The sequence below is a fragment of the Bos taurus genome, chromosome 11, assembly GCF_002263795.3.
Source record: "Bos taurus isolate L1 Dominette 01449 registration number 42190680 breed Hereford chromosome 11, ARS-UCD2.0, whole genome shotgun sequence".
Lineage (NCBI taxonomy): Eukaryota > Metazoa > Chordata > Mammalia > Artiodactyla > Bovidae > Bos > Bos taurus.
Window position 1 is genome coordinate 72,668,058 of NC_037338.1, and position 121,918 is coordinate 72,789,975.

General features: G+C 45.4%; 1 protein-coding gene across 3 annotated transcripts; it reads right to left on the reverse strand.

Annotated features, from left to right (window-relative positions):
* Positions 1–14,407: 14,407 nt before the first annotated feature.
* DPYSL5 (dihydropyrimidinase like 5) lies at positions 14,408–103,773 on the reverse strand. Of its 3 annotated transcripts, XM_024998245.2 has the most exons (14): positions 103,621–103,709; positions 68,877–69,003; positions 66,577–66,841; positions 41,471–41,629; positions 39,213–39,392; positions 38,331–38,399; positions 36,112–36,156; positions 34,199–34,274; positions 33,156–33,312; positions 27,628–27,769; positions 26,114–26,256; positions 24,347–24,554; positions 19,541–19,709; positions 14,408–17,360 (listed from the first exon to the last, which is right to left on the reverse strand). In XM_024998245.2, exons 3-14 carry the CDS (start codon positions 66,835–66,837, stop codon positions 17,275–17,277), a joined length of 1,695 nt encoding a protein of 564 aa, XP_024854013.1. In that variant the 5' UTR covers positions 66,838–66,841; positions 68,877–69,003; positions 103,621–103,709; the 3' UTR covers positions 14,408–17,274. The 3 variants fall into 3 exon arrangements, with proteins under 3 accessions (XP_024854013.1, NP_001103434.1, XP_059746974.1); NM_001109964.1 differs by lacking the exon at positions 68,877–69,003 and having other exon boundaries at positions 103,621–103,773; XM_059890991.1 differs by lacking the exons at positions 68,877–69,003; positions 103,621–103,709 and adding an exon at positions 91,308–91,385.
* Positions 103,774–121,918: the final 18,145 nt, after the last annotated feature.

Consider the following 121,918-nt stretch of genomic DNA (forward strand, 5'->3'; position numbering starts at 1 on the left):
GATTTGAAAACCTGTGAAGTAAAGAGAAACATCATTTGCCTTAATGTCCCCAGCATACACTAGTGGCACAGACATAGGATAATTGCTATGGACATTATCATTTCAAAAAGCAGAAAAACAGACTGCACACACAGCGTTACTCGTTCCTAGCTATTCTGAAATCCAGTGGACACACATTGCCAGTTTCTGGTTTAGGGCTCAGATCCACTCCCATTTATTTATTTATATCAGCGTTGACAGGGACTTGTTTCCCCCTGTGGATTACAATCCTTCCTTCTTATGTGTTTTGATGTTGAATTTATCACAGATTTGTCTAATGGAAGAAACTGCAAGTTGGCTCCTGTATGCTTTGGATTTGTCCCCAGCATTCTTTGAACATTCCCTTGCTTTCGGGCACAAGATGTTCCAGGCTCATCTTGTACTCTCCCTCCCTCAGCCCTGGAATTGGCCATTCACCAGGGCGTCATGGGTCCTCTTGACTTTTTGACATTTCTTTTCTTTTTCCATTCTTCCTTGCTCCCTAAATCTGCCCTTAACCATCCTTGTAATTCCCATCTCATTTCCTTTTCTCCTTCCTCTATACATACTTCCTGAGTGGCTTCAGCTATTCCCATGACTTCTGAATTTGTATCTCCATCCCCATCAGCCCTTCCAGCTGTGAGAACTGTATATGTAATTGCCTTCTGCTGCTGCTGCTGCTGCTAAGTCGCTTCAGTCGTGTCCGACTCTGTGTGACCTCACAGACAGCAGCCCTAGACACCTCCAACCCTGTGTCCCACAGGCATCTCAAACTCAGTGGGCTTAAGTTACTCTTATTTACCCTCCCTCCCTCAAAAACCCAACTTTCATATATTCCCTATTATTGTTAATGACATCACTATCCAAGAAAAACCTGAAGGTGGTCTTAACCCACATCTTCTCCCTGACTCCCTACACCAGGACCATTTCCCAATACTATTAATTCTATTATATATATGTATATATCAGTTCAGTTCAGTTCAGTCACTCAGTCGTGTCCGACTCTTGCAACCCCATGAATCACAGCACGCCAGGCCTCCCTGTCCATCACCAACTCCCGGAGTTTACCCAAACTCATGTCCATTGAGTTGGTGATACCACCCAACCATCTCATCCTCTGTCATCCCCTTCTCCTCCTGCCCTCAATTTATCCCAGCATCAGGGTCTGTTCAAATGAGTCAGCTCTTCCCATCAGGTGGCCAAAGGATTTGAGTTTCAGCTTCAACATCAGTCCTTCCAATGAATAACCAGGACTGATCTCCTTTAGGATGGACTGGTTGGATCTCCTTGCAGTCCAAGGGACCCTCAAGAGTCTTCTCCAACACCACGGTTCAAAAGCATCCATTCTTCTGCGCTCAGCTTTCTTTAGAGTCCAACTCTCACATCCATACATGATTACTGGAAAAACCATAGCCTTGACTAGACGGACCTTTGTTGGCAAAGTAATGTCTCTGCTTTTTAATATGCTGTCTAGGTTAGTCATAACTTTTCTTTCAAGGAGTAAGTGTCTTTTAATTTCATGGCTGCAATCACCATCTGCAGTGATTTTGGAGCCCAGAAAAGTAAAGTCAGCCACTGTTTCCACTGTTTGCCCATCTGTTTGCCATGAAGTGATGGGACTGGATGCCATGATCTTAGTTTTCTGAATGTTGAGCTTTAAGCCAACTTTTTCACTCTCCTCTTTCACTTTCATCGAGAGGCTCTTTAGTTCTTCTTCACTTTCTGCCATAAGGGTGGTGTCATCTGCATATCTGAAGTTATTGATATTTCTCCCAGCAATCTTGATTCCAGCATGTGCTTCATCCAGCCCAACATTTCTCATGATGTACTCTGCATATAAGGTAAATAAGCAGGGTGACAATATACAGCCTTGACATACTCCTTTTCCTATTTGGAACCAGTCTGTTGTTCCATGTCCAGTTCTAACTGTTGCTTCCTGACCTGCATATAGGTTTCTCAAGAGGCAGGTCAGGTGGTCTGGTATTCCCATCTCTTTCAGAATTTTCCACAGTTTATTGTGATCCACACCGTCAAAGACTTTGGCATAGTCAATAAAGCAGAAATAGAGGTTTTTCTGGAACTCTCTTGCTTTTTTGATGATCCAGCAGATGTTGGCAATTTGATCTCTGGTTCCTCTGCCTTTTCTAAAACCAGCTTGAACATATGAAGTTCACGGTTCATGTACTGTTGAAGCCTGGCTTGGAGAATTTTGAGCATTACTTTACTAGTGTGTAAGATGAGTGCAATTGTGTGGTACTTTGAACATTTTTTGGCATTGCCTTTCTTTGGAATCGGAATGAAAACTGACCTTTTCCAGTCCTGTGGCCACTGCTGAGTTTTCCAAGTTTGCTGACATATTGAGTGCAGCACTTTCACAGGTACATATATGTGTATATATATACACTGCACTGCATGTGGGATCTTAGTTTCTGACCAGGTATCGAACCTGTGCCCCTACAATGGAAGTATGAAGTCTTAACTTCTGAACCACAAGGGCAGCCCTGATTTCATTTAAAAATGACTCATTTCTGTTCCCCTTATTAATCTCCATCACCTTTACCATCTCTTGCTTGGGTTACTGCAGAGCCTCCACCTGGTCTTTATGCCTCTAGTGTCTCCCACTTCGATCCATCCTCAACACCACTGCTGGAAGTCTCTTTCTAGAAGAGAAATCTTATCAATATAACTCCTCTGCTTAAATCCCTATGGCTGCCCTTCTCAAACTGGCTGAACAACTCCTGGGCATGGGGGAGTCTTGTAAAGAAACAGAATGAGGAGCTATAGAATAGTTATGTCTTCCTCAAGCTTAAATTTTATTTACAGATTTGGGACAACATTTTAAAATATTTTAAAACAGACATACAATGAAGTAGAATGCAAGAATCACATACTTTTAAAGATAAGACATTTAAAGAGAGTTTGAACTCAAGACACCTCTAAGCCTGAACTCTCCAATCTGCCTTATGGGGTGGTATGGTAGTGGAAAGTTTGAGAAACACTGGCTTGAAGGATAAAAGTTCAGACTTTTTCACATGGTATAAGCTCTATTATAATCTGGCCCCTACTAACCATTTCCACTTCAATGTCCACGCCTCTGGTGCCCTCAACCTCACTACTTCCCACCATACATGTCAGCCCCAAAGATCAAGGACTTGTAGTTGTTTAAGAAAGCAGTTCGGTTTCACAGCCAAGCCAGTGTTGTGGGGGCCATCCTACTTGGAATCTCCCTTGCCCTTCATTCTGTGAAGTCCCACTCATTCTCCAAGACCAGCTGTAGTGTCATCTCCTCTGTGACACTGTCAGGGACCTCGTCCAGACAACTGATACGTTCTTTTTGCTGCTAGGTACTTTCTTTGTCATGGCCCCTCATCACCTTATGTTATCAGGCTCGTTCACAAATCTCCTTGCTGGAGGTCCTCACTCTCAGAGACCGTATCTTATTTACTTTCGTATTCTCAACACTTCACATGGGACTGAAAACAGCCAAGCAAGTGAAAAACATCTTGACCTTTTGTGCTTTGACCAGGGTGACTGGGGAAGCCAGGTGGTAGAGGGAGTCTGAGAGAGTGGGTCGACTCTGGCTGGTGGGGGAGCTAGATTTTAGATTGGCACTTGCAGGCCTGCCCTGGTTGTGAAGTAGGGGCAGAGAGGAGTGGTGATGCTGGTCATGGTTACCAACAGTGCTCATTATTCTTCTGATACTTCCCAGGTATACTATGCAGTCCATGGGGGTCACAAAGAGTATGACACGACTAAGCCACTTTCACTTTCACTCCCCAGGCTGCTCTAGTGGTAAAGAACCCACCTGCCAATGCAGGAGATGTTAAGAGATGCAGTTGTGATCTCTGGGTCAGGAAGACCCCCTGAAAAGGAAATGGCAACCCACTCCAGCATTCTTGCCTGGAGAATCCCAGGGACAGAGGAGTCTGGTGGGCTACAGTCCATGGGGTCGCAAAGAGTCAGACACGACTGAAGCGACCTAGCACACAAAAGAGGAATAGGGCATTCAAATAGGACTGATGGCCAGATATAGGAAACCCTTGATATGGCTTTAAAATGTACAAGGTGCTCATGGAAGCAATGTGTAATTTTGTTAAGGAATGCATTTTAATCTCGAGACTTGAAGCAGGTGACCTTGTGACCTTATCTAGAGAGCAAATCTAGCCCTTCTCCCTGTTGGAGCTGCACAAACCTTGGGTCCAATAATTCCTTTTTGATGTGACCTTGGGCCATGGTTTTTCTCATTTGTAGTTATGATGGTTAAATGAGATAACATATGAAAAATGCCCAGCAGTACTCAAAACACAGTAAATACCCAATAAATGGTAACTATCAATAGTAACCAAACTCTTATTCTGTTCAAGAGGTCATTTGATTCTCCCCCTCAATTATATCCTGTTACATTAAGGTCAAATATACAAATTTAGAATTTGCAAAGGTCTTAAGACAAACCTCTTGTGAACATTAATAACCCACCGTATCCAGAATAAACACCACCTTTAGAGCAGTGGCTTAGATTGCAAGATGTCACCCTGCTTTTGTGCCACCATGATGATCAGGTGGGTGATAAAGGCTTGGATTAACTTGGATGAGTTTGAGGTGGCCTCCAGGCCCCAACAGTTTTTTTTTCTTAATTTTTTTTATTGGAGTGTAGTTGATTCACGACATTGTGTTACTTTCAAGTGTACAGTAAAGTGAATCAGTTATACATATACATATATCCACTCTTTTCCCATATAGACCATTCTTTTCCCATATAGACCATTACAGAATAGTGAGTAGAGGACCCTATGCTGTACAGTAGATCCTTACTAGTTATCCGTTTTGTATGTAGTAGTGTGTATATGTCAATCCCAACCTCCCAATTTATCCCTCCCTCACTTCCCCCCTGGTTACAATAAGTTCGTTGTCTATGTCTGTAACTCTATTTCTGTGTTGTAGATAAGCTCATTTGTGTCATATTTTAGACTCCACGTATAACCAATATCATATGATATTTCTCTTTCTCCGTCCGACTTACTTCACTCAGTACGATAATCTCTAGGTCCATCCATGTTGCTGCAAATGGCATTACTTCATTCTTTTCTGTGGCTGAGTGATATACTGTGTGTGTGTGTGTGTGTGTGCACTCAGTTGTGTCTGACTCTTTGCAATCCCTTGGACTATAACCCGCCAGTGTTCTCTGTCCGTGGAATTGTCCAGGCAAGAATAGTGGGGTGGGTTGCCATTTCCTATTCAATATGTGTGTATATATATATATATATATATATACACACACACATATACATATATGTGTGTATATATATATATATATATAGCAACAGAGGAATGGATAAAGAAGATGTAACACATATGTGTGTGTATATTGTAACACATATGTGTGTATATACATATGTACATATGTATATATATGTATACATACATATGTATATATACACACACATATGTGTTACATCTTCTTTATCCATTCCTCTGTTGATGGACATTTATTAGTAGGTTGCTTCCATGTCCTGGCTATTATAAACAGTGCTGCAATGAACATAGAACTGCATGTGTCTCCCAGGACTCACTCTTTTGTCTGCCCCAGCATTTGTATCTGCATCCCCTGTTTCTGCAGCTCGATGGACACAAATCGGGCTTCTCCTTGTAGAGATCCCCTCCTCAAATGTCAAAGGCCCAGTTGTGGAAAGGAAGCATTAGACAGAGATTAGGGCATGCTTTGGAAGCTACAAGAACTTGAGTTGATGAAATACTAAATCTAACACTCACTAACTCTATGGCAAGCTATTTAACTCAGTTTTTTCATCTGTAGAGATAATAATAGTAAAAACCTCTGACACTTAACATAAGGATTAGATGGGATCTTGTTTATCAGATGCTTGGTACAGTGCTTGCCATGTTGTGGGCATTCAATAAACATATCTGTTATTATTTTTATATAAAAAGTGAAGTGTGGACTTCCCTGGTAGTCCAGTGGTTGAAAATCTGCCTGCCAATACAGGGGACACCAGTTTGATCCCTGGTCTGGCAGGATTCCACATGCCTCTGAGCAGCTAAGCCCGTGTGCCACATCTACTGAAGCCCGCACACCCTAGAGACCTTGCTCTGCAACAAAAGAAGCCACCGCAATAAGAAGTCCATACACCGTAACTAGAGAGTAGCCCCTGTTCACCGCAGCTAGAGAAAGCCTGCACGCAGCAACGAAGACTCAGCGCAGCCAAAAAAAAAAAAAAAAGAAGTGTTATATTCTTTGTAAGTTAAGTTCAGTTCAGTTCAGTCGCTCAGTCGTGTCTGACTCTTTGCAACCCCATGAATTGCAGCACGCCAGGCCTCCCTGTCCATCACCAACTCCTGGAGTTTACCCAAACTCATGTCCATTGAGTTGGTGATGCCATCCAACCATCTCATCCTCTGTCATCCCCTTCTCCTCCTGCCCTCAATCTTTCCCAGCATCAAGGTCTTTTCAAATGAGTCAGCTCTTCCCATCAGGTGGCCAAATGATTTGAGTTTCAGCTTCAACATCAGTCCTTCCAATGAATAACCAGGACTGATCTCCTTTAGGATGGACTAGTTGGATCTCCTTGCAGTCCAAGGGACCCTCAAGAGTCTTCTCCAACACCACAGTTCAAAAGCATCCATTCTTCTGCTCTCAGATTTCTTTATAGTCCAACTCTCACATCCACATATGACTACTGGAAAAACCATAGCCTTGACTAGATGGACCTTTGTTGGAAAAGTAATGTCTTTGTAAAGACCTTCCCAAAACAAGTAAAGCTCTTTGCTGGTACTTTTATTTGTCTCTCTCTCACACACAGCATTTCTTTTTTAAAAAGGGGAAATTAACATTTATTTAGCTGCTACTATAGCCTGGCATGAGATGTGTACCATTTCCTATAACTGCCCTGGTCATCCCCTGAGGTTGGTATCATTTCCATTTTTACAATAAACAATAGAGACCCAGAGAAGTTAACTAACTTGCCTAAGATCACACAGCTAGTGAACATCAGAAGCAGAGCTTGAACTAAAGCCAGCACTAAAACCCAAATGTCTATTATCCCATGGTTCCTAAGCCTACTGTACTATAATTATTTATCAATATATATTTTCCTCAAATTAATCTCTAAATGCAGAAGCTGCACTTGATTCATTTTTGTATCTAACACATGCCTGGCAGATACCCCATAAACCTGCATTACATAAAAAATCTAAAACTCATGAAAGTTAACCTAGACTGGCCAGATGAATATAAGATGCCTAGTTAAACTGGAATTTCAGACAAACAACAAATAATTTTTCAGTATAAGTATGCCACAGACACTATATGAGACATATCTATATGCAAAATTTCTAAAAATGATTCGCTATCTTAAATTCAGATTTAACTGAGCATCCTGTATTTTTGTTTGTTAAAACTTGCAACTTTAACCTAAACCTTGAGATTGGTTTTGAAAAGGACAACTTCCCCAGGGGTTCTCATGATAGCAGAAGGGCTGCTGTGGTCCCTCACTCACACTCAAGGTTGACCTAGTCCTGGGCTGCTCTGGGGGCTGAGGTTGAGGCCACAGTGATGTGGACATATTGGCCTTTCTTAGGTCTCTCGTTAAATTGCTAAGTCTTGTTCGACCCTTTGAGACCCCATAGACTGCAGCAATCCAGATTCCCCTGCCTTTCATAATCTCCCAGAGCTCAAATTCATGTCCATTGAATTGGTAATGCTATCTAACCATCTCATCCTCTTCTGCTCCTTTCTCCTTTCTCCTTCTGTCTTTCCCAGCATCAGGGTCTTTTCCAATAAGTTGGTTCTTTGCATTAGGTGGCTTAAGTATTGGAGCTTCAGCTTCAGCATCAGTCCTTTCAATGAATATTCAGGGTTCATTTCCTTTAGGAATGACTGTTTTTTTTCTCCCTGCAGTCCAAGGGACTCTCAAGAGTCTTCTCCAGCACCACAATCAAAAGTATCAATTCTTCGGTGCTCAGCCTTCTTTATAATCCAACTCTTACACCCATACTTGACTACTGGAAAAACCACAGCTTTGACTACACAGACCTTTGTCAGCAAAGTGATATCTCTACTTTTTAATATGCTGTCTAGTTTTGTCATAGCTTTCCTTCCAAGGAGCAAACATCTTTTAATTTCATAGCTGTCACCATCTGCAGATTTTGGAGCCCAAGAAAATAAAATCTGTCACTGCTTGTACTTTCCCCCCTTCTATTTGCCGTGAAGTGATGGGACGAAACGCCATGATCTTAGCTTTTTGAATGTTGAGTTTTAAGCCAGCTTTTTCACTCTCCTCTTTCCCCCTCATCAAGAGTCTCTTTAGCTCCTCTTCACTTTCTGCCATTAGAGTGGTATCATCTGCATATCTGAGGTTGTTGATATTTTTCCTGGCAATCTTGATTCCAGTTTGTGATTCATTTAGCCCAGCATTTTGCATGATGTACAGACTCTCTGCATATTAGGTTAGGTCAACCTTGGCACCGTAAACCAAAGAAGCAGGCACTGATAAGCTTAGAGCGCCACCTGGAGGCCTTTATGGGTAGTACTGTGGCCAGGGGCCATCTCTTGGATCCAGAACCTTGGGAAGCAGAGAAAGGCCAAACAAGGCAGAGACAGCGCAGAAGAGGAGGCTAGTACAGCAGGAAGGGGCAGGGTAAGGGGCAGGGTAAGAAATACCTTCCTGGCATTTTCAGTGGATGGCTGCTGCTCTGGCCCCCCAGGAACTGAAGGCACTCACTCTCCAAAGGAGATCACTTCTTAGGGCTGTACTTCTCCAGGGCCCTCTGCCTCCCAAGTTGTTCCTTGCAGTCTCAAGGGAGTCTTTGTCTTATAAGACAAATTCTTTGTCCCCACAGCAGACCTACTGAGTCAGAAGCTGTGGGGGTGGAGTCCAGTGGCCTGCATTTAAAGAAGTCCTCCAGGTGATTCTTTCTTTTTTAAAAATTTTATTAGTTTTAAAAAAGTATTTATCTGTCTGTGGTGGGTCTTAATTGTGGCACATGGGATCTTAGACCTTTGTTTCAGCATGCGAACTCTTAGGTGCAGCATGAGGGATCTAATTTCCCCACCAAGAATCAAACCTGGGCCTCCTGCTTTGGAAACATGGAGTCTTAGCCTCTGAACCTCCAGGAAGTCCCCATTTAGGTGACTTTGATGCAAAGCTGAAGTTGGAGAACTATCGGCTTAGAGGAAACATGAGTGGGTGAGCAGGGTGGAGCCCATGTTGAAGTGCACACAGAGAAAGACCTGGTACATGAATGAGGCGGCTATTCATTCTTTGTGCCTCCAGAGGCAAGAGCTGGGGTAAAAGGCGTGAGTTGCCAAGAGACAGAATTCAGTTTCGATTAAGGAAGTCATACTGAACAAACAGAGCTCTGGGGGACTAGGAGAGGATGCCTGGGGAAGGTAGGTCTCTGTCCCTGGACTAAATGTCCTGGTTTCTGGGCTAGACGATCTGTCATGGATGTGGCAGAAATTTCTGCAGAGGTTAAATTAGATGTGTGTAAAGAATCCCTAAACTCAGAGAATCCATAATTCATTCATTTTTGCAAATCATCTTTCCTTCTTCAGTTCTCTTTTTATCAAGAGTAAGGCAATATTTCTGGTTGTTTTAAGAACCTCTTTCAGCTAAGTATTTATAGCATATTATTACAAAAGAGCAAATAAAGGACTAACTGGCTTTTCTTTTTAAAAAAATATTTATTTTGTTGGGCTGCACTGGATCTTGGTTGTGGCATGTGAGATATAGTTCCCTGGCCAGTCATAAAACCCTGGGCTTCCTGCCCTGGGAGCATGTAGCCTGAGCCACTGGACCACCAGGGAAGTCTCCCCAATGGCTTTTCTAGCTTCCTGGTCAGGATTTATTCAGGACTGCGTCCTCAGGTCCAACTGTCCTCCAGGCTGCTGCCCAGCTGTCTTCCAGAGGTTTCCCTGTACACCATTCCTGATCCTCTTACTTATGCTGAATCTCCTACTCCCTTTATCCCATGTCTTTCTGTTTTGTTTTTTTTTTTAACTGCAGTTTAGTATGTTGGGACGCACCCTCAAATAGATTCCCGAAAAAGGGGTACAAAGAAAGTCAAATTTTTCAATCTTGCATGTCTGAAAATGCCTAAGAAAGGCAATGCCAAAGAATGCTCAAACTACTGCACAATTGCACTCATCTCACACACTAGCAAAGTAATGCTCAAAATTCTCCAAGCCAGACTTCAGCAATACGTGAACCGTGAACTTCCAGATGTTCAAGCTGGTTTTAGAAAAGGCAGAGGAACCAGAGATCAAATTGCCAACATCCGCTGGATCATCGAAAAAGCAAGAGAGTTCCAGAAAAACATCTATTTCTGCTTTATCGACTATGCCAAAGCCTTTGACTGTGTGGATCACAATAAACTGTGGAAAATTCTGAAAGAGACGGGAATACCAGACCACCTGACCTGCCTCTTGAGAAATTTGTATGCAGGTCAGGAAGCAACAGTTAGAACTGGAACAACAGACTGGTTCCAAATAGGAAAAGGAATATGTCAAGGCTGTATATCGTCACTGTCCTTATTTAACTTACATGCAGAGTACATCATGAGAAATGCTGGGCTGGATGAAGCACAATTTGAAATCAAGATTGCTGGGAGAAATATCAATAATTTCAGATATGCAGATGACACCATCCTTATGGCAGAAGCTGAAGAACTAAAGAGCCTCTTGATGAAAGTGAAAGAGGAGAGTGAAAAAGTTGGCCTAAAGCTCAACATTCAGAAAACTAAGATCACGGCATCTGGTCCCATCACTTCATGACAAATAGATGGAGAAACAGTGGAAACAGTGGCAGACTTTATTTTTTGGGGCTCCAAAATCACTGCAGATGGTGACTGCAGCCATGAAATAAAAAGACGCTTACTCCTTGGAAGGAAGGTTATGACCAACCTAGACAGCATATTAAAAAGCAGAGACATTACTTTGCCAACAAAGGTCTGTCTAGTCAAGGCTATGGTTTTTCCAGTAATCATGTATGGATGTGAGGGTTGGACTATAAAGAAAGCTGAGCACCAAAGAATTGATGCTTTTGAACTGTGGTGTTGAAGATTCCTAAGAGTCCCTTGGACTGCAAGGAGATTCAACCAGCCCATCCTAAAGGAGATCAGTCCTGGTTATTCATTGGAAGGACTGATGTTGAAGCTGAAACTCCAATATTTTGGCCACCTGATATGAAGAGCTGACTCATTTGAACAGACCCTGATGCTGGGAAAGATTGAAGGCAGGAGGAGAAAGGGATGACAGAGGATGAGATGGTTGGATGGTATCACCAACTCAATGGACATGAGTTTGAGTAAACTCTGGGAGTTGGTGATGGGCAGGGAGGCCTGGCGTGCTACAGTCCATGGGGTTGCAAAGAGTCAGACATGACTGAGCAACTGAACTGAAAATGACTTTTCACAGATACTTGGTTGACAGATTGACTGTGTGCAGAATTCTAGGTTGGAAATTATTTTCCCTCAAAAGTTAGAAAACATACTCCATGATCGTCCATCTTCTAGCATTTTGTTGACAAACCAGGTGACGGACATTTGATGTCCAATTCTTTGTGTGCAGCTAGTGCCTTTCTCCTGCTAGCTCCTGAAGCATTCGTTCCATTCATTAGAAATGTCTTGATGAGATCTGGATGCTCACACATCACTGTGCTGTGCACCTGAAACTTAAACAGCATTGTAAATCAACTGTACTTCAATTAAAATAAAAGAGCGGATCTGCATATATTTGGTAGTTTATGTACTTGTAAGAGAAATTTTGGCTTATTAGAGTGAGCGCCCCAGAACTAACTTGAAATGTGTAACTTAAGACTTAGGAGTTATGTTGAAATCTTACTGTTTATGCTTGGCAGAGAAATATCTAATAAACCTCTAAGCTCACTATATTTATCAGTATATTAAATTGGTAATAATCATTTAATACTTGGGAAAGGTACTTAGAAAGGAAGTAGAATTTTAAATGTAGTTTGAAATATTGTAAAGTATTTAAGTTTATGAATTGAATCAAAGCCCCCTTAAAAGTAAATGATAAAATTTGGTAGGCTTACAGCCTTTAATAGAATAATAAAGTCTATAAGCTAAACTGAAAAGCTTAGGAAGGTGCCCCCAAGGCTTCACCCTCTGCTATAGCCACAGCCACTGAGGTCTCATGAGGTCTCCAAGGCTGTGTGGAGCCTCAGGGCTTGTCATAGGAAACCCTGGTCCTCACTCATGAAAAAGGACCCATTTTCCTTGCCCTATCCCCCATCTTTCAGTGATGGAAAAACATTTGACTCATGACAAGCATTTTAATAGCCTAATGTATAGGTATATGTAAGGTGACCATACAATTTATTGTCCAAACCAAGACATATTTGAAAGTGAAAGAGGGCACTGTTAAGAATTATTCTGGGGGCAACAGACTTAAAACAGAATTGTTTGGGCAAACCCTGGACAAGATCCCTCTAGGTATAAATGTGTGGTTTGTAAATATATGAAGGCAAGCAAGTGAAGAACTCAGCTTCCATCTTTGTAAGATGTATCAAGTATCAACACATGTTAGATCCTTTAATGTTTTACTGGAAAAACACTAAGAACCCTTCCAAACGTGTTATTAGCAGCTATCAAATAACCTTCATTAACTTAGGACAATGAGGTTACACTCCTGGTGTATTGTGAGGTTTCTTCTTTGCCTCGGGTGTCATGAGACTTCCTCCTTCACTAACTGCAAGGCAGTTCTTAGTGTTAGGTGTACCTGTATCTAAAAGTCAATCTGTACTTGGAGTTAAGAATTTGAGGGTGACTGTTGCTTGACTGCTGGCTGGTTCAGGTTTCAAGTGCAGATTCTTATAAAGGATCAAGCCTTATTTTAAAGTCTGAATCTGTGGTCTTTTGTTTTTCCACAACTGCATACAAAGGAGACCAGTGTCTTCCTGGTGTCTTGTTTTATTTTTTTCCTCTATGAACTACCTGATACCATGCACATGGTCTGCCAAATGAGCGGCCATGCCATTTTTCATTCACTTACACAAGGGATTTTTGGCATTTAATCACGTTCTGGTGTGCTCCCATGGTATGAGGAAACAGACGTTTTGGCTTAGAACCATCCCAGCAACTCAGCTTCCTTCACAAATCAGACAATGGTGTTTCCATCTTGCTTAGAAGCCCCAGTAGAACTTTTACGCACAGATCACTTCATTATTAACTGTAGTGCTCTGGGTGTTTCTTTAGGTCATGGGCTACCTTATTTGCAGGAAAGCTGTGAAAGTTCCCCTGCAGACAACTGTTTCCCCATTCTACCTAAAATTCCCTCATTAAGGCTTTATTTTGGAGGCTTAAGAAATAAGTACAAGCAACCCCATAGTGGGCTTCCCAGGTGGCGCTAGTGGTAAAGAACCCACCTGCCAATGCAGGAGATTTGAGACATGGGTTTGATCCCTGGGTTGGGAAGGTCCCCTGGAGAAGGGCATGGCAACCCACTCCAGTATTCTTGCCTGGAGACTCCCATGGTCAGAGGAGCCTGGCGGGCTACAGCCCATAGGGTCGCAATGAGTCAGGCATGACTGAAGAAGTGACTTAGCACACACCCATGACCCCATGGTATTGGTAGCAATAATTTCACTCACTCTTTAGTGTGAAAGTGTTTGATCAGTAACCCCCCAATCTCTGCCCGAGTTAGCCTTGATGCAGATGGAAGGGTTTGAAGGCACAGTGGGCTCTCAGTGGAGCCGGAGAGCAGCCTGAGAACTCCTCAAAGATACATTGGCCTTGAATAGTCCTTTGAAATGTGATTTTGTGAGTCCATGGTTCCAACAGCCAAGGGTTCCAACGTGGAGAGTAGGCTATGGTGTTCCAAAATGGTAGCCAAGAAAATAAGCGACCAATGGTGGGTGGGAAAAGCCTAGTCCAACCCCATCTCCCGCCCTCCTTTTGTATCTAATGTCTTCCTCTAACTATTCCTGTTTCAGATAACTCACCCCAACCTTGTCTTAGAAATTTGGCACCAAAAAACTTGGTTTTGTTCCCACCAGGAGAAAGGACTGACTATTAGCTGTTGGGTCACTGAGGCTCCTGTCTCCCAACACTTTTTTTTTTGACCAGACAGCAAGGCATGTGGAACTTCCCTGACCAGGGATCAAACCTGTGACTCTTGCAGCGGACATGCACAGTCTTAACCACTGGACCACCAGGGAAGCATTCAGCACTTTTTTAATCTTCAAACTCTGTTCAGGCCTCCCAGTGAACTGCCATCTTCCACACAACACAAGTGAAGAACCAAAGCTGAGTTTTTTGGCCGTTTTTTAGTGGCTAAAGCCTCACCCCAGCCACTATGGAAGAAAAGGTCCCCCCACCAAACTCCCTCTTCTTTGAAGAAACACAACTGAGACCAAGCGAGAAGTAGCTATAGTTTAATACAAACCTGCACCAGAACACAATGAGTCGGGCTGTTTTGTGTTTGCCTCAATCGGGTGGCCAAAGCACAAGACCATGTGCCGTCCTGGGGTTGACACAATCTTAGCACCATGACGTTTACAGAGGAGTGAGGAAGTCACTTGGGTGCTGGGGTGTTCGAGGCTCCATCCCGACCCCAGGCTGTGCTCGCCGCCTGGGTAGCTGGAAGGGGTTTGGGTTTCCGAGTGGTTTCTGTGGTTTCTGGGTCAGTATTGGAAAAGCCCTCATCTCGGCATTGGCTTGACCGAGACCTACTGTGGACTCCTAGCACTACACACACGCACACATACACACGCACACACGGTAGCACAATTTTCTGGTAACTTAACCCCACAAACCTAGAGAGCAGCTAAGGCAAGAACAACAGTATTTATTCAGCAAGTACAAGACCAAGTTTGAGAGCTGCATTCAGTGCAACCAGAGACCCTTTTCATTCCAACCAGGAGCCGGTGGGGCTGGTGATGGGGCTGGCTGGAGCTCAGCACAGGGGCAGGGAATGGGTGACAGGGCTGACCTTTCATTCGGTTCCTTGAACCTCCTTCTGATTCTCATCTAGATGCTCTTGGGCAAGGGTGGGTCTATGTAAGGGTCGGGGGTGAATGAAGTGGAAGGCCTTCGACGGACCACACCAAGAGGTGGTCTCCCAGAGCCACGGACCACGCATCTCTCGGGCGGAGGCACTCAGAGAAGGTAAAGCTTTCCTGGCCCAAGCAGGGATGCTCTGCCCGCTGGCTACCACCACTGCTTGGCTCTTTGGCATCTGCCCAAGGCCCGTGACCCAGCAAGGGCTGAAAGGGATAAAGATGATGTGCATTGTACCAAGGGATCAGTGTCACGGTTTCCCAGGCTTAGATCCCTACTGACTGTCCCCATAGCTACCACTCTCCATGAGTGCCTTTGCTGCCTCTGCTTCCTGGGTTACCGTCTGGGTCCTCTCAGCCCCTAAGTGAGGAAGGGGAGCGTGAAGGGAGGGGTGAGGATGAGGAGGCAGCTCAAACCACATGGCAAGCCTCCAGCATGTAACTAGTTCTGGCTCAAATAGTGAATATGCATTAGTTTGTTTACAAGAAAAATCTATCTACCTGTGCAAAACAAAGCAGAATGCCTACTGGGGAGTAAGTCATCTAGCTAGTTAAACTCTCAGCGGGGGATCTGCAAGAGATGTCACTCCACTCCTTCCATCCACAGCTGGGGTAGACAACCAAGTTCTAAAAAAGGGCAGTCTGGACCTTTCTGGAGTCAGAGGGCCTGAGCTTTCTGGGCCACATCTGAGAAATGGGGAGAATAATTCATGCTTTGTGGTTGTGAGGAGCAATTGAGAGCTCATATGTGAAAGGGCTTTGAAAACATGAAAAGCACTGCAGAAATGTGCAGGGTATGACCACTGGCCCAAGAGTCCAGGAGCCGCGTGTCAGCCCAGGTGCGATGTGATGTCACTCCCCAGGGGGGAACAAGGCTTAGCAAGGGCAGTCTCTAGTGTTTCCATGGAAACCTCCTAGAGTTTTGGAGGCAGGGGAGGCCCAGCTGAGAGGAGATGGAGACCACAAGCAGGTGAGGGCGAGGTGCTGACCACAGGAGACCGCAGACCCTGTGTAGCACTGTTGGCTATAGCCAGGTCCTACTGGCCTGGCCTCCTACCTGGCATACAGCCAGCCTGCTCCCCCTATCATGCCCCTCCCACCTCTTCCCCAGCAGGCATGAGGCCTCTTGCCAATCACACAGGAGGAGCAACTGGGCCTCTGTCCAGCAGGGGGATACCTACAGGCAATTGGGTGTGTGTGTGTTGGGGGGTGGGTGGCTAGTGCTGGGAGTGACCAGGACCACACATGGGAAAGGCCACCTTGCTTCCTGAAGGTCTCTAGGGCCAGCATTCCGGGCACCCTCTCAGGATGCAGGAAACCAGGAGGGGAGGGGGCACCGGAAGACTCCAGATAGGGAGAGGAAGGGCCCCGAGAGTCCAGTATGCCCCTCTGGCCCCTGTTCTCAGTGCCCTAGGCTGTCTGGTTGGTGTCGATGCAGCATCTCTTAAGGTCCACATCTATTCCTGTTTCTATGCTATGCTAGTGACACAAAGCACCGTCAGTTTTCACAGGATGCACAAACAAGTCAAACCAAACCACTGCGCAAACCAAACGTGCAAAACGAAATCATATACACGCGCCTGGCACCAGCCTCACGCCCACCCGGCCAGCCCTTCTGGGCCTGGGACTGCCGGGATTCGGGGATGAGGCAGCCAGCAAAGGGCGCAGCGTGTCCCAGCCACTCCCAAACAGGGGCAGGAGTTGAATCGGGAGAAACAGGAGGTCCTGGGGCACGGCTGGGATACGGACACCTGTCTGACTTGGGGAAAAAGACCGAGGGGCCGAAGGGGATCGGGGAGGGGGTCCTTTTCTTTTAAAACACATCTGCTAAAGTGCTCTGGACAACTGGCGGGTTAGCCAGGGGCAGGGCACTAAGGGCGGGGGTTGCCCAAGGCCAGCAGGGGGCGGGTGCGAGGGAGGGGCAGGGCCAGGCTCTATGCAAGTGGGCTCTGTGCATAGTATGGGCTTCCTGGGCCCCAGGGAAGCCCGCTGGGGCCGAGGCAGGAAAGGACTGCAGCAGGAGGAACACATCTCAAAGTGCCTGTTAGGGTTGGCTCGAAGCACAGTGAATCACGTGTCAGACATGGGGAGGGCCCCTGGGTCCCGGGGCCCCTCAGGTGGTGAGCTGCCCAGCGCGGCCTCTCCCGCCCCACCCCTGCAACTGCGGCTGGAGGGCGTGGGGCCGGTGGCGTCGGAGCATCTTCACTTGGGGGGCTGGGCAGTGTCTTTACCAAATGCCGCTTGACCTGCCTCCGGGGGGAGCGAGGATCCGAGCCGAGGCTCGCTTTGGAACATGGTCATCGATCTGAGAACCTGGAAGGAAGGAAGCAGAGGGTGAGTTCCCCTAGGTAATAAAACCAGGTCCTCCCGTGCTTAGATGTAATTTAATCCTCAACACAACACCATCCCATTTTACAGGTGGGAAGACCGAAGCTCAGGGAAGTTAACTTGCCCACTGTCCCATAGTCTATGAGTATGTAAAGCCTGGACTTGAACCTCGGTCTTCCTGATTCAGAGCCTCCACGGTTAATTAACTGCCTTGCTACACCTGCCTTCACCACTCCCAGCCCTGGAGGGTAAGTACCCTCTCTCGTCAAGCACACAGACCATGGAGCCGCCTGTTAGCAAGTGTGCCTTTGTACATATGACTCAGTGAGCAAGAGAGGGAGGAGGGGGCGCCATTGTCTTGGAAAAACAGAACAGCACCTTCAAAGGCCCCCACGTCTTGAAATCTCGAGGCTTTGAAAAGAAGTCCTGGTGCCCCAGGGAGTGCCATGGAGCATTCTTCCGCCTGTCTCACAGCAGACAGGGTTTGAGGCGAGGGAAGGTGAGAGGCTGCCTGGTGTCTGCTGCACCTGAGAGCGGTTCTGTCCAGTCTTGGCTCTACCCAGACTTGGGTGGGAGCAGAAGCCAGGGGCCCGAGGAGACTGGCACCTCTCAGGCCTGGACGCTTCTCCTGGGGCTGACCCCGGCGGGAGGGGCCAGGCCCAGGCAGCCGTGGGGAGCGACACCTCCTGGATTGGCCAGGCGGGGGCGCCCACGGACACTCCACACGGCGGACCTCTTTCTGACTGCACTCGGTCCCCTCACTGGTGGGAGTTTTAACAGTGGCCCTCAGGGCGGGGGAGAAGTTATCTCTGTAGTGAGATTGGCTCTGAGATGATGGGGGAGGGGTGTGGAGAGGACCTCTCCCCACAAAGGCCAGTCAGCAACTCAGACAGGAGCCACTTGAGCTGCTCTCAGCGCACGGTTGGGCACAAAGGAAGCCCAGCGGCCAGCCGTGCCCCTTGGCAGCCCTGGGTATAGCTCTTTGCCTCTCAGATTAGGCTGGTTTGCGGCGGTGTCTCCCTGTCCCCAGGAGAATCCATGCTCTGTGTGGAGACATGTGGATCTAGGTCCTCTCACCCTCTGGCCCCAGCACAGAGCCTGCAGAGCAGAGGCTCAGTCTGCACCCGGGCTAGTCCTGGAGGCAGTTCAGCAAGACCCAGCCCTGACCGCTTTCACGTGGGGCTCACACTTTCCAGCAAAGCTGCTTGCAGGTCCAGGGCACCTTATGGGCCTCTGCCTGTTCTCCAGGGAAACTTGCGGTTTATGCCCGCAATTCCCCACCTTTAACTACCACTGAGCACCTGGCAGGCATGCAGCTATCAGCAGTAAAGTCTCTAAGCATAGACACACCCATATATTTCTGTTTTGTATATTCTATACAGTACAACTCCTGGCAAGAAAAGAAGGTGGCAGAGGAGCAAACAGGCTAAAGATGAGGGACGAAAGGGAAACACCATGTCTTTCAGAGAGGCTGGTGAGGACGGGGTGGGAAATGCGGGTGCAGACCAATGTGGCACAGAGTTAACCCTTCTGAGGTCTGATCATCTCTAGGGGCACCCTACGTGCCAGGCCCTCAAGATGTTTCAAGGGATGAAAACATTTGAACTTAGTAACCGTGGGGCAAGCCCCAGAAGAGCCGTGGCCGGGTGGAGTGGCAGGGCCTGTGGACTGGGAGAGCCCTCCTTTCCCATCCCCAGTATTTGTGTGTCTCTAACAGGGGACCCCGGAAAAGGCAATGGCACCCCACTCCAGTGCTCTTGCCTGGAAAATCCCATGGACAGCGGAGCCTGGTGGGCTGCAGTCCATGGGGTTGCTAAAAGTCGGACACGACTGAGCGACTTCCCTTTCACTTTTCACTTTCATGCATTGGAGAAGGAAATGGCAACCCACTCCAGTATCTTGCCTGGAGAATCCCAGGGACGGGGGAGCCTGGTGGGCTTCCGTCTATGGGGTCGCACAGAGTTGGACACGACTGAAGCGACTTAGCAGCAGCAGCAGCAGCAACAGGGGACCCAGGACTCATCACCGGGCAGAGGATGGGAGACGGAGGGAGGAGGTGGAGTAAGCCCCACTGCCTGGGTGGGACTCCTGACCCCTCCGCCCGTCTCCCTACACCCCACTGAGGTGGAGACACAAGTGCCAGGCCAAGTGGCCCTTGCTCTTACCAGAAAGGCTGAAACTGGATTCATGAAGGTCCCTCATGCCCCCATGTCGGGTGACAGGCCGGGTTGGAGTGTCTGCCAGTGGCGTTCCCATCTCTTTTTTCCCAGGATGCACAATGACAGCTACATCCCCCAGGTAGGGCGTGCGGTCCACTCCCCTCACCTTTAAGGTCTAGTGATGGCAGAGAAGGAGAAAAAGGGAAAAGATGATACCATCAGAGCACGAACACCCTCAACCATCAGGGCCAAGACACCACCACCACCACCAGAGCTTCCCTGATGGCTGATGAAGGGTCTTAACACTGCCACTCTGTTCAGAACCCAAATTATTGCACGTGACAAAGCCTTCCTACATCTTGAGCCCAAGGGTAAAGAATCCTCTTGTACTTCCTAAACAGGGCATATGTGTGAGCATGTGCAGGTATGTGCATAAAGGAGATATCCACTGGCTCCCCCTTGACACTGGTAGAATGCTTTCCAAGGCAGCAGGTAGGCTTCGGAAATATTCCGCTTTAGAGAGCATCCCTCACGTGGAGCAGTGATCCCTTCACTGGCCAGGCTCTCAAGCTGTTGTTGTTCAATCACTAAGTCATGTCTGACTCTTTGCGACTCCATAGACTGCAGCACACCAGGCTTTCCTGTCCCCTGCTCTCTCCTGGAGTTTGCTCACATTCATTTCCATTGAGTTGGTGGTGCTGTCTAACCATCTCATCCTCTGTCTCCCTCTTCTCCTTTTGCCTTCAGTCTTTCCCAGCATCAGGGTCTTTTCCAATGAGTCGGCTCTTCGCATCAGGTGGACAAAATACTGGAGCTTTTACTGGGATCGATCTGACAACTTTGTGGGAATAGAGGCTAAATACAGCTGATTTGAAGATTAGAATCCCTCATTAGCAATAGTAGTTAATTTTTTACTCACAAAGGCAGTGGAATTAAGAACCTATATTCTGCAACCAGACTGCCTATGTTTCACTCCCAGTTCTGTTACTTGGAAGCTGTGTGACCTTATGCAAGTTACATAAACTCTCTGTGCCTGTTTTCTCACTTGTAAGACTACAGAGTTGTTATGAGATCAAATGAAATAGAACACGTAAAGCTCTGGCACATGGTGAGTGACACAAAATTACCAGCAGTTGTTATTATTGCAGAGGTCATTTATGGGGCTTTATCATTTTAAAGGGTGGTATTGTGAGAGGAAGTGTGTTGGGGTGTGTGCATAAGGTCTGAAGGAGCAGCATATATAATCTACACCCCAGGCACTCATCAGAGACAGAACCTCAATCTCCTTGCTGCTCAATGCTTATTGAAAACCTTGAGAGAAACAATAGATATGGGTGATTTCTGGAATGCTCCTCAGCTTACATATTCCTTTGTATTCTCCAACAGATGTGTAGTTGAGCTCAGCCCTCAGAATGTCAAAGCTGGTCTAGAGTGTTTTAGCCTTTACCAGGCTGCACTTTGGGGTCTGGGTGGTGTAGGTGGGAGTATGGACCTGGTAAGCCCTGGGTGAGTGACTTTGGCAGGTCTGGGAAGCCCCTGGCTTCCTGGCTTTAGATACTAGTCCCAACCCCAGGGCTGGTTTCTCCCCGAGGACCCTGCTCTGTATGGACTGCTTATTTATAATTTGGGAGAAATTAGGTTTTCTGCATACCTATATTCTATTGTGTGCTCAGTCACTCACTTGTGTCCGACTCTTGGCGACCCCATAGACTGTAGCCTGCCAGCCTCCTCTGTCCATGAGGTTTCCCAGGCAAGAATACCGAAGTGGGTTGTCATTTCCTCCTCCAGGGGATCTTCTCCACCCAGAGATCGAACTCGTGTCTCTTGCATCTCTTGCATTTTGGTGGATTCTTTACTGCTGAGCCATTGGGGAAGCCCTGCGTTCTGTATGTAAGGGCTATACTGGAGAATAGGAAATAGAGATGGCTTTTTCTTGAGGACCTTACTTTGTCATTACAATAAGTGCTTTGGATAAAGGGATTCTGAGTTAAATTTATGTCAGCCCTAGAAGCTGGGCTCTTTCACTGTGGCTGGCCCTCAGAGCAGCACAAACTGGTATCTGTCTGACATTTTTGTGAGGTTGGCTTTTAGAAGGGCTTCACTTTCTTTACCCTCTTTTGACCCTATTTCCTGACTAAAATGTTCTTTTTTGGGAAAGTCACAGAATTATTGACATATTTTTTTTTGAATTGAGATATAATTCACATACCATAAAACTCACCATTTAAAAGTATACAGTATAGTTGTGTTTAGTGTAATTCACAAGGTTGTGCCACCATCACCACTGTGTAAATTCAAAATATCTTCATCACCCCTCAAAAATCCCCATACTCATTAGCAATCACTCCCATTCTCTCTGACCAACCCTGAGCAACCACTAGTCTATTTTCTGTCTGCGGATTGGCTTCTTTTGGACATTTCCAACAAATGGAATCATATAATATGTGGTCTTTTGTGACTGGATTCTTTCACTTAGCATAATGTTTTTAAGGTTCGTGCATGTTGTATATAGCATATATTAGCATTCCATTCCGTTTCATGGCTAAATAACATTCCATTGTATGGCTATATTAACACTACATTTTGTTTATTCAATAGTTGATAGGCATTTGAGTTGTTCTCACTTTTTGGCTATAAGGAAAAAATCCTGCTATCAACATTCATGGATAAGATTTTTTGCAGACATGTGTTTTCATTTCTCTTGAGTATGTCCATACCAAGAAAGGAATTGCTGAGTCATTTTGGCAACTCTATTTGGGAATTGCCAAACTGTTTTCCAAAGTGGCTGTACCATTTTACATCGATTTTACAGTGAATGAGCGTCCCGATTTCTCTACATCATCACTGATATTTTTTTTTTCCATTTTCTTATTTTAAATCATTTCCATCCTTTGTCAGATAATCTTGTGTGTGAATGGATCGCTTTTCCATCTCTTTCTGGCATGTCTTCCAGAGGTGGGGCTGAGGCCTCCTGCCATTGTCCCCATCTGGGAAGCATAGTGGAGATGGGACCCTTCACCTACCTGAGAGATCCTGAGTCTGCTTTCAGATTGAATACTGGGATAACTACAGTCATGCTTTGTTTGCGTAGTCCAAGTCTGCTCCCCAACAGAAGACCTGGATTGGGGCTAGGGCTCCTAGGCCATTGGTCATGGTGTTTCTAAGAACACCCACCATTTCTGGACAGAATCTGGAAATAGCTAGGCAGCAGCATTTTGAATCATGATGATAGTACTTTCTGCCAGAGGGGAAACCGCATGATGCTTCCACCTGTCAGTTTGTCAGACTTGTTATTTTCTGGTGATTTGGGTCCTCCACCACGAGGCCGGGGCTGCTACTGGTTCCCAGCACCTGGAGTTGTCAGGAAGGTCAATCAGTCAGTCAGTCAGTTCAGTCTCAGTCATGTCTGACTCTTTGTGAGCCCATGAACTGCAGCACGCTAGGCCTCCCTGTCCATCACCAGCTCCTGGAGTCCACCCAAACCCATGTCCATCCAGTCGGTGATGCCATCCAACCATCTCATCCTCTGTCGTCCCCTTCTCCTCCTGCCTTCAATCTTTCCCAGCATCAGGGTCTTTTCCAGTTGAGTCAGCTCTTTGCATCAGGTGGCCAAAGGATTGGAGTTTCAGCTTCAACATCAGTCCTTCCAATGAACACCCAGGACTGATCTCCTTTAGGATGGACTGGTTGGATCTCCTTGCAGTTCAAGGGACTCTCAAGAGTCTTCTCCAGCACCACAGTTCAAAAGCATCCATTCTTCTGTGCTCAGCTTTCTTTATAGTCCAACTCTCACATCCATACATGACCACTGGAAAAACCATAGCCTTGAGTAGATGGACCTTTGTTGACAAAGTATTGTCTCTGCTCTTTAATATGCTGTCTAGGTTGGTCATAACTTTCCTTCCAAGGAGTAAGCGTCTTTTAATTTTATGGCTGCAATCACCATCTGCAGTGATTTTGAAGCCCAGAAAAATAAAGTCAGCCACTGTTTCCCCATCTATTTGCCATGAAGTGATGGGACCAGATGCCATAATCTTAGTTTTCTGAATATTGAGCTTTAAGCCAACTTTTTAACTCTCCTCTTCCACTTTCATCAAGAGGCTCTTTAGTTCTTCACTTTCTGCCACGCCGCATGAGCGCAGCAGCTGAGATGGCACACAGGAAGGCCAGGGCAGTCCTCAAAGATAAGTCTGGACAGTCAATCCCAGAGCAGTGAGGGAAGAGCCAGTTCTTTTGGGTGAAACTCTCCCAAGCGTTCGGTATCCCTGGAGATGAGGAAGGAGCCTCAAGCTTCACTGAACACCTAGAGTGCTAATGGAATCCAAGGACTGGGTGAAATTCTCAAAAGAAGACCTCAGGCTACCCCCACATGGCAGTGAGCTATTTCAGACCTGCCCTGATCCCTTCAGTGTTGGAGACTCAGCAAAGCCCACCCACTCCACAGCAGACACAGGGCAACTGTGGGGAGTTTTGGGAAAGAGGATCTCCAGTGCAAATATGATAACCCTGACTAAGCCAGAAGCCCCCTGCCCTGAGGGACCACAAGAAACCTGGGTGTCAGGATAGCTGTGAGCACCTCATAGTGTCCCTGGCTCCAAGGGACTTGGGGACCCCTCCCAAGTAAATTTTACTCTGTTACAGGTGCTCCTTTTCTACTATTTTGATTGTTCCCAAAGTGACTATTCAGGCAATAGGATTCTGGTGGAAAAAACAGTGAGAACATCTTTGAGATTTACAATAGTCATATAAGAAGTCCCCAGCAGGGGTCTTCAACCCCTTCCCACATGTATTCTCCCCTCTCCCTCACCATACCTTTTCTCTCTGGACCAGTTTCTTGTAGACAGTGTCTGGGAAGGATCGCAGGGGACAGAACTTGCCGGTGCCTTCAGCACACATGAAGACGCCGTTCTCGTACACGACCCGGCCTCGGCTGATGGTGACCAGTGGGACGCCATGGCAACGCATGTTCTCGTACAGGTTGAAGTCTCCTCCCTGCACCTGGGTGCTGGCGGAGATGGTCCTGGTGGGAACGCAGTGGCAGGAGAGAACGCTATGAGAGGAGGTAAAGCTGTCACAGCTCAAAGGAAGGGAAGGTGCTCAGGGGAAGAGGCGATGACGCTCAGTGGAAAGGAAGGACTCCCAAAGGCTAGAATGAATTATGTCACCACAAAGTTATCTGTTGAAGTCCCAGTCCCCAGTACCTCAGAACGTGACTATATTCAGAGATAAGGCCTTTAAAGAACTAATTAAAGTAAAATGAGGTCATACAGGTGGGCCCTAATCCAATCAAATGGGTGTCTTTATAAGAGGAAATCGAGATGCCAGAAGTGCACACACAGAGGCAGTGCCATGTAGAGACACAGGGAAGAGATGACCTCTATAAACCAAGGGTCTCAGAATGAAATCAGCCCTGCTGACACCTTGATCTTGGACTTCTAGCCTCCAGGACTGTGAGAAAATGAATTTCTATTGTTCAAGCCTCCTCCTATTTTGTTATGGGAGCACCCTAGCTGACTAACATACTGGCCTACACTCTAAGGGTCTTTCTGCCAATAGCAATCACTAACAGCCACACCCACAAGAGCAACAGGGACCAGCCCCAGGCTGGATGCAGAATCTGACTTCTCAAGTGCCCTAATGGAGAAGCAGGACAGGGATTTGGGCAAGGGGCTGGGCGGTGGTGCACAGGGAGAACTTTTTCTGCAGTTCAACTTTTTACCTTCAAAATCCCAGCACATTTTTGTCTTGTTCACTGTTAGCTTGTGTGTCTAGAAAAGTGCTTGGCAAATGGTAGCACTTAACAGATATTGTTGAGTGACTGAATAAAGTTTAGTATTAGAAAACAATTCCCATCTCCCCTGGTCAAACCTCTGAGTAAACATGATGCCTTGTATCCTGCAGCTTGATAATTCCTGATGCATTTCATTTATTCACTCAAGTTGTATTCATAAATACTGTGGGTGTCAAGTGCTGTGCTCGAGAGAATGCACGCTCTCAACGAGGGAAGCAGAGGCTTGGTGGAAGAGTCTGGAACTGAGTGTCAGGACATCTGTCTGGTTCAGCCTCTTATTAGCTATGTGATTGGGGAGTCCCTCTACTCTCTGCTCTTAGTTTCTTCAGTGAGTGATACTCAATTGTGTCTGACTCTTTGTGATCCCATGGACTGTCGCCCACCAGGCTCCTCTGTTCATGGAATTCTCATGGCGAGAATACTAGAGTGGGTTGCCATTTCCTTTTCCAAGTTTTTTCAATAGTAAAATGGAAGTAAGAACTCCAGCCTTGAGTGCTTCTCAGGGCTGAGATAAGCACATGAGATCATTGATGTGATGCAGCTGTGAAAAACTGTAAAGCTGTGCACATGGAGCTTGCCCTGCGGCAAGTCTTCAGACCTTCTTGTTCACTGTTGCATCCCTAGTGCTTGGACCATGGCAAACCCTCAAGCATTTGTTGAACTGAACACATCTCAGGGACATCCTGCTCTATGCTAGAAGTAGGGCAAAGATGATGCTTTGGAGTTCTGTAACACAAGGTCCTTAAAAACCCCATCCCCCAGCCCTGGAGACAAGTAGCAGGCTTTACTTGGTGGCTTCGGGGTCCCACACCACCACATCGGCATCAGCTCCAGGGATGATGCGGCCCTTTCGGGGATACAGGTTGAGAATCTTGGCTGCGTTGGAACTGGTAACGGCCACAAAACGGTTCTCATCCATCTTTCCTCCAACCTGAAACATGGCCAAAGGCTCAGGTCAACCAAGGTCCTGTGTGTGTGCCTCACACCCCGTCACTGTTGTGAGCTTTTAGTTGGTCCGAATACTGGTGCTGGACAATGCCATGGGCATCATCTCGGATGAGACAATCTGCATGGCTCGGTTCCCATGTGCTCATTTCCTCCTCTCTCCTTTTTGTAACAGTGGTGGGTGGGCCCTTCTTCCAAATGGTGGCTTTCTTGGGGCAAATCTACCTCCTGTTTGTAAAACCAGGTCTACTCATGTGCTCACTATGGATAAATTGGGAGCTTTCCTAAATCCATGAAAGGACATATATTCTGTGCTGGAAAGGCATCTTATAGCCCCACCCATGAGTGCATCATGGACATTCTTCAAAAGGGATTCCTAGAACTTGTAGGTGGTCTAGGTGTTAAGAATCGCCTTCCAATGCACGGGACATGAGTTTAATCCTTGGTTGGAGAACTAAGATCCCACATGCTGCTGAGCAAATGAGACTGTCCACCCCAACTAAAGAGAAATCTGTGAGCCACAATGAAAGATCCCACGTGCTGCAACTAAGACTCAGCAAAGCCAAATAAATAAATTTAAAAAGGGATTCCTGAGCTGCCTCAGGGTCTTCCCTGAGCTGGTGGCTTAGCCTTGTGTATTTCAAATTTCTTCAGGCTCATCCCCTAAAACTGCATCTAATCTGTGATAGGTCAAGACCAAATTACTTATTTTTCAGGGGCAGAACAGGTGGTATTCAAATGAATTCCAGTCTCTGTCTTTACTATTGGACGAAAGATACCAAGATCCTTAAAGAAAGTTCACATCCCCTGGCCCAGAAATCCATTTCTAGGAATCTGTCCTCAGGAAACAATTAGAAATGCTGACATACACTCATGAACAAAGAAATTCTGTGCAGTGTTATTGCTAAATGCAAAAATTTGAAGCAGTTGAAAGTTCCAAACACCAGGGAAGCCGTAACTGAATATGGTGCTTCCATGGGAGGAAATCTTGTTTAGTTATTAACAAAGATGTTTTTAAAGAACTTTTACTGATATAGGAAGGCACTCAAAATACACTGTTATATGAAAAAAAAAAAGAAACCCAGTAATTAAAATAATGTATGCTGCATGCATAGAGCTTAGGAAGAAATATACCAAAATATTAATAATTTCTCAGTATGGAATTATGTTTTTTTCTAGTACTTTTCTGTATTTTCCAAATTGTCATGCTAGGACTTCTTACTTTTCTGATCAGGAAAATAAAAAAGACCTTTTCTGTTTTGTTTTTGAGTGAAACAAGAGCAGTAGTTGACCCAGCCCTCCTAAAGTGTGAAAATTCTTCTGCGGCCCAGCGCCGGGTGGGGTCCTGGGAACGTACCACGCCTCTCTCCCAGATGACGCTCATGCGGTCCTGAACCCCGGTCACACCGTGGGGGATCTTAGTGAAGTCCTCCTTGCCCATAGCTTTCTGCTTCGTGGTGAAAGGCCGGTGATCTGACGCCACAATGTTCAAAGTATCACTGGGTAAAGAGAAGGACATGACTAGTAAGGGGAGGGGAGGCCAGGGTCCCAGAGGGTGAGGACAGGGAAAAAGCCTTTGCTTGGGAACCTGGCAAAGCTGGTTTCAGTCTCCACTCTGATACTTCAGAGCTGTATGACCTCTAATGAGTTAATCTGTGAGAACCTCAGTTTACACATCTGCAGAATGGGGATATGTGCTAACCATGGCACAGAATGGTCATAGAAGACATCGAGAGTAGTCTTTGGGATGTTGACTTTAAGAGTTAAGAGAACGAACAGAGAAAAATTGAACTTAAAAGAGTTTAAAGTGAGAGGGTGGAGGTAGTTTTACTTCCCCAAAACATATACAAACTCCCTCTCATGTCCCTGCTCAACCCCCACCTGGCCCTGCTGGCAACAAGCACGTGCTTGGTAAAATACTCAAGTTCTATGTTAAGCTTTGTGGGAAGAGGATGGACAAGATAGAAGAGAAGCCTGGTTTGATGAGCCAGCAATGACATGGCAGTGGGTCATCGCCACTGCCATCCGTGACCATGGTCCTCAGATGGTTGCTGAGGCTGTGGTGGGTGAGGCATGCCGGGCTCTTGAGGGGCTCCTGGGCCAGCTCAGAACTTGGGGTGGAGACTTATGTCGGTGAGAGTTCACATGGTGGCAGACCCTCTGCCTGAGGAGACAGGCAGATGGCTGGCCCATGGCTGGCCCACGTTCAGAGATCTCTGTAGGCCTCAGAGGTGCGGGGAGGGATGCCTCCATTGCCCAGGCCAGGACAGCCTGAGGAGGAAACACCCTAAGAGGGCAGGGAGGGGCCTGGTGGGAGAGGGGACAGCACAGCAGGGGCCCTGGAGTCTAGTTTAACTTGGAGGAGTTACCAAGCCTTGTGTGTGCATGTGGGCCAACTGAGATGCGATCCTCAGAGGGGAATCTTTGCGCAGAAGGCATTATTTGGCTTGGTGAGGAGGCATATTCTTAAGGCTCTCAGACGTTCAGGGTCAGGCTGCACATGGGGCTGCCTCCACTAGGGGCCTGGCAGGGCTTTCCCCAAATGACTACTATTCTTGGCAAAATCCACAGGGACATGACTTAGCTCCTCCGTGGCAGGGCTGGCAGCTTCTGGTGCCAAAGATGCTGCTGTGGCCCCCCGAGAGACTGCAGGAGGGGGTCCTCCACTGAGCAGAGGGTTGTGTTCCCAGAGACCCCCCACCTCCCCCAGACCCAGAGAACCTGCCAGCGATGAACAGAATCTTCAGTTTTCACTCTTTCTCAGGCGTTCTCCAGACCCCTGGGTGGGGTTCAGATCAGAAAATGCTCATTAGAGTCAGGGGCTGAGGATCCATGGACCCCATGCTTTAACTGACAAGTCTAACTGAGCCCTCGCCTTTCTTAAAAGGCCCACACACGAGTAAGTGTTCGCTAGGCAGGAGTGAATGAGGAGGGCACATTCCAGAAGGGCTTTTGGGGACCCCCAGTGCTGCCAGGAATCTGGGAGATATGACACACCCATCCCTACTCTTTAAAACATCACTAACTTTTGTTAAGTACTTTAAAGATGTGCTGTCCTGTGCTTAGTTGCTCTGACTCTTTGAGTTGTATCCGACTCTTTGTGACCGGATGGACTGAAGCCCGCCAGGCTCCTCTGCCCATGGGGATTCTCCAGGCAAGAATACTGGAGTGGGTTGCCATGCCCTCCTCCAGGGGATCTTCCAACCCAGGGATCGAACCCAGGTCTCCCACATTGCAGGTAGATTCTTTACCATCTGAGCCACCAGGGAAACCCGCTTAAAAAATATGTAAGTTCAAATGAAAGAGTTTCTGGTCTCTTTAAGAAGTCAGATTTTAAATAAAGGACAAATCCTGACATCTACAGATTGTACTTTTTACCCTGATATACCCGAAGAGATCATATCCTAAAATAGATCATTATAAAGCAGCTCATATTTTCTTATAGAAATACATTAATTAGTGCGTGGGTTTTCTATCAAGTACTTTGCATAACACCAATTATCACTAAAATGTCATAAAAGCAAAATTACAGTAATCATGAATTCCTAAAAATGTTAAAAATATGCTCCAAATTCTATAAAATTATACAAGTTTACAATATGCACTGATTAAAAAAGAGATTCAAACTATTCTCATAAGTATTCACATGAAATTATAATTCTGTTTAAATGAATAGAATTTAGTTGAATAATTTAAATAAATTTGAAAAAATAAGCTAGAAATAAAAACTTGAAATTATTCAATTAATAATACTTTTCTTCTTCTGCTTGTTTAAAGTCGTGTGGGTTTGGGCACTGTAATTTGGGTGGGTTGGGGAATTCATTACCTTTTTGTTCTTTCCGTAAATTTGCTTGTGAGGTATTTCGAAAGAGTTCTTTGACCTTGCAAAGGAGCCAAAACTATTATCATGGGTTCTTGATACTGGTTTGTTTTTGTTGTGTTGATAATAGTGAAAAGGAAGCTGGTTTTTCCCCCAAACAAGCATTTTTAAAAGTAAGAGCTGATCTACCATTTCTCCCTTTACTCTCTCAAATTGGTTAAAACTCTCAGAGCTGCCACTGCTCAGAATCTTAGCAATTTATGGGACAGATTATAATTACTGCCACTGTGCCACAACATATCCTACCCCTCCAGGGGCCACTGTGGCCCCAGGACCCTACCACCTGCACTCCAGTCACATTTGGAAAACCCCATAGTGCTCTTTCAGAGAAGGCAATGGCACCCCACTCCAGTACTGTTGCCTGGAAAATCACATGGACAGAGGAGCCTGGTGGGCTGCAGCCCATGGGGTTGTGAAGAGTCAGACATGACTGAGCGACTTCACTTTCCCTTTTCACTTTCATGCATTGGAGAAGGAAATGGCAACCCACTCCAGTGTTCTTGCCTGGAGAATCCCAGAGACCGTGGAGCCTGGTGGGCTGCCATCTATGGGGTCGCACAGAGTCGGACACGACTGAAGTGACTTAGCAGCAGCACAGTGCTCTTTAGGTTGTTAAGAGAGCAAGATGTTGAGTGGAAATTTTCCAGCTGTTAGTCAACCAACCAAGACTGAAAACTAAGGACATGGATGAGATAAATGCCCCATTATCTAATGACAGCCACCTCCAACTGGGGCTGGTCACTTCCCTCAACACTCCCCACCATCATCCTAGCAGAAGTGTATCACCATCCCCACGTCTATAAAAGCAGAAAACAGGGAGGGCGACTGAGGTGTTTGGTAAAATGGAGGGTCCTGTGGTCTTGCCCTTCTTCCTGTTTTCATGAGTTGAATGGTACTTTCCCTCTCCCCCAACTAGTCTACCTCAGAGTCAAGAGGAGACATTTGAAGAAGTTCACCTATGGAGATCAGAGGTGACAGGAGCAGGCACCTGCTTGGAAGATGGGTGGGTGGGCCCGCCTGAGCCTCTGAATGAGGAGAGTCAGGTCATGGGGGTGGGGCAGCCTGTAATCCCATCAGAAGGAGCGGCAAAGCTGCTTGAGCTTCCTCTGGGCCCAGACTCTGCAAAAGGTGATGGGGCTTAAGCTGCAGGCCCAGGTTCTTGTTCACAGGGAAGCTGGGAAGGGGCAGGTTAGAGGAGGTAAAGATGGGGACTCCCCTGATGGTCCAGTGACTAAAACATTGCATTTCCACAGCAGGGGGCCTGGGTTCGATCCCTGGTCAGGATCCCAGGTCCCAGTAAAGATACCACATGCTGCAAGGAAGATCAAAGATCCCGAGTGCTGCAACTAAGACCCAGCAGAGCCAAAGAAATAATTTTTGTTTTAAAAGGAGAAGTCAAGCTGGACTCCATCTCCTGTGTCAGAGGATGGCATGAGAGTGGCTCAAGAGAGCCCTTATCTGGGCACATACCCTGCACAAGGAGGGCCCCAGAAGCCAGTCAACTTTCTTCCAGAGAAGAAGCAGCATCAGTTAGTACAGGGGTACAGGCCGTGCTTGGGTGTGGACCAGTGTCCCCACCCCTTTAATCCTAATGCCCACCAAATTCCCCAAGCTGAGAGTTGGGAGGAGAGGAGACTGACTTTTAAACTGAACTGGACTTTAATAACCAAAAGGGAAGAAAAAGCAATGGGTTTTACCATTACCTAAACCCTGATGCTGGGAGGGATTGGGGGCAGGAGGAGAAGGGGACGACAGAGGATAAGATGGCTGGATGGCATCACTGACCTGATGGACTTGAGTTTGAGTGAACTCCGGGAGTTGGTGATGGACAGGGAGGCCTGGAGTGCTGCAGTTCATGGGGTCGCAAAGAGTCGGACACGACTGAGCGACTGAACTGAACTGAACTGAACTGAAGGGTTACTAGAGGCAAGAATTTGCAAGCCAGTACTGGAGAAGGAAATGACAACCCACTCCAGTACTCTTGCCTGGAAAATTCCATGGACTGAGAGGCTCCTCAGAGCCTGATAGGCCACAGTCCATGGTGTCGCAAAGAGTTGGACATGACCGAGCAACTTCACGTCACTCACTGGAACCAAACAAAATCTTTCCGTGTTTGTGTCCCACCAGAATCAGACTATCCATTGAAGCATATTATCTAGATTCAGATTGAATGGGAAAAGCGTTTTGGAAAAACAGGAACTGGAGAAAAGAAGGTCTGGAGGAAGAGGTTAAGAAGAAAGAGGGAGAAGGTGTGGAAGAAAAAGGAAAAGAGGAAAGAAAGGAGGGAGCAACACAGAGGGAGGGACACACAATGAGAGTAAATCACGTGGGAAACAATGAGAGGGGTAGGTGAAGGTAAAAAAGAAAAAGATCCACAAATATTCTCAGATAAGTCAGAGTCTACATCCTACAGCTCCCCAGTGGTCTTCAGTGTATGAGAGCAAGGTCCTTTGAAATTCTGAATAGCTACTGTTCACAGTTTTATATCGGAGAAGGCAATGGCACCCCTCTCCAGTACTCTTGCCTGGAAAATCCCATGGATGGAGGAGCCTGGTAGGCTGGAGTCCATGGGGTCGCTGGGAGTCGGACACGACTGAGCGACTTCCCTTTCACTTTTCACTTTCATGCATTGGAGAAGGAAATGGCAACCCACTCCAGTGTTCTTGCCTGGAGAATCCCAGGGACAGGGGAGCCTGGTGGGCCGCCGTCCATGGGGTCGCACAGAGTCGGACACAACTAAAGCAACTTAGCAGCCCAGTTTTATATACGCTCTTTACTTATCTCCTCAGAAGCTCTCACTCCCAATCAGGTAGTCATAGGAGCACCATGGCACAGCAGGAGCTTTGGAGAAGGCAACACAAGCAAAACTCTTCCTTTGGACACAAGGAAATCGAACTTAGGTCAGACTGGGGGCCTCTACGATATCACCTTAAAGGTCTACAAATGCCCAGCATGGCCCGAATTGTGACACAAGGCTGCATCGTGGTCCAGCTGAGGTGCCTTACTTGGCCAGCAGGCTCATGAGGTAGGTTGATGTGTTGGTGTCCAGTCTCAGGGGAGGCACCGTGACGTAGGCGGCTGCGTGGGACCAGTCCTGGTGGTAGTAGTGTAAGCCCGTGAGCGTGGCGTGTGCAGTGGTGGTCTCAGCCAGCACAACCTTCCCTGCAAGAAGAGGGAAGTCTGACCATCACCAGGAGGCCAGTGAACCTGGGGGAGCATTGGTCGGAGCCTCTCACTGGGCAGGGGAAGGAGCTGAAGTCAGAAAGGAAGGGACTAGCCTGAGCTCGGCTGGGCATTGGAGACCCCAGCTGCGGTCAAGGCCAGAGTGCTCCCGCGTCCCAGGAGACAGAGGCGGAAGGCTGGGTCCACAGCACAGGTGAGACCCTGGAGGAGGTCTAGCTAGAGGAGAGGTAGGAGGCGAGATGCGGAAGGCAGTGTGGCGGGAGGGCTGGAAGGCCCTAATTTATATCCCCAGGTTCGTGACTGTGATCTTTTATGCTTGTTATCAGGCCCCCACTGGCACCCCAAGCCAGGCTGGGAGTACAAGCATGGACAAAGCCTTCAGGCGTGGCCAGGTGCTCAGACACACAGGTGTCCTAGGGCTGGTACACTGGGTTCCTGAAGGGGATGTCCAGCTCCGACACTGTCATTTCTCCAAGGACTACATAGGCATTTCCCCCTGAAATGTCCGCTGTAACTCATCCAGGATTTTATGTTGGTTACCAAGGCAACCACTAGCAAAACCCAAGAGACCAAAAAAAAAAAAACAAAACAAAACCAATTCATGAGTTGATTAAAAAACTTGAAAAATTTTTATCAATCTGAGGAGAGGTGACAGACACTTCTGTAAAGCTGTTATGCATACAAATGTGCAGAGGAAAACCCTTATTCTAAGGGGCCAACCCCAGGCCTGGGCAGGAAGACAGCAGGAAAGAGAAGGGCAGGGCAGTCTCAGGGCCTGGCCTCAGGAGCCAGAAGGGAAAGTGCATGAAGCTGCTGGGCACCCCTCGCACAAGGGCTAACTGCCCAGCCCACCCTACTAACTCACCTTGCATCTTAGCAGCTGCAATAACATCACCGGCTGAGATGCTGGACACGTTGACCAGATAGATGGGACAGTGAGTCTAAACACAGGAAACATGGTGGGAAGGAGAGAGCATCAACCCCATAACAAGCATCAAGATGACCAGACAGGATTAGTCCTGGCGCCAGCACTTCCCCCTGCATCGCTCTGCACCCTCCTTAGGCTGACAGTCTTCTGCACAGAATGCAGGCCTGGCAGCTGCAGGCTAGGGGAACCCCACAAAACAAGGAGGGGACAGGTGGTGCCTGGCACCAGAGCCCACAGTGGGAATATCTGGGTAAGATGTCAAGTGCTGAACCTCACATTTTCTACCAGCCAACACCAAGACTATTTACAACTTAAAATGAGGGATTTTTTCCTGTTCATGAATGTGAAGACCTAGGTACAGTTGTGTATTATGTCCCATATCTAAAATTATGATGCCTGCCATGTGAAGGCTGCTCTATCAGCAGATAGAATGTACTCTACCCCAGAGAAGAAATGTTACACAAGAGGTTCAGGGTTCAGTCTACATCAGACAGGACCAGTCTTGCAAATGGACACTGGATTATAACTCTGATTAACTTTTCCTCTACTGAACTGTGCAACCATGGTCCATGGTTTCACTTCTTTGGGAATATGTTTGAGCTAAAAAAAGGAGGAATTGCCCTTTTGTTGTTCAGATCTTTCCTTACTCTGGGGTAAGTTTCCATCAGGAAGTAATTGCTAGCATAATTATTGTTATAACAATAAAATGATGTCCTTGTCCAGCTTCTAGACTTATAAAGGGCTAATGGAAAACTTCCCAAATGTTATTCTAGTGCCTTCTTATCAAATTAGGAGGATAGAGAATTTAGGAACTGGCCTGACATTTGATGTGCTTGGTACAAGTTTCCTGACTAGTTCTGAGACCAACTGGACCTCTGACCTCTGTGTTCCCCTGGTGTCCCTAACACCACACCCTTCACCCTCTGCTCATGGCCTTCAAGGTAGCCCAGGTCTTTCCAGAGGAGAAGTTCTCAAGTGTTAGTGCCTATTAAAATCATTAGTGGGCTTGTTAAAACACAGATTGCTGGGCGTCACCCCCAGTTTCTGATTCAGTGGGTCTGGACAAGCCTGAGCATTTGTGTTTCTGAGTTCCTATTTCTAACAAACAATGTGGAAGCAGCTAGTCCAGAGACTGCACTTAGAAAACTAGTGTTTTAGAGAAGGTAGTTTGGATTATCTGAGCAAAGGGAACCCTCTAGTGACAGTTCAGGAGGGGAAATGACCTTGATACAGTGTTCTATTGTGTATAAAGTGCTTTTCCTTCCATGATTTGTTTGATGCTCACAACCATCCTGTAAGGAGTGGGTGATACCCTCACTCCAATTTTAGATAATGAAACAGTCTCTTGGAATGGTTGATTGACTGGCATGTGACCAGAAGCTTGTCTTTGATCAAGCTTGTCACGTCTCTTGCTTGCTCTCACCATGACACTGCATCAGTGCCCCCTTACCCTGAACTGTACCAAGAAAAAAATCACGAATGGCCCAGAGCTAGAGGTCTGAATTGTGATTCTCTAAGTAAAAATTTTTATTCCTCTAGAAGAAACAGATTCCAGTTGCCGTGAGGCTCTGTGGTCCCCACCTTGCCTCGCCTTCCTTGGGAGTTGTTTCCACTTGAGCAATGAACCAGATGTCAGTAAGCTCAGTGGGGTGGAACAGACAGCCAGTGGCAAGGAGCACTCCTATCATGGCTGTGGGAATAACAATGTTCATTTAGCAAACGATGTTCATTTGGGGTCCTGTGAGCCAGACCTGGTGCTAGCACCCAGAGCAGATTGGGACTCCACCATCCAGGCTGGTTTCTGACCCCAGAGTTGAAAATGGGCTGAGAGTGATCTGGGGTCTACTTACTCTGTTTGCAATGGTGATAACTCGGTGAGTGGCTTCTGCTTCCAGCTGTTAGGAACAGAGGACAGGAAGAAAACAAACTTCATCATCTCCCCAAGCAAGCTTACCTCTGCCTGATACCCCACTCTGTAGAAAGTGCTGGAATGTCTGACTCAGAGCCGGAGGGGCCAAGTGCACCCACAGACACTGGCCTGGGAGGAAACCCTGAGCAGGGGCACCAAGTTCCAGACACCTCTGTTCACCTCAAGAGCATCCCAGGACTTAGTGTTCCAGGTGTGTCTTCCCTGGATGCTACTCAGGGCTTAATTCAAAGGCAATAAAACAAGAGCAAACAAAAACACCTCCCCTGGTTTCTGGTGCCTTCTCTCCACAGCCATCTCAGAACTGTAGCAAAGGAGCAACACTGATTTCAAGCTGGAAATTAGCCTAGATCAGGATTTCTGAACCTTGACACTATTGACATTTTGTGTGAGGTAATTCTTTGTGGTGGAGGCTGAATGGACATTGTGGGCTCTTCAGCAGCAGCCGCCACCTCTACCTACTAGATGCCATTAACATCCTCCCCCTGAGTTGGGACAACCCCAAATATCTGAAGCTCCAGTACTTTGGCCATCTGATGCAAAGAGCCGACTCACTGGAAGAGACCATGATACTGGGAAAGAGTGAAGGCAGGAGGAGAAGGGAACAACAGAGGTTGAGATGGTTGGATGGCATCACCGACTCGATGGACAGGAGTTTGAACAAGCTCTGGGAGATGGTGTAGGACAGGGAAGCATGGCGTGCTGCAGTCCATGGGGTCGCAAAGAGTCGGACATGACTGAGTGACTGAACAACAAAATAACTCTGGACATCACCAAATGTCCCTGGGGAGCAAAATCTCCCCAGATGTTCCCCTTTAATCAGTAGATGATGGTGGTGGTAATTCTTGCTTTTACTACCACTACAGTCAGTGCCTTGCTCCTCTCCTGGTAGAACTCCACAAAGTGCAGTCCTGTGCCCATCACCCACCCACCCCTGTTCTCACGGGCACTCTCAGTGCATTGTCTTTATTGAAGTTGGTGTGTCTTTCTCTACCAGCTCTGAGGTGCCCAGACTGGAGCTACATTCAAGGGCTCTGACAGACAGGGACAGACCCAGGGCAGGAGTAAGGCTTATACAGGGCTGACCCAGTATAAGCTGACTTAGTTTCTGTCAGATGGTAGAACCATCACATCCTGTCTCCAGCTCTTCATCCCTCAAGGCTTCCCCATCAATTCTTCATGGGCATCCAAGCACCACTCTGCATTTAAGGCTTTGAAGAAACAGAAAATAGCTTTCTCCTCACCAGTGGTGGGGGATATCTGAACAGGGCCATAGGGCAAGAATGCATTATTTATCTAATGTGATCCTCCAGAGTCAAATTCTTCAGAAAATGGGCACTGGAGGGCATTTGTGTCAACATCCTGCAAAACCACGAGAGGGTAAAATCAGAGGGCAGAGGAGGGGCAGGCGTTAGTTACCATTCTTTGCGATGAACAGGAAAAGAGGGAGAGAGCACACACATGTGCCTCTTGTTTCTAGTGGGAACAGTCCAGAGTTTTCCTCAGACACTCAAAGGGATCTCAGCCCCCAAATGCGGATTCACTGGCTTACAGCCTGGAGTTTCTTCTAGCATCTGAAGCCTCTGTCAGTCTGTCTTTTCTCTCCCAATTTAATTTTGGCCACTGCAACCCCTCACATGCTCACATGGCCTCCCTCAGATCCTTGAAATCAGACCCAACCCAGGTGGGTCTGTTTCTCCAAAGTGGTCTTCCCCACAGAAGTTCAAGGCCTGGTCAGCTGAAGCATAGTAGCAGTGTAGTAGGGTAGTAGTATTAGCTGCACACTCCTGTCTGACTCTTGGCGACCCAATGGACTGTAGCCTGGTAGGCTCCTCTGTCCATGGAATTCTCCAGGCAAGAATATTGGACTGAGTTGCCATTCCCTTCTCCAGGGGATCTTCCCGACCCAGGGATGGAACCCAGGTCTCCCACATTGCAGGCAGATTATTTACCATCTGAGCCACCAGTGAAGTCCCAGCTGTAGTATGGAGGAGGCTGCTCCTTGGGAAGCTTCCAGATGGGAATTTCACCCATGGAGAAAGCAATACCAGACAACCTGTATTCACAGATGTCTCATGCATCCTAAAGATTCTGTGAATCTATAGGAAGGACGTTGACAAAGAATGCAGACGTCTTTCTCACCTCCTCTGGACGGCTGATCTCAATGCCTTCTGGGCCTGTGATACCCAAGTCTAGTGCTTCCTTTGCTCCCTGAATAATAGCAAAAGAAAGAAAATCGAGAGAATGAGAGAGATACAAAAAACATAACCCAAGGGACTATAAAGTATGCTCAGCCCAGCCCATGCCAATAGGCTTGCTGCTTTTCTCACTTCTGTAATCCTCATCGTCTAAAAAGGGCAGGATTAATACAGGGCTCCCCTGAGACTCACTTCATAATGGTTGAAAATATTTTTTTCCTCTTAGAAATACAGTTCAGTCACCAGCCAACAGGCCTGGGACACTAAAGACATGCACTCTTTATTGATCTGAAAAATCAGAATTTCCTCACTGGAAATCTAGTTAAATCTCCAGCTTCTAGAAATGCCTAGATTAGCCTTTACCCCAAGTGTCTTTATTAAGATCCAGGAGTAAAAAGGGGCTTGTCTGTCTTGGTCCCAGTGAGAAGATCTCTCTAATACCTCTGCACCTCTGAGGAGGTCCAGGAAAGTGGAAGGCTGACTCTTATTTATTCTTATTTTAATGTCACATCTCATTTCTTAGAGATGCTCTGCATTCCTTGTGGTAATGGAATTTAAATATCATATTAGAATGAAGATATCATCATTCAAGACTTAGAAACCCTTTTGAACTACAAAGGAAGATTTGTTTTTTTACAGACACTAGAAAAGTTTGGATTTAGGGGCAAAGATCCATCATCTGGGGTGTTAACATCTCACACTTTCTTTTAGAATTTCTTTTAGAATTTGTCTTATCTGAACCCTGTAGGATGGGTCACAGGTGGTCAAGAATCCCTCTGAGAATTGGTGCCCGCCCCCTCTTGCCCAATATTCTCTACTGCCTTGCCTCAGCCACGAGCTCCCCATTTTCAGCATGGACTCGGGCGATAGCTCCAATATCCTTGCAAGCGTGAAACACTTGGTACAGCTCGCTGTCCCGAAGCATATACAAGTCCTTGTAGGTCATGAACATCTGAAACGAGTTGACTCCCTTCTCCCTCACCAGGGTCTCCATTTCCACTTTCACCTGCAGGGCAAAACGTAAAGGCAGTGTTACCTGGTACAGACCTGGTACAGATTATCCAGAGGCTGGCCGGCCGAGGCTGGCCCAGCATGGAGGAGAGAGGTAGCTCAGTGGATGGAGTTGCCGCGTGACCACCCGTAACCTCATAGTATGTCACTCTCCTCCCACTCCCCAGGCTGCTGTGAGGTCAGATGAGCAAATGGACACGGAAGTGCTTTGAAAATGGTCCAGCATGCTACAAATATAGAAACACTATCTGGGCATGTTTCTCGAATCACATAAGCCTGTCTATATTTCTGTCTCCAAATCAGCCTTGTTGGTAAATGCACTAATGACTTTCATAGCTTGGTCAGTTCCCTCCATCCCCATAATGGAAGGGGTGTTACAGAGAAGGCATACTAATACTAAAAATCCAGAGACCTAGGGAAAAATCTAATTTAGGGACAAAACCAAACATGAAATAAAGCTATGTGAATACAGAGATTGATCCCAATACTATTTATACTAGGGAAAAAAATGGAAGAAACACTGGTCTGACAGTAGGTAAATAAATTGTGATTCATCTACTTGACAGAACACTGAGTGGCCATGGCATTGATGGTCATGAAGACCATGCAGCCAAATCGAAAATGCTCATCCTTAAAGCAAAAGAGTTACTATGTAAAAAGCAGGTATGGAAAAGACCAGAAAGAAATGAGCTAGAATAGCAATGGTCATTGTATTGGGGGTGACTGGATTATGGGCTTCCTTTCTTTTCTATTTTTAAAATCTATAATTAGAAAAAAATTTTGATTACCATAGAAAAGAATTTAAAATTCTAGATACATGAAAGTCGCCACAATCTCTGGGGAGTTAGGGATGACTGGCTTGGCCTCAATGTTGAGGATCTGAGTGGATCCTCGATTCCAGTCCCTTGATGGGGGAGGGAAGGGAGAGAGGCTCAGGGTAGGAGGGGGTTACCCACCCAGGAGGGTGTCTGAATTGGACAAAACCTCCATCTAAAATAAGGGATGGCTGGCATTAGGAATAGATGGCATCTTCTGCCCGGTACCAGGAGGGGAGTCTTCATGTGGGAGCTGGGTGGCTCTGCGGCCTTTCATGAGCACCCTTTTGGAAGTAATGAGTGAGACTGGGTGAATCTCACAATCAAGGCTTGTACTCGAGGGCAGAAGTGCAGTCAGGCTTTTAGTTACCAGCTCAGAAGGGAGTCAGGCTCTTTAGGTCAGGGTCCCCAGCTGGAGAACTTTGTAAAATCTCTCAATGCTTGTTTATTTTTAAGATCCCAGGGCACCCACTCAAGTACTGGCACATGGTGATTAATGAACACTTGATGAAAGAATGAATATTCGGGCTGCTTCCCGGGGGCAATAAGCAGTAACAACTCCAGAAGTGAAGCAAAGTCTAAATGCCTGTGAATTTGTTTTCAGGAAGAACAAGAAAGTGGGAAGCCAGGGAGCAGGGCTTAGACTCTGGCCCTGGAGCCTGGGCAACGGGAGGCCAGGATAGCCAGGGGCACAGAGGCTGAACTGAGACAGGGCCCAGTGGGAGATGGCCTCAGGGCGTTTAGAACAGGAGCTGGGGCCCAGCAGGAAAGAAGCACCCATTCTTTCTGGGTAAGATGGTAAGATCCATTCTTACCAGGCGGCACTGAGCCAGGACAGGACCCTCTGTTCTGAGACCTCAGTGCTGTTAACTTCCAGCACAAAATGATTCGACCCTGGGGGCTGACCCCACTACTCAGCAGCGACCCCTTCTGTGCCAGTGGTACCTAATGTAAAGCGTCAGGACACGCTGATAGCCTGGTGGTCAGAGCAAGGAGCTGGTGCTCCCTGTGTATGTGCTGGAAAACTGGCTCTTTAAATTAAGCAAGACAGCACCTGCCACATAGAATCTTAAGTGTTTTTTGTTTTAGCATTTGGGGGAGTTAGGATGCTGGTGGGAGGGACATTCCTCACTGTAGGAGAGCGTCACCCACAGCTGGCCACAGTGTCAGCTGGTCACCCACAGCGTCACCCACTAAATGGCCCCTCCGCCAACAAGAGCACTGGTTCTCCTTTCAGGGTTCCACCCAGCACTGTTACCTTGGGAGCCCACCAGGTGATCCCCACGTGGAGGGCATAGTCACAGCAAACCTTGGGGTCGGCCAGACCCCGGCACTTCTCGTAGGCTTCCACAAGGGAGGTCTCCTTGTCAGGCAGGACATGGCCGATGATCATGGTGGTGCCTCCAACGAGTGCTGCCTGAGGGAGACGGGAAAAGCCATCCGGTTACATTTCTACCCACATGTGGGTCGCTGCATGGGGAGACACTGGGTCCTCAGGTGGATATTCAGGACAACCACTGACTCTCCCACATAGGAGGCAGGGGGTCCAAGTGCAGCAGTGTTCGGGAAACTGCGAGGGGCTGGAGTTCCTGGGTCACACACAGGAGCCAGTGTATAACCTTCGTCATTACTGTGGATCCAACACACAAAGCTGCTTCTTCCTCATTTTGGGTTGTGGCTCGGTGCTTTGGAAAAACCACTTAGTGTGTTTCCTCAGCCTCTATTTCCCAATGAGACAATTCCCCCCAAATGATTTCCGACCAACTTGAATATATGAGTGAAGTGAAGTGAAAGTTGCTCATTCGCCTCCGACTCTTTGCGACCCCATGGACTATACTGTCCATGGAATTCTCCAGGGCAGAATACTGGAGTGGGTAGCCTTTCCCTTCTCCAGGGGATCTTCCCAACCCAGGGATTGAACCCAGGTCTCCGGCATTGTGGGTGGATTCTTTACCAGGTGAGCCACAAACGAAGCCCTGAATATATAGATGAGGTAATTTTAAAATATTATTTGTAATATTTTATATATATAAAATATTACATGTATATCTGTATATAGTTACAGATATATATGTAAACCATAATGAAGTTATAATATTATTTTAGTTACAGATATATATGTAAACCATAATGAATAAAATATTAATTTGAATATATTGTTTTGTTTTATTCTCTCACATTTCATTAAGCAATTCTGGTCAAAGTTTTTATAGACATTTTCAAATTGTTATCTTTGTTTTTAGTTTTTCCAAGAACATTATTTCCATTTGACTTGTTTGCAATAGCATTTTAGGTCCCTGTCTGATTTATCAGTGAAAAATTACCCAGGGTTTGATCCCTGGGTCGGGAAGATCCCCTGGAGAAGGGAATGTAATCCACTCCAGTATTCTTGCCTTGAGAATCCCACGGACAGAGGAGCCTGGCGGGCTACAGTCCATGGGGCTGCAAAGAGTTGGACACGACTGAGCGACTAACATTATCCCTATCATTTAAAAAATATTTTGATGCAGCGTCTTTACCTCGTTGGATGGCTGTGAAAGTCAAGAGAAGTATCACTTTGTAAAGTTTTGTCCTAATATGTGTGAGTAATTATTCAGAATTTAGTTGTTTATCTCTGTTTTCTGTATGGGAGGAAATCAGCACAATGAAACTGTCTTGATGATTTCATGCTTCTCTATTCAGTTAAATCCTTCATCACAAATCAGAAATATTGCTGGGTAATAAGGAACTGAAAAAAATTAGTTCAGTGGCCAACAAACAATTAAAATGAAAACTCTTGCAACACTGATTTTCCATGCAGACCCTGGCTGGGTGGGTGAGACTTGTCGCCCTGTTGTCCTGGCCTGACTTCTTTCATAACTTGAAGTAACCAACAGAGGGTGCTAGTTCTTCGGTTCACACGTAGGACCCGTGATGTGGGAGGCAGAGAGACGTAGGAAGGGGAAGAGCACCAGATTGTAGCTTTACTAGCTGGCTTCTATTTCGGATTTGGCTGGATGGTGCCAGGCTGATTCACCCTTGTAGCAGGTGGCTGTAGTCTATTTTGTCCTGAAATGCATTTCTTGCTTTTATGTGTGGACATGGGGGTGTCTGGTATATTGGGATTTTACACACTAAATTGTTTAACTTCTTCTGGGGTTCTAGATTGTTTTCCTTTGCACTCCCTCGTCCATCTGTGGCCTTGCGTCAAGAAGAAGGGAACCTGGAAACAACACAGTGGAATAAGAGAGCCAAGACAGTTCTTAATATCTGTGGGTTTCTGAGAGTGGAAAAGATCTACCTGTTGAATCTCCAGGTTGGCTCAGATCAAGCTAACAAACTGTTATATAGAATATATTCTAGGCACCTACTGTAACAGATACAACTTCATAATGACTGAGAAGGCTAGGCCTGAGTTCGCAATTCTCAGAGTCCTTGCAGTTCTGAGATACACTGCAGGAGATGTTGGCCACCAGCCTCTGCGTCTGCCTCCAGCCCACACCCCCCAACCCTAGATCCGTCCTGCAGCTGCAGATCTAAGCTCTGCTCACCCCTGCAAGATGCTGCCCTGGGGCTTGGTGTGCACACAGTGGGGGTCTGGCCTCCAAGCAGACAGATACAGGCTAATACAGGCCCTGGCAGTGCTAAGACCCTTTGTCAGTGGATTCCAGGGCCCCAGAGTATAGTCCAGGATTTTGGTACAGTGGGCTCTGGGCCTGGAGGTCACCTGGAGTCCAGAACTCATGGCAGAGACTCCTCTTGCCTGGGTCCAAGGATAGTAACTGACAAGTGTTCTGGAAGGAGTCAGAAGCATCCAACAGTGGTCCTGACTATCACATTTACTGGTTGTAATCCTGTGTGTCTACTCTGCTCTGTGCCTTACCTCTGGGGGTTCAGAGAAGGTCAGGTGGCAATGGATGTGAGAGCAACTATCAGCTGCAAAGGACACATAAATAACTGGAATAGTCATTACTGCTGTTACCCCACGCCTCAAAGCGAGCTTAACAGGAGTAAACATTCCTCCAGCTGCAGGTTTGGAGCCCAGAGCAGATGCTGGATGCAAAAGCGCTGGTTTCCTCCCAGGCAAGATACACACAGAGCTGGCTTCTAAAATATGCACAGCTCCCACCCACGGAATGAATGCTGACAAGCTCAGTTTTCACGGGAATGTGGTATCACAGATGTGACAGACCTTTCTACTGTCATCCCACACAAAACAGCCTTATAGAAATCAACAGCAGAGCGTGACCCAATCCTGTTCCGGAGGCTTTCAGAAGGATGATGTTTACCATCATCAAAAGGCAATGTGACTGTGTGACTGCTGAATGTTCAGAACTGTGTTTATGCAAGAAAAGGAAGCTGTGAAAGATCTTTAGAAATCGGTAGAAATGATGTTCATGGAGGCTAAGTCTCAACAGGGAACAGGGGTGATGCTATAACGAGTGAAAAGGCAGCATTCAATGTGTGTACCCAAGAGGCTTTAGAAGTGTGTTTGAATACACACACCCACACAAAGAGACAAAATGGAAGGAAATATACCAACACATTAACAATGACTGTTTTTGGATGATGAGATTCTGAGTAATTTATTTTTTTTCTAATTTTCTGAAATTTCTCTCTTAGACTATATTACTTTCATAATATACATAAAAATAAATCTGAGGGAAACTAAAGCCATTTGAAATTTAGTCAGCCATGTTTATGTGCTTAAAATACTTTCTTTTAAAGGTATGAAACATTTCAACCATACAGTAAAAGTACAGAACATAATACAACACATACCCATGAACCCATTACTCAGATTTAACAGACGTTAACTTTTTACCGTATTTACCTTACATATTTTTTAATTAAAAAATGAAGGAAAATATTTTCAATATAATAAGAGCTCTTCATCTTAAAATTTCCATCCCTCAACCCTGAGGTTGATATAAACTTCTCCCATCCGTTTTGCACTTTCACTGTATTTGCTTTGCAAATTAAAAAAAGGTACACAAATGGTTTTATAACTTCCATGTTCTTTTGCAACTTGCTTTTTAAATTTGACATCTTTAAGATTGATTTAAGTACAGATATTTCATTTACTTTAATTAATTCACTGTATGAACACTCCTCCGGGCATGTATTCATTTCTGAGTTCAGGGACATTGCTATGCATAGTCCTGGCGCATCCTCACCCACACCAGGGCAGTCCCTGCATTCAGGGTATATGCTGCCAGGAAGTAGAACTGCTCCTTCCCAACACATGAGCATCTCCAATCATGCCAGACTCAACCATGGAACAGCTAACTCAGCAGGGCCTCCTGGAACCTGGTGGCTGACCAGAATGGCCCACTTATCAACCCAAGCCCTTGGTTTTTTTTTTTTTTTTGACATAAACTACTTTCCAACCAAGCATTCCCCACTGTGCATGTGGCATTCCTTTCTATTGTGAATGTAGACCTGACATCTCTCACTACTGAGTTAATATGGACTTTAGGACCATTTGTTTAACCAGCAGACACAGCATCATTACATCCATTTGGCAGGACATGAAACAGAATTTTACTTCAAAGGGTTGCCATTATTTTATTTTTGATATTGATGACATACTGCTGGGTAAATCTGGATTGATTTGATGCCCAGTCATGTCACTTCCACTTGCCCCCTAAGGAAAACCAGTCTACGTAATAGTGATCCATTTTATGATACAGTTCCCAGGCATACACTTGGCAGGAACTCATACTGAACTCAACCTAAACCTGTTGTTATAAATGTCATTTTTACGCTTCAGAAGTTACAGACCACTGTGGGCAGACCACTGTGGGCACTCGGGGGTCTTTGTACTGACTGTGGACCTGCTCAGCAAGTTGAAAAGAAATTTCATATGTAATTTATTTGCTGATATCACAGAGTTGGAAAGAATAGTGCCTTGGCCTTTCCTGATTTTGTCAGGACAAACCTGGAGGGTCACTCTGTAGCATTTCCTATGTTGCTGCAGGTGTAGTCACATATTGCTGAGTTCCCAGTAACAATGTTTTTCTTTTTTTTCTCTACCCCTCCACTCTGCACCTCAAAGGAAAAAGTTTGATTCTCTAACTCCCAGGCCAAGAACCAACAGGTCAAGACACAAACTTGGTACCATGATGTTGAGAAGGCACTTGGGCCTGAGCTTATCTGTGGGGTTTTTCATTAGGAATGAGGGAAGGACTTCCTGGGTCATTTTTTCACACTGATGCTCAGAAAAGGGGGGGTGTTTGGGGGAGGTTATTGGAATCAGAAGAGCTAGATCTGCTACTACCTAGATGTACAGATTAAGGGCAACTCAAATTTCACAGAGGGAACAATCCTGCACTGAGAATCAAATAACAATTTTTTTTTGGCTGCATGGTCTTACTTGCCCTAAGACATGTGGGATCTTAGCTTCCTGACCAGGGATCAAACCTGTATCCCCTGCATTGCTAGGCAGATTCTCAACCACTGGACCACCGGGGAAGTTTCCCAAATAACAAGTGTTTGTATATGCTTTGTAAACTAAGTCCAGTGCAAACATTTTAACATTTCTTAACATGACTGAGAAAGTCATCACTTGTTCAAATGGATCTGCTTCTCTTGGAATTGCTGAACTGTTTCCTTTTCTTTTCACATTGAAATTATCTTCCATCTTTTACTCATATTTGCTTCAAGTACAGAGAAAAGAAATAACCAGCTCAGTGGTTTCTCCCTTGTGCTGAATAACTTCCTTCATCTTCAGATATCTGTTGACTGCTTACAGGCCCTCTGGAAAGCCAGCTCTTAAGCAGCAGCGCTCCTTGGGATTTGAGAGACGCTCAAAAGAAGGACCTGAGCGTTTTGTCAAATGAGATGATGTATGATGGTGCTTAGAACCATGCCTGGCACTCAGTAAACACCTTTCTCATCCTGAAACATACACCCACCAGCCAAAGCCAGCTCCATGGGTATATGGCTTGTGCAGCCCCACAGTGCCCTGCATTTAGAAGGGCTCTGTCCTGGTTTAATCCCTGCTGTCGTCTTGAAATTCTTAATTTTTGAATGAGGAGTCCCACGTTTTTATCAGTTACACTGACGTGATCTAGGGAGATCATGCTTTTAACAAGTTTATGTTGGCTTTACTGTCAATTCATCCAGCTCACGTTGAGGGCTCAGGACCATGACTCTTTCTGCCATAACTCCCTGCCAGGCCACTGGAATGCTGACCACTGCCTCCACCCTCTTATTTTTTTTTTAATTTATTTTTATCTTTTTTGGTTGCACCCTATTCCCCAACCAGAGATCGAACCCACGTGCTTTACAGTGGAAGTGCAGAGTCTTAACCACTGGACCACTAGGGAAGTCCCCTTCTGTCTTAGAGTCTCCCCAACACTTTTTATCAAATGCTCCTTTTCTCTGAAAAACAAACAAGACAACATAAACCCTCCCCAGAAACACCTTTTCTCCCAGATACCAAGGAACGCATGATTGTTCCTCCGGCTGCACACAGCTCCCAGGCCTTTTATTGACCAGTTGAGTTCATTCTGCAGCTGACTGGTTTTCTCTAAATTGCACATTTATAATAAATTGCACTTCTAAGCTTCCTTTTACTGTTTACTCCTACCTTCCGGGTCCCAGCCTCTATTGTCTCATCCAGGGCACGGTCCCACCTCCTGACCTTGCTGTGCTCTCACAGCATTACCATATCTAAAACTCACCCTTCATTCTTTGAATTTTCAGCAGAGGAGACAGGCAACATTCAACCTGCAATATACTTTGGGAAAAGAACATTTTCCCACACTTAATCTGCCTGCCATTTAAAAGCACATTATTGCTATATTAAGAGGCAAAATGGTAGAGTGACAAGAACCAGACAGATCTAGGTTTATATCTTAGCTCCATCACTTATAGTTATAAAATCTTGGGCAAGTTATTTAATCTCTTTGAGCTTCATTTTCCTCATTGGTAAAATGGAGTAATAATATACCGCTTGTGGGGTTACTATGAGAATTAAATGAGATAATGTGTGTAAAGCACCAAGGACGGTACCCACACATAGTAGGAGCCCAGTAAATATGAGTAAATATGAGTGAACACTAAGCATAATTTCTGGGTAACACAAATGTGCACACCATGTTAAGTGTATCAGATGCTCCAGAAGAAGTGAGAAATATACCTTAAGATGCTTATGTGAGAAATACAAGTACAGTTAGCAAACCGGACAAAAAGGTTCATTTCTAATAGAAATGACTTCAAAATAACAAGAGTACAAAGCAGCACAAGATAACTTTCCTCAATGGTGACAGCATCATCAAGTTCAACAAAAGACAAGGGGAGGGGAAGGACACAGCAGGATGGGAAGGCTTAAGGCAGGAAGTGGGCAGGACGTGACCCTCTGGGGCAGGAAATGATGTGGACAGAGCCGGGGACACCGCTGGAGGACAGAGAAAAGACCTGGCTGGTTTGGTTGAGGCAGCACTGATTATGACCAAAGTGGGTGGGCCTTGGTGACCTTGGATTCCATAGGTCAGCAAAGTGTGTTGTGGAGGTGGTGGTGATGAGGGGCTTCGGGAGTGTGGGGGTTGAGGAGCACATTTACAGACAGGACTCTGGTCAACCCCATCCTTGGACATGTCTGTCGGCACGACAGGCTTCTAGGCAGAGAGAGAACGTGAAAAAGACTCCATAACGTGACTCTGACTATACAGTGCAAACTCAACTGCAGTGCTTTGATGATGAATTTCAACTTGGGGATTGGGATGAAGGTCATATGTGAAACCCATTTCTAGGAAGAAGCAGCAACTAGGTTTAATGACAGAAGAGGATGTGATGTAAATAACAGGGGAGGTTTAATGACTGTATGCTGAAAAAACAGTATCAGGAGAGGAGCCACCAAATTTAGGACAGAGGAGAGTTTTTAGACATCTTAAGGTAGAGCTGACTGAGACACTGGAGCAGAGGTGAAAATCGCTAATAACCAATATCCACTGAGCACACGCTCTGTGCTTGTTTTTCACAACAGTCCTGTGAAATACATGTATTATCCCCATTGTTCAAGTGACGAAACTGAGGGTTGCACTTCTATTAGACTGGGAAGCATGTCTCTCCCCATCCGTTCTAGAGGGAGGTAGATAGAGGAGGAGGTGACCCGAGGTGACATGGAGGGGAGCTGAGGGTGCCCAGGCCCAGTCCCAGACTTAGCAAAACAGAGGGAAAGTTCTGGGAAAATGAGAAGTGTTGGTCTGAGCCAAGATGGAGGTAAAGAAAGCATATGGAAGATGCACTACAGAATCAACAAGAGAGGGCTGAACTGAACATGCCATGTTCAGGGGCCAGTTCTTTGAAGTCAGGAGCAGGGACAGAGAAATCAGGCTGGGATTGCCAAGGGAGTGGGCACCCAGGGGCCAGGGACGGCCGACAAAGGGGTCCAGGTGAGGTCTAGCACAGCCAAAACCAGGGAGGGGTCCCAGAGCAGAGTCAGGTTGGGGCCGAGAGTGACATTTGAATTTTTGCATTTGTTCAAGATATGTTTCTATTCGCTGATAGTGTGTGGAGGTGGGAGGTTCTGGTGGGAGAGGCCTGAACTCTGGAGCCTGGCAGACTTGGGTCTGAGAAGTCCTGTGGTCTTGAGCAAGTGCTCTCTGGCTTGGGACGATGGGGGTGCCATTCCCGGAAGGAGGGCTCCCAGTAGAGAAGTGGGGTTGTGGTGGATGTGCTGAGTTTCAGGCAGGTGCGCAGAGGTGCCTAAGATGTAGTTGCAGACATGGGAGTCATCAGTAACAGATCACCTGGGGAGAGAAGGTGGGGAAGAGGAGAAGGCAATCTAGGATAGGATCCCGAGAGGCGACCACAGAGGAGAGGAGTTAGACAAAGACAAGACGATGGGGAGGAGAGCCAAGAGGGAGGAGGAAGGGCAGGCTGGCATGGGGTTATGGAAGCCAAGAAAACCCTGTCACCAAAGCAAGCATCTTCCTGGTTCACTGGCTTCAAGTGGAGGTGAGCTGCCCTAGAAGTTAAGACACCCTCGCAGGAAACTCAGGCCCCCCTCCCAGGGCGAGCAGAGCAGGGTAATTTGCAGGTCTCAAGGACAGTGGGCATACCCGATTTAAGCCGGCCTGGCTCCTGCTGCACAGATAGGCCCTGGGCGCACAAAACACAACAAGCTGCAAGCAAGAACAGGCCTGCTGAGAGAAAGTTCCAAGATTCAGTGAGAAATCCCACATCCCCTCCTCCCTTCAGCCCCATCAATAAAGAACAGACCTGATCGCTGCGCTGCGGGGAGCAGCTGGGTCAGGCACCGGTCAGGAGGCTGTGCATTGCTCCCCTTTCCCTTCTGTTGCAAATTCCTTTCGTAAGACAAAGAGGTGCTGGCCCTCTCCAGGGCTGGCGGCAGAAGCTCCGGCTGAGTCTGGAAAGGCTAATTTCAGAGGACCCGGTAGAGAAAGATGCTTCCTCGGCTCTGGGATTCTCATCCCTGGAGGGACCCCAGGCAGCAAGAGAGTAATCCCCACCATGGAAACTTTTGGAAGAAACTAGACCCAGAGAAACTCTCATGGAGGGATGCAGACCAAGATTGCAATGTCGCCCCCAAGAGGTGCACGAGGAGAGTCACTTGCACAGCAAAGGCTGCCCTCACCTAATCTTCACAAACACTGGGTTGGACAGATGTTTCCACCATCTCAGTTTTTGAGAGATGAAACAAGACTGGGATCTAGGTATTTTTACTCCAAATCTCATACTCTTGGGTAACATGGAGAATAGATCTGGTACCAACCAATAGCAACTAAGGGCAGAGCCTCATAGCCTGGAGCAATCCCACCGCAGATTCAGGGTCTCCCAGAGGCTATACTTAAAATAGACCAGAAATAGGGAATTATATACATCAGCCATAACATTTTCTCACTTTGTAATCGGAAATAATACCAAATGGTGGGAGAAATGTGAAAACATGCATGGTTTTCATCATGAAACGACACACATTTCCATAGGTAAGACAGGCCCTTTAAACCCTGAAATGAATTGTGTTAATTCCCCAGGCTCAACAGATTCACATGTCCCAGGCACACAGAAGCAGCCCAGTAGCACAAGGTGACCCCCCTCCCACAGAAGCCATTGGACCCTTGTGGCAGGTAGCACCTGGGCTGAACTCACTTTCAGGAGTGAAATGAACATTTACTGACAGCCTGCTCTGTGCAATGTTCTTAATATTTATTCTCTTATTTGGTCCTCAAAATGACTCTATAATTGAAAGCAAGGACTCAGATATCTGTATACCCATGTTCGTAGCAGTATTTTTCATAATAGCCAAAATGCGGAAGTGACCACGTGTCGATCGACAGATGAATGGATAAACAAAATGTGGTATGTACATAAAGTGGAAGTGAATGTTATCCAGCCTCAAAAAAGAAGGAAATCATGACACATGCTACAACATGGTTCAATCTTGAGGACATTATGCTCTCTGAAATAAGCCATTCACAAATGGACAAAAACTGTATGATCTCACTTTTATAAAGTTGGAGTAATCAACTTCATAGAGATAGAAAGTAAAATGGTGTTTTCCAGGGGCTGGGAGGAGTGGGGAGAATGGAAATTAGTATTTACTTAGGACAGAGTTTCAGTTGGGAACAATGGAAAAGTTCTAGAGATGGATTATTGTGGTGACAACATTGTGAATGTACTTAATGTCACTGAAATGTACACTTAAAATGGTTAAAATGAGAAATCTCATGTTATATGTATCTTGTGTGTGCGCTTAGCCGAGACCGACTCTTTGTGGCCTCATGAACTGTGACCTGCCAGGCTCCTCTGTCCATGGAATTCTCCAGGCAGGAATATTCTGACCCAGGGATCCAACAAAGTCTTCTGCATCTCCTGCACTGCAAGCAGATTCTTCATCACTAGTGCCACCAGGGAAGCCCTATATATATATATATATATATATATATATATCTTATCACAATAAAAATTTAAAAAAATATATGATTCTGTAGGGTAGAGCTTACTCTTCTCATTTTATAGATAAGAAAAATGGGGCTCAGAGGAAATCACGCAGCCAGACGGAATGAGTGTCCATCTGTCTCTGGAGTCCCATGTCTCTTTCACACGATACCGCCCCTTCCAGGGCTCAGGATAGCCCTGGCATAACTGCGGGGCTCCCGGGCTCCAAAATTCCTCTGTCAAAGGATGGAGGAAAGCCCAAGTGAAATTGGATCTAACTGCAGTTTAGAAACAGAGGGGTAGGTGGGGCTTGGGCTTGAATTACAAGGACGAAAGCTGAGAATTGTGCCAACATCTAAAATTATGAAACGAGGAGCTCCAGGCGTCCCTCTAATCCAGAATGATTATCTTCACTGCCGAGCACCCGATTTAAATTCATTGTGTTTAATACAAAGCCACAGAACAGAGCAGGCTGTCTCCCGACATGCAGTTACCATGGAGACGGGAGAGGATTCTCAGAGGGAGTTATGTGGCAGAGAGAAAGTGGCTGCCAGCTTCTGCGAAGGCAAGGGGCCTCAGAAAACAGTTCTAAAATAGAGCCCAGAGACGCCTTTTGTCATCCTCCTCCTTAGCAAAGCCCCTTCCAAACTCAAAGGTGGAAAGTTTACAGGCAAGCAGAGCATGACCATCTTTATTAAAAGCCCAGGTTGCCCACAGATGCCAGAGAGGAGGGGTTTATCATCAGTACAGAAATAAACCACATGTAACCCCACTTGCTCTTCTTCCCTCATCTACTCCAATGTTGGCGAGTCTTCATTTTGGTCCCAAATTTCAGTGATAACAGTGTCAAACTGCTGAGGGAGGCTGCCCAGTGGCCATCCTGGTCACTGATGTTGGGGAATGTGGGCCGGAGTCAAGGCTGGGGAGGTACCAAGGCCCATGCCTGTTAAAAACTTGGCATGGTATTTCACTCCCTGAGACTCAGCTTCCCTACCTGGAAAGGAAGGAAAAGAAGGCCTGCCTGTGGGAGACTTTAAAAGATGATGAAAAGGGTGTAAGGAATACAGAAGTGCTGAACTGACAGCTCAGACCAGCCCTACTGGAGGGGCCAGGGCTGGAAGCTAGCTGCAGGTCCCACAGAGAGCCAGGCACTGCCAGGTGCCAGCTGGGGGTCTGGGAGCCCCGAACCCACCAGAGGCTCCACAGGCTCCATTCTGAACATTGTATTTTCCACACAGCAGGAAAAATAGACTCTTTGACAGGCCTCTAAGTCTGGGACTTAGAGATTCAGAGCTTGACTGCTTGCCCCAATATGTGCTCTAGTTATCTAAGCCTGGCAGGAGACTTCCCTGGTGGTCCAGTGGTTAAGACTCCATGCTTCCAATGCAGGGGGTGTGGGTTCTAACCTTGATTGGGAAACAAAGATCCCACGGGCTGCACAGTGCAGCCAAAAAATAATAAAAAATAAAATAAAATGCAGCTTCTTACGACTGGCAAAGTGAGAGTCAGGGCAGCACACCAGGAAAGAGTACAGCCTAGGCCTGGTGATAATAAGGGTACCAAACAGAATGGAAACCTGACAGACGGAAAGCTTGAGAGTGGCAACAGCTAAAGGGATGGAATTTCAGCTCATGGAAGTTTTCCCCTAATCTAGTCTGTGTCTCTTCTCTGCTGACTCTAAATGCACAAAGAGGGAGCAAGAAGGAGCAGAGCAAACTCTTCACTATGACATCATCACAATTTATTGTACAAAAAAATCTGGATCTTGTGAAGATAATATATCAAGATCAATATGTAGCCAAGTACCACAGAAGACAAAATCCTTATGAACCTCATCTGAACCCCCAGCACCCAATTAAGATTCTTTCAGCACACACACACACACACACACACACACACATAACAGATTTTTTTCTCTCCAAATAACTAGAAAAATTTAGAGAAAATTCTTTACTTTTAGCTAACAGAAAGGGACCATGCTAAGGGCTGAAAATGTTTATCAAGTGCTTGGTTAATGCACTCAGTTTACAGTTCTCTTAAATTTTTAGTTTACAGCCGGCACTAAAAAAGTTTGCTTCCAAGGAGATAGAATAGCCAAAACAACTTTGAAAAAGAAGGACAGGGATTTCCCTGGTGGTCCAATGGCTAAGACTCTGCATTCTCGATGCAGAAGACCTGAGGGTTTGGTTGCTGGTTGGGGAAATAGATCCTACAGGCCCCAACTAACAGTTCAACTGCTGCAACTAAAAAGATTCCACATGCCACAGGAAGTTTGAGGAACCTGTGTGCTACAATGAAGACCGGACACAGCCAAATAAATAAATATATAAATAAAATTGTTCAGTTCAGTCGCTCAGTCATGTCCGACTTTAAATATTAGTAATAATAAGAATTATAAAGGGCAATAAAGTAATGAAGCAATAATAATAATAAATGGCAAGTTGGAAAACGTACTACTGGCTTTCAAGACTTATAAAACTATAATATGTCATATTGGTATAAAGCTAGATTAATCGATCGGAAGAATAGAAAAAAGAGTGCTAAAATAATCCCACACATATATGGTCAACTGATTTTTGACATGGGATGATCTTTTCAACAAATGATGCTGGAAAAATGGGATAGCCATATGTGATGAACTGAATATCATATTTAAAAACTAACTTAAAATGAATCACAGACCTAAATGTAAAAGCTAGTGTTATATAACTTCCAAAAGAAAACATAGAAGAAAATCTTAATGACCTTGGATTTTGCAAAAAATTTCTCAATTACAACACAAAAATCAAACTATGAAAGAAAGAATCTATAAACTGACTTCAAAATGAAAAACTTTTGCTCTTCCAATGGCAGTGTTAAGAAAATCAAGAGGAGCGCCTGAGAGAAGATATTTGCAAAAAATATACCCAACAAACGACTTGTAGCTAGAATGTTTAAACAACACTGACAAACCAATAAAAAGAATACAAATATGAGGTGGGAGGTGGGGTGGTGGTGGTTCAAGAGGGAGGGGTCATATGTATACCTATGGCTGATTCATGTTAGTGTATGGCAGAAACGATCTGTAAAACAACTATCCTCTAATTAAAGACAAACAAAAAAAGAAGACACATAGTGTTCACTGTGGTCCCCACACAAGGACGACACACAGACTTGTGAAGCATTCCATTTTTTTTAGTTATAAGGTAATAAGTACTAAGGTTGTAATGTTGTGCAAATATTTGTGCTCAGTCGCTCAGTGGTGTCTGACTCTTTGCAACCCCATGAACTGTAGTCCTCCGTGCTTCTCTGTCCATGAGATTTCCCAGGCAAGAATACTGGAGTGGGTTGCCATTTCCTCCTCCAGGGGATCTTCCTGACCCAGGGATCCAACTCACATCTCTTGCGTCTCCTGCATTGGCAGGTGGATTTTTTACCACTGCATCACCTGGGGAGCCCATCGATGTAATATACAACATGATAAATATAATTAACACTGCTGAATATTATAAGTGAAAGCTGTTAAGAGAGTAAATCCTGAGAATTCTCATCACAAGGAAAAAAACTTCTTCTTTTTCTTTTATTTTGTATTTATTAACATATGGGATGATGGACATTTACTAAACTTATTGGGGGTAATCATTTAATGCCATATATAAATAAAATCATTATTCTATACATCTTAAACTCATACAGTGCTTATATAAACCAAGTATATTTCAATAAAACTAGAAAGAAAAAAATATTTGGGCTTCCCTGGTAGCTTAGACAGTAAAGAATCCACCTGCAATGTGGGAGACCTGGGTTCAGCCCCTGAATTGGGAAGATCTCCTGGAGGAGGAAATGGCAACTCAAGTATTCTTCCCTGGAGAATCCCTCATGGACAGAAGAGCCTGGTGGGCTAGTGTCCATGGGGTCACAAAGAGTAGGACATGACTGAGCAACTAAGCTCAGAAAGAAAAAAAAAATTTACCTATTCTTTACATTTCATTAAAAAAAGACCCAATGACTCAAAACATAGGGAAAAGATGCAAATGCTTCACCAAAGACAGACAGAGGGTAAACAAGCATGTGTAGAGACATCCAACAGTAGGGAAATGCAGTTTAAAACTACAGTGAACTATGACTGATACATCTGTTAGAATGGCTAAAACGAGAAAGACTGATCATAACTAAGCGATGACAAAATGTGGAAGGAGCAGAAAATGTCACAAGCCCTTGGGAAACCAGTTTGGCAATTCTTAAAAAGCTAAATGTATACTGACCATATATTCTAGGCATCCCACTTCAAGGTAATTACACAAGGAATAGTAAGCACATGTAGACACAAACATATGGATACAGATATTCACAGTAGCTTTACCTGTAATAGCCAAAAACTTAATAATGCTGAGTCAAAGAAGCCAGAGCAAAAAAGAAATACATACTGTAGTATTCCATTTATATATAAATATTAAAAACGCAAATTAATCTATAGTGACAAAAAACAGATCAATAGTTACTTGGAGCAGGAAAGGATTATGAGACACAAAGAAACTTTTGGGGGGTGATGGATATGTTTATTATATTAATAGTGATGGCTTTCAGAGAAGGCAATGGCACCCCACTCCAGTACTCTTGCCTGGAAAATCCCATGGATGGAAGAGCCTAATAGGCTGCAGTCCATGGGGTCGCTAAGAGTCGGACACGACTGAGCGACTTCACTTTCACTTTTCTCTTTCCTGCATTGGAGAAAGAAATGACAACCCACTCCAGTGTTCTTGCCTGGAGAATCCCAGGGACAGGGGAGCCTGGTGGGCTTCCGTCTATGGGGTCGCACAGAGTCGGACACGACTGTAGTGACTTAGCAGCAGTGATGGCTTTACAGTATATACATATGTCACAACATATCAAAGTATACATTTAAAAAATGTGTGGGGACTTCCCTGGTGGTCCAGTGGTTAAGACTTTGAGCTTCCAATACAGGGGGAATGGGTTCTGTCCCTGGTTGGGGAAATAAGATCCCACATGCCTCAAAGCATGGCCAAAAACACAAATGAGACTTACCATATGTCAGCTATACCTTAATCAAGTTGTTGGAGAAAAAAGTGTTAAATACTTAAAAAAAATTTTTTTTTTAATTTTTAAAAAGAATTTGTCTATCTGATATTTTTTTAAGTGGGAAAGGAATCAAGGTATATTCTCCATTAGTTCTCTTTTTAAAATTTTTATTTATTTATTTATGGCTGTGCTGGGTATTCGTTGCTGGGTGGGCTTTTCTCTAGTTGCGGTGCGAGGGCTTCTCATTGTGGTGGCTTCTCTTGTTGCGGAGCACGGGCTCTAGGGCACACGGGTTTCAGTAGTTGCAGCACGTGGGCTTCGCAGTTATGGCTTCCAGGCCCTAGAGCACAGGCTCAATAGTTGTGGCCAGTATGCTTAGTTGCCCTGCGGCACATGGGATCTTCTTGGATAGGGAATCGAATCTGTGTCTCCTTTTTTTTTTCTTTAAAGTGGCTTCCTGGGTTACCCAAACATGATCTTCCTCATTCTATACGTACTCTTCCCAAGAACAAAGTTCACCAATGTGTATCAAGTTTAATTTTATTTTTAAATATTGAGACCACTGTAGAGAGTTTAAATCTAAAGCAGAAAGTTATTTATAGATTAGAGGATGAATTCACTAATCTGCAATGGCACTTCCAACTCTAAAAGTGTGTACAAGTGAGTTCATATGTGTGTATATGAGAGTGAGTGTTTGAGTGTGATACCGTGTGAGAGTATGTGAGAGTGTCTAAATGTGTGAATGTGTGTATAGTGTAAGAGATTAACTTTGGTAAGTGAGAAAGTTCTTAACTATAGTTGGCCTACAGCTTTATCCTCATATAGTCACTAATTAGGGATCTTATAGCTCCTAATTTTTAATTAACAAGAAATAAAAAAAGGATCTGAAGGAGAGAAAAATGTATTGGTGGCAGGGATAGGCCTAGGGGAAAATGAGGCAGAAACAACCAGGGGGAAAAATGTGGTGTCTACACACATTTCTACCTGCCAATGGACTTTTCTAAGACATGCACCTGACCTTCAACATAGACATATGGCAACTTCAGATTGGAGGCAACCTCAGTGAGGGTTGGGAGAAGAGGTATTTCCCACTGAGATTTTTGAACCATTCTATAAGACCATTTTCAAATATTTCTTAAAATATTAAAAAATATGCAAGCTTTAAGAAAAAAGGAAGAAGAAAAAGACAGCATTCATGTACTATAGCATCACCAAAATATACATAAAATACACGATGTATTTTTCTTGATCTTTTTTTAAACCCCAGAGGATGAGAGTATAAAAGCAGAACCTGTATGAGGTATGAAAGGTTTCCAAGATGCGTGGGTTTAATTACAAAGGATACATTTATCTCTTCTTGAACCAAAAGTTTTAAAAAGCAACAATCTCTCTGTATAGATCAATTCTTTGCAAACACTCTTATTCTAGGAATTGAGGAGCTGCTTGGTCACCATAGGAGATTTCTTCCCCAACTAGATGTAAAAATGTGTAAGAAACGATAGATCTCCTCTCCCACATTTGTTCTAAGAAGGGTCACCTGGCCTACGTGTTGGCCTGCCGGTTAATGTAGATGTTAGAATGAACGTTGTCAGCTAATTTTCCTAATAGGAGATACCTGATTGGAAGCAGGACATCTTTAAATAGCGTCTGCTGCCTGCTGAGTTTATGACTAGCTGTCTCTGTTTCTAAGAGAAAGAAAGGAGAGAGAAAATGATCTGAAAGTCATCACCAGTACTATGTAGGCTGCATTTGAAATGTGCAACAGAGTCAACCCTGACTATAGAGATAGAAACCAGTTTTTCTTAGGTTCCTAGTTGATGTCTAACAGCTCCTGAGGAGACTGTACAAATGGATTTTCCAGGGGTTGGTCCTCAATCGGCAGAATCTATTTAACAAACAGTCATACGCCCCACTCCAGTACTCTTGCCTGGAAAATCCCATGGATGGAGGAGCCTGGTGGGCTGCAGTCCATGGGGTTGCTGAGGGTTGGACATGACTGAGCAACTTCACTTTCACTTTTCACTTTCATGCACTGGAGAAGGAAATGGCAACCCACTCCAGTGTTCTTGCTTGGAGAACCCCAGGGACGGGGGAGCCTGGTGGGCTGCTGTCTATGAGGTCGCACAGAGTCGGACATGACTGAAGTGACTTAGCAGCAGCATACAGTGCTTAGTAAGCACCAAGTACTATCTTTTAAATATATTTTTTATTCTGTTCATTTTTTATTTTTGGCCAGGCAGCTTGTGGGATCTCAGTTCCCCGACCATGGACTGAATACAGGCCATTGCAGTGAAAGCGCTGAGTCCTAAACACTGGACCACCAGGGAACTATGAAGTACTATTTTAAATTTTTTACCAGTAGTAACACCCATAAAGTATTATCATAATCTCCACTTTCCAGGAAACAGAGACACAGAGAGATTAACTTGTCCAAATCACACAGCCAGTAAATATGGAGCTGAAATTCAAACTCAGACTCCGGTGTGTCTATCTGAGTCTGTGCTCACGACTGCCACTCACCTATTTCTTGAGCATCTACTCTATGTTTAAAGCTAAATGGGTCTGTGTTGAGTCACAAGTTAGATATAAATTGTGGTCTTTGCCCCTCAAAGTTTTCAAATCAGTTAAGAGACAAACATTACACGGGAAGCAATTAGAAAGCCCCAGAATAACCCAATATTTCAGCTGGGAAGAAAAAAGTGGATTCCTGGAGCTGAATTAGCTGGAGGAAAGACGTGACATGAGCTTGGTAGGCGGTGAAGGTCTTCTGTGGATGGGTGAGAAGGGGTGGCAGCAGGGAGCACGGGATGTCCATACGGGAGGGGGCTGAGAAAACCCCTTTCCTGGTGAATAGGCACATGTTGGGAGTGAGGACTGAATGGAGAGGAAGGTCAGATGGGGAAGCCACCCAGGGTGAAGATCCAGGATTTCAGACTAGATAGCAGGGAGCCACTGCAAGCTCTTGAGCAGGACATGACACTGTTGGTTAAACCGGGGACACAGGCAGCATGGACACTACACGGACAGTAGAACAGTCTCACTGCAAAGCCCAAGTGGCTGGATCAACTAACCCAAGAGACCAGAGAGAGCCAAGGCCAGGCCTAGGGCAGAAGCAGGTAGTCACAGCCTATGGACTGACATTGATCGTGCATGTCCTCTGTGCCAGAGACTGGGTGAGGTGTTTTTCACGCATCATCTTGTTTAATCCTCACAACGACTGTTTGCAGATGGTAAAAACAGTCAGCTCTAAGGCATTGGCATCAGTGTTACTCCTCTAGGGACAGTGGCGTGTTAATAAAGCCATCTCAGAGAGGCAGAAATCTTACTCCACCGTCTGCCTGATGCATCAGTTCTGTGATGCATTTATCTGGTCCAGGCAAGTTTGGAGCCATACACTGTCGAGTTAACTATTTGCATGCAGCCCACAGAGAGGTCCTAGGCTGTCTGAAAGGGGTGACTGACTAGATCTGGGGTTTGGGGAGCCCCTGATTGATAGGGTAAAAGGGCCTCACACTAAGAAACTTACATTCTGGTCCAACTACATCTGGGACTTGGGGCAACTCCTTCACTCTCTCTCCCTACAATAGCAGGGTGGGAGACTTCTAAGATTTCTAAGATAGATTTCTAAGGTCTCTCCAGCTTTTTAGAGGAATGAAGTGAACTTGGGAACATCAATTAATAAGCAAGACCGTATGAGTCTGGATCTCAATAAGCAGGAAGTATTACTGCAAAGCTAAAAGACTGGAAAGACATTTTAGCTAGAATTAAACAGAAATGGACAGAATACTAGAGTCAAGAAGAAAGGAAGTGAGCAGCATTTAAAGGTTTAATTCCAAAGGAGCAAGCTTCAATGGCATAATAGTAAAAACAATCTGCCCAATGGATAAATGGGCTGCTTGGTAAGAATGTTGGCAGCCTGGACACCAAAGGGAATTTATTTATGTCCTAGTGTGTCGTATCTCAGGACTCTGACAGGTTTAGTCCTCTGCAGTGGGAGAAGGGGAGATGGTCAGGACCCTCCACTGGGGGCGGGACGAGAGAGGCCGTTCTAGCCTGTGCCACTGAGCATCCGCTAGGCTGAGTCCATGCTGGCCAAGCACTCATCCAGTTAGGACTTGGCTCCCCTTGTGGTTTGACTACAAGAATAGATATCCTGCTGCTGCAGATTTTGAGTTCGTGGGAGGCAGTCTCTGTGACCAGATGGCTCTGGCACAGACAAGAGGGAGATTCTGGGTCCTCAAAGAAAAGGGACAGGCCCAGCTGGACTTACAGTGACAATACTTGACCACGGCCAGCTCCCAGCTCACCGGTGCTGCCTCCTGGGGTACAGACAGGAGGGCAGAACACAGCACAAGCAACACTTAGCAAGTACAGGGGTTCTAGGCCCCAGGCTAGGGTTTGGGAGCCTAATCATGGGACCCTATAATGTAACTAGAAGGAGAGAAACAAATAAATAATACTGGAAAGGGTGAGGCGAGGCAGGCCCAAGCTTTCCATGGTGATTCAGATATCAGCCTGACACATAAGGTGAGGGTTAGATGGGCAACAGGGTTAATAGCCAGGACAACATGCCATTCAAAACAGCTGAGAAAGTTCCTTAATAATCCACACGCTAGTGTTAGAATCATCAAGAATGCTTCAAAAAACATACTGATGGAGGAGAGGCAGACCCAAAGACATTGATTTCATTAGTCTGGGGTGGAGGGTGGGGGGCAGCAGAGGGGAGGGGCCTGGACATATATTTTTAAAAAATTCCCTGAGTAGTTTTACTGTAATTTGCTTCCAAAGGTTGAAAACCATTGGCCTGGACAGTGGTTCTTAATATATCTTTGGAGGAGTGGGAGGCAGAAAAGGCATCCAGGAAGCTTTTTCCCATTGTCCACGGCTGTCCCCTTTATCACCGTCTCAGTGAAGGGGCTGGGCCTGTTCTGATACTCCCACTGGACCATGGAGAGCCATTGGTGGGGTGGAGCCCAACGGCCTGCATTAACACTCTTCTTATGTAATATTAGATTCACACAAAAGAGTAAATATAATGTATAAGTAGGCTAAGCAGAATAATAATAAAAGACCCCCATGACCCAAGTGAAATCCTACACCTTTGTTAATACAATTGGTGTCACTGGCTCTCCTCCCTCCCCTCCTGTCCCGGGTTCCCCAAGGAGATAACCTCCTTCTTCAATGGGGACATTTTTAACAAGCAGGGGGTCCTGGGCCTCTGAGAGGGCAGGGCCTGCAGGTTGGGAGGGTGTGGAGGAGGCGGACAGGAGGATCAAGAGGATCAAGTGACCGGCTGTGAGCAAGGGAGGGCAGAGGCCGGGGAGCCAGGCAGAGCCTGCCACAGCCTCTAACAGAAGCAGAGGCGGGCAAAGCATTTGTTAAAGAAGTGCTAGAGAAATCCCTTTAGACCTAGTACAATGGAGTCCCAGATGCTCGCAGAAAAGCCAGCCTTTCAACTGTTTTGTTTTCCCAGCCCTGGCTGCTGCCACCAAATTGACAAGCATGCAATAGCTCAGGGGGTGCAGAGTTCAAGGCCCTGCAGATCTGTCGGACAAGAACAAAAAGGTGCAACTTGATCTCTCTTTCTCCATAGGCTAATCACACAAGAGAGCTTTTCCTTGGGGTTATTATTCTATTATAAACCCAGCTGCTTACAGCGAATCAACTGCTACCTCTCTTAGAAGGTACGAAGTAGGTCAGCGATGATCTACCTGGGTGCACAGGCTTGGCTTGAGTGCCACAGGCTGTATGAATAATTAAACCCACACATCCCGGAGATCAGCACTGCCTCTGAGAGCATTTCTTGCCCTAGGAGACTGTCAGGAATTAGAGGTAAGAGGAAGCCAAAAAATCCAGCTGCAGGTGTACCAAAAGGAAGGAGCAATCCAAGAGTGGAGGGGAGTGAGGACCAGGGCAGGAAGCCAGTCTTAGGAGGCTGGGATGTCTAAGGAAGGACTCTGGGCAGGGTCTCCTGGAGGGGTTTGGGGAGGATTGGGTCAGGGGCTGTGTTTATGGAACAGACACTTTATACGAGCTGGGGCACAAGGAGAAACATGCAAAAATTCCGACCTTGCTTAGGGGGTGGTTATAACAAAGGCCCAGTTTAGGTGACACAAGCAGTCAGACTGGCTGGGGGTCTACGGGCCTTACATTTCCTATATCTAGCACCTGGCATGCACTGGGGGTGCCTGAACCTGCAGGAACTGGGAGAAGCAGGACCTTAAATCACACAGGGGCTTTTATATGTTTTTCCAGAGGCAGCTGCTTCCATGGATGAGAAGCTTGGAAAAGATCAAAAGTTACCCACTGCCTTGTGCAAAGATGCACGTGCAAAGGTCTTCACCGGCCATAAAGAGCTGCAGGCTTTCAGAGGAAAACTCGTCACTCCTGGCTAATGAGGCCTTGGCAGATGACAATGAGGAAAAGAAGACAAAGAAGGCCAGCCTCCCCTCCCAGAGGCTGGTAGGCAGCACAGTGACAGCATGGCATCTGACTCTGGAATAAAGATTTCTCAAGGAGGGGGTGGGGGGACAGTAACCAGCAAGCTGCAGTTTTGGAGCAAGGCGGCACCCTGCACACAATTTTTGGTACACACTGCAATATAGACCGTAGCATGGATTGGTGTGGTAATCAGTTGTACTGATGATAAGTACTGGGGCCTCTCTTAGAATCCTGCTGGGAGTATCAGTTGTTACAACCAGATTGGAAAGTGATTTGGCAGCACGTTCTAAAGCTAAACATGTGTGTCTTCTATGACCGGGCACTCTCAACCCCCAGGAACATGCCCAGCAGAAATGTACACACGTTTGCTAAATGATATGTACACAACATTCACAGCTGCAGCATTTGTAATAGCCCCAAACTAATGACCTTGTTGATGGTGGAATGGCTGGGTACTACATGGGCTTTTGTACAGTGGAACACTAGTAAGCAACGAAAGTGGAGTAAGTATGATGTGCCACAACATGGGTGAATTTCACAAAAATAATACTGAGCAAAGGAAGCCAACACGAGGGGACAGACGGCCTGAGTTCATTTACATAAAGCACAGTCAAAAGCAACCTATGGTGAATATACAGAAAACCACTGACATCTGCACTTTAAATAGGTGAATTGTACAGCTTGTGTATCTCAATTAAGCCCTTATTTACAAGACAAAAAGACTATGGTATTAGAAGTCAGGATAGTGGTTCTCCTTGGTGAGGAGTAGTGACTGGGGAGGGGACACAAGGGGGATTCTGGGTGCCGGCAATGTTTGGTTTCTTGATTTGGGTGCTGGTTACCAGGGTGTGTTCAGTTGTGACAATTTTTTGTATTTAGAATCTGTGCACTTCTCTATATGTCTGCTATACTTCAATAAAAATAACCAGAGGGCTTTCTGGTGGTCCAGTGGTTAAGAACCTGCCTGCCAATGCAGGGGATATGAGTTCGATCCCTGGTCCGGGAGGATTCCACACGCTGCAGGGCAGCTAAGCCCATGCACCACAACTACTGAGCCCACGTGCCGTAACTGCTGAAGGCTGTGCACCTGGAGCCCATGCTCCACAGCAAGAGAAGCCACCGCAGTGAGAAGCCTGGGCACCACACTAGAGAGCAGCCCCCACTCGCTGAAACAGAGAAAGCCTGCACACAGCAACAAAGACTCAGTGCAGGAAAAAAAAACTTAAAAAAAATTTAAAAATTAACCACAAACAAAGCAGGCCTGGCCTGGCAGGGCTCAAGTGCATCGACATGGTGAGCTGAAAGTGCTCACTCACTTCAGAAAAGCCCTGTCTGCCACCTGGGTCCCCTTGTGAGGACCCTGCTAGTTTGTATGAGGATGGGGATCCCCATTTCATGACTGAGGCATCACCTGCATGGCCCCAGAGTTATTCTCAGAGAAGAAACTAGGGAGGGTTCACAAAACACTTCTCTTCCCTGGGCTTGGCTCCAGTGGGCAGCTGTGGCCTGGGATATCATCCTCGCCTCAGCACAGGCTGGGCTATGGCCACTGTGACTCCTCACAGCTCAGCCTTCAGGGGTCTGATCTGCTGCTCCCGGACTGGGAACGAGGCATATCCTCAGGGAGATCTTCAGGGCCACTTGCTTGAGGTGGGCTAGCCTGTAATGTTGCAACTCCAAGGCCACTCCAAGGCCTGCCCCAACCTGGCTCTTCAGGGTGGGTTTGGGGAGCACCAGCAGGAGGAGCACTGAAGCCCCCAGGAATATGGATCCCAGAGAGAGCACCGAGCATGGGAGAGGGGCTCCCTGAGGACCCCAGAGAGAACAGAGGCGAGATTTTAGGGTACAGGGCCACTGGGGATTTGCAGCAGTGGGCCAAAGTAGGACATAAGACTTTAGCCACTGAGCCAGTGGCCAGTGGACTCCTTTTATCCAGGGAACATTAGAGGCTAAGTCCTTTATAGATAAGATTGTACAAAGGGCTGCTGCTGAGGCGAGGGACTTCTGGCCCTTGAGATTCTGATTCAATTCTGCATTTGAAAAAAATCTTCATAGATGAATCTGATGCATAGTTGGATGTAGAGACCCACATGGATAAATATCAATCACTTATTCATTCAACAAACATTTACTGGTCAGCTACTCTAATTCTAGGTCAGGGTCAGGCTCTAGAAACACAGAAGAATACGGTCAGGCCTTGCCCTTAAGGAGCCCATAGTCTGAGCTTCAGAAAGAAGCCTGCATGTGACAGATAATTACAATGCAGAGATGACAGCAATGACAGGATTTTGGAGCACAGACAAATGGTGAAAAAAACCTATTTGTGATGCTTTTGAGAAAATGTAATTTCGTCATGATTCGTTTGTTTCACAGGTCTGAATTTTTGTATTTTGCATGGAAGCAGCTCAAGCCCAGCTCAGTAATTCTTAAATATTGTCCATGATAATTCACTCTGGAAAGAGGGCCCACCACCAGTGGTTTTCAAGCTGTTTTTAAAAAATAACAAGCTAGGAAAGATAATCGAAGATAGCTAACTATGTCTGTTTCATAATTTCTACCATTAAAATCATCTAGAAGAAGCATATCTATTTTTCACAACTTGGGGGAAATTAATTTAGCTTATCATACATAAAGGAGTACATTAGACCAACCCCCTCCGCCTCCCTCACCATACATGCACAATAACAAGCACCAGCTAATCCTCCTCTTCCTCTAGATCGGCACTACATGATATAAGAACATAAAAATAAAATCAGTTCCTGGCCTCGGTACCTCACTTAAGTGATGTGATTGGCAAAATGGGCCTAAATGCCTCCTTTTCCCATAATCATGGAAATCTATGACATTTAGCCCAAAATTTCCTGTTTTAGTTGCACAGTGGCCCTTTTCAAGGCCAAATTTCTTCTTTGAGCAATACAGTGGGAGCACCCTGTTCATCAGGGTCCAGCCTAGAGCAGGCCCAGAAACAGAGGAAGCCACTGAGGAAGCACCTTCAGCACCCAGAAGCATTATTACCTTGGTCCCATGGTAGAAGTCGTCCACGCACGTGGCATTCATGAAGGTCTGGTGGAAGTGGGTGCTGGTGTCGATGCCTCCAGGGATCACCAGCTTCCCCGTGGCATCAATCACTTTGGCCCCTCCAGGGATCATGAGTTCACGGCCCACTTGCTGGATGATGCCATTCTCGATGTAGACATCAGCCTCGTGGGTGCAGTCATCGTTCACAACCTTGCCTCCCTTGATGAGAATCCGCACGCTGGCTGAATTGGCAAGCATGTTCCTGTGAAAGGTGAGAGGGGGGCATTGGTCAAAGTCAAAGTTCCTTTTCATGGTCACCAAGGTCCCACCCCTTCCTGTGAGAGCCCAAAATAAATGGGCAGAGTTGAGGGAGCAGGGATGGGGAAGCAGTTTCTCCATAGCCTGAGAACACTGGTCCTACAGCCAGCTGGGGTCACAGGCCTCCCGCTAACCTCACAGCAGGACTACTTGGGAATCATGACACTGCAGCAATTAAGGTGAAGCTAGAACCCAGAGAAACATCGGTTTTCAGCTTCTTAAGATGTTGTGGGGATTGTAAAGAATTTTCATATCTCTTGTCTCATTTTGGGCTTCCCTGGAGGCTCAGACTGTAAAGAATCCACCTGCAATGTGGGAGACCTGGGTTCTCATTTTATTGCTACAACAGTCCAAGAAGTGGCATTTCACAGATGAGAAAACTGAAATTGCTATTAAGGAATTTATGGCTACTAACTAGCCAAGTCAAACCCAGAGGTCTTACATGAGGAATGTCCCCACTAAACCATATATGGTCCTGGAGATATTGGAGGCTCCCGGGGCGTGTCTCAGAGGGCCAAATTCTCCAAGTCTCACAGCTGTTTGATTCATGCCATTCTTCAGATGGATTCTGCTGCAGTTCACCCTCCTGTGTTTGTGTTAAGAAGCCCACTACCACACTGAAGCTCCCTAGCTGACTGCATATTGATAAACTCATCCGAAGAGCTTTTGAAAGCATCCATGCTCAAGCTCCACCACTGAAGACTCAGCTTTATTTGGTTCAGTCTGTGCCCCCAGAATCTGTTTTTCAAAAGCCACAAACCTCTACCATACACTTAAAGAATTAACACCAATCCCTTCCAGAAAATAGAGAAGGAAACCTTCCCAAGTCATTTTATGAAGTCAGTATTACCCTGATACCAAAGATAGACAAAGACAGTACCAAAAAAAAAAAAAAAACTCTAAAGTGATACCCCTCATGAATGTAGATACAAAAATTTCTAACAAACCTCAGCAAACAGAATTTAGCAATATGTAAAAGAATTCAAAAATCCCACCCATGTAAATGGGATTACCTCCAGGGATACAAATCTTGCTCAATTTTTGAAAATCAATCAGTGTAATCCACCATATTAACAGGCTAAAGAAGAAAAATCACACAATCGTATCAGTTGATACAGAAAAAGCACTTGACAAAATACAACACCCATTCATGATGAAGACTCTCAGGAAAGTAGGAATAGACGTTAACTTCCTCAAGTTGATAAAGAACATCAACAAAAAACCTGTAGCTAAAATCAGAATTAATGATGAAAGACTGAACATTTTCCCTGCTAAACTGGGAATAAGCCAAGGATGTCTATCTTACCACTATTATTCAATAGAGAAAGTCCTAGCTAGCAATATGACAAAAGAAAATGAGATGAAAGACACAGCAATTGAAAAATTAAAAAGTTGTTCTTATTTGCAGGTGACGTGATAGGGGCTATGCAGAAAATCCCAAAGAATCTACAAAAAAATCTACTAGAACAAATAAGTGAATTCAGCAAGGTCACAAGGTATAAGATCAACATAGAAAAAGCTATTGTTTTTCTATATACTAGCAATGAACACATAGATGCTCAAGAAAATTGAAATACTTAGGCACAAATCTAAGAATGCACATAGGATTTGTATGCTGAAAAGTACAAAACGCTGGTGAAAGAAATCAAAGATCTAAATAAGTGGAGAGACATTCTATGTTCATGGATTGGAAGGCTTAACATAGAAAAGGTGTCGATTCTCCCCTAATTGATACACATGTTTCAGGTTGATTTCAGCAACTCTCTTGACTATTCGGTATCTGAATAGAAACTATTTTCATTTAGATTTAGAAAATATAAATCTGACCAAGCAGAGGGAGATATACCTCCCTCCCACAGTGACACTGCAACGTCATTGTGGGCTCAAAGAAAGCCGACATTTTTACTCAGTAAACTTATTCTTAAGGATCCAATCAATTGTCCCCTCTTTTAAGAAGCTTTCCCTGACTCCCTCAGTACCTTCACTGACTTCATGGCACTGGAATCTGTCTCCACCTCTGCACTAAGTCCTCAAAATCAAAGGCATAGCAGTGAGCACTGTATCTGCCCAATCCTCACCCCCAGCATCCAGTACAGGAAATTCAAACTGCGGAAAAAAAAAAGAAAAGAATGAATGGCCGCCTCTATTGATACTTGTGCACCCAACAATCAAATGGTTTAAAGCAGTAGGCCAATTCCACATTTGTTGTCTGGGACATTTGGCAACTCTGTATATAGGATAATGCTCAACTTTGATCCCTCTTCCAACGCAGCACATCACTGTGAGCAGAGCAAAGAAAGCAACACACTATCTCTCATCCTCATCATTTTATTTTGCCTGCCAGCAGCCAAGGTACAGGAAGCCTGTGTCCCAGGATGAAAGGTCTTACAATCTGCTGAAGGAATAACTCTTGCAAGGGAATAAGTCAGCTAGTTGGAGAGCTTAGCCTGCTCTCCTGAACTCACTTGGCTAGGCAGTTGTTTTTTGTTTGTTTTGTTTTTTTGTCAAATCGACCAGGCTGGAGTGCATGGAATCTCCACACCAAGAAAGTTTACAGTCTGAATTCAGCTTAGACTGTCAGGTCCTTCTGCTGTTAGGAGAGGCTCGTCCACTGGGGTCTGCTGCTGGGAGATGCTGGGAAATAAGACAGGTGGCTGGGAGTAAGCCTCCTTTCCTTACACTGTCTCCCATGAACATCTGGCCCCTGCCAGGCATCCTTCTGACCTTTGGGGAGAAGGGATCCCTCCCCTAGTGTGGAAGGAACTGGGTAGAGAGAGTGGGGAGGAATCGGGGAGGCCAGAGGGGCCAGAGGGGAGACCGGGACTGTCACAACAAGCCTGTTGTCTGAAGCTGGAATAAAACTGACATATGTCAGGAGAACTTTTGTCCTAAAATCTAAAAACTGGAATTTTAATTTAATACACAATAATCAGGAAATGAATTTGGTTCTTAGGTGATGGACAAAACCTTTCTGGCTGAAGGAAGCCCAGAAAGCCTTCAGAGATGCAATCTCTTTCTTCCAAGGCCAGAAGTGACCACAAAAGGAGAGATGCAAGTTCTCAGCGAGAAATAATGGTGATAAGACACATACAATCCTCTGTGCAAATATATAATCCTCACCTTTAAAAAGAACTTTAAGTAAGTTATGAAATTTAAGAAATTTATGCTGGGAAATTGCTGCCCAGTCATTATGTCAGCATGGTAAATGAGAATATTGATTTGCTTATTAATCCACAGCACATACTCATGGCACACACCTGGAGGGTGGAGACCCTGGAAGAGTGATGTGATAATGATTTACCGGGGTTTCTTGTCTGAGCTGTGATGCTGGAATCATCATAAGCCAAGGGCGTCTTCTTCAATAGTAACAGTAGTAACAAGGCTCTTAGTAAGCTAACACCCTGTGCCTGGAATTTAATTCACACAGCAGCCCCAAGAAGTAAGAACAAGGCGGGAGGTATTAGCCCTATTTTAAGAGAAGGAAACAGACATTTTGAAATAACAGGTAACCCATCAGAGCTCATACAACTCCAGGGTCTGGGACTTACAGGGAAGGTTATCAGAGTTACTCTGGGTAGAAGAGTTTCAGATGATTTTTATGTTCTTGACAGTTTTTTATATTTTTCAAATTTTATACATTAAACTTGTATTACCTTTTAAAATATAAAAAGTTGTGTTAAGAAGGTTTTTTAAGCTACAAAGAAGCCAGAAAGAATCCAACTTGATGCTTCACTAATGTCCAGTGGGTTCAGTCCCTCCCTCTGCCATCCTCTATGTGAGGAGATGAAAAAAAGACCTGCTCCTAACAGCTGTACCTGAATCCTTCTCTAGAACACTTGGGCTGCCACCATGACTCACCTTATCATTTTCCACTTCTTTGTTGGAAATCCCTGAAGGCTAACCAGGCTCTGAAGAGGCTGGGTACCTGCAAATCTGGGGAGTCCTGCAGCCTCTCTGGTTGGGGGATCCCATTCACAGAAGCCTGCTTTAGTCCTGGAACTCCAGACTGGACTGGACTCCTAGGACTACCTTAGAGGAAACTCATTCTCAGAATTTAGAGGATTCTAATAATGATCTTAACAATTAGCAAACATCTATATACTGGACCCTTCCCAATGCCCACCATATACATTATCTTATTTGATTCTTACAATGCCCTGAGATAGATACTCTTATTGCCCCCAGTTTTACCATAAAGAAACTGATGCTTAGAAAAGTTAAAGGAACTTCTTCAAAGTCACACAGCTAGTTTATAACAGAGTAGGGTTTGAAAGCCAGTCAATCATTTTTAGAGCAGTTATGAACTGAATGCTTGTGTCCTCCCAAAATTCATGTGCTGAAGTTCTAACTTCCAGAGTGGCTATATTAGAAGATGAGGCCTTTAAGGAAGTTTTTAAGGATAAATGAAGCCATAAGGGTGGAGCCCCGATCAAATAGGATTAGTGTCCTCGTAAGATGAAACATCAGAGAGCTCCCCCTCTCTCCCCTACCCACTTTCACCCCCATAAACTGTGCTTATGCTCAGAAGAAAGGTCATGTGAGGACACAGCTAGAAGGCAGCCAGAAAGAGTCCTCACCAGAAACCAAGCCTGTAAATAATGGCTTCAGTGTAAATAGTGGCCCGACTGATGGGTCTGATTGGCACAGAACTGTCAGCTCCCTCCAACCCTCTGGCAGACTTACAGCTTCAGATTGGGGGGTGTAGTCATCACAGCTACCTGAAAATCTTCAGTGTTTTGGGGGTTACCAAGCCTTGGAACACTCCAGTCCTAGACTGGTGTGTTGGATAATAATATAGCACAGTTGCTTAAAGTTCCCTGCCCAAGGTGTTTGGGGAGAATATCTTTTTAAAATGAATATTTGTGTGCATGAAAATATTCTATAACTTCATTCCTCCCCAGTGTCAAGCACTGGAGACAACTCTGAAAGGACACAGGCCTTGCTCTCAAGAAACCCAGTCTTGGGACCTCCCTGGTGGTCTGGTGGCAAACTCTTCATGCTCTTGAGTTCTGTCCCTGGTCAGGGAACTAGATCCCACATGCTACAACTAAAACCCAGCACAGCCAAATAAGTAAATAGTATTTAAAAAAAAAAAAAGAAAGAAACTCAGTCTAGTGAGTGAGAGAGACACAAATAATTGCATTACCAAGTGCTAAAGTGTCAAGGGGACATTTTTTGCCTAAAGACCTTAAATCTAACTTGATTTAGACTAGGTGTCTCTCACCAGGTACCAGATGCCAGAGCTGTGACTGGGTGAGACCAGCAGGTTGGTGATGGGAGGAGTGTCTTTTGTTACACCAGTGTCCTCCCACACATTTCCACATTTCCAAATGGTCTGCATCACCAAGATGTCTCATTCCTCCTGATCCCCCCTTGTTGTTGACTTGTGTGATGGTTGACATTCATTATGCTTCTCACCTCCTCCAGTAACCTCATTAGCACCTCATTCCTAGAGTTTTCCCTGCTAGTCTTTGCTAAAAGAAAGACATACTGGCATCTTTTCCCACAGTGTCCCTGCTGTCTGTGCGTGTACCACGTGTGTATGTACATAACAAAGTGAGGGTGTGTGTGAATGGGGAGATACCTCGGACCTCCTAGGAGAGTCCCCCTAAAGAGAAAGGATTTGAACACAGTTGTTGAAACTCATGCTTTTAAACAGTGCAAATACTACAGGCCATGATGGTCTTTCCCTCTTCTCTAGTGGGGCAGCATATTCAGAGAACATCCTTATCAATGGTCATGGTCAAAAAGGTCAGGATTGGTTTTACTCATTTATGATGCTTTGAGTCACTGATTTGATTCTAAAACCTGACTCTTTGTGACCCTATGGACTGTGGCCTGCCAGGCTCCTCTATCCATGGGATTCTCCAGGTAAGAATACTGGAGTGAGTTGCCATACCCTCCTCCAGGGGATCTTCCTGACCCAGGGATTGAACCCTCTTATGTCTTGTGCATTGGCAGGTGGGTTCTTTACCACTAGCACCAACCTGGGAAGCCCCATAACTGCATATATAGAATCAGTCTGGCCCACTGGCTTATTACACGCTGTGGACTGAATGTTTAGGCTCACCTCTCCCACATTCATATGTTGAAGCCTTAATCCCAACGTAATGGTATTTGGAGCTGGGGTCTTTGGGAGCTACTTAGGTCATGACGATCTTGTAGTTTCCTAATAAGAAGACACACAAGAGATCTCTCTTTCTGCCATATGAAGACACAGAGAGAAGACTGTCCACAAGCAAGAAACTCTCTCACCAGGAACTGAACTGGCTGGCACATTGATCTATCTTGGACTCCTCGGCCTTCAGAGCTATGAGGAAGGAGTTTCCGTTGCTCAAGGCACCCAGTCTCTGGTATTCTTATTATAGCAGCTCAAGCTGACTAAGATACCACATTAGATAGCAATAAACATTATAGTCAAATCATCATTAAGTAACAACTGGGCCTTAAAATACACCTCCTTTAAAGATTTCTGGTTATATCCTACACTCCCATGGGTTTAACCAAAAAGTGATCATCCAGCTCTTCTGTCTATTCAAACAAAAACATTCAAATCACATCTCTGTCCTCCCAGGAAGAAATGGGGGAAAACACCAGATAGTTAAATACTATTAGAAAAAATAATTCAGGGGTATGAAATTCTAGAGCTGCACAGATTCATCAAGTGGACCCTGACTTTCTCTCCAGTGCTGGACTTTACCAACAGGGACCTTGAATCGCAGGGAACCAGTCCAGGACTAAAGCGGGGTGTTTTGCTACAAATATCAGAGATCTTAAGAATCTTACAGTATATTCAGGGAAGCAATGATGCCTTCCTCAGAAAGACAGTGGGTATCTCCAATACGCAAAGATTTATCCAAGTGTACACAGCTCATATCTCCCCAGTTTCCTGGCCCTTATGTTCTTGAACCAGTAGTGGGTCAGAGTTAAGGTGATGTGCTGGCTGGGGAAAGAGGGACTTCCGGGTGGGGAGGGAAAACGCTATGAGCTGGGAGCCGAGTCTTAAGAAAGCTTCTTCGTGTTTAAAATAGTAACAATTATTGCTATCTGCTCTCCCACAACCGTCTTGCGGGATGACAGTAAATTTCCTGCACTGCCCACCTTCCTGCCATTTTTACTGTCATTGAGCAGCTCCAGCAAAGAAATGCATGGTTGGGTGAGGGGTGCGGGGGCACTTTGCCAAGTGGACAGTCAAGGTTACAGCAGCTCTGCTTCTCATTCATGAAATGCACACACCCTACACTCCTAGAAGGTGCACAGTGTAAGTCCTGCCAAGGAAATGCCAACCCCAACGCTGCGTTTGGAATTGCCTGCTTCTGTCAACACCTTCCACAGTTCCCCGAGCCTGCAGGGAGGTGTGAGACGAGGAGAGCAGCAGTCTGTCCAGCACAGCTGCCTCCTGCCAGCCGCTCAGCCGGCGGAAGCTGAGCGGCTCCAGCTCTCAGCACAAACGTCCGAGCCAAAAGACACCGCAAAGGGACACTTCTTACAGGAAGACCTTGAAACTAACCCAACAGGTATTGGTTTAAGATGTATATTCCCTCTTAACAGGCATTGGTTGAAGACTCACATTTCCCCTTTGGGTAGAAGCCACAGGAAACCATGTGATCTTTAGAGACAATTGGTCACTGTGATAGCCAGTAATATACAAGAGCTACACAACTGCCCTGTGACATGAAGGTCCTGGGCATTTAAGCTGACCCTAAGAACAACCTGGGGTGGAAGCTGGAAGGGCGGTGAAGCCACTCAGGTCACGGGGGACATGCTGAACCGCAATGGCTGGTCCCTTGCTCCAAGCTGATAACATTTGTTATAGGATCAAAAGGTAATATAAGTTAGGGGTTTGGGAAAGAAAAGAAAACCATGCAGCTATTTTTCTTCTTCTGATCAGCACATGGGGAAGAGAAACAGAGTAATGAGAGAGCCATCCCTGGAGGGGTGTTTGTGCTCAGTGCATCCTGGGATGATTCCCAAAGAGGATTCTCTTGGCGTTGAAAAATGAGAACAAATTAATGATTCAACACAGCATAAAAACCAAAAAGGGAAGTTTGAGGTGAGTGGGAAACAGCTAAGTGTTTACATTAATAAATTTGATTTTTAAAAAAAGTAAATTGCTTTCTACATAGTAAAGCACCAAACAATTCTTGACTAATATTAAAGTGCAGTGTAATTTTATAACTAATTCTTAACTGGCTTTATAAATTCTTGAGTAGATCTTAAACAATTTTATAACCTACGTGTAAGGTATTAATATAAATAATAATGACACAAACACCAGTGAACTCAGCATCGTCATTACCATTCATCCTGGTACCTCCTTCATCGCAGCTCACATCCCCCTCCTCAGAGGTAACTACTCTAGTGGATTTGTATGAACTAATGACTAATAACAATTAAGTGACAAGTAACAAAAAAAGGACAAGATCACAGATGTTCCCACCCCATGACTACCTCTCCCCATATCCCACAGTCATGCTTCACCTACTTCTGACTGCTTCCTTTACCACCTAGTTCTCTGCCTGAAGCAGAAATCAGAGAACCTCCACTATGCTAATAACAAAGGAGTGAGGCATTTCAGGGCTTCCCAGGTGGCTCAGTGGGTAAAGAATCTGCCTGTAATGCAGGAGATTCAGGAGAAGTGGGTCCGATTCCTGGGTCAGGAAGATTCCCGGAGGGTATGGCAACCCACTTGAGTATTCCTGCCTAGAAAATTTCACGGACAGAGGAGCCTGGCAGGCTCCAGCCCATGGGGTCACAAATAGTTGGACATGACTGAAGTGACTGAGCATGCACACATGGGGCATTTTAACATCATCCAAAGGCCCACTGGACCATTCCGCTGAGTTGTCCCAAGGCAGCATCAATCAGTTCAAAACCAACTGCACTGTCCCCATCACCCATCCAGAAATATGGGACTTCTCCTGGATTCCTCTCCAACCTAGGCCAGTATCAGAAGGGCTGGTGTGCACCTCGGAGCTTTGTGAGAAATATTTTGCGGGATTCTGGAAGTAGAAGCCAACCATGGGGAGAAGAACTGGGAAAGGTAAAAGGGCAGGTCCTCCATCTCTCATCTGGGGCTCATCAAAGACTAGTGGGGACCTGGAGGCTGGGTCCTCCAGGCCTGGACAGGAAGAAGAGCTAGTGAGGCTGAGGGGTAGCCAGGGAGGGCAGAGGCTAGAGTGGTTATGGCCGATGTTACCCCCCTCCCTTCAGCCAAGACACAGTGGATCCTGCATCCAATAGCAACACACTCTTTCTGCATCTAACTGGCCAGGCAGAAGTTGCTAACACCCCAGGGGCTCTATAACCCAAGGGCTGAGCAGGATCTAGGTTCTGGGTGGCAGGTGCCAGCTGGCCCAGGATGTTTGTAACTGGGGACCATGAAGCATCTGCATCTGGAATACTGCCACCACCTTGGTCACCATGTTGTAGAGAAGGTAGTGTGGGACAGGTAGGACAGGACAGGGCAAGACTACAGGTGAGAGCCCAGCACCAGGGCAGCCTCTTCAGTAAGCAGTCTGTCAAGTGATGGATGTGAATGTGGTGACCGAGGAAGGGCTTGCTCCTGAGAAAGTGTGAATTACCAGCTTAGACCAGGAAGGTGCCATGAGTGGAGCCCAAGGGCGAGCCTGGCTTCTGGGAAGGCATATATGAATCCACCAGGGGTGAGTCCTTAACAGGCTAAGATCAAGTAAGTGCTTTGAATCCCATAGGTTCATCAGCCCAGCCTGGCCCTGCGGGGTGGGCTTACTGATCAAGCACCATGAGGGCAAAAGTGAAATTCCAAAGGATTAGCCATGAGAGGGTGGTAAGAAATGGAGCTGCAGGCCACTTGTTCAACGAGATTAGCTACGAGAATTGAGCAGTTGTTAGAAGGCAAAGCCGAGTGCGCATGTGAGTGTGTGTATTGCTGATCCAGGATGGGCTTCTCCATGTGCCTGCTGTGAGCATTCTGGCCTGGCATGACCAGTCTTTGCATTTGGGCAACAACCCAGCTCCTTTTAGGCACCCACTGACTCACTGAGGTCAGGCAGCTCATGTGAGATCCTGGGAGGATGAACACCAGCAAACACCAGTAAGTATATGTAAAATCTCCCTTCCATGAGCCCAGCTGCTCCAGGGCCCTGGAAGAAGGGCAGAGGAAGGGGCGCACACACTGGAGACATGACTTCCTGCCTCCTGATTGAGGCTTTAGCCAGAGAACACCTGGTTCTTCATGACCAGTAGAGTCACCACTGCCACTGCCACCCTCCGGCTCTGGTCGCCCCTCTCCAGCAGATTCCTCAGCCCTGCTGTGCTGTCCATGCTCTCTCCAGCTGTCTCCAGTCCCCAGAAATAATTCCATCAGCTCCCGTGGAAGGACAGCAGCTGCAGCTTAAGGGTGTCCAGTGGCCCACAGAGTGGCTGCTGCCTAGAACGCCAGCCAAATGGCAGAGAGGGCCAGGTCCATGGCCAGAAGAAGGGGGCAGTGCGTTTCTCACTGAGACCAAGATTCTCAGATGGTGGATGGGAAAGACAAACAGAGCAAAGGAATGAGTTTTCCCAACTGTAACAGCATCACAGACCTGGGCTACCCGATAAAGTCTGGATTTTGCAAAGAAATAGAGCAGGAAAATAAAAATGCTTTTTGTCTTTTAAATTGAAAATGAGTATGAACTAACCACAGCCACATACAATGTCTTGAAAACAATATAATTGAAGAAAAGAAGGAAAGAAGCAAGACACATAGAGTAAGGTCACTTAATATCCAAAAACAGGCAAAAATGTTTTATAGGCATATAGTAGTAGAATCCTTCCCAAGTGGCGCTAGTGAAGAATCCACCTGCCAATGCAGGACATGCAGGAGATGCTGGTTCTATCCCTGGGTGGGGAAGAACTCCTGGAGAAGGGGCTGTATGTGGAGACAACCACAAGCTTTCTTGAGAGCTATAAATACTCTAGTCTTTTACTAGGGTGGGAACTAAGACGATTTAAATTATTCTTTAAACTGTCCATGTATTTTCTGTGCTCTTCTGGATGTATCTCACAAAATATTTAAAAATTAAAAAAAAAACAAACGGAACTGCATGCTAGTACACAAAAATGATATATCAAGCATTATTACAACTGGGTGAAAATATACATACAAAAAATAGACCAGATGAAAATAAACAACAAGGTTTGTTATGGGATTACCCGTGATTTTCCCCTTCTAATTTTTCAAATTTTCTATATAATATCATATTAATTTTATAATGAAAAATAAATAATTTAAAACAACATCCTTCTATATTGTTTGAAAAAAAATTGACATAAGGTGAAAAAGTTCCTCTTTTTAGGAAGTCTTGCCATCAACCTGCCACTTTCTGCCACCTAAAGCCTAAAATGACCAGGCTTTAGGACAAACCAGTCTCCTCCTTTATTTTGACTCTTAAGTAGATTCAGAAGGACATACACTTCTTTTCTCTGACTCCTTTAATGAGGAGTCAGATATTCCATCTTGAGCTTAAAATGTGCTTCCAGCCCTCTCTCCCAAATGTGATGCTTTTACCAGCCACTGAATTACACCATTAGTGCTTCCGCTCAATCAATGAGCTCGCCTCTCCCATGCCTGCTTCTGCCAGCTGCCTTCTCATGGACCCAACTCATCAGCATCATGAGGCAAATGGATATTTCTACCCGATCCAGAATTCCTGGAGCCTGAGAAGAAAATCTCATCAGTGTTTGTGAACATGAGTGACTAATGGAATCCAACTTTGCAGAGATGGGCACAGTAGGGTGGGTGAGCCCCCGCAAGCTTACCAACTGCCGGAGACTAGCTCACATGGGTGAAACAGCTGGGCACTTGCGGGAAGCACCTTGCACTAGGAGTGTTGGGCCAAGTGGGCATACTTAGGGGACTAAAAGAAAGGACTAGGGCTGAACATGACCAACTTCCCCTTGACGGGGGCAGCGATCCCCTTGATTGTGTCCTCATTTCAGAGACCTGTTTAAGGGACCAGCAACTGAGACTGAGTGCGACACAAACGAGGCTGGGAGGGTATGAAGAAGAGATGGAGTCGGGAATGGATAGAGCAGTGCCACAAGTACCAAACTTGGGTTTGTCCCTCTGGCTGTGTGACTGTGGGCACATCCTTCACTGCTCCAAGCCCTTCTTCCCAGCTGTAAAGTGGCGATCAGCACCACCCACACGCCAGCGCTATTAAGCTCTTTTTGTGTCAGGCTCACACACAATTTCATATAAATCTTACAACAACCCTATGAGGTCATTAAACATTATCATCCCCATTTTATGGCGCAGGAAATTGGGTTGGAATTCAAATGGACTAGACTGGAGTGCCTTGAAAGCAAAGCCTATACCTTATTTTATCCTTCCCAGGGCTTGGGACGCAGAGTGGGCTCATTAAAAGTCAGTTGAAGGAAAGCAGGAGGACTGGTCATACGAGATAGTGGTGGGAAAGCATTTTACAAGTACGAAGTGTTAGCCACAGGAACCAGCTGCTAGTGATGGCAAGGAAGGGTCTCAAAAGAGAGTTCTGTGATGGTTGTGAGGGTGTTTGGTGCAAGCCTAGGGGCAGAAGAACAAAGCAGGCATTCTTTGGGATGAAAAAAATGACAAGAGGCAGAAGCAAGCAAGGATGGGCTGGGAATGGCACTTGGGGAACTGCCTTGGGGCCAAGAGGTTAGGTGGGAATGAGGAAGCAGCTTGGAGAGCCAGGGTGTGAAGTCACAGAGTGTAGAGCAAGAGGCTCTGGCTTCTGAACAAGATCTGGGGGGTCTGGGGGGCCCTGAAGCCTTCAGAGAAGGATGCCAAATACAGTTGGGGGATAGAACCATGATGTGGGGGCTGGTCTTCCTGCTTCTTACCTGTCACAGCCTAAATGGAGGCTAGGAGAACAGCGACAGTGGTGGTGACTTTGGCATGAGGATGCAGTAGGTTAATTACAAGATGCTCACAGAATAGAAAAGGAAGGAGCAGAGCTCGGAAAGGACCAAATGCTGGGTCTCTGGAGGAAAAGGCAAACAGAGTGGGGACGACAGTAAGAATGGCAGCCTGGGCAGACAGAGCGAGCAGAGAGCTGTGGACAGACGGAGCCCAGCTGTCAGGGCACGCCCGTGCTTTGTGGAAACACACTAATAAACAGTGATTTACGCCGCTCTCTCCAGGAATCTCTTAGATCAGTCAGAAGATGGCCGCTGACCCAACCACCCAAGGTAAGGAGGTGGAGGAGCCCAGAGTGTGAGTTTATATTTACTGAGTGCTGATGCTGGCAAAGACTGAAGGCAGAAGGAGAAGAGGGTGACAGAGGATGAGATGGTTGGATGGAATCACCGATTCAGTGGACATGAACTTGGGCAAATTCTGGGAGATGGCGAAGGACAGGGAAGCCTGGCATGCAGCAGTCCATGGGGTTGCAAAGGGTCGGACATGACTTGGTGACTGAACAGCAACAATAGTACTATGTGTCAGGGGCCGTGAAGGCTCTTAGCACGGGGCATTTAATTAAAACAATGTCACACTTGTCCTTGGAGGTGACAGGCTACCTCCCTAGACAGACTGGAGGGGATGATTAGCCTAGGTGACACAGCTTCATGGAAAGGAATTGGAGTAGGGGTAAATCTACACCGAAAATACTAGAATCAAAAGGTGTGGGCCATGCTAATGGGCTAACAGTTTTATTCACTTGTGTGTTGAACTTTTAGGAGACACGGCAAACAAAACACTCTACTCAAACAGTGTCCATTCTACCCATTAAGTCTGTTTTTTATCCTCTTTTCTCCAAACCCACCCCCTGAGTCCAGGCCCTTGTCAGCTACCTGGATAGGACATCATTGTTACCAGGATACTTCTAATTGGTCCCCCAGCCTTCACACTGTTGGTGCACTGAGCTTGCTAAGATGCCAATCACGTCACAGGGGCAGGCTTAGCACCTGCTAAATAGTACTGTATTAAAGTGCCAGATGCTGAACCCCACCCCCCAATCCTAGAGCTCACAAGTCGGTAGTGAAAAGAAATTCATAAATGGATAATTTCAATATGAGTTAAGAGGATAGCTGTGTCAGTGCCGGGAGGGGCAGGAAGCACTTAACACTGACTGGGATAAAGGACTGCTTCTCAGAGGACGTGCCCTTGAGGGGAGTCTTGATAGTTAATTAGGAGTTCACTAGCAAGGTGGGGGAGAAGACAAGCATGCGTATTCCAAACAGCAGCAGAGAGGTGCATTTGGGATGATTTATGTATGTGATGTATGAGGATGAAGAAGAGGCAAAGCCCAGATCATCCACCGTCTGGTGGGCTATGCCAAGACGGTGGACTAGATGCTGAGGGCAGCAGGAAGGCTTGCTGATATGGCAAGCAAGGAAGTGACATCATTATATTTGCATTTTATATAAAAAATAAAAGTATAAAATAGAAATATAGAAAGATACTTTTATAAATTTTTTGATAGGTTAAGCTTTTCTTAGCATAATTCAAAGCCAGAGACTATAAAACATAAGATTGATATGGATATGACTAAAATAATAAAAAAAACTGTGTTGCAGCAAAAGATATCATGATAAAGACAAATAAAAGCTGGTTATGCCATGTTTGCCACATATAACCAAGGATACCTATAATACATAAGAGCACTTATAAATCTTAAGAGAAAGATAAGTATTCCAGTATAAAAACATAGGCAAAGGATATGAATAGGTAACCCACAGGAGTGGGGGGAATCCAGACAGCTAAAAAGCAGATGATGCTCATTTTTATTAATAATCACAGAAATGTGAATTAAAACAATGAAATCACATTTTCACTTACTATAATGGCACAAATAAGAGAGAACAATGCCCAGAACAAATGAGAAAAGCATGCACTCAGACAGCAGTTCAAACTGGTACAATTTTACCAGAAGGAAATCTGAACATATATATGAAAACTTGAAATGTGCATTCCACATCCAAAAACTTCTTCTAAGAAAATAATTGGACCATCACACAAAAATGTATTATGTGGGTATTTCATTGCATTGTTTTTACAATAGCAAATATTTTAAGAACAAGCTGAAGGTCTGTCAATATGAGGACTGTTTAAATAAATAATGGCATATTCACACAACAGAAGGCTATGCAGCTATTGTAAAGGATTGTGTAGATCTCTAAACACTGACAGGGGAGGTTGTCTATGATCCAGCATTAAGTGAAGAAAAGTAGGTTATAGAACAGGACCATGGTTACTTGTGTATTTACATATAAATGAAATTTCATATATATATATATGAAATCTCATGTATAAATATTCATATATATGTACATAAACTCACACATAATAAGTTTTTTGCATAAAACACTATTAACTGCTGGAGTCTTGGAGAAAGAGAATTGTATCAGGACTCAATCTCTCTATACTATTTGATTATAAATTTTTTAAAATAAAAAATTAGCTGTGGAATCGATGAAAGCCCTGGTCAAGGGGGCAGTAGCACCGGAGGAAGTCTGTGCCAGGGCAGGCAATCTGTGAGCAAGTCAACATCTCTTGTACATTTATTCAACTACCATTCATCAGTACAGTATCTCGTGGCTTATGGGTTTGCTCTGCTCAGATGTCTCAATGGCCCTTCAAATTCATCGCATCTAAAACTCATCACACTCTTGTTGGCACCTGGCTCCTCTCCCAGTGTCCCCCATCTCAGTGAAAGACACCCCATCTGGGACCAAGCCAGCATTCCGGGGCAGCATCTTCAGGGAGGTGAGCAGATGGGGGCCACCTCCACAGGCAATAGTGGATGGCCCCCTTCTTTCACTCTTTTCACCTGGGCCCCAGACAAGACAGCATCTTTTCAAATGGCTGCAAAATAGGAGCTGAACACCCTCTCTAACCCAGCCCATCTGGCTGCTGCCTTTCTTGAATGAACAGTTGGAGAGAGAGAGTGATGGATTGTTTGGGGTTCAAAAGCTTTTCCTGGTGGCTGAGTCTGAAAAAGTAGAGATACCTTCATTCACTTAAACAAAAAAAGGTAATGAGCTTTTCCTTCAGTCCTTGCTGGGCTGTAGAGCACCTGCTGAGTAACTGCCAACATAAGGAATGAATAAGTCTATATCTCTGAAAGCAAATAAATGGGAGTAATGGAAGTCTGGTTGTCTGCCCATCTAATTCACCCTGAATGCCAGCATTTCCTCTTTTTCTTGTTCACCTGCTCCTACTAGAAAAGAGGAGGGATTGGAACAGATGATTCCCCCGTCTCCTTCCCAGAAGGCTTGGCCAGATTCCCTAGGTTCCCGGTCCCTGGCTACCTCTGGGGACTAAAGACTGGAACTGAACATACTAAGGCACCCAGTTAGGATACCTGGCTCGGGACAAGCCCTGACTGTGTGCTTCACCTCTTCTGCTGCTGGAGGTCAGAACCCCAGATTCCACATTAGGTACTCAATGCCCTGTGCCCAAGTCTGGCTTGGTCAAGGGCCCACTATCTCATTCCCAGTAGGTTGGCACATTCATCCTTCTTGTTGCCTATCACCTTGTCTGGGAGTTGGAGCCTGCTCATCTGCATCTGAGGCCCCTCCACCAGTTGGTACACTCCTGCCACCAACTGCCTCCTCTCACCACCTAGGCCTACACTCCGGTCACTGTGCTCTACCTGCTGTTTTCTGCCATGTGCCTGGGTTCCCTGCCAGCAGTGGCAACTAAGCCGGAGGTAACTACTGTTCTTGTGCTCCAGAGCGCACGTGCCCCAACTAGAGTCTGTGTCCCACAACAAAGATCCCATGCGCTGCAGCTAAGACCTGATGTGGCCAAATAAATAAATAATTTTTTTTTAATGAGCAAAAGATTTGAAAAGACACATCACAAAGAAGGTACAGATGACAAATAAACACAGGAAAAGATGTCAACATCATTGATTATCAGGGAAATGCAAATTAAAACCACAATGAAATATCATTGCCCATTAAAAAGGCCAATAATATTAAAGTTTTTATATTATTTGCAACTCTTTGCAACCCCATGGACTATACAGTTCATGAAATTCTCCAAGTCAGAATACTGGAGTGGGTAGCCTTTCCCTTCTCCAGGGGATCTTCCCAACCCAGAGATCGAACCCAGGTCTCCCACGTTGCAGGCAGATTCTTTGCCAGCTGAGCCACCAAGGAAGCCCAAGAATACTTGAGTGGGTAGCCTATCCCTTTTCCAGTGGATCTTTCTGACCCAGGAATTGAACCAGGGTCTCCTGCATTGCAGGAGGATTCTTTACCAGCTGAGCTATCAGGGAAGCCCATGATGAAATATCATTGCCCACTATAAAGACCAATAAGTATGAAGGCTAGAATGGATATGGAACAACTGGAACTCTTGTACATTGCTGGTGGAAATTTAAAATGGTGCAGCTCTTTTGGAAAATATTTTGGCAATTTCTTATAAAGTTAACATAGTACTCAGCAAGCCCACTTTGTAGGTAGTTGCCCAAGAGATAAAAAGATATGTGCACACAAAGACTTATCCTTGTAGTAACTTTTTTCATTGTAGCCCCAAACTGGAAACAACCATAGTGTCTACTAGGAGGTGAGTGGACAAACAAATTGTGAATACACTACTAGTTCCAAATAAAACTAACAATAATAAAGAAACTAACTCCCAGAGAATGGAAGAAAATTCTGAATATAAAGAATTGCTACAACTCTGTAATAAAAAGACATAACCCAGTTTAAAAATGGGGAAAGGATGTGAATCAATATCTCTCCAAAGAAGATACATGAGTGGCTAATAAACGCATGAACAGATGTTCATTTAGCCATCAGGCTATGCAAACCAAAACAACAGTACAATACCACTTCACACCCACTAGAATGATTATAATAAAAAAGACGGATAATCAGAAGTGTTGGCAAGGATGTGGAGAGCAATTGGAACCCTCATACACAGCAGTAGAAATGTAAAGTGATGCACTGCTTTAGAAAACAATCTGGCGATTCTTCAAAAAATTAAAGAATCACCCTACAACCCAGAAGCTCCACTCTAAGTTTATACCCAAGAGAAACGAAAAGATGTGTCCACACAAAAAATTACACACAAGAATGCATATAGCAGCATTATGTTTACAAATCCATGCATTGGGACATTATTTAGCAATAAAAAGAGAAGAAATATTGATTCATGACACAACACGGGTGAACCTTGAAAACACCATGCTTAGTGAAAGCAGTACTCATACTGGAGTACATACAGAAACCACTTGTAACTTATGGGCTGTATGAACACAGCCCATGAGACTGGATTTGAGCCGTGGGCTATCATTTGTGTGCCCAATCCATAGATTTAGTAGGGTTTCTCAGTCTTGGCATAACTGAAATTTGGGGCTGGTTAATTGTTTGTTGTAGGGACTACCATATGCACTATAGGATATTTAGCAGTACTCTTGGCCTCAACCCACTAATGCCAGTGGTACCTGCACAGTTGTGACAACTAAAAATGTCTCCAGACATTGCCATATGGCCCCTAAAGGGGCAAACTCTCCCATGGTAATGCGTGAGTATGTGAGTGAGTCACTCAGTCATGTCCGACTCTTTGTGACCCCATGGACTGCCCCCTCCTTGGCTCCTCTGTCCATGGAATTCTCCAGGCTAGAATACTGGAGTGGGTTGCCATTTCCTTCTCCACTCCCATGGTAGAGAAACACAGATCTGCAATGATAGCACATCACTGGTTGGGGAGGAGAGGGGAAGGGGATTCAATAGAAAGAGGCACAAGGGGGGACTTGCCTGGTGGACCAGTGATTAGACTCCTTGCTTCCAACGCAGAGGGCATGGGTTTAATCCCTGGCGCGGAACTACATGAGCCCACATGCCAGGCAGTGTGGCTAAAAAAGTATATATATGTATATATATATGGCATAAGGAAATTTTGGGTGGTAATAGAAATATTCCATATTTCAATTTAGTAGTAATTATTCAGGTACATAAATATGTCTTAAACGAACGTTAAAAATGGTTGTGTCCATTGCATATAAATTACACCTCAGCAAAGTTAACCTAAAAGCAACAAAACACATTAAAAAAGAGGACTGCTAAAGGGAACTCAGAAAAAGAAGAGATGTAATTTAGTAGGAATTATATTTAATGCCAAGCTTCCTGGCAGTTCAAGTAACTGGGGAAATGGTTTGGGAGGGAAGGTGAAAACTCTTCTTATTATTGAATAAAAGGGCAGCTCTGATTCACCCACCAGGAAAGGCACTTTGAATCCCCAATAATTTCTTGCTCCCCTCTATCTAATGGAACAGTCAAAAGAAGGCTTCAGTCAGAATGTTTTAGAGAAAGCAGTTCTGTTCTCTATGTAGATAATTCTAGAAGGAATTTATTGGATTACTCTGAGGAAGATAAGCATAGATGTATTTGACTGCAGTTTTGCAGAAGGTGCAGAAATATTTTCCCAGTGGCCATTTTTAATATAGAGCAAACATCAATAAAAGGCTGGGGAAATACTATTAAATTTTAACTTAGCAATGACATTTCTTTGGAGGTTAAAGTGATATAGTCCAATTATAAATTTACATCTGGTGCTCTAACCTACACTAAAAAGAGAATACAAATATATATTGGACATCCTCCAACTGGTAATGGTAAGGAAGATGTCTAAATATTGCTCCTCTAGTTAGGTCATTCCATCCCCAGCCATCCCTAAGCCAAGGTCATGCTCCTCACCTCCCTCCCCTCAGCTTATTGTTGCAAAATTAAAGAACACTACCCTCGTGGCTTAAATGGTAAAGAATCTGCCTGCAATGTGGGAGACCTGGGTTCAATCCCTGGGTTGGGAAGATCCCCTGGAGGAGGGGATGGAAACCCACTTCATTATTCCTGCCTGAAGAATCCCATGGATGGAGGAGCCTGGTGGTCTATAACCCATAGAGTTGAAAAGAGTCGGGGATTACTGAGTGACTAACACACACATATACTGCTGCTGCTGCTAAGTCGCTTCAGTTGTGTCTGACTCTGTGCGACCCCATAGACGGCAGCCCACCAGGCTCCCCTGTCCCTGGGATTCTCCAGGCAAGAACACTGGAGTGGGTTGCCATTTCCTTCTCCAATGCGTGAAAGTGAAAAGTGAAAGTGAAGTCGCTCAGTCGTATCTGACCCTCAGCGACCCCATGGACTGCAGCCTTCCAGGCTCCTCCGTCCATGGGATTTTCCAGGCAAGAGTACTGGAGTGAGGTGCCATTGCCTTCTCCGACACATAGACCACAATCAGGAAAAAACCAGGCATGTCTTCTCTGACCACAATTATTGAATGATGTTTGCAATTTCCTAAAAAATGCGAATAAGATAATTAAATCCTCAAGATAAACATGGGAAAAGAGGTAAGCTGTGCTATGATTACATAACTAGAATCATACAATCTATGTGGTACCCAGGTGGCGCTAGTGGTAAAGAATCTGCCTGTCAATGCACAGGATTTAAGAGATGCAGGTTCAGCCCCTGGGTTGGGAAGATCCCCTGGAGAAGGAAATGGCAACCCACTCCAGTATTCTTGCCTGGAGAATCTCATGGGCAGAGGAGCTTGGAGAGTTATAGTTCATGCGGTCACAGAGAGTCAGACACGACTGATGTGACTTCACACACATACTATGATTGTATACCTAGAATGTCTAAGAAAATTAGTAAGATAACCAATTATAAGGCAAATATAATAAAAGTAAAATATTATTTCCTGTGCTAGTAGGCAGCCAGCTAGAAATAGAAATAAGAAAAAATATTGTGTTCACAGTAGTGAAAAACACTGGAAAACACTTAAACATAAAAAAAAAGACTAAGAATAGTTGAGAAAAGGCAAATCTAAATATAAAGTATTTTACTTGTTTGTATCTATTTGTTTAGAGGCTGCCCAGTGTTGAGGGTGGGAATGAGAGTAAATACAGATGGGCATGAATTTTTTAGGGGTGATAGAAATTTTCTAAAATTAAACTGTCTGATGGTGGTGTAACTCTTTAAATACACTAATAACCAGTGAATTGTACACTTAAAATGTGTGAATTTTATTACATGCAAGTTATATCTCAATATGAATTCACACAAAAAGAGACCAAGAATAAAAAAACTAAGGCACAGATTCCTATAGAACTTCTCAAAGTACATAAAATAGGATCTAAACAAAATGAAACAAATACATTCTCAGACAGGAAAAGCTAATATTATAAAATGTCAATTCTCCACAAAGTGATAGATAAATGTAACAACATTCCCATTAGAATTCCCAAAGGGTTTATTTTGAAATGAATAATGGAATTGAGTCAAAAAATTGTGAAAAGAAATACTAAGGGGTAGATAAAGGACTTCACTGGAATAATAAAAGATACTATATGAAATTACTGTAATTAAAGCTGTATGGTATCAGCATATGATGAGACAGATAAGTGGAACAGAGTAAGGTGCTTGGTAGCAGGTTTCAATTAAATCCAACAAAAGAGATATTTCACTTCAGCAGGGGGAAAATGATTTACTTGATAATAGATGGGGCTGGCATCATTGGCTATTTGTCTGGAAGAAAATTAAGCAGGCTCCCTACCTTACAGCATATATCCAAATCTGTAATCCATCTGGTTTTAATTTAAATGTAAAATATTAAGCAATTAAAAATATTAAAAGAAAGGCCAGGAAAATACATGTACAACCTAGTGGCAGGGGAGACCTTTTACATCAATCTAGAAACCAAGAAGCCATGAAAATCGCATTTCTGATTTTATAAAAATTTTTAAACATGATATTATAGAAAATGATATAATTTGATATAGAAATGATACAGAAATAAAGTCAATAAGCAGTAAATAGCCTGAGAAAACATGTGGAATGCATATGACAGCTATAACTCTTACAAATTGATAAGCAAAATACAACCAAGAGAAACATAGCCACAGGACATGGATAAGTGAAAAAGAAGAGCAAATCTAAATGACCAGCAACATAAAATAAGATGTTCAACCTCACCAGTAATCAAGGAGATGTAAATAAAAGCCACAATAAGGCATCATTTCACATTCATTAGAACTGGCAAAAAATCCAGGGTGATACCTGATGTTGGCAGGACTTGGGGGCAGAGGGTGCAGGCTGGGAGAGCTCAGACAGACATTGTTGATAGAAATGTAAATTATTACATGCTTTTGGAAAACAGTCTGAAAGCCTCTATTAAAATTTTAAAAAGATCTCTGACTTAGCAACTTCACTCATAGGGTTCCATCCATAGAAATAAAAGCTCAAGAACATAAGGAGACATGTACAGAAAGTCCACTGCAGCGTGGCTGGTAGGGTGAAACTAGAAAACTGGAAACAAATTGAATACCCACCAGTGCGGAATGGAGGAAAAACCTGTGGTACGCTCCCAAGGAAAACTGTGTCTCTACTTACAACACGTCTGACACTAACCACCGGAAGTTAGTGCAGGCTCCCCAGGCTAAGGGTTCAGTCCCATCAGATTGTCCCCAACTGCAGACACCAGTCCCCTGTCCTGGGTTGTCACCTGTACTTCCAACCATCCAAATATAAATCTGGGGTTCCCACAATGCCCTCCTCAAGCTTGTTAATTCACTAGAACAGCTCACAAACCTCAGAGAAACACTTAACTTACAACTAAGTATTCTTGCCTGGAGAATCCCCATAGACAAAGGAGCCTTTAGGGCTGCAAGCTCATGAGGTCACAAAGAATCGGACATGACTGAGGGACTAACCACAGCACAGCAGAGCACTGAATATAACTTCAGTTCCGTCCAGTTCCGTTCAGTTGCTCAGTCGTGTCCGACTCTTTGCAACCCCATGAATCGCAGCACGCCAGGGCTCCCTGTCCATCACCATCTCCCGGAGTTCACTCAAACTCACGTCCATCGAGTAGGTGATGCCATCCAGCCATCTCATCCTGTCACCCCCTTCTCCTGCTGCCCCCAATCCCTCCCAGCATCAGAGTCTTTTCCAATGAGTCGACTCTTCGCATGAGGTGGCCAAAGTACTGGAGTTTCAGCTTTACCATCATTCCTTCCAAAGAACACCCAGGGCTGATCTCCTTTAGAATGGACTGGTTGGATATAACTTAGGAACAGCCAAATGGAAGACACGCACGGGGCCAGGTCTGGGGAAGGGATCTGGAGCTTGCATACCCTCTCTGGTGTACCACCCTCCCAGCACCTCATGCATTCAGCGATATGGAAGTTCTCTAAACTCCTCTGGGTTTTTAGGGAGGTTCCATTACAAAGGCATGAGTGAATAAATCACTGGGCATTGGTGATTAACTCAGTCTCCAGCTCCTTTTCCTCTCTCTTGAAGTGGGGTGAGGGCTGAGGGGTGGGACTGAAAGTTCCAGCTATCAATCACCTAGTTGGTTCCCTTGACAACCAGCTCCCAGCCTCAGAGATACCTTATTAGCATAAACTCAGGTAAGGCTGAAAGGGGCTTATTACGAATAACAAGACACTCCTCTCACCCCAATCACTCAGAAAATTAAGAGTTTTATGAACTCTGTGCCAACTAAGAATGACAACCAAATATTCTTATTATATCACAATATCATATTATCCATGCCATAGAATATCACGCAGTTTTTAAAGTTAGATCTATACCAATCGGCTTAAAGGGTCTTCCAAGATGTAATAAGACAAGCTGTATAGATGATATATTTTACCAAATAAAATTATGTATCCATGATATCTACACATATACATAAACATAAAAGGATCCTCTTATAAAATGAACAAAGGTGAAAAATACCTAGGTATATATATTAATATGGACTTCCCAGGTGGCACTAGTGGTAAAGAGCTTGCCTGCCAATGCAGAAGACCTAAGTCAGGGTTTGATCCCTGGGTTGGGAAGATCCCCTGGAGAAGGAAATGGCAACCTGCTCCAGTATTCTTTTCCCGGAGAATCCCACGGACAGAGGACCCTGGTGGGCTACAGTCCATAGGGTCACAAAGATTGGACATGACTGAAATGACTTAGCACACAGGCACGTATATGTTTATACACAGTAATGTATAAGGAATGAAATATGAGTGAAAACATGAGGGTGAGGAGGTGGTATTTAATTGGAGAAGAGGAAGAGAGAGGAAATGGGGGAGGGGAGAGTCTAATTTTTAATTAAGAAAGGAAAAAAATGTCAACAATGAAAACTGAAAAGGGACTTCCCTGGTGGCCCAGTGGTTAAGAACCCGCCTTCCAATGCAGGGGACGTGGGTTCAATCCTTGGTCTAGGAACTAAGATTCCACATGTGGTGGGGGAGGGAGGCGTGGGGCGGTGGGGCAGTGGGGAGCAAAGACTCAGAAAGATAATGATAAAAGAGCAGTGGGTTCATGGGGGGTAAAATGGATGAAGAAAACATGGACTAGAAACAGGGATACAGGAAAGCTGTGAATTACTTTTCCATGCTGTTTAAAAATTACCATTAACGTAGTGGCTTAAAACAATGCCTATTTATTACCTCACTTTCTGTGGGTCAGGAGTCCTAAGTTCTTGGCTTAGAGCCTCACAGGCTACAGTCAAGGTGTTGGACAGGCTGGGCTCTCATCTGGAGGCCTGCTGGGGAAGAACGCAATTGCAAGCTCACTCAGGTTGACACAATTCATTTCCTTATGGTCACAGGCTTCTAGCTAGAGGCCACTCAGCTCCCAGAGGCTACATAATTTTTTGCCAAGTGGGCCTTCCTGGCACAGCCACTTACTCATCAAGTCATGTCTCTAGAGCAAGTCTGCTTGCAAGATGGGGTCTTAAATCATGTAACAGTCGTGGAATGATATCCCCATCATGTTGACTGTGTTCTTTTGGTTAAAAGCAAGTCACAGGAAGAGAACACACCAAGGTGTGAACTCAGGAGTCTGCCTTTATGGTCCTTACAGAGAAAACATGCCCACAGGTAACCAGAATGCAAAGCAGAATGGAATGAACCGTCTACACAAGGGAACTAATTCTGTAGGCGGATGCAGTGGTCTCTTAGCCTGTCACTAGAGGCCAAAGAGTATCAGAAACTGCACTGACACAGCTCACTGGACTTAAATTGCCCTGGAGGTTTTCCTCTGTGAAATGATTAAGTGTTGTCTATGGTTCTTTTTAGCCCTAATATCCTATGCTGACACCTGGCCCACTGCAGTGGTGGTGTTTTTTAGTCACTAAGTTGTGCCTGACTTTTTCACAACCCCAAGGACTGTAGCCCACCAGGTTCTTTCTGTTCCATGGGATTTTCCAGGCAAAAATACTGGAGTGGGTTGCCACACCTTTCTCCAGGGAATCTTCCCCACCCAGGGATCGAACCTATGACTCCTGCACTGGCAGGCACGTTCTTTACCACTGAGCCACCAGGGAAGCCCATATGTATATATCTGACATGTGTGTTAGTTGCTCAGTTGTGTCTGACTCTTTGCAACCCCATGGACTGTAGCCCACCAGGCTTCTCTGTCTATGGAATTGTCCAGGCAAGAATACTGGAATGGATTGCCATTCCCTTCTCTAGAGGAACTTCCCAGCCCAGGGATCGAACCCTGGTCTCCTGCATTGTAGGCAGGTTCTTTACCGTTTGAGCTACAGGGAAGTCCACATATTTGTATACACATACATTTTACATAGATGGCAACATGCATTTAATATTGGTCTGCCTGCTTTCTTCCTATTCAGTGATATATACTAGAGGTTGTTCTTTATCAGATCAGAAATTATCTGCCTTGGGACTTTCCTGGTAGTTCAGTGGTTCAGACTCTGCCTTTCCGATACAGGGGACATGGATCTGATCCTTGGTCAGGGAACGAAGATCCCACATATGGAGGGACAAAAAATTTCTTTGTAAGGATGGATCATGATGTATTTAATTAGCTCTCCAATTTTGAGAATTTAGGTTGGGTCTAAGTTTTTTTGTTGTTGTTGTTAGCACTAATAATGCTGCAACAATATCCTTTCCTATATTTCATTGTGCACATACACTTGCACATCTTTAGGATAAATTCCCAGAAGCGGTATTGCTGGATTAAAGGGTGTAAGCCATTCTCGTTTTGATAGATGGTGCTGCAAGTCTGCTAGTTTGAGTTGGGAAGGAATCACGATGGTCTCGGCAGCAGCACAGTATGGCTGGCACAGACCATCTGAGCTGCCAGATAGAATCTAGTCTCCACTCCTCACTGAACAGAGGAGGGAACTGAGCCTTTGTGGCTGAACTTCTCGGGTGCTCTCTACTCCCTCTGCACCAGCCATCATGTTGTCCAGCCTATTCACTTGACAAGCATGTACTTTGACAAGATTGTTATATATCTTTATGTATCTAAAAGCACCTAACTTGAGCATCCAGAGAATACATTAGCTCCACTTACTGAGTACTTACAATGTGACTCCCAGGCTCCCTGTATATTTTCCCCTGAGTCCTCCTCATAAACCTATGATCTTTAAATCACAAGGTAACTGAGGCTTGGGAAGATCAAGTGACTTTGTCTAAGGTCTCTCGTGTCTAGAAAGTAGAGTCGGGATTCAAACTCCATCTCTCTCCCATGTGCAAGCTCCTTCCTGGAAATTGCACTGTTCCTTGCAGGCACTCAGGAAATACGTGAGAGGAAGTTTGAGCCCACCTCCAATAACAGTTCAGTGCAATTTAAGTCCAGTTATTGGGTTTTGAGTAAACCTCTCACTTGCCAGGCTATTCCAACAGTCATTTCTGGGTCCTGGCTATTTGCACTCTATTGGCAGATATTTAGAATTTAACAAAGTATTGGATGCCTATAACAACTGTTTCATCTCTTCTCAACTTGGTGACCATTTGATTTCTTCCACAATGGCCAATTTTTGGTGCTATCTGCTATTTAAAAGATAATACAATTTTATAAAATTTATTAGTAAAATTGGCTTTACTTGGAGTCCTTTGTCTTCCAAATTATTATACAGGTATTGTTTGTAAAATGATTGATTACCTCTACATTGACACAAATTCTTACATTAATCCTACCTTTACACAAATTCTTTGATAAACAACTTGCCAGCTAAGACTAATTAGAAGGTATTCTCTGATCAGGGAATTCTGTGACATGTATTATCCATTTCAAGGAATTAAATGCATTTATGCATTTCTCCCAGAGAAGGCAATGGCAACCCTCTCCAGTACTCTTGCCTGGAAAATCCCATGGACAGAGGAGCCTGGTGGGCTGCAGTCCATGGGGTCGCTAAGAGTCGGACACGACTGAGCGACTTCACTTTCACTTTTCACTTTCATGCACTGGAGAAGGAAATGGCAACCCACTCCAGTGTTCTTGCCTGGAGAATCCCAGGGACGGGGGAGCCTGGTGGGCTGCCGTCTCTGGGGTCGCACAGAGTCGGACACGACTGAAGCGACTTAGCAGCAGCAGCAGCATGCATTTCTCCCCATTTGAAAACTATCCGGTATTATGACTAAAATTGCATCTCCCACACCACTCCCTTTTTTTTTTAAAGGGAATCTTGATTCTCAAAAACATATTATCAGTTGGGTAATAAAAAATCATGTATGTGATGTTCACAATGATGTAAACCCTACCTAAAAATTTTTAAATCGACCATAATCTAAATATTCATAAGTAAACACTCAAATATAGCACATTTCAATGAAACAGCAGGCAGTCATTAAAAGTTTACATTTCTAAATTAGGCAGAGACACAGAAAAGTTTTTTTCTCATGTCAAATGAAAGAACAAAATACAGTATCCACAATAGTGGATCCATGTTGTGGTTATAACTCTGTAAAAATTATGTTGAGTATATGGATGAGAGTTGGATGAAAGAAGCAAACGTTTCACTAGCTGTACCAGCAAAATGATCTATAAGTGGTTTTATAACTGATTAAATATTGGAGGAGTATACATTTTAAAGTGTGAAACTAAGTCCTATATTAAAAGAGATGTGAAAATATCCAAGTGCTTAAGGGACTCAGAGATTAAGCAGTAAATTTATATTTTAAAGCAGTGGATAAATCTGACCTCACTTGCTTGTATGAGGACCAATCAAACATGGCAGGCTACATGGCAAGAGAAAATTCTTTTTTAGGAACAACTTGGGCTGTGAATGAGTGTCATAAGAAAAAAGCGGGCAAGCTAGCAGTTCATGACCACCTTGTCACACTCCTTTGGCGGCAAAGGTTTCTTACCACCATCCTCTAATTGTACCTAAACTGCTGCCCTTGATCTGCATTGGCCACATTTATCATTGCCATCTCTCCTGGGCCAACAGTGAAGACTGGCTATGGAGAAGAGATATACCCACAATCTGGAGCCTACTGTTCATGTCTTTGTGCCTCATCTGTATTGTTTTTCAGTAGTTGCAGAGGTTTTTTTCCATTATAATCCTATTGTAAAAATAATGTGCATTGGGAACTATATTCAATATTTTGTAATAACCCTTAAAGGAAAAGAATCTAAAAAAGAATATATATGTATATAATATATATATATATATTTTTTTTTTTCAGACAGAGATCTATCTGAATCACTTTACTGTATACCTGAACTAACACAGCATTGTAAATGAACTATACCTGAATTAAAAAGAGAGAAAAAGTAAATAAATAAGATTAGTGAAAAGTGAAAGTGTTAGTTGCTTAGCTGTATCCGACTCTATGCAACCCCATGGACTATAGCCTGCCAGGCTCCTCTGTCCATGAAATTCTCTAGGCAGGAACACTGGAATGGATAGCCATTCCCTTGTCCAGAGGATCTTCCCAACCCAGGAATCGAATTCAGGTCTCCTGCACTGCAGAAAGATTCTTTACCACCTGAGTCACCTGAGAAACCTATTAAATAAGATTAACATCCCCCCCAAATTGTGCAGCTTAAGTCTTTTTTAAAAATCCACAAAAACAGGATATATGCTATAATTCTTATTCCCAAATAAGAAATCTGAACTTTCTCCCTGCATACCTAGAGCCTGTGCTCTGCAACGAGAAGCCACAATGAGAAGCCTGAGCACAGCAAATAGAGAGTAGCCCCCTCTAGCTTGCCACAACTAGAGAAATGAAGACTCAGCACAGCCAAATAAATAAGATAAATAAGTAAATAAAATTAAAAGAAAAACAGAAAAATACAAAAAATAGTTATAGTTAAAAAAAAAAACATCTGAACGTTCTGATTCCAAGTTGGTACTTTTTGAAGAATTTTTTTAAGTCACCAAAATCACACAATTCAAAATTGCAATTTGACCCAATATAAGAATAGTTAACAGAATAAAAATTGCTTGTTAATCTTATTCAAATCTGACTGGTCATCTCCCAAATGATCTTTGGACCCACACTGCAACTATAACCTGATTCTCAGCTTTTCCTTAAGAAACAGAAGGAAGTAGCTGTAGCAAGCCCAAGCACAGCCATTAGTTTTAAAATGTTCATTTCAGCTACCTTGGAGTCAGACACAGCCAGAGTTCTATTTTTTACTGAAAAGTAAGAGTTTAAAACCAATCTCTGATCAAGCCACAAAATTATGCCAAGGGCTTCTAAAAATAGTTTAATCACAGCATTGCATGCCTTGGGATTGACTTTTTAAAAAAATTTCACCATTAGTCTTACTATTTGGCATGGTCTACTAAAACATAACATATGCATATCCTTGACCCGAATTCTACTCCTAAATATATAACCAAGAGAAACACGTTTGTTCACCAAAAGATGTGTGCTAGAATAGTCACAATAAAACTATTCACAGTAGCATCAAACAAAAACTAGCTGAATACCCACTAACAACATAATGGATAGTAAATTGTGGTACATTTACACAATGGAATGCTATATGGCAATGAAAATGAGCATATGAAATGCAGCAAATGTAACACTGAGCAAAAGAAGCCACTTTTTGAAAGAGTACCCAGTATATGATTCCATCTGTAAAAAGTTCAAAAATAGGCAAAGCTGATCTATGCTGATAGTGGTTAGAGACCCTGGAGGAAGAGTAGTGACTAGGAGGCGACTGAAGCGGGGCTTTGGGGTATGTGCTAGTAGCCTGTTTCTTGATCAGGTGCGGTTTCATGGCTGTGTTCAGTTTGTGAAAATTCAGTAAGCTATACACTTATGACTTGTATATTTTTCTCTATATCTGTTCGGTTCAGTTCAGTTGCTCAGTTGTGTCTGACTCTTTGTGACCCCATGGACTGCAGCACTCCAGGTACATATATCTGTTACACTTTACTAAAAAGTTTAAAAAATGAAAATACTTTAAAAATGCACGCTCAGCCCCTCAAACTACTATTTTATGTATGTGTGTGGCCCATATATTCGGCAACATGCCAAACTTAAAACATTCTGAGTAACTTCCTTAAAGTTAAGTTTCACATCTGTTGAAAAAGAGCGGTAAAGGAACAAAAAAGCAGTAAAGGAAAAAATCGGAGACTACATGTGAATTTCATAACAGAATGAATGTATTGATCCACAAAGACATAAATCTGGTTAAAGTGCTAAAAATGAGAAAGGAGGCGACTTCTCCATCAATAGTGGGTCACTCTCTGGGGGATGACAAAGGGAAGGAGAGGACCAGACAAAGGCAGGGAGCATAAAGCCCAAAGGCCTGAGAAACTGGAGGGAGCCCCTGGTGAATCTGAAATCAACAAAGGGAATGCCTGTCAGGGGACACCGAACGGACACAGAGGTAGTGTGACTGGGTCCTGGCACTGCTACTGTGTACAAGACACTTTCACGAGGAGTGGAGACAGTGACAGACCCCAAAATCTTTGCTGAGCCAATGACAATGGACAGCTGTTGGGAGGTAAAGAGTGACACAATACCTAATTCAGAATGCAGATCTTCTCCTGTTGTTTGGTTCTGTTTTTTGGCCGGTCCTGAATGCAGGATCTTAGTTCCCCAACTGAGGATTGAACCTGTGCCTGCTGCTGGTGCCTTCTGCTGGGGAAGTGAGTCTTATCCCCTGGACTGCCAGGGAAGTACCACTCTTGCCTTGATTCAAGAGAATCTAGAATCTAGTCATTTGTAAAATCTCAAACTCACGAGTCAAATGAAATATTGTCTATTAAATGCTTGCTGTGAGCAACAATTTGTGCTAGAAGCTACATGGATGAAAAAGAGAGATCCAAATTGCATTTTCAACACGGTAAGGAGCAGCATTTTGTAGTGGGATACATAGGCCATTGCTAATTCTTTAGTTTATTGCAAATAAGGCTCTTAGCTTGGGGTAGTGTTTAAAAAAGCATGGACCCTGTGATAGTTTTTTTATGTGTGTGTCACCTTGGCTAGGCTACAGTAGTCATTCAGTCAAACATACATCTATATGTGTTGCTGGGAAGGTATTTTATAGGTATGGTTATGCCAGTTGACTTTAAGATTTTCCCCAATAATGTAGGTGAGCCTCATACAATGTAGTCAAATGTAGCTGAAGGACCTTAAGAGAAAAATCAAGGTTGCCCAAGAAGAGGAAGCAATTTTGCTTTAAGACTAACCAGTATGGGGTCCTTGCAACATCAGCTCCCACCTGAAAGCTTCCAGCCCACTGGCCTGCCCTACATACATCAGACTTGCCAGCCCCCACAGTCTCATAAGCCAATCCTTATTGGTTCTGTTTCTCTGGAGAACCCTGACTCATATAGACTCTGAGCAGAGTCCTTGGGTGCAAAGCTTTTCTCTGTCTCTTCTCATTTGCTTCATCTGTAAAATGGGGATAGCAACAGTACTGTACTCAACTCACAGGAACTAGAACAACCCCTAGCACAGAGCAAGTACTTTGAAAGTTTTTGTTAAACAGGTAATTCTGTGCTGCTAAGTTTATTTCTTAGTCAGAAAACTTGAGATATTTTTATTCCCAACAATTTGCCATCAACCAAACATGATCACTCTTTCCCACACCAACAACAGAACAGTCTCAGAACAGCCGTCTCAACCAGTTATGGATGCCTGATGTTCTTTAGATGATGTAGGAGCGGGAGCAGTTGCCAAGCCAACTCTATACACAGGGAAGTTTTGGCAAAGCTGGGTCAGAGCAGTTCTGGAACATTCTTAACTCTGCAAGTCCTCAGCTGCTCAAAACAGCTGTGTTTAAGGAGGCTGACAGTCAACACAGAGCTATTCCTACTATTTACAGAGTGGGACCTTCAGAACAGAGTCCTAATCTTTCTTTCTATTCCCACTATTGATAACCCTATAGCAGCTTACCCTGACCTCTGGGGATGAAAGAGTAAACAGGGAATCAGTGTTTTTAGGGGCACACATTCTGGGGTGAGAGTATGATGATGGTGCTGATGGTGATAACTGACATTTATTGAGCACTTACTAGGGGCCAGACTCTGTTCTCAGGCTATACATATGTTAACGCATATAAACCTCACTGAACAAATGAAGAAACTGAGTCCTTAAGAGAAAAATTAGTCGTTGAAGGATGGACAGACAGCAAGTGTCGGTCGGGGCTGGGACTCAACTTCCAGCTTTCTGGCTCAGAGCCAGGCTCTCCTTCCTGTGTACATTGCTTCTGAGTCTGGATTGTAAGGAGGGAGTCCATGTGGAGGAGGCAAAGGAACAGCATAGAACTGGGCTGTGATTGATGGGAGGGTGTGAGAGGGTCAGGGGATGCTATGGTTAAGTCCATTTATTTTAGATGGAAGAAATTTCTAAGACTGAAATAGAACAAACCATATACAATATTGTTTCATGCAACTCTTTTAAGTATATAATGTGTCTGCTTTAAAGAGTCATACCATAGTATTTGCACCTTTCATTTTCATATAAAAATTTAAGACAAAGTGATCTTGAAATTATTTATTTGTTCACTAGCAGTAGAAGAAAATCAATTACCTTCTTACTTGTTTACTCTCATTTGATTTCATTTTATACCAACTTCTCCTTACAGGTTTTCACATTGACAAAGGTTTCCTGTATTATTGTTCTTCTCTAGGTGACTGTCAACTAAGTCTTTAGAAAACTTTTCTGAAATATTTTCTTATAGCTCAGAAATCAAAAATGTGTGAACAGGATTATATTCTATCAGAATTTGGTTAGTTTTGACACCAGAAAGATAGACTGGATCTTACATGCTCTTTTCTAATAGTACCAACTTCCCTGGCTCTCAATATTAAACTAAATTCTGATTTACTCCAGAAATTTATCCACAGTTGTGATGGCCTTTGGCTTACAGTTCCATTCCCTGAAGCTGAATTTTTGTCAAAGGAGCTATTATCAAAGAGGAGAATTCTCAGCTATCTATGGCAGAAAGACAGTTAGGCAGATGAAGCCTAACCAAGTCCTCAAACCTGATTTTGGCCCATTGTACACACTTGCCTTGCTGGGTAACTGCTTCCCGTGGTGGAAACATGCAATGTATTTCAAATACTATTACCCTGACTTAAATCTGAAGAGGCTATGTTGAAAAAGGCCAAGTGTTCATGTCCCACAAACATCTTTTGTATACCTAGCTGAGGTTTCCAAAGTCAGGGAGATGGGAGTTAAGAATGGCACTCTGTGGACTTCTCTGCTGGTCCAGTGGTTAAGACTCCATGCTTCCGCTGCAGGAGGTGCTGGTTCGGCCCCTGGTCAGGATACTAAGATCTCACATGCTGCCCATGTGGGCACTCTAGAATTCTAGGGACATAAAGTCCTTTTCTACGGCCACCTGCCTCTCCTGTCTGTCTCCCAGGCATTTTCACAGGGCAGGTAGGAGGATACTGCTTTCTATCTTCCCTGCAGAAATGGGCTGGTCATACTAATATTCCTTATCTATGAACTGACTCCCTATGAGGAAAAAATTGGATTGGATGTTCACACAGTGCTCTAAAATAATAGGATTACACCCTTAAGTCCATAAAGTTCTTTCAAGAAGAATAAACCAACAAAATATGTCTCATTGGGAGTTTTTTTCATAAGAAAAAAACCTTTAGTACCTGATTCTGGGTGTTCTAATATAGAGATTCTTGGTTTTCACCTACTCTGGGCCCCTCTGTCCATGGAATTCTCTTGGCAAGAATACTGGAGTGAGTAGCCATTCTCTTCTCCAGGGGATGTTCCCGACCCAGAAATTGAACCCCGGTCTCCCACATTGCAGACAGATTCTTTACTGTTTGAGACACCAGGGATCCAATATAGAGATTCCTGGTTTTCACTTACTCTGGAGATAGATAGGTCTATTATTTTAGTTAAACACATCCAATGAACAACATTCCAGCTAGTCCTTTGTAAATACCGAGAGGCACCTCTGCAAAGCATCGTCATTTAATAAAAGTATCAGGACATAGCCTACTGTTGCTACTGCTGGGTATAGCCCAGGTAGGAAGAATTCACATTGGCAGCTACCATATGTGCTGGGCAATAGGTGACAGTCACATCACAGTCCCTCACCTTATACATCAATCTGAGTAAAATCTTGAGGTTTCAAAGCCAGGTTATGAGAGCCCAAAGGCTCATCAGTCAACTCCAGGCCAAATATGTCACAGCGATTTTTCTTATGATGGTCTGCTTGTCATTGAGCCAAGCTTCTTCCTTCACTTTTGGAATAAAAATGCTTCTGTCTTGTTTTTTGTTTGTTTTGTCTTTTTAAAATGAATGACCATTTAAAAGTATAAGTCTGTGCTAAAGAGTCAGCTTTAATATCAACTAAACAATCATCAAAGAAAATCTGTAAAACTGAATGTTGGTTTCTGGCTGTCATCTCACATGTTAAGACGCTGCTAGCCTGGTGTGAAAGATGCTTAGACAGCAAGCAAGACTGAATGCAAGGAAAGCTCTGTTGAGCTCCTTTTTGTGTTTCCATTTCTGTCCATCTGCTTTCCCATGGGCAAGGAGACGCCTCCTATCACAGAGTCGTCCCTCTCTTAGGTCAGCAGACACTACAAGTGAAATCTGCAAAGGATGGATACACTGGCTTGGGTGTGGTCACCGGCAAAGGGGAAGCACTGGTCCCCTAGCTGCCGGCTTTAAGGCCAGGAGCTGCACCCGTAGCGGGTAATCTCCACGACTGCTTCTCTTCCATTTTATCACAAACCGCACCAGCCCTGATTGCTCCCTCTAAGAACGCACAGCACACGCGTCCGCCTCGTCAGACAAAGCCGGCTACTCAGGGAGCCCGCTCAGCACCGAGGCGACCTCCACAGGTCTTCCCCCACCCCGACCGTCTCGGTGGTTGGTCAGCAGCAAGGGGCAGGGGGCGGCGCCGCAGCCAGAAGGTACCAAAGCCAGGGGCGGCGTCTGTCTGCGGGTCCCACAGTCTGGGGGGCGGAGATGCGCGACTCACATCAGAGAATTACCAGTGGGGTTTGTTGCCCTAACACAAACCCCAAGAGAAGAGCACGTGCCCTTTGATTTCTCCGGGAGTGTTTTCTGCACTAGAAAACTGCACACTCGAATTCTAGGGGTGCCCTAGCTCCTGGTGCGGAGGACACCAGTGCCGGCTATTGTTCTCCGGGTCTCCCGGGCGGGAGGCGGCCCCCATTTCGCCTCCCTGGCATCACCTGCCGCTGGACCAAGCCTTTCAGCTCTGCGAAGAAAAGGGTGTGCCTGTGGCGCTGCGGATTATCACAAAACCCTAAACGAGTCCCTAAGAGCTGGTGTCAAGCCGGGAGACAAAGCTCCTCGCAGGGACATCCGGCTCGGTCCCCGATCCGCCATCCCGAGTCCGTCGCCGGGTCCAAGAGCCACGCCCAGCCAGCCACAGGACCGCCGGGTCCCTGGCCGGGGCTGAGGGTCTTCTGGCCCGAGACCCGCCTCCCCCCACCCCCCAGCTGCCTGCCCCTCCCTTCCCCGGAGACCTGCCTCCCCAGGGAGAGCCCTCCCTCTCTTCGCGTGGGTCTCCTCCTCCCCAGCGTCTACTCTTCTCTAACCCAGGCAGTCTCCACCCTCCCACATCCCTCCTCCCCTCCACATTCTTCATCAGCCCCAGCCTCGCCTCGCGCCACCTGCTCCGAGCTCCGACCCTCCCGGCTCAGACCCTTCTCTTTCCTCAAACCTGTCTCCAGTTCCCCCTCCTCCCACCCATCCCTATGTTCCATCCTTTCGCATCTTTGCTCAAACGGAGGCCTTGCCTCCGCCTCTCTCCATCTCAGCTCCTCTCCAACTCTGACTCCTGCCTCCTCCCCCGGCCTGGGGCGTCGCCCGCCAAGATCGATGCCCCCGGGAGGGCTCCCGCGCTGGGCTCGGGCGAAGGGATCAGCTTGGCGCCCGCTCTGGGCTGGGCAGCGAAAAGCGGCCTTTGTGGTTCAGACAGGTGCCTCCAGAGGCGGCCGGCGAATAGTCCACCCGTTAGCCGGACGTGGACGGGCCGCTGGGTCCGGTCCAGGCTGGGCAAACTCCAACCCGGAGGCGAGAGGGACAGAGGGTGTGTGTGTATGCTGGGGGCGTAGCGGGGAGTGGGGGCGGGCGGTGATCCGTGCGGGTAGAGGACGGCGCCGATTTAAGGTACCGGGCAGGACGGGCCCACGGCCAGAGAAGCCCCCGCCCAGCCCTCCAGCCATTCACTGCACCTCGACGAGGCTGGCTGTCTACTATGTCCTAGGAGCGAACCCCTTCCACCAAGCCAGCCTCCTCACCCCAGTTCTTTGCAATCCCACGAGCATCTATTAAACGCCTACTATGAATAAGGTACCGCTCGGCGCTCCTGGAGCTCTGTGGGCTTACAAAGAAGAACGATTCGGGTCCCAGTTTAGCCCGAAAAGGCTGCCCCGAATTCCAAACCACACCTCCCGCCGCGTTCCCACCAGCCGGTTCCCTAGGCGCACTCCGACCCCGGCCCTATTGTGCTCCTCCCAGAGAAACAGACTGTGTGAGACGGACGTCCCAGGCCGGGGAGAATAAGCCCACCGCCCGCCCTGCCATCACCCACTCCTCCGGGATGCCGCGGCTGCGGGGTTCTGTCGGTGGGTGGGTTCTCCTCCTGTCTCGCCGCGGCGCCGGCGCTGCGGGTGCTCAGGGCGGCGCGGCTGCACGCGCGCTCGCTCGATCGCCGCCTTGGCGCGCGGGGGCTCCGAAGTCCGAAGCCGCGAGCGGGGGAGGGGACTTGGGTGGGGGCTGGAGGAGGCCTCCGCCAATCACTGGAGCGACAGCTCCTCCCCAGCGCTCCCCACCTCGCGCTAGCAGGTTAGGGGGAGGCGGGGACCGGCGGCGCCCTGCATCCTCGGCGGCGCGCGCGGCCACCGCCTGGGGACTACAACTCCCGACAGGCCCTGCCGAGGGGCCAGGGTCCGAGAGGGGACGAAGGGCGCGGCTCGAGAACCAGCCGACCCCCGGGCGCCCTTGTCCGCGTTCCTTCGGATTTCCATGGTGACTCAATACACTTCACAAAGCCCGCGCTCTTGGACGCGCTGATGCACAGGTCCCCTGGGACGGCTACTGCGTCCCCTCCCCCCGCAGGACCCCACCCGAGAGGCTGGAACAATGTCCTCGTCGCCTCTCCCCGGCTGCTGGCTGCTGCCGGGCCTGCCCTTCTCTGCAGGCCGGGCTAAGGCCGCCTGATTACCGCCAAGATCCAATCCTACCCTGGGCGCCCGGCGGAATTGTAGGATAGAGAGGGCAGGATGTAGTTATAGGAAGATGTTCCCATGTACAACGTGATCTGCCACGCGGGGCCACCTCAGTTCTCATCTGTCCCTTCTGGGGCCTCGAACCTGGAGTTCATGCTATCGGCTACCGCTTCTCCATTCAGGGCTCTCAGGTCCAAGCTGCCCGTCGAGTTTCTGAAACCTCCTATCAGGGCATGGTGAAGCCTTTGGAAATGTTTTGTAACTCAATTTACCTTCGCTTCACCCTTTTTCTTCAACTTTTGCATACACACATAATCTAACAAAATCACAAGTCTAAAAAGGGGAGGATCACCAGGCCTTTACCTCCTTCCAAATAGCCTCTCAACTCTTTACCAGTTATCTATTCTTTCCTGTAGTTGTAATAATAGCTTAGATACAGTTCAGTAATTTGCCTGTTTTCACTTAATGCGTTACTATTGATAAGTGTTAAAATGCAGCATTGAGTCCTCATTCCAACCCCGGGGAACCCCAAGGGGCTGCTGCAGAAGCACCTCCCCAGCAGGGCCCCTGGGAAGTGGTGAAGATGAGGGAGTTCCCTGACTGTAGCTGCACAACCATGGCCCCAAGAGAGGTTTCTCCCGGCAGGATATTTTCAAACAAAACTGTACTTCATTACACCAGAAGGCCTTCCCACCGACCACCACACCCCAACCCCCTCTCAGCAAAATCTGAGGGTGCCTGGCCTCCAGAGAGCCCATTGAAGTGAGGTTTCCTTGGGTCACTTGCTCTGTACTCCTTTGCTGTAGGCTCAGAGCTTGCAGCCCACCAGGCTGGCAGTTGGACCTCACTTCTGGATTACCACCACAGAGCCTCCACTTCTCCTGGGAGGAAAGTTTTCTTTTCCACTCCCTCTCACATCCTGAGCTTATTTATGCAGGGAGACCAACTTCCATCCCCCACCCCCGGCCCCCACTAAGCATTGTTAGTTGTTCAGTCTCCAAGTCATGTCCAACCATTTGCGACTCCATGGACTGCAGCACATCAGGCTTCCTGGACTATCACTATCTCCTGGGGTTTCCAAAATCTCACGTTCATTGTGTAGGTGATACCATCCAACCATCTTATCCTCTGTCACCCCCCTTCTCCTCTTGCCCTTAATCTTTCCCAGCATCAGGGTATTTTCCAATGAGTCGGCTCTTCGTATCAGGTGGCCAAAGTATTGGAACTTCAGCTGACGACCTCAAAGCATTTCTAACCCAGACGAGGAGGATGGAATGTGCTTGTGAAAACATGGAGCAAATGGCTCCTCCTTCCGCCACTGCTCCAGCTTGTGGAAGTACCAAGGGATTCCTCTAGGCTGGCCAACTTCTGCTGCTGTCCCAGGGATTTGGGTAAAATGGGTTGAACTTGAGGGAGGTGGAGTGGAGCCGGCTCAGGGTAGCGGGGTCCACTTGGACGGTCCACTTGCACGGTCCAGGCTGCACTTTTTGCCTAAGGAGGAGGGAGCCCTCTAGTGGCAGTAAACTTTCTCTGCAGCATTTAATAGACTTGACGTTTGGACTTCAGCTTCTTTGCTGTCTTGGGTGGGCCTGCCTCCCCAGGTCAGAAAAGAGCTGCCTAGAAGTTATTTGTTGGCCTGGGGCATTGCTGAAAGTCACATCCAAACATGAGGTTGTAAATGGTCCCAGTAGTTGATTTTAGTTTTATGTATTTTTAACTTAGGCTCTATCTCTTGGAAAGTAGAAGGAAAACAGGACTTGGGGTTCACAGATTTCTAGGTTGGAATCTTTGCTCTACTTTCTGGATACTTGACTTTGAGAGGGTTACTTGGTCCATCTGAACCTTAGCTCCCCAGAGTGTGGGGACCATGTGTGTGTGCTAAATTGCTTCAGTCGTGTCTGACTCTGTGCGACCCTATAGACTGCACCCCGCCAGGTTCCTCTGTCCATGGGATTCTCCAGGCAAGAAAACTGGAGTGGGTTGCCATGTCTTTTCCAGAGCATCTTCCCGACGCAGGGGTAGAAAGTGCATCTTTTAACGTCTCTGCTTTGTCAGGGGGGTTCTTGACTGATCAGCCACCTGGGAAGCCGAGTGTGGGGACCATAATACATTTTTTTAACCTTGCTGTAATAATTACATGAGGAAATGCATATAAAAGGCATAGTACACTACCTAACATATAGCATACACTCAACAAATGTAGCTATTATTGTTCATTTATTTAACAATAAGTGGTTATTGAACACTGTGCTACCGTTATAACAGCCATGAAAGGAAGTATGTTGTGACTTTTATTGTAAAGCTCCCATGACCAGCTTAGGTGAAGTGGAATGGCAATTCAGGCAAAAGAAAAATCAGTTCTGAACAGATCATCAGCTGGATTTGGATGTCACCTGGATATTGACTTGCTGAATTCTTCTAAGCAGAGGTCTGAGATTCCAGGATGAAGGAGTAAAAGTTTGTGGGTAGTGAAGATGAGGGGAAGACAGCTGAGGATTCCATCATGGCTTAAAAGTCAAGTTCGTGGATGGAGGTAGGAAGAGAGGGGAATGGTAAGGTAGGCTGGAGTCAGGGCCTTCACAAAACTCAGGACCACTGGCTTTTATGAGAAAATGTGTTAGGGGTTCCAAATTGCCTTAACAGCAAGTTTTTTCTTTTTCCAAGAGTTTTTTGTTTATTTTTCTAAGTTTTTTTTTTTTTTTTAAATGTCAACCTTTTCTAAAGTCTCTATTGAATTTGTTGCAATGTTGTTTCTGTTTTATGTCCTGGTTTTTTGGCCTTGAGGCATGTGGGATCTTAGCTTCCCAACCAGGGATCGAACCAACACACCACCCCCACCCCTCCCCCACCACGTGGCACCAGAAGGCAAAGTCTTAACCACTCAACCACCAGGGAAGTCTCCTATAGCAATATTCTGAATAATTGGCATGGAAAAGACTAAAAAGGGAGGGAGGAAAGACTAGTAGGTGTTATTTGTTTGGTTTTTAAATGTTTATTTGTTTGGCTGCACTGGGTCTTAGTTGCCACATTTGGGATCTTTAGTTGCAGCAAGTGAACGCTCAGTTGCTGTATATGAGGTCTATTTCCCTGACCAGGGATTAAACCCGGGCCCCCTGCATTGGGAGCTCAGAGTCTTAGCCACTGGATCACCAGGGAAGTCTCTAGGTAGGTGTTTTTAGAACACATGTGAGCCTTTCCACCACCCCACATATGGCAGTAGCACTGCTCATTTCTTGCAGACGAGGAGATCTGCATCCCGAGACTCAGAGCAGCAGAACCATGTTATTCCGGGCCCCATCTGCCTGATGCAAAGCTGAGCTCTTCCTGCTCCAGCCTGCCCTCCTCTACAGAAGGTGACAGACTGTAGTGACTATGAATGAGTGACTCTCAAGGGAAGCCGAGACAAGTCACTGGCGCCCAGAGATTCCTCCTACAGTTTCACCTGTTCCTCCTCAAGGTACCCTCTGAGAAGGGTGTTCTCCAGCATCCCTGAGGACCTTCGTGCTAAATTTCTTCCTCTGCTTTCTCTTTCCACCTCTTCCCTCGGCTCATATTCCACGATAACCTACTCTGGAGAACTCATTAGCTGTTAAAAAAAAGAATTGTGAGCCAGCAGTCAAAGTTCTATATTCAGGTCAGCACCACTGGGCAGGGGCCAAAAAGGCATCAGAAAGATGGACAAATGGACATTGCGAGAAAACAAAGGAAGCATGAAGAAGATCAGATAAACAAACAGGAACAGAGGAGAGTGAGACTGGAAGTTTCAGGCCCCAGAGCTGTGGCCACCCAGCCTGACACAGAGTCAGGGGAGAGGAGACCTGGGGAGGCTGGGGGTGGCGGTGCTTGAGCTGAAAACAGCAAAGTAAATTCCTGTGGCTTATCACTACCCTTGAAATGCTGATGAGCTCTTCAAAAATTTAAATCTTTCCTTCTGACCTTGGAAACCTTTTATTTTATTTTATTTTTTAATAATTAATTAATTTTTAATTGGAGGATGATTGCTTTACAATATCGTGTTGATTTCTGCCATATATCAACATGAATCGCCATGGGTATATGTATGTCCCTTCCCTCTTGAACCTCCTTCCCACCTCCCACCCCCTCCCACTCCTCTCCCTTTATTTTTAAATTTCAAAGTTTAGTTTTGAAATGAAAGCTTGTCTTCTCTTGGAAACTGAATGATCGTAAACCACCCTAAAGAAGGGATCATTGGATGCTTCCAAATGCCCTGACCCCATTGTGGAAATCTACAGTTTTAAATTTGTATTTGTTTCACACTCATATGAAGATTCTTCAAGCCAGAAGGAACCTAGAAATTTCATAGTCTCACAATACCAACATTATACCGATAAGGATAAAGGGGCTTTGTTTTAAGCCATTTTCTCCCTTAAAATTCAATCTAACTATTAGCAAGATTAATAGGACAAGAAACACAACTTAAATATATACAAACACCTTCAGAGAACAAAAGCGTTACTCTGAGAGTCAGATCTTTAATCATCTTTTTGTTCCCCACCTGTCACCCTCCACAACGCAATACATTATTAACCCTTGACCAGAGCTGAGGAGCTGAGAATATTGGAAAGAATCCCCTCACTCTAGCCACCAAGATGGAGTTGGATTTTCATTTGTCAAATGAGTCCAAAGAAATATCAATACAACAGTTAAAACAAACCAACCACCCATTACTGCCTTCATCTGATTTTTTTCTGGTACTCCTTTATGAAACCAGCCCTTCTGTTGAGCTATTTTCCCCTCTATAGTTGCGTTAATCAAAACCTTTCTCAATAGGAATTAAAGCAAATATTTATCTAGCCTTTCCTGCATATTTTATGTAAATATTTTAATCCCTTTAAGAGAAAGATATTGATACCCACTTTATGGAGGAGGGAAGAAAGTGAAAGTCACTCAGTCAACTCTTTGGGACCCCATGGACTATACAGTTCATGGAATTTTCCAGGCCAGAGTACTGGAGTGGGTAGCCTTTCCCTTCTCCAGGGTATCTTCCCAACCCAGGGATCAAACCAGGTCTCCTGCATTGCGGGCGAATTCTTTGCCCACTTGTGGAAGTGGGAAGGGAAGTGGAAGTGGGAAGCCCATTTGTGGAAGGAAAGAGGGAAACAGGATCTCAAAGGCGAGGAACTCACCCAGAGTTCAACAGCTCAAAGGGGCGGAGCTGAGATCAAGATCCAGGTCTGACTACAGGATCCCGCACTGCTTTGTTATTGAACATTATTCTGTTCACACTTGCCCTTTTCTCAAACCTACAATGGTGATATTCAGGGTGGCAGTCATCCCACCCAGCTTGGAGACTTTGTTCAATTTGATTAGTTTGCCTCTCCACTTTCAGAAGAGCCCCGATGGAGGCTCTGTAAGGTACTAGGGAGCCAGGTGTCCCGCTTTTCAATCTGACAGTGTCCTGGAGCATGTAGAAGGACTTGGTCTGTGTGGCCAGTAGGTCAAATGCCTGGGTGACCCAGAATGAGTCTCTTCCCTCAGCTGAAACTCTGCTTTCCAACTGTTCAATTCAGTTCAGTCGCTCAGTCGTGTCCAACTCTTTGCGACCCCATGGACTACAGCATGCCAGGCCTCCCTGTCCATCACCAACTCCCGGATTTTACTCAAACTCATGTCCGTTGAGTTGGTGATGCCATTCAACCATCTCATCCTCTGTTGTCCCCTTCTCCTCCCGCCTTCAATTTCATTAACTGTAGGGCAGTGATTATCCACTCTGTTATTGTGAGGGTCAAAAGAGGCAGAATGAAGGCCCAGACTTTGGAAGGGAGGGGCACTTTTTGGACACCTGCCTGAATCATTCACTTAGCCGTGAGATCAAGTGATGCTGCATCTCCAAGTCTCAGTATCCTTCGCTGCACAAGGAGGACAGTTCAGGGCCTAGCCATAGGGTGCTTGTGGGGAGCAAGTGCAATAATGTACAAGGTGTCATGGATTATGCATTGTGTTTAGTGTTCATTCGATGGCTTATAATTAACAGGTGAAAAATTAACTGTGTAATCAGATCAGATCAGATCAGTTGCTCAGTCATGTCCGACTCTTTGAGACCCCATGAATCGCAGCATGCCAGGCCTCCCTGTCCATCACCAACTCCCGGAGTTCACTGAGACTCACGTCCATCGAGTCAGCGATGCCATCCAGCCATCTCATCCTCTGTCATCCCCTTCTACTCCTGCCCCCAATCCCTCCCAGCATCAGAGTCTTTTCCAATGAGTCAACTCTTCGCATGAGGTGGCCAAAGTACTGGAGTTTCAGCTTTACCATCATTCCTTCCAAAGAAATCCCAGGGCTGATCTCCTTCAGAATGGACTGGTTGGATCTCCTTGCAGTCCAAGGGACTCTCAAGAGTCTTCTCCAACACCACAGTTCAAAAGCATCAATTCTTCGGCGCTCAGCCTTCTTCACAGTCCAACTCTCACATCCATACATGACCATAGGAAAAACCATAGCCTTGACTAGACGAACCTTTGTTGGCAAAGTAATGTCTCTGCTTTTGAATATGCTATCTAGTTTGGTCATAACTTTCCTTCCAAGGAGTAAGTGTCTTTTAATTTCATGGCTGCAGTCACCATCTGTAGTGATTTTGGAGCCCAGAAAAATAAAGTCTGACACTGTTTCCACTGTTTGCCCATCTATTTCCCATGAAGTGGTGGGACCGGATGCCATGATCTTCGTTTTCTGAATGTTGAGCTTTAAGCCAAGTTTTTCACTCTCCACTTTCACTTTCATCAAGAGGCTTTTGAGTTCCTCTTCACTTTCTGCCATAAGGGTGGTGTCATCTGCATATCTGAGGTTATTGATATTTCTCCCGGCAATCTTGATTCCAGCTTGTGTTTCTTCTAGTCCAGCGTTTCTCATGATGTACTCTGCATAGAAGTTAAATAAACAGGGTGACAATATACAGCCTTGATGTACTCCTTTTCCTATTTGGAACCAGTCTGTTGTTCCATGTCTAGTTCTAACTGTTGCTTCCTGACCTGCATACAAATTTCTCAAGAGGCAGATCAGGTGGTCTGGTATTCCCATCTCTTTCAGAATTTTCCACAGTTTATTGTGATCCACACAGTCAAATGCTTTGGCATAGTCAATAAAGCAGAAATAGATGTTTTTCTAGAAGTCTCTTGCTTTTTCTATGATCCAGCGGATGTTGGCAATTTGATCTCTGGTTCCTCTGCCTTTTCTAAAACCAGCTTGAACATCAGGAAGTTCACGGTTCACATATTGCTGAAGCCTGGCTTGGAGAATTTTGAGCATTACTTTACTAGCGTGTGAGATGAGTGCAATTGTGCGGTAGTTTGAGCATTCTTTGGCATTGCCTTTCTTTGGGATTGGAATGAAAACTGACCTTTTCCAGTCCTGTGGCCACTGCTGAGTTTTCCAAATTTGCTGGCATATTGAGTGCAGCACTTTCACAGCATCATCTTTCAGGATTTGAAATAGCTCCACTGGAATTCCATCACCTCCACTAGCTTTGTTCGTAGTGATGCTTTCTAAGGCCCACTTGACTTCACATTCCAGGATGTCTGGCTCTAGGTCAGTGATCACACCATTGTGATTAAGCACCATACAATTGAAATGTACTGTTATAGCAGATTACCTACTTTTGTAGGGGTTATGAGGAGTTAATAAATCAGATCTGCTCTATTAACTGCTCACAAATTATTAGTAATTATTCTCATTATTATCCAAGCACAGACCACCACCTGCGTCCCTCTCCTGTCCTTTTCTGGCAAGGACACAGTGTACCAAGACTTCTGGGCTTAACATTCAGTGCCCTACTCCCTTCAGAGAGCCAGGGGACCACAGCCAGGGACTCCCCAAAGAGGAGGATTAGAACAGTGGCCATCAGCCCACCAGTGGGTGCTTTACATCTTGGGTACCAGAACCAGAAGGTGGACAAACACACGATTTTCCCTTTGACTCACTCCAGCTTTTTTCTCTTAGGGAGGAGCCTGTGCTCAGGCTGGCTACAATTTAAGAATTCTTTGAGACATGTCAGCAGAGCTTTGTTCTGGGAATGGGGCCCATTTGAATCCAGGCAAGGCGCCCAGGGACCAGACAATACCTTAGGGCACTAATCAAGTGAGAACATTTATGAAATTACTGAACTTTTTGTTGAATATAAAGCACTATATCAACACTAGTTATTATTATCATTATGATTTGACCTGAGGTCCAAAGAATCCTCTGGTTTTGCTCTCTTTTTGGCGTGTGTTTGGGGGAGTTGGTCAGCAGCCCATACATATCACTTGAATTGATAGAAATTATGACAGGTATAATTTGTAAAATCTGTCATTCCACTAGACTCCATGTACAGATGAATTAAAGAATTAAGTTTATCAAAGAAAATTCTTCCAGACAAATGCACCACTTTTTCTGAAAATGGAAATTTAAATTTCAAACTGACTTAAGATGGAGAAGGAGGTTTGTTTACTTGTTTGAGGATCCTTCATATTGAGTATGTAAGGGAGAAAATCAAATCAGAATTTGCCATGCTATGAAAAGGGAAAAACCCTAAGGACTAGGCCTAATCTTGTATGTGGAATGCTTTATCCACCCATCAAGTTTCGTGTGCTTATTCAAATCTAGGTAGGTCCCTGAAGAGGAGTAGGGTCCCTGCCCAGCAGCCAGCACGGACAGGTGGTATTAACAACATAAGTGCCTTCAGGTGCTTGATCTCATGAGGAAATACATTCACAATAGGCTCTGCAGATGCAACCTGGAAGAGCCACATGCTCTGTACAAGTCTCCCAGCCTGGTTCTTGGACCAGCAGGGTCAGAGGTTTACCCTCTGAGCAATGTGAGCACCAAAGGGTACCTTCACAGGTCTTCAGGGTAAATTGTGTACTTCTTTTTCCTTGGTTCTGTTGGGTTAAGGTCTCCAGCCCATCTCTATCTATCTCAATGTGTCTAAAATAAGAGTTTCTCATTATATATATATATATATATATTTTTTTTTTTTTCTTAATCATTCTGTAAATTTTTTCCCCAGAAAGTACAGATTTGATGTGGAGAAGATTCTTTTCTATTACATTGTGGATCACAATAAACTGTGGAAAATTCTGAAAGAGATGGAAATACAAGACCACCTGACCTGCCTCTTGAGAAACCTGTATGCAGGTCAGGAAGCAACAGTTAGAACTGGACATGGAACAACAGACTGGTTCCAAATAGGAAAAGGAGTACGTCAGGGCTGTATATTGTCACCCTGCTTATTTAACTTCTATGCAGACTACATCATGAGAAATGCTGGGCTGGAGGAAGCACAAGCTGGAATCAAGATTGCTGGGAGAAATATCAATAACCTCAGATATGCAGATGACACCACCCTTATGGCAGAAAGTGAGGAAGAACTAAAGAGCCTCTTGATGAAAGTGAAAGAAGAGAGTGAAAAAGTTGGCTTAAAGCTCAACATTCAGAAAACTAAGATCATGGCATCCAGTCCCAACACTTCATGGCAAACAGATGGGAAAACAGTGGACACAGTGGCTGACTTTATTTTTCTGGGCTCCAAAATCACTGCAGATGGTGATTGCAGGAATGAAATTAAAAGACGCTTACTCCTTGGAAGGAAAGTCATGACCAACCTAGACAGCATATTAAAAAGCAGAGACATTACTTTGCCAACAAAGGTCCATATAGTCAAGGCTATGGTTTTTCCAATGGTCATGTATGGATGTGAAAGTTGGACTATAAAGAAGGCTTAGCGCCGAAGAATTGATGCTTTTGAACTGCGGTGTTGGAGAAGACTCTTGAGAGTCCCTTGGACTGCAGGGAGATCCAACCAGTCCATCCTAAAGGAGATCAGTCCTGGGTGTTCATTGTAAGGACTGATGTTGAAGCTGAAACTCCAGTACTTTGGCCACCTGTGTGAAGAGCTTACTCATTGGAAAAGACCCTGCTGCTGGGAAAGATTGAGGGCAGGAGGAGAAGGGGACGACAGAGGATGAGATGGTTGGATGGCATCACCAACTCCATGGACATGGGTTTGGGTGGACTCCGGGAGTTGGTGATGGACCGGGAGGCCTGGCATGCTGCAGTTCATGGGGTTGCAAAGAGTCAGACATGACTGAGCAACTGAACTGAACTGAACTGAATAAAAATTTGTTGAAGTCCTACTATGTTCCAGATTTTATGGCAAGAACCATGTGAAATATGAAAATTAAGTTGTGGTTCTTACCCTTGGAGAACTTAAGACCTTGTGGAAGAGACAGACAGCTATAATAGAAGACAGACGAAGGTACAGGGTATAATATAGATATAAAGAAATTTCTATTAGTAAAAGATTACACAAAGAAGTATGGTAGCACTTTATCAAATGGTCAATATCAGTTGTCTTTGGATGATAAAGTTTTCAGAATTTTAGTTTTCTATTTTTCCAATTCTTCCAAGTTAAAAAAATCAACATGTATTACCTTTTAAAAATTAGTAAACTTTGCTTTTTACAGCAGTTTTAGAGGTACAGAAAAATTAAGCAGATAAAACAGTTTCCATATATCTTCCAAGACATGTAACACATAAACACACACCACAGAATTTTCCTTATTATTAACATTTTACATCAGTGTAGTGTATTTGTTACAATTATTTGTCATATCTTGTTACATTAAAAAAAAAAACTTCACCCCTTTATCAGTATGTAATGAATCTCTTTATCTCTGATAATTTTCCTGTTCAGAAGTCTCTTTGTCTAAGATTAACATGGTCACTTCAATTTTACTTTGATTAGTGTTACCATGGTGTATCTTTTTCTATCTTTTTACCTTTAATCTGTCTATGTCTTTATACTTAAAGTGAGTTTCTTGTAGACAGCCTGTGGTCAGGTCTTTTTTTTTTCTGACTCACTTTGACAATTTTTGTCTTTTAATTGGTATCCTTAGAACATTCACACTTAAAGTGACTCTTGATATATTTGGATTAATATCTACCATATTTGTTGAAAGCCAGACATGATGCATTGACAGGAGAAACTGAGGTAGGGCTTCCCTGGTGGCTCAGTGGTAAAGAAACTGTCTGCCAATGCAGGAGATACGGGTTCAACCCCTGGCTCAGGAAGATCCCATATGTCATGGGACAACTAAACCCATACACCATGACTACTGAGCCAGTGCTCTAGAGCCTGTGATCCACAACTACTGAGCCCATGCACCAAAAATACTGAAGTCCACATGCCTAGAACCCGTGTTCCACAAGAGAAACCACTGCAATGAGAAGCCTGTGCGCTGCTATGAGTAGCCCCCACTTACCACAACTGGAGAAAACCCACATGCAGCAATGAAGACCCTGCACGGTCATAAATAAATCTTTTAAAAAAGAGAAAGAGAGAAACTGAGGTAGTTAAGCTTTCAGTAGAAGGCTTTGTGTTCATCTGTGTAGAAGCTGGGCTGTGTTGAATAATCATTACAGGCGCCAAAGATTGTTTCCTCTAATTTCTTTGTTTATTGTCTTCCCCTGTTATCTTTGGATTTCCCTAGGAACACTTTCTTAAATAGATTCTGTGACTTGCAGCTTTTTCAGTTGTGATCTGCTATTATTGTCCTGGGGCCTGTTGATGTGGTGGAAATGTGTTGGTAAGTGTTCTGTCATCCTATGATTAAATCTCATTCCCTTTTTTTTTTTAGCAGGACTGAGTTCCTGCGTTATGACTTGCAGAAACAATTCTAAAGCTTTTTTTCTCTCTTTCCTTACATGAGACAGGAAGTCTACAGGGGACCAGAGCTAGATATTTGCCCTTTTCTCAAGTAAGATAAGGCTCTGGTGGAGTTTCCCCTGGAAGGCCCTTATTATGAATAACCCTCTAGGCTTATTTCAACGTAGTTACTTTTCCCATCCCCTGCCGGAAACACAAGGGGAATTTTCTCCAGTTTTCACCATGAGAACTTTAGTGGGGTTCCTGAAAGTAAAACCTATAGAAGTATGGGGGCTGCTCTGAATGTCTACTCTGCTATAGGCTGAGTGTTTGCATTACCAAGTCAGTAGCCTGGGCTAACATTATCCATCTCTCAAGGTCATTTAAGGATGGATGACACAGCGCCTGCAGCAGTAGGCCCCTCAGTGTTTGGTGGCTATTATGACTCAGGAGACCAAGAATGGTGCCTGTGAGCAGCTGCAATGCAAAGAGTGAAGTGAAAGTTTGCCTGTGGGCTCAAGAGTATGGGGTGAAAAGACAGAAGAAACCACTGTCCACAGTCCAGGGGAAACTTGTCAGGGAGAGGAAGGGCCAGCAGGGCTAAGAGGAGCAGCAGCAGGGTTTGGGGAAAGGTTTTTCCAGCTTCAAAGACACGGCCATGTGAAGAGCAAGAAGCTGAATGCAAAAGCGAGGCAGAGGTGCAGAGGATCGAAGAAGGTGAGTCCTGGGACAAAGAGAGAGGAGAAGGCTTTGAGAATACAGGAAGAATTTAGGGGAGTCCCTGGAAGGAGAAACTGGCAAACATGACGGTGTGTGGAGGTTCCAGTGTGCAGCAGTGCACGATGGGAAAGTCCTCACTTAGGAAAGGCAGTTTAGGCTCCCTGGGCCCCCACTTACCCATCTGTAAAATGGGGTCAGCCTCGCCTGTTTACTGCTCAGAATGCCACTGAGGAGGTGAGCAGAAGTCTCTTGTTAGAACATATAGAATTATGAAGTCTCAGAGATTGATGTCAAACAGAACTCATAGGTGAAATGTTTTTTCCCCCCACTGGCTTCTTTCTCTGAAAAGTTTAGAGGAAATTATTTTCAAGTGCTTTGATCTTCTTGGCAGAAAGACACCAAATAAATTCGAGATGTTATGGTACGTCAGTGTCTCTGCTTGGGAACTGAGGGTGACCGATTTTATTCAATAGCTAGTGACAACCTTTCAGAGTTGCTTAAACCACTTAAGCCCCACCCAAGTCCTAGCCCCCAAGGCCACTATCCTCTGAGCCTTTCTCATGTAACCATCCTGAAATAGGGCTGTGAAGGTGATTTTTAAGGCCGACACCTTGTTTATGTGGCCAAGACTCCTTGGTGGGCACCAGGGTGTCCAAGTCTGTGACTTGGGTGTAAGACGCCACACGGCCACTCAGCCTCCCTGAACGCATTGCTATGGAACTGTGATGACACTAGCCACTGCTGCCATTCATGGGGTGGTGGGCGCTGCCAGAGCCTGCAGTGGGGCTAACAGGGGATGAGTAGCTTGCCTGGGTCACAGAGCCACAGTCAGAGTCGGGCTTCAGACTGTCTGTGCCAGGTCTGCGTTCCTTCCTACTCTGGTGATCTCATTATCTCATGTGCAACAACCCCCCTCCGAGTTGTCAGGAAGAACATGTGTGTCTCAGCCATGTGAAAGGATAGGAAGGTTCTTTACCAATATGTTTGGCCTCTCTTTTTACAGTCATTTTCTAATTTAAATGCCTGCACACTTGTCATGATCTAATTGGGTTGCTTTCCCTTTGGGTTTCTCCCTGGGCTGGAGGCCTGCTGTTCTTGCCTGCCAGGAGGTCAGAGGTGAGCCTGGGACTTGCAGAGCTCTCTTCCAGCTGTGAGTTCTACAGTTTTCCTTCTGAATCAACATCCTCTGCCCCAGAGGTGCCAGTGGAAAAGTCCAGGGGTTTCTGGGACTCTCTCCCAAGTGCATCAGGGACTCCCAGGTGACTCAGTGGTAAAGAACCCACCTGCCAGTGCAGGAGACACGAGAGATGTGGGTTCGATCCCTGGGTTGGGAAGATCCCCTGGTGTAGGAAATGGCAACCTGCTCCAGTATTCTTGCCTGGAATATTCCATGGACGGAGGAGCCTGGTGCACATGGGGTCGCAGAGTCAGACATGACTGAGTGACTGAGCATGCACACACGCACCCAAGTGCACAGGGTCCCATTCCTTCTACTGCCCATTCACTTGCATGGACCCCAGCCTTGCTGCCTTGAACAGCCCACGCCCTGGGTCTGCTGTGATGTTTCACCTCCTCTCCCCGCCACCCTCCCCAACACATCCACTGTCTGTGATGGACCCAGTGCCCACTTCCACTGTTGAACCAGCCTGTCATGCTGTGGATGCCGGTGTAAGAGTGAGACCCAGATGGTAGGTGAGGGCTGTATTCGTTTGCTGACACACAGGTACCACAGGCAGCGGCAGAGGGGTGGAGGAGGGTGATTAAACAACAACATACACTTATTTCCTCACATTTCTAGAGGCTGAAGGTCCAAGTTCAAGGTGCCAGTGGGGTTGTTTCTTCTGAGGTCTCTCTCCAGGTCTTGCGGATGGCCATCTTCTCCCTGTTTCTCCACATGGTCTTCCTTCTATATACATCTGGGTCCAAACTTCCTCTTCTTATAAGAAGTCCAGCCACACTGGATTCAGGCCCACCCCGCTGACCCTGTTCTACCTTAATTACCTCCCCAAAGAACAGGCACACTACATTTGAGGTTAGAAGTTCAGCAAAGGAATTTGGGGGAATACAATTCAGCCCATAGAGGGCCAAGGGGATATTTTAGAGGGGTCTCCAAAGTCAGAATCCTGTACCAGTGAGGGCGGGGGTAGCAGGGAGGAAGGGGGACAGAAAGGGTCCCTGACATCCTGCCACGTCTGTCGTGCCTCACTCTGGTGGTCACTGGTGCTCAGCTCTTTCTCTCCTCATAGAAAGGTGGGCCTTGAACACTCCCAAGGGCCCCAGAAGAGCTGGACTCTGCTTTTGGTTGTTTGGGGAGAGCAAAGATCCTGGGAGTGACTCAGCTGCCTGCTGTCACAATCTAATGCTGTGTCTCTCTTCTGTGTCCCTTCTGTCCCCACCGTGGTCTCCCTAGCTGGTCATTTGTCCCCATCTCTGTGGCAGGATTAAGAACCATCCCCCGCTTCATGCCTGCAAAGTCCCCTCAACTTGAGTCAGGGGAGTTTCTCCGCTTACCATCTCTGGGCTTCCGTTTCCTTGGCTGTGGAATGGGGAGGCTGGGAGGGACTCCAGGGAGAGAGCCCTGTGGGGCCCCAGGCCCATATGAGTCCTCAAAACAGGACTGTCCATCCTGTCCTGATCTGTCAGACTCCAAGAGGGAAAGAGAGGTGCTTCGTCATCAGTCCCTGTAGCTGCTCCACTTTCCTCCAACATTGGATTTTGGTGTGCCATGATCTTGGTTCCAGGGACCATCAGTTAGCATGTATGGCTTGCTGATCACCACATCTGTTTACCAGACCATCTCCTCACTGTCATTCATATATTAATGTGCCTGGTAAGTTTTAGTTGAATTGTGTTTTTCTATACTCAGTCTACCAGGTTTGTAGTTTACAGAGTATCTTTATCTATTCAACTTTTAAAATTTTGTAAAAAATTACTGGTTCAGTTGCAGCGCAGAAAGGAGCCAGGGGTAGACTGATGGTGGGCAGAGCCTGGTGGTGCTCACATGGGAGGGCAAGCAAGGGGTGTAGGCGGCACCCCTCAGCTAGGCCATGCCTCTTCCTTCAGATTGTAAGCAGCCTGGCTTTAGATGTAGATTGTGAACAGATGGGTGCATGTAAAGCTCCTTAGAGAATTGGAAAGTCCAGGTGGTCCTGGGAAGCCAGCCCCCTCTCCCCCACGATACCTCCATCCCACCTTCTCCCCCAGGAGCCCTAAGAGTGACTGACAATGGCCTGGGGTCAACAGGCTCCCCTGGGAGAGGAAGAGGTGCTCTGAGAGGGGCTTTGTCTGGAAATTCTCTTTCCTCCATGATTTACTAGCAAGACCAAATTTAAATAGCCTCCAAGCCAAGGAGCTGGAGTCTGATCTAATTGTCACGACGGTCAGTCCAGTGGTGACTTTGAACTGTCACAGGACTGCCCTCTTGCAGGAAAGCCTGTCACACTACGGAGGAGTGAGGTACGACCTATATGGGCCCCAGGAGGGGGATTGGGAAATAGTAGGAGGAAATTACTGACTTTTCTGGAGTCAGAGGTATCAAGGTGTGGAATAAGCTGCCTAGGGAATTGATGAGCTCCTCATCAGTAGAGGAGTCCAAAGAGACAACAGGGAGGTAAGGGGAGGTGGCTGTTGGAGAGGAGATTCAGGCATGGATATGTGTGTGTAAGTTCAGTTCAGTCACTCAGTCGTGTCCGACTCTGAGACCCCATGGACTACAGCATACCAGGCCTCCCTGTCCATCACCAACTCCCGGAGTCCACCCAAACTCATGTCCATCCAGTCGGTGATGCCATCCAACCATCTCACCCTCTGTTGTCCCCTTCTCCTGCCTTCAATCTTTCCCAGTGTCAGGGCTTTTCCAGTGAGTCAGTTCTTTGCATCAGGTGGCCAAAGTATTGGAGTTTCAGCTTCAGCATCAGTCCTTCCAATGAATATGCAGGTCTGATTTCCTTTAGAATGGACTGGTTGGATCTCCTTGCAGTCCAAGGGACTCTCAAGTCTTCTCCAACACCACAGTTCAAAAGCATCGATTCTTCTGTGCTCAGCTTTCTTTATAGTCCAACTCTCACATCCATACATGACTACTGGAAAAACCATAGCTTTGACTAGATGGACCTTTGTTGGCAAAGTAATGTCTCTGCTTTTTAATATGCTGTCTAGGTTGGTCATAACTTTTCTTCCAAGGAGCAAATGTCTTTTAATTTCATGGCTGCAGTCACTTTTGATTTTGGAGCCCCCCAAAAATAAAGTCTGTGATTTTGGAGCCCCCAAAAACAAAGACTGCCACTGTTTCCACTGTTTGCCCATCTATTTGCCATGAAGTGATGGGACCACATGCCATGATCTTAGTTTTCTGAATGTTGAGTTTTAAGGCAACTTTTTCACTCTCCTCTTTCACTTTCAAAACTGGCTGGTTATTGCCATTACTCCCAAACCTGTAAGTCTTGATTCCATGAAAGGGCTTGAAAAAAACTCATTTTATCTCAAGTGTGCTAACTAACTCTGCTGTCTCTTAAGCCTTGGGGTGGCATCTGGGTCCAATCTGATGGCTGTCTCCTGTTCTTTGCTGCTGTTTCTATTGAAAAGTTGCAGGTAAGTCATGCTATTATTAATAGCAGAGTTGGGGTTTCAATTCTCTAGGTGTATGAGTGAGATCTGATGAAAGGGAGGAGAGTGAGTTCTGACTCTGTGTGCGAACTGTAAACTGGGCAAACGTCAAAGTAACAAGGCTTGGAGAGACATGTGTTAGGCAAAGGGGTTTAGTATTATTTGGACTGAATGTCAATCCTTTCTCTCTACAGTATTCATTGGCATCTGGTATCTGACCCTCTGCCTTCTACCCTGAGGACCCTGCTTCCGTTGAAGTTGATAGACCAGAGAGGGTGTCCAGAATGACTCACATGGCTAGGGTGGAGTGGGGACCGATCAGAACTTAGCAAATGCCCAGGGACAGGCACTCTGCCAATTCTCTACAGGTCACTCAGAGACTCTGAAATTCACATCTGTTTCTGTCCTGGATTAAGCTACATTTAATTTTCTCTGGGAGCCATTTCTTGGAATCTTCTACAGGTTGGGGATTTGGAACTGACTCTATATTCTCATCAAACAGTTTAGCCAATAATGAAAAGAGCTATTATCAGCTGGGATATAAACATTGAGGATGAAGTCCAATTTTTTCCCCCATTGGGAAAACATATTACAAAATTTGAGAAAATATTTTATTGAGTATTTAGAATTACAAAACTAACATTCTTGTTGGAACATATTCCTCTACTCAAGTCCTTTTCTCATTTGTGAAT

Excerpts from the sequence above, each read along its gene's own strand:
- DPYSL5 (NM_001109964.1), bottom strand. The coding sequence starts at position 66,837 with ATGCTTGCCAATTCAGCCAGCGTGCGGATTCTCATCAAGGGAGGCAAG. Across the intron at positions 39,393-41,470 it reads TCACCTGGTGGGCTCCCAAG|GTGAAAGTGGAAATGGAGAC; the intron begins GTAACAGTGCTG and ends TTTGCCCTGCAG. Across the intron at positions 33,313-34,198 it reads TGCAGCTGCTAAGATGCAAG|GGAAGGTTGTGCTGGCTGAG; the intron begins GTGAGTTAGTAG and ends CTCTTCTTGCAG.